This window comes from Scomber scombrus, chromosome 2 (genome assembly GCF_963691925.1).
Source record: "Scomber scombrus chromosome 2, fScoSco1.1, whole genome shotgun sequence".
In the NCBI taxonomy this organism is placed as follows: domain Eukaryota; kingdom Metazoa; phylum Chordata; class Actinopteri; order Scombriformes; family Scombridae; genus Scomber; species Scomber scombrus.
In genome coordinates this window covers 6,226,103-6,370,281 of record NC_084971.1, presented here as the reverse complement: position 1 = coordinate 6,370,281, position 144,179 = coordinate 6,226,103, and the positions used below count along the sequence as shown (strand labels likewise).

Sequence of the window (144,179 nt, the reverse complement as noted above, 5' to 3'; positions counted from 1 at the left end):
TCCAGCAAGGGTGAGAAACTACATTTAAATACACGACCATCATTTTCTGTGCATATGTACATACATACAGTATATGTTGAGTTCCACACCCGTCACTAATATTATAAGGAATATACTGAGTATTAATATCTGTCCAGCTGCCCATTATATATATATAATATTATTAGAATTGCTATTTATATATGTTTTCTTTTTTATCTGCTGTGTATCACTGCGACAGTATCAGCAAACAGCAATAAAATCATGCTTGCTTGCAGTTTCACATGTATTTATATCGTCATCATTTCTCCACTCATAACACGCATATTAACATTTTTCTATGGTCCTTTTAGACCATTTTAATCTAAAACACTTGGTATATGTAATTTCTCTTGTTGTAAAGCACTTTGAGCTGCAGTTCTTATATGAAAGGTGCTCTACAAATGAAATTATTATTATTAAGTTATTATTATTACATATTTAAAAAAAACAATCCAGGTCCAAGTTGAAGTCTTCGGATGTCTTTTTTTGTCCGATCAACAGTCCAACATTCCAAAGATATTGAGTTTCATATCCTCACATTCCTAAAGCTTTTTCAACTACAAAATTTTTGGCATTGTTCCTTTAAAAAAAAAAAAGAAGAAGATGAAATGTAATATTAAAACTTACTCTGAAACAATTCTCCTCTTGCTCAGAAAAATGATTTTTCTAAGGAGGGAGGGACAGCAAATGTAAAAGTTGAGAATCAGCGGAGTATGGTGTGAATATTAGGTACTGAATAGAAAAACTGAGCCTGCCTTCATTATTACAGAGTTGAGTTTTACACTGTAACACAAGCATAAACAAACACATTCAGCTCTGCATGACGACTTCAGTGAAATTGTCTCCCTATCAGTTTATCTGGTGGACTTTTTTGTAGCTCAGCTGTCCCGTTGTGAACATTGTCCTTCCTCACTCTCAATGGTCCTCTCTCTGCGCTCTGTGTTCCCTCTGCAGGACGTATCTGCTGGTGGACCCCTGTGAGCGGGAGGAGCGGGTAATGGACGGCTTGCTGATGATCGCCATGAACAAACACAGAGAAATCTGCTCCATCCAGTCCAGCGGGGGCATCATGTTGCTGAAAGAGCAGGTAAATATTGATATTGTACTGTAGCACTAATGCAGTATGGAGGCAATTATTTAAGTGGCTGTTTGTGGTGTTTTAGGTTATGAGATGCAGTAAAATAGCCAGCGTCAAAGTGTCTGAAATCACAGAACTCATCACCAAAGCCCTGGAGAATGACAAGAAAGCCAGGTGAGTAGTAACATCAAATGAGCACACTTGATTTATTTAACCTGGTGATGTCATTTGAAGACGGATGAGAGATCTGTGTTTTCAAATTTTACAGGAAGGCGGGCGGTAGGTTTGGTTTCGCAGAGTCTATGCCGCAGGAGCGAATCACAGCTCTGAAAAAGGACGAGACTCCGGTGGAGATGACAGACGTGACGGAAACGGCCAACGACATCGTCCAGAAAGCCGAGGCCCCGCCTCAGACGTATCCTATAGCAACAGCTCCATCTCTGTGACATCATGTACAATCTGTCTTTTCATTTGTGTCACTTTGCCGTGTTGTGTCCAGTGTGGGACCTTAACCGCGTGTGCTAGGGTGCCGTCTCCAGTGCTTCCCGTCCCTGGCATGGGTCAGGTAGGGTTGGGGCTACAGAACAGCTGGGGACTAGAGGACGACGAAGAGGAAGAGGAAGAGGATGATGACAGTGTTGAAGAGCAGGAGGAGAAAGTGACAAAGATGGAAGTGGAGCAACATAGAAAGGAGCAGAGTAGCGGAGGTTATTTCATTTTTAATTTATGTTATTTAAAGTTATCTTAGTTACTCTGGCTCTGAAGATTTCCTGAATAAAAAAATAACAATTAAGACTTTGTGTTTCCATTATAAAGATGTGGTTGAGATATCTGACAGTGAAGAGGAGGAAGTTATCATACTACAGCCAGAGATTCCAAACAGAGGTCCCAAGTAAGTACTCCAGATGTCTTTTCTGTATTTTAGATTATTATAGGCAGCAATAAATGAGATATGCACACTTTGTACCAAATGTCCTATTTATTGGGTTAACTTCTGTTTTTTCTTGCTCTCAGAAATGCAGGATCCAGTTCTGACCAGAAGGGAGCAGCAAAGTCCAAGAAAAGACAGACAAAATGAAAGAGGCTCAATGCAGCCAGAGGCCTCTCAAACTATCTGTTTATCTGCAGCCGTGCCACACTTCATGATGTCGACTCCTCATCTGACTTCATATGATTCCTACATGAGATAAGCTGTCACATTGATGTTGCAGTTCAGAAACTCTTCAAAGTGTTTGATTCTTACTGCCAGTTTACTTCTTCATTGTAGCTGTCTGGATCAGTGTCGATCCAGATAAATTCAAACACAAAATTCTTTGATGGGTAATATATTTTAACAATGAAAGCATGTAAAAGTTAACTTTTTTTTTAAAAGACAATATTCTCAACCACTTGGGTGTTTATCAGACTCTCACATTTCCTTTAGGTTTGCAAAGTGGTATATTTTGTAAAGAAAAGTACTGATTGTGAATCAATCTGTAAAGAAAAATAAAAAGACGTTTTTTGTACATTATTATGATCATTAGAATTGTTTAGCTCCACATATCAAGAAACATTACATTCAGTTTCATTGGAATGTATGTACAATGTATGTAAAATGATCAAGAAAGATGGGGGGGGGGGAGGGAGGACTTAGCGCTTCACGATTATATGAAGAAGTGTTCGTCTAGTTGAGCGCGTATAAAGTGTGGAGTAGTGAAAACAAAACACAGGTTCCACCGAGATTTGAACTCGGATCGCTGGATTCAGAGTCCAGAGTGCTAACCATTACACCATGGAACCTCATCTGCTCCAATCAGCGACTTATACACTTTATCAAATAAACTATGGTAAATTGAATGAAACTGCAATTATAATGGGCTTTTTAGATTATTTTATCAATTATTACTGTTTCCGCAGACGTTTATCAACACGCGCTAGCTAATGGAAGCTATTCTCATATGTTTTATTACCCCAGTAAACATTTCCCCAGTGAGTAATGAATTGCTAGTTTAAATGATGGCACTGTTCAGCTGGCGATTTGCATGCTGCTCACAACACGTTTGTGTTTTTAATGTTTGTTAACATTTGTTTATATATTATGTTTTATGCTATGAAGACTGTTGGAGCATGGGAAATGCATGACACATTTTCATGTAACCTAACAATATTACTTATATCTTATCTTTCAGGTGAGTATATTTTGTTTAAGCCTGTTTTTTCGCAAGCCATAATTATCACAGTTAAAAATAGGTAGTAAATGCACCGTTTTAACCATGGACTGTATGGTTTTAACCAAGCTAGCAGCTATCAGTAGGTGTTGGCTAGCGTGTACATCAGCACGTCTTTTCCAAATATGGTCACTTTTGGCTCCACAAATACAAAAGGGTGACAGCCGAATTACCGAACCTGTAGCTTCCAATAGGTGAGGTAACGGTGCCTAAACGTAATGATGCACGGTTTAACATACTTACCATGAAGATAAAAAACAAAATCTAGTGTGGCCCGTACGGGGATCGAACCCGCGACCTTGGCGTTATTAGCACCACGCTCTAACCAACTGAGCTAACCGGCCGTGCTGTCCAACATTCAATTTACTTTTTATAACCCATAAACATACCTATTAAGATTAAAGCTACAGTTGTAAACTGTCTTTTCCCCTCATACAAACTTTTTGGAAAAAACTAAATTTTATCAATAGGATTTTAACAGTTTCTGGGATCCTGATTACTTTTCATTATACCAGTGATGCTTTGTTGTTATTGCCTTCCCTGAGTTCATATGATAGTGGACAAAATCTAACATTGCCTAAAGAAAAAGCTACAATAAACATACACTTCATGAAAGTTTTTTAAACATTATAATGTAGTGTGTTTGTTATTATTATATCATTCAAAAAGCTGTACTTGAATCTTTAGTGTTAGTTCTGTAAACTTAAAATTTTTTGTTTGTAACTACAAATTCTTTTGCTGCATGTTTGCATTTAGCCCTTATACTTGGAGGCTGAGTGTGTTTTGCATATTGTGCATTCAGTTACAGGCCAGCAAACGTGTATTCCTGAGCTGTGGGGCAAAAACAATTGCACGGGAATGTGAGCGCACACACATTTTTGACATGTTTACGTGTTGAAATAACAGGCTGCTTCTGTAGTGACTCCAACCAAGCTAATTGGTCAAAAGTTGAAGGTCCCACCCCTCTTCCTTACAAAGCTCAGTGTGCAATACTGACTGCTACACGTGACTGCAACATGCCATAAAGTCTGAATCCAAATGATCACCCTCCTATGACAAGCTGTTTTGACATTTAATAGTTAGACTGGATATATATTGCAGATATCTGTACTTCAGTGCAGATGTCCACAATGACCTTCTTCCTGGGACAAATGACGTCACGTTTGCCATTCAGTTTCAGATATCCACAACATGTTTGATATCTAGTATAAACATTGTGGATATCTGCAATAGGATTCTAACTACGAAAAAATATCCCTCTTCTGATAATTATTGTTTCTTGTTATTATTGAGAATAATCCTTTGTAGTATTCTTGACATTGTATAGCCTATTATTGCAGGAGGATTATGGGTCATTTTCTGAACAAATTCTGGTGAAGTCTCCACCCCAAGAGCAGTATATGGCAGTCTGCAGAGGGTCTGCTTGAGGCCCCTTCTGGACTTGATGAATTGTGGATTTGGACAGCCTTCCGCACATGTAGAATTCCCAGAATTCCAGGTGTGCTAGTGCTTGGAAGTCCAGACATTTGGATTGAGCCAAAAATGTCCAAACGTTGCATATGTGCACTCCTGTGTGAGTACTTTTGCCTCACAGGTCATGAATACTGGCTTGTAGGCCCTGTAACTGAATGCACAAACTTGTCAAATGGAGTTTTCAGGCAGACACTGAAGTGTTCAGTCTGCAGGTATGTATATGCAAGCCTGAAGCACAGAATTTAGACTTACAAATAGAAAATGTACAAGTTTGCATTTATACACTTATAATAAATTGGGATAGTCTGAAGTGTTACCGGAAAAAAATATGCAAGATAAAATATATCATGATATTTTAAATATATTTCAGTAGTTTAAAGACCTTTGTAAAGACCTTGACCAGGTAAACCTCTGATTCTTTGTTTTATATTTATATATATTGTTTGTTTTATATCTTTATTGTGTTTTCTCTGTGTTTTCAGTATTATTGCTATAAGTAATGTGCTTGATGTTAGCTGGTAACAGTTTCTGATCTGAAGATTTGTCTTTCAGATAGTTGGTTTTTGGTTTGGAGAGAGATTGTGGACTAACTACAGATGTACCTGATATAAGAAATACACAGTCTTAAAAACAGGGCTGCATTATTCACAGCCAGTGAAAGCAGATTATTTACTTACTTGCAATGTCTTAAACAGGCCCAGAATCAAATGTGATACCTCATGTTTTTATCTAAATCCACTTTACACAATGAAACATAATAAGAGGCTACAGACGACTTGAGTTGAAATGCAATGTAGCAGTGTTTAGGTCAGGTATGTGATGTTGTCATTTCTTTCATTGTGAACAGTTAGTACATTGTGTACTAACTCACTTTCCCAGCTCTTGCATGTTTTTTTAGAAATAGGAACAATACCATGTAACCACTTTACAAAAAATAACCACCCACACAGTGATTTGTGAACAGGGAGAATGCAGTTACAGTTTGTGAGACTATGTTGTTAACACATGTAATAACAGGCTTTGTATCTAACGCTATGGATGATAATACTTTCAATCTTTTCATTTTGACAGTTTAAAAAAAAAAAAAAAACACTTTTATTTACCATCATTCTTCATTATTTCATTGCAGTTAATTGCCATCTTTTAGTACGTGGTGAAAAGGTTATCCTCTAAAGCTGGAATCATCTGCATTAGAGTCGTTAATAGGTTTTTAAAAACTTCCATTGTAATAAAACAAAACAGTGATTGAGATGAGGAATGATGGTGGAAGAAAAGACAAGGATTTTATGGTTTTTACCATAAAAACCAAAAATGTGTTTTGAAAGCAACCCTGCAAAGGCCAGCAGTCAAAGCCAGAGTGACCGTGAAGTGGCTGAGAAATGTCCTTATTCACTCTTCTGTGTTTCATCATTTGCACAAAGAACATTTTCAGAGAAGTGAGATTGTATTGTAACTTGATTTAGAGTAATAACTTCCATCATCACAACCATGTAGAGGCTTGTGAGGGTGCTTATTTAACAGGCTCGTCACAAATAAAAGTGACATAGTAGGTATAAAGTATAAAGCAGTGGTTCTCAAACTTTTTCATGTCAAGAACCCCTAAACTGACATAAGTTAGATCATGAACCCCCATCTGATAAGATCTTTGCTTTTAGAGGCTTTATTATAGAAAGTGTAACCCATGAAACCAATTACCAAAATAATCATTCTATCATTGTGTTAGCTAGAGATGAAAATAAATTATTCCTACTCAAGGATCCCATTTGGACAACCACTGACATAAAGTGAACAAACAACATGTAGGCTCACCTTAAGTGAAACATGACCCAGTATATATATAAGGGAAATCATTCCAAGAAAGATCCTGATACCAATAACACATGGTAGAGGTTATTCGGGGAGGGGGACACCTGAGACTTCTGGCAACATGATTTAATACCTGTTTCGTCATTAAAGGATTACATTAACTGGATCTCTCATGGTCTGCCATGCTTACACATGAAGCAGGGTTGATGACTTCGTATATTGATAAGAAGCTCTAATGTCAGTGACACAAAGACGGCAAAAATGTTGTAGCCTTCCCTCTGTTGTAGAGGATAACTGACAGGTTTCTGTCCCAGCTGTCAGGCCACATTCAGTACCAAGGTGTGTCTAAACTGAGAGTCATACACACCCCTTACTACTTACTTTTGATGGATATGTTTGTGTTTGGCCCCAAGCACAAGATGATTCATCATAACAACATTTCGCTTAATTACATCCCCACCCTTTTCTTTTTTGACCCTGATATAGGGTTGTAGCTTAACATGCCTGAAGATAGATCATTTCTCTTTATCGAGATAGATATTTCAACAGTTCAGGTACAGCACTGCCTATTTACAGCAATGGCGTTCCTGTTGGGTGAGACCAAAATATTATTGATATTCATTTGAAAGTTAAGTCAGATTTGCGATGTACTAAAAGATTTATGGTACCTTGGAGGGTGGAAAAAACCCAGGTACCTTATTACATAACTCAAAGTGCAGCTAATGCTAATGGAATCCATGGCTCACCTCGTCATCGCCACCACAGCATATCATAGAGGTACAAGGTTTCATATCGCCAAAATCAGGGAAGCTATCTTCACGTTTGCAGTGCCAACCATAATGTTTTACTTCAAAACAAATGAATCCATTTTATGGTTTACAGGATAACCCTCCTGATAGGTATCATTTTCTTTACAAAAACAAAGAATTCCTAACATGCCTGTAATTTATCTTTCTCTATGTTGCAAGTTGCATAGAAGCAAATACACAACAAACTGAATAGAGAGAAAAGATTTTTGTCTAACTATGATTCATCAACAAGTAAAAAGCCATAAATGCTCAAGAGTACTACCATATATACAATGATACCATATACATGCAGAATTCAACTTACAACAGGAAACTAATGGCAACTACTTTCAGAGTGCCCTCCCACTCACTCCTATGTTGTCATCTGTCTTGACACCAGCCTCCACTTATATCAGAAGTTATAGTTATTGACAGATACATTAAAAATAATATCTGCTTATAACATTATAGTGTGTTATAAACCATGTATTAAATGTATATTCTGGATATAAATGCTAGCCAACCTTTGTACAATGAAATACCTGCAAAGCTAATGACATTCCAACCTCAGCTGTATTTTGTCTTTAGAGCTAATCAGCTAATGTTAGCATGCTAACACACTGAAAATACAAGGATAAACCATCTTACAGCTCTTATAATACATCTATGGGTTAAACATGTAACCATTATACCTGCTAAACATTACCATGTTTGTATTGTCACTGCAATCATGTCAGAATGCTGACCTTAGCATTTAGCTCATAGCACCACTGGGCCTAAGGTCCATGCTAGGCATGGCTATATCTTTTATTTTTGGCCTCTTTTAGCTTGATGTTTTTCCCCCACATGGGGCAACAGTGTTATTCATCCAAGTCAGTGACAGAAGTCTCCTGTAGTCAAAGCAGACTGGATCACATGCTGTCTTCCTAGCAAGTAATTCAAGGACCACAAGATCAAAGCAAAAGAACCAATAAAAGCGTGTTACTAAATCTAGAGAGCAGGCCTTTATTGAGGAAACCAGAAATCTGAAGCTGGGAAAAGAGATATGCAGAGAAGAAACAAAGCATGCAGTTAGACACTAAGAATATTAAAGAGTAAATGTAAGTCATAATCAAATAATGGATGTTCAGGCTTGATTTGAGTATGAATGAATTTGGTGTGCCAGATTACCACTGAATACAGAGCTAATCAAACACAGTGAGTGCAGTTCTGTTCAAGAAGAATGAAGGAGCCCGTGAGCTCCATGTAAAATGTAAATGTATTCAAAACAAGGAACAAGTGATAAAATAAACCAAGTGCACGTGTACGGTCCTGTATGGTCAGCCTGTAACATGAAGATGTTGACCAGTTGCAGGTAATTGAATGAATGTGGCCGTGCAAAAAACATTAACAATTCAGCTATCCGGACTTTGCACACTGTAGTGATTAAAACCAGCTGTGGTTCCTCTTTGTGGTCATAAACCTGCCATTTTAGCTCTGCACACAACACCAAATTGTACTTTTCTTCCTGAAGGTGGGTAAGACATAGGATTGAATCGTTTTCACATGCATGTCCATGCTTGGGATCAAAATGTGTCTTGGGTAGACGTTGAGGATGCTCCTGTGATAGCGGAAGCACTTACTGATCAGATATGGAGCTTAGAGAGAATCAGACAAAAAATAATCTAAAACAGACATTTATTTCAACATTGCTTGGTTGCACAAATATTCATTGTGGCATGAAGGTAGACTGTTGTCTCACATTGTGCAGACATCATAAAGCAGAAGTCATTTTTGAAGCTTGTGAAACCATTCAGCAGTTTTTCTTTTTTTTCAGAGGAAAGATAATAATCACCACTCAAGGGTGGCTCCAAGTGTTTCTAATCCCTTCTGACTCAGCCTGTAAAGTTTGCATACCACTTTCTTGGTCTGACGTGGTTAGAATAAACACATACAAAACATGGTATGAAATCTCCTAAGGTTTTGCAATCTTAACCATTGTCATCTTAAACACACACACACACACACTGACTGTAAACACACCCCATACAGGAAGATAAGTCTAAACAGACTTTTATCACACCATTGTATCATCAACAAACATGTTAACTCAACCAGGGCAGGCCATATACATAGAGGTGTGTTACTGTGTTGCGTAATGTATGTAGAATAAGTGGCTGTGTGTATAGGAGGAGTGGCATCACAGTTTTCTTTAGAGTGGAGGAGCTTAGTATCTTTAAAAGCCTGGGATCAGCAATCACAAGAGTACAAACAGTGAAAACAATTGAGCAAATCCTATCTAGCTCTCACCTGTAAACCAGGTGAATCAACCGTGGATGTCGTTGAAGTTCTAAGGAATCAGTTAGTGATCATTACAGCTAATAAAAAAGTATGTGTGGCGTCCCTTGAATTAAAAGGAGGAAGAAGCTTCTGTGTATGTAATCAGTGTGGTTTATCATCTGTGTGTCATTGTTTATGCATGTAATTATTGTTAATGAATCAGACCCCCATGTTCCAATGTCCTATTCGAATCAGGACTTGTTATGATGCCTCAGTACATTGCACCGAGAGAGCTGCATACCTTCTCTCAGCCACAATGCCTTCGCCTCATATTTTTGCTCTAGTCATATCAGGCACACTTTAAGGTGGCGATGTTGGCATGGCTGTCTCCTCTTAACGAGTACACATCACTATCTGATATGTAACACTGCTTCATCGGTCCTCACAAAGTGCTGTGCGACTGTGTAATGTTTCTAAATCCCTCTCCTCTCCAAGAATTCAGGTTTTCATTAAAGGTTTTGTGTGGGTTTTTTTTTTTGTCATTTCTCCTGGCTTCCTGATAAGGTACAGTGAGTGCAGCTGTATTTTCTTCACACAGGCACTAAAAGCATTCACACACACACACACACACACACATGTGCATGCCGGTAGCTTACTCAGTGGAAAAGTACTGGACAAAGCTGAGACTGCGCACCAGCCCTCATCACTGCCATCAACACTCTGACACACAAACCAATGGCTGCCTCCTCGGTGTATTGAATTACACGCAGGGATATTGTGTTAGATCAAACTTGATATTTGACCACTAAATGCATAATTGGGAACACTACTACAGTTTTAACAGTTGCTATGGTGTGGTTGCATGCTGTAAGGAGTTAATACAGCTAGTTTTATGCAGGGGGGGGGGGCTGGTCCTTGTTGTGCCCTATGCAGCATTTTAAAAGATACAAAAAACATGTAGCAGTTTGAGACTCAACAGTTTGGGCAAAAGACAGCGTTTTAGGAGTGAGCCACTGCTGATTATGTTAAAACTGATGAAAAATGTAATAAAATAAGCTGAAACAGCTGACTGTGATATTTCCATTTACTGCAGATGAACTAATGTCGCATCATTTTTTGCAGAGGGAAGTGTGGTAATGTGATTTCTGACTTAACCTGGAGTTTTAGAGCAGCCAGATAAATGCATCATATGTCAGTTGACTTTGTGTCTTACCCTGTTTGTTCACAGTAATGTGCATTTAAGTACCTGTAGTTTAAAGGATCATTCAGGGATTTGGCATGCCTAGTAAACTTTTCACCTCATGATTTATGTTAAATGCCAACCTCAGTGACAGTCATCATCATTTACTTTATCAGGCCAATTTAACGTAAGTTATTTAGTTAAGTTTATTTGCCTGTTTACTTTGCTTTTTTTTTTTTAGGGATGCTCAATAATATCGGCACATCATTGGTATTGGCCAATATAGGCATTAAAATGAAAGCGTTTCTGCTTATATGACAGGCCAATTGGTCGCCTTCTCCTCTGCTACTTTGCTGCATTTGCCTCGGCAGGTGAAACAGGCCAGCTGGCTGGCTCACCGTGTGGATCCAAGCCCAAGTTTGTTATTCAGATTAAAGTGGGAAGAAGTAGCGGGTGTGTTGGGCAACTGAGGGAAGTGGAGCCTGCAGAGGAAGCATTTGGCCATTTTTCCCCAGAGGAGCTGCTGTATTCAGCTGCAAAGATAGGAAACACATCAGCTGAGAGGATGTATCACTCTGTGTGTGGAAAACAACTTCTTCTTTTCGGTTTATATCAGCGGTTGGCAACCAGCGTATTAGGTGCGTCACCTTCAACTGAGTGTGGATCAGAGATTAAATCCTTTTTGTCTAACAAACCCAAAAAAACTAAACTACTCGACCCACATGTCTGGTTCATTAAAGATTTCATGCTAAGCTGCTGTATCTGTATCTCTAAAATTGTGTGAGTGTGTGTGTGTGTGTGTGTGTGTGTGGTGATTCAGCATATTTTTTCAGTGTGCATGTGTGCGTGAGTGCGTGAGTGTGTGTGTGTGTGTGTGTATTTAGTTCCTTTGTCTTAAGCAGAAGCTGTTATTCTTAAAGGCATTTATTTAGATTGTAAAAAAGTTGAAGAGGGATGGCATCTACAGGCTCAGGTGGTATTACCAGGAATCTTGCCGAGCATTTGAGTGCATGTGGGCACAGACCTCAATCCTACACCGTGCTTTGATGACACTCATTTCCATTCATTACCACCAGTATACAAAATGCATCACGTCTGCCTTGATTTTTGGGGTAGCACAACTTTTTAAATTAATTTTCACCTGCATGATAATGTAACTGCCACCAATAATTGAACATACAAAAAATTCCACAGTTTAGCTTTGGAGAACAGTTAGTATAGGGCATACATGGTTCATAATTACTAAAACTTCCCAGCAGTGAAAACATTCACTCATATAAGTGAAGTCACGCTTCATGTGAATACCCAGACTGACTGTGACTGAATGTAACAGTCATTCAAGTCAAGACAGAATATCTTGGCTTAATATGGGCTTCTTTGGGACAGGTTTCAAAAAGGACTTTATCCCAAAAGGAAAGATGGCATGAGTGTGTTTCTCTCTCCTCCAAGAAGAAGCCCTTACCCTGGCATTACGACTGGGATGTCAGTTCTCAAATGACCGCAGTGGGTGACATTTCAGACCAGCTGCTGAACACAAGTACAGAGATAGCCTCCCGGGGCATCACCGGGACAGGACCCCTAAAGAAATGATGATAATGTTTTATAAAAAAGAGAAAAAGAAGGGAGGTTGGAGTAAAACTGAAAAAGTGAATGAGCAGTCTGGCCCATAAAGAGGGTGATAGCTAAATAACTAGCTACGGTTAACTTTTTCACATTTCACTATAAAATGGCTAGTTATCAATCTAATTTGACATTGAGCATTTTAATGTTCTGCTTTCACACACATACTATGACTGTCAGATCAACAACATTAATAACTTTTGTTCTACCCTCCAGCACAACACATGTATTTGTTGCTACAACTTTTAAAACCTTGTAGTAATTATTTACATTTTTGGTACAGTCAAACTTTGAATACTGTTTAATTTTAGAGTTTGATTTAAATTGTATTTGAACCCTAACCACCAGTGTACCTTGAACAAATATTTGAACGTTGGTTTTCCAGGGAAACTATTTGTAGTGATGCCTATTAGCTGGGGAGCATCTATAATTAAAAGCAGCCATGGTCTATCCTTTGCTTTGAAACATGAGCATCTCCTTCCTAATTGGACAAGTCTGTTGATTGTCTCCACCTGTTAAGAATAAAGCTAAAGGCAAGTAAGAGCAGAGTATTTGTCTTGTCAAACTGGCTGGTGGAAGTCACATAATTACTGTCTTTACCACCAAACTGAATCATCACCATTGGCATCACAGGCTTCTAAGACCATAGTTTTCTTGAGCACTAAAGAAAACAGCTGCTGGTTGACCTACGTCGCCTTCGGCATTTATTACTAGTCGTTTTAGGTGGACCTTCAGTAGATCCTTTCCATCCCCCTTGAAATTTTTATCAGAAAACTATGATCTTGATGCTCTATCTACTTGAGAATTGTGTGCTGAACAGGACCACGCTGAGGAAGACTGAAACCAAACAGAGCGAGCACCAATTCGGTTGGCAGTATTCATTCAGCTATATCCTTCTACACTTTGCAGTCCTTGACAAGGTCATGTAGACGATGCATGTAGAAGCCACTCAACATAGTTGGTTGTTTAGCCCCAAGCTCAAATGTCGTCTAAGTGGCAAACTCCTGGATCAGACGTGATAAAACCAACCTTAGTCACATGAGATCATTTGCACTTAAGGAGTCTGTATTAATAGATCTGTTTGAGGTGTTGATGGCCACCAGGGAAAGCGCTGGTCTTTGTGCCAGTGGTGTTATGGACTAACAAGTGGTTCATGGTGGGTTTTCTATTTGATTTTAACACAAATACATCACCTGTCTCTTAAACCAAATTGCTATTTTCTAAATGCCTGCAGTTTACAGCGTTGCCATGGCATATTATTAACTACATAAACTGTATTTCCTGGATCTAATAGAAATGTCTTAACTATCACTCAATGTCCCTATATCTAAATGGACCAGCATGTCCAGTTGGGAAGTGGTCCTCACAAGAACCATAAAATAGTCATTAAAACAATGGGGGGAAAAATCCATGTTTTTTAGTAGTGAGCAGATGAATCAATAATTTTGTTACATGAAGCTATAACTAACAGTTTAACCCCCCCAAAAAGTCAACAGTAGCCTACTATTAAATTGAAGGACCAATTTGATCAATCAATCATTAATTTGTGATCTAAAAGTAGATGGAATAGCCTGTATTTTTTACTGTAAAAGCAAATTATTAAACATTAAGATTATTTAGTAATTGATTTGTGAGAATATGCAAATTGTGTATAAATGTCCAATTCTGTCCATACTGTTCAATTTTAATTTAATATTATTTAACATTTCATAGAAATTAGAAAAAAGTAAAATACAAAAATCTGTCAGCCAATTTTTTGTGTTTTAAGATGACACAGATCAGTCTCATGTGGTCTTACTTGGATCATCTGATCTATCATCAATGTAGTTTAGTTGCAGTCCTGCTGAACTTGTTTGTTTTAATAGGGCATTTGCTTCTAAAGCATAATTAAAATAAACCATTTAACCACAACTAAGCTACCTACATAACTGCTCACAATGCTAAGGTCTTGATGTTGTAGAACCTAGGAATTTGAAGACAATGACAAACAACAACCCCATAGCATTCTTCGAGCCTCAGCTTCTCCCAGTTAGTAATTAAATTGACTGATTTGAAAAGATGCCCAGACAACAAGCTTTGTCTCAGCACGTTAAGCAGGTAATAACCTGTCAAAAGCTGTAGTCGGACCACACAAAAAATTATCTAAAAACTGATGACACCTGTCTATGGTACTACCTTGACATGGGACTCAACATGTTTGTTGACTGTTGACCAGGAAAAGCAGGGGACCTCCACACTGTCCTCCTCGCCCAGATGTATTGTCTCTGTATGGTGTCTCAGCTTTGACTATTCAAATTAAAGTTGACCCTTTTTACTCAATAAAAGAAAAGAAGTAAAAGCACCATTCTCCCCTGATCATAATTGTTATTTGAATGGCTCATTTGAAACCATGCACGTTGTTGCCTCTAACCACATTCTCTTGCTTGACGAACAAAATATGTATTGCCCGGCAAAAACATTCACTCGTGTTTCGAGAGCATGGCAGTCTTCATTGAAAATGAATGACTGCGTTGGCTGAGATCCACCAAAAACATCTTGAAAAGACTTCTTGTGAATAATGAGCCTAAAGGCTTCCTTGGAGTCTGTTGATTATATGATAAGGATGATGGTTTTTAGTGATTTGGCAATGACCTATTTTGCTGTGTCGACATGTATTGAAGCATGCTGGATATAAAACGAAAAAGATTATGAGCATTATATGACCCTCATCCAGAAGTGAACAATTGGAATGAATTCTGTCACCATTCCCAAATTGGGTCTCTATAAAAATGGAGAATATACAATTTAACATTTATAATCACCCTTTAACAGGTTCATTATGGCATCTATAAAAGGCTTTCACATCCTCATAATTCGATGATCACATACATTATATTATTAAAAAATGGAAAAAAGCAGTTCCATTTATGATACACTTTCATATTTAGATTTCAACACTTCCTTAGATTGTCTAACAACAACTTATGTAAGGAATTTAGTAGCAACTATCAACGAAGATCTGTGGACCAAAGCCAGTTCTGCCACTGCCCAACAGTAACAAAATATTGGCAAAACAGTTTTCAGTTGCTATCAGACGTCATGGAAAGACCTGTTGACCTAATCCTTCGATGACTGTCTCAAAGGATCTGATCTTGTGCCAAGCAGCTTTCAATATAACATGACAACATTTGTAACACTTCTCACACATAGACTGATATTACTACACTCAAAGCAAACACAGGCTCCAACTCACTCTCCTTATGAAAGATGTTAAGCAACACTTGCATTTGGAAAAAATTAAATTCTCAATGAGAGGCTGTGAAGATAATTCCACCAGATCCACCAACCCTTTATTGCCCAATTCAGTAACAGTGTGGTAACCCTTCACACAAACAAGCATTTAAAATGGTTTAAATGCAATTCACAAAAGCACTATAGACCTATTTGACTATACCTATTTTTACTCTTTCACGCCACTATACTTTTATTATTTCTAACTCATCTTTTTTAAATACATTTTCCTGTTGTCTATATTTGAACTGAACTTGCAATAAATGATATGATATAGGCATACTAATTACTAATAACCCAAGACATTTGAAATTTGGCGGTCTCTTGCAGCTAAGTCCACTTTTTACCATCTAACTATCTAACCATCCACCCAACTCACCTCTTATTAATTCATCAATATTGACATCAACTGAACTGCTTTACTTCCCTGGGTCATAATTACTATGGCTGCTAGATGGTGTTACTATAGGTCATTTTTGCCAGCTGAATTGTCAACCTATGCTGTTATCTTGTGATGACAGACTGAATCTAGAATTGAGAAATGCAAGACAGTTCTCCACCTCAGACATAATTGCAAAAACCAGAATAATCAATGTGTCTTATTTGCTATTGTTGACAGTTGCCTCTGAACTTATATTCACTAAGTCATGGAATCATTTTTTCTCCTTCTCTTTTTTTAGGTTCTGAAGATTAGACATTTAGGGCCTGATTTACTAAAGGTTTACGTGTGTGAAAACGAACGTGTCCAAACTTGACATCACCCGCAAAAAAATGTGCAAGCTAATATGTGCTGTAAATTTAGTATGTTTGCCATAATGAATATGCAACATGGGGTGTTTTTTGTTACAAATACTCTCCCATATAGCGCATTTTTGTTGTTGCTGTAACTCAATATGTTGTCCTCTTCCACTAGAACCTCTAATTCCATGGGATCAAATCAGATGATTGATAATTTTGCGCTTGCAGGCTTTCTGCTCGTACAAAGTCTCCATTAAGACACGCAAAACCCTCATTTAAATACTGCTGTCCACACCTGTTGTCATTTGCGCAGTTATTCTTAGTAGATCACCCGCAAAAAGCATGCTAACCAAACATACAATCTGTTGCACTGAACAGGCAATTTAGTACCCTTTATTTGGGATCTTAGCAAAATCAGGCCATTACTCAGGGGACTCATGGCTCAGGAGTCAGAGTGGATTATTCCACTAATCAGAAGGTTTTTTGGTCTGATCGCCATACCAGGTATTGCACCAGGTCTTCATTGTTGTTGTGTCCACTTAAAACCAATTTGATTAGCGTGACACAATTTGATACTGTGTATCAACCATAACAACTGAAGAAAATTATACAAATTCTCAAATCCTCTACAAAAGTCCCATTTCCATTAAGGAAGTTCCAGGTCAAATTTAGGAGGCGGGAACTTTACAGGAACATCCTCACACCTGGTCTTCTCAGCCATTGTGTCTCCATTGCAGAGTAGGACCTTGATAGGACCCACCGGACTCCGGAGATGAAATAATCATTCTGCAACAGTTTCGATCGTCGCATAATCGTTTAGAGACAGTTTTGACCGTGACGTCACTAAGGCGATGCGAGTATACTCAATCAGCGCCAAGTCAACCTAAAGCCCCACCCAGGAATTTTTTTGGGCTGAACGGAGCCTCATTTTGCCCCCATAAAAGTTCCGGGAGATTGTCCTTCAGGGGCGGTTCCTGCTATGGAGACACGCTCCAACGGTCATAGCCCCATAAAATTACCCCGAAGTTCCTGCAGTGGAAACGGGCCTAAAATAGTCAACACTTTTCTTCTCTCAGGATTCTTATCATATTGTTATACACAGATGACACACAGATTTACATAACTATTAGAAGACTACTAGGGGACTGGTCTCATACAAGCACTGAGTAAGTGCATTGAACATATCAGTGACTGGATGTGCCAAAGTTTCCTTCAATTACAAAGATGAAACTGAAATAATTGTTTTTGGAGTCAAGGAAGAACCATTAAAAGTCAGTGCTTTGCTTCAGTTGTCCAGACAGCTGCAGCTGATTCAGAGTCCTGCTTTATAAAGCACTGAATGGTTTAGGCCAAAATACATTTCTGGCCTACTTCTTCATTATGAACCATCCAGACCTCTCAGGTTGTCTGGAACGGGTTTTCTGTTCCCAAAGTGAAAAAAAACATCAACAACCCACATTCAGTTTTTTCTGCACCACATATTTGGGATTCCCAGCAGTTCTTTTCAATCAAGGCTGAAGACTTTTGTTTCACAAATTTGTTCAAGTTTTATGACTTTTATTCTCTTTATCTGTCTTGTTATTTTTACATGTTTTACATATTTTTTTTAAATGTATCTTTGAATCTTTTTAGAATGTCTTTTATATAAAGCACCTCGTTGAAAGAAATTTTGACAAGTATGTGTATTTGCTTATTATGTAGAAAGCTATTTTAAAAGATTGATTCCACTCTAATGTTTGTGTGGTACAAAATTCAAAAGAGATATCAATCTTCTAATCTCAGTCTCAGAAAAAAAAGACAACAATGCGTAGTTCCCAAAGTGTCTAATGATTCTTTTAAGCTGAAGGCAAGCATCTTTTGCTTTTATGACTCACAAAAGTCAAACAGAAACTAGTTGACATGAAAGACCTGAAAGAAACCACAGTCCTGGTTTCTTCTGATACCGGGTTGATGGTTCTCTGCACTGGGAGTAAGACACCAATCAATTCCACTTTCTGCCACAGATAGCACCAAATGAAAAAGACACAAATTTGACATTAAAGGGGGCCTATTGTGCTCATTTCCTGCATTACTGTTTTATATAAAAAGCTTTTAAATGACAAAATAATGGGAGACTTTTATTATGAACAATTGAGAGGAAATGTAATGTGTTCCGCATTGTATAAGCAGAGCTTCATTAGTAGTGCTAAGTAACGGTCAACACAACAACATGTAGACATATTTGGAGCCATTTGCTCAGCAGATCAGTTAGAAATAACACAAATAATAATAGGAATAGTATAAGCAGGAACAGCCACCATGATGATGATGTTTGTAGGGGGGTGCAGAAGACACCTCCAATAGGTAAACTGCTTATTTTACTTTGCCCTGCTATATAATGGAAAAATACTCACAGTGTGCCAGTTCAACTGGAGTCATTGCTCGCTGTGACTTCTCCCAAAACCATGGGAAAAAAACATATTGTTAGCGGAGTGGTGGAATCTTTAAATGGAAAAATGCCTTTTGCACGTTGATTATATGATAAGGACAGTAGCGTGCGGTGGTGTTCCAGTCAGGGCCAGCACCCAAATCCAACCCCGCCCCAAAAGATAGTATTGTATGCCGATACAGCCAACAGAGCAGCCGCACACATATAGGCCTATGTCCTACAATACATACACATTGTGAATCCAATGTAAGGCCACTATTATGCAACAGTACACCAACATGACAGCTAATCAACATCCGCAACGCATCAAGACACCAATGTGCAGCATCGCCATCAGATCATCTGCCCACTTTACAATGCACATACCATGTGACACAACATCAAAAACGGCACATACTGCCCGACTGCTCTTAGAGGAAACTTCTAAATCACTTCAAAAATAAAATCAATTTCTATAACAGACACACACATGCTCCAAAAACGGTTCTAAATTTACTTCACAAAGAGAAAGAGAGTGAGAGAGAGAGAGAGAGAGAGCGAGAGAGAGAGCAATATTAGCCCAACAGCCGCGCCAATCTGGTCCAGAGAAAGTTTTTAAAAAACTAGCACTCACCGATTACTTGTAGATGAAATCCATCCTGCGATCCTTCATGATGAAAAAGGCACCCAAAGCATCTTTGTCTATCTACCGATCTTGCTGTTAAATCAACCGCCATTACCTTTCCAGAATAACAGACAGTGCGTCATCACGCACCTGCCCATGGGCCAATCAGCCAAGCTCATTTGAATGACTACGCCCAGGCCAGCGCTACAAACTCTGCTTAGGGCGTTCTGTCAATAACACATCAAAATTTGATTGGCTGATGATACGGTCACTCAACGTTACGCACCCAATAGCAGCGTCCAGCTCGATCAGAGGCTAGCAATGCAACTACTGCTGGCCCCAGCAGAGGAAAGACGCTGTGATGCGTTTACAGGACATAGGAGATTTGAGCTCCACAAAATATAACCATTCGTTTTCTGGATAAAGTTGCATACTGAACTAGTAATTGACTGCAGATACATTTCAGAATGACCTTTTAATTATGGAAAAAACAGAACAGGTAGTGCTAGCCTTGCTGCCCCTGACTGCACACCACTGGATAAGGACGATGGTTATAGTGATTTGGCAATGACCTATTTTGCTGTGTTGACTTGTATTGAAGCACACTGGATATAAAACGAAAAATATTATGAGCGTGATATGACCCTCATCGAGAAGTGAACAATTGGAATGAATTCTGTCACCGTTCACAAGCGGTACCTTGTGCGCTGTGTGTGGAGCAATTGACCATATAAAAAAATCTGTCATGAGCCGATGTCAGCTAAGGCTGAAAGTAAAAAAACTGTTGGAAACTGAGCCCTCAGAGCAGTCTGAAACTAGTGCAGAGATTACTTCTATGTATGTTTACATCATTATTTGACACATTGGCCATGTTTGATATTAATATCTGACATTGTAACATGAACTATACAGTATATATGACTGTATAAAATAAGGAAAAGCACCAAAGGTCCCCTTTAAAGTTGAGTTTCAGACCACGTACCTTCACAGTGAGGAAATTGACACAGGCCTCTGAAAAGTGTTGATCAGATGTAGCTGTGGTGTGCACTACAGTTTGCATTCAAACTGCCACAAAAAAGTTGCATTCTCAAAATAGAAACAAGATTACATTTTGGCAGAAAAAATAATTATGATAGTGCAAGAGTCCAAGCTTTGCACTAAGATCAAGGTCACAAGGTCAATGTAAAACTGCTATATTGTTGTAGATTCTTTAAGTGCTGATATTTTCACACTGTCGACTTTTAAAAATGGGAATCAAGAAAGGAAGCTGATGTTCAAACACATTTGACTAGATGCACTGAAAATCCTTCTTTAAAGGAGGCTGCAAAATCACTTTTCTGAAGACTTGTAGACTTGAGTGGGATTGGCTAAACTCATAATATAAAGATGTCTGAAAATTTGTTTTGAAACAATGTAACCAAGCCAAACCACGAGCATGGTTGCATGAATGTGGCTGATCCTTGAATATTACGCAACAATGAGAGCAAAACAAAATCCAATTTACGACTTAATTTAATTCCTTTTCCTAATTCAGTTTAAGATAAACAAAGTCATTATTACACCACATCAGAAGAAAAGGAAGTTACACTGGCAATTAAAGGCAAAGACTTACATCATTTGAGCCATGGCTACATAAAATATACGCTTCTGGTTGGCGAGAAGGTGCGAATCTTTGTCTCATAGAACATAATAGCCAAAGTGGCTATATCCTTAAAATTTTAAGGAACTAATCCGTGGTTAAACTTCAGCTCGTTTCATTTAGGGGCTGGTAAAGTTTACACATATGGAGTTACAAATAGTATAGATAGATAATCCTTTACATGTCGCTTGAGGGACTGACACATTATCACTTTCATGATCAGTTTTCGCGGTAACATGAGTCAACAGTAGTTGTTATTGTACATGCTTTGGTCTGAAAACAGTTTACAATGATCAGTGGAGCATTATTAAAAGGTATTGACAACATCTTTGCAGCTTTATCATAGAAGATATTAATAATAATAATAGTTCATAGTTTTATTCAGTGGCTATTGATCGTGAAGTATTGTAGTGCTAACAACACTGACTGTATAAACTGGCATCAAATGCGTACAACAAATAGCCTACCTAGATGGAACAGACTGAGTTATATAAATGGTATTTCCAACAGAGGGACAGTGTGTCACCAGCTGCATAGTTTGGTGGGTATGTCATTCTACAGGCAGCCATCTCATGTGAATGTGGTTTCAATGAGTGGTTTTATGAGCTCCAGGATCAAGAGGAATACCTATCATGGCTTCTCTTATCACCAGATCATTAAACCTTTTTAGCTTTGAGCACAGAGTGCACAGTAAATCAGATTTCTTTAACCTTTAATACTGTCAGACAATAGTTCACTGCAGACTAAACTTATACTCGACTAATTCTTTATTATGTTGTTTTTTTCTTTCTTTCTTTATTTGTTTAGTCCAACCATTGTATAGTTTTTACAGCCTGCATAGTTCTAGTAGTTTGCCCACCATTTGTAAAGTTGGCTAAAAGTTTGGAAAAAAACTATTTATATTTACAACTTTACCCAGCAGGCCTATGTGTGTGTTGCATAACTCATAGACAATTTAGACTGCAAAGAAACAGTTGTTTGGTTTCAGCATTTATTTTGATAGAACATCACCCCATGGGGATTTACATTAATTGGTTACAAAGTAGGACCTTGCCAAGTGGCAAGAAAGAACAGCCTTCACGAAAGTTCAGTATACAAACAACGCAGTTAATGACAAATCAACATGCATAATAGTATAAAACCAAATACATATTAGGGGGAAATACAATATATAACTCACTACCTATTTATATTATAAAACTAACTGTCCCGTACTGTTATAGATGACCTCTGACTAACTTAACATTGAAAAATAAAACATTTCTGCTCAAAAAGTGATAAAAGTGAAACGTAGACATTACATGTACATACACTCAATTATGAAGGCTTTGCTGTCCTTCGATATATTGTGGACGGCTTGTTGAGGACTGCGGTTTCCAACATATGTCTGGAGACAGCATGTCATTTTTTGGGAAAGAATTCATTCTGATAGTACTGTCATGTATAGGCATGTAGCATTTTTTTTCCTGACATGTGTGACACATCTGTTCAAGATGAGAACAGAATCACTGAACAAATATGTGAGTTGCCGCCCAGTAATCTGAGGATGATCTCAACATGGAGGTGATATTCTACATTTAATCTGCAAAAAAAAAAAAAAGGTATTTGACTTTAAAACGTTGCTAACTTGAGATAAAATACACAGCTGTGTTTTCCCCTCTGCAACTCACAACGCATAATGATCAACTTAAGTAAAAATTAAAAAGTGTAAATATACAAATCATGATTAGGCTGTACAGTACAAGAGTATAATATTGGAAGAAATCACAATCGCACATAAAAAAGAATCATGCATTGCGTCCTGCATGGGTACTGTTTTGAGACACAGTTTGTTCTGTGTGATCAGTCTTTGGAAAATGAAAGGTTTTGACATTCATACGTTACAATATGTTTTGGATAGAAGTCAGAATCATAGATTAAAGTTTTGTATACTTAAAGCCAACATTACAACTCCATGAGGTATTTGAACAGTGACTAGAGTATACATCCATTTTACGATGTCCAGCAAATAACCGCAGACAGCGGAGTGAAACCAGTTTCCAGTGATATTTAAGGCTACAGTATGAGAGGAAGGCTTTCTGACTGTCACTCATTAGTGAGAATCTCTTTGCATAACAAACTGCAGGCTCAGTACAACGCAACATAAATTAAAAAAATTGAACAGTCAGTTATCTCTGTAACAACTAATCAATAAAAAGGAGTACTGTTTTGAAAGTTTCGTGATAATTTCTCAGAATCTTAGCTGCAAACCTTTCCACCACCCCAGAGGAGAAAAAAAATGATCCCACTGTAAACTACAGCTTTAGCATATTACACAAATAACTGTACAGTACAAATGTGCTGAAAAACACCTCTCTTGAGCCATTCCATGCTAAGAGACAACGGAGTAAAAAGGAGGAGGAGGAATGGGTGAGGAGGAGGAAAACGAGGGAGATGTCTGGCAATCTTTCTCTCCATGCAGTTGCAGTAAACCGCTACATTCAGTTATAATCATCTTAGTAAAAATTGCAACCAAGGGGAATGGGCCAACAGTAACCGTGGCGCGCTGGGAGATCGAGTTCTGTGGCTCTGTGTGTCTCCCTGTCGCCGTTCACAACACAATGGGTAATATTAAATAAACATTAGATTAAAAAGGATTTAGCGATCCGAAAGCCTGACATAGTGTTTGAGTCACTTTTGTCCATGTGTCACAGTCAGACAGGGTGGGACACTTGAGTCATCCGTACCTGGGTGATTTTCACACTTTGTCACAGTGTTGTAACAAGAAAAAAAAAGTCTTAAACTTGCTGGTGTCTATTGAGCAGTAATTGAGAGGTGAACATTTACATACAAATATAAACCTTCACATCTTCGATATGTTCTCATAACTTCCACCTGTTGCATACAAATTCACTTTTACAAAATAGAGAACCTTTTTTTGGGAGTGTGGACTATTACAAATCATACATTTAAGATGATACACAATTGAGCAGTTTGGTGATCAGAAAACAGTACTATCTGTCATTTTAAAACAAAATCAAGTCTGGTGTGAGAGCAATGATTATTTGTCTAAGTGTGATATTTCACAAGTTAAAAATAATCTAAAATTAACTAACAACCCAACGCTTGTTTTTTGTTCTTTGGTAGGCATTGTTTTTATTCTGGTGCGATAGAGAGCCCTGTCATGCTTGTGCATTGTTGCAAATTGTTTGCAGAGGTTCAAACTGAAAGAGAAGCTACACGCACTTGTAGCGCAGTACAGCGTCACGAGACACATTTCCAGCCAGCCACACTTGGGCCAAGCTGATTCAGATTTATTTAGTAAAGGATGAATCAGATGGCTTTTTTGCATTCCTGTTTCCGAGAGCGACACAGTCTGAATGCTTTCTATCATGACCAGTAAAAGCTTATAAATAATTACACATTTTGTTAAAAGTGAATTGTAAACTATTTTATCATCATTCTGTTGGACTGATTGTTCCTTTGGGATAAAGTCCATTTCTTGTGCAAGTGTGTTTTTGTTGGTGTTTAGGAAACAAGAAGCAGACGCTTCCCTTCTCTGTATCTGGGCAGTTTCTCAGCCTGTACAAAATGTACAAGTTTGTTTCTTTGTTGTATTACTTAAAATTTTACTCGGTTTAACTTCATCACTTATTTAACTAGTCCTGTTCTTTTTGCCAAATGGAAGTTAATATTAATGGCTCAAGTGCTGAACTTACCTCTGGGTTCTTTGTGTGGATTGCCTCTATTTCAATGATGTATAAAGAAAAATACAGTATAAAACAACACAATCTCAATTTATTCTCAGCTTGGTTGTTGTATAAGTGGGGCCTATATGAATGAAATTATCCACACTGTATGTTATGCTGGCTAATAATTTGTTTTTCTAACATACACTAGCCAAGTAGCCTGTTTTTACTGTATTCTTTATAGAGGGCAATGAGGCATCTGATGAAGTAGTGTGCCAGAGAGCTCAGATCACACTTAGTTAATGTAGGTCTGTATGTTATTGCCACAAATTCACTGTGATGTAGTACAGAATCTGTACTCAATGTTCAGCCTTTGCTGTTGTTCCCCCTCTGTGAACTCCAGCTTGGCAGGCGAACATGTCCGCTCCAGCCAGAGCCCATATTCTCTCCCTCTTCATGACCCTCTTCAGCAGCTGGTAGTGTCCAGTAGCTGCTTGGACACGGAGGGTTCTTCGCTTTCGGGGTTGGTCCTCTTGTCCTGTGTGGCTTTGGCTGTTGGTTTCTGCTTGCGCTTGATCTTGTACACATCCCACCTCTCAGAGAGCAGGCCCTTGTTGAAAATGATGGAGGCAAGCCAGGAAAAGAGCAGAATGGAGACAAGAGAGATGACCATGATTAGAGTGCGGAAGGGGAAGAACTGGGTCAGCTTTCCCTCCGCGTCCATCCGGCAGCCAGGGAAACGGATGGCGGGCGGGAGGCCGATGAGTGGCTCGCCGCTCAGGATCCTCATGATGATTCCAATCAGATAGCCGACAGTGGCGCCGTAGCCATTGGATACCTTGAAGAAGAGGACGCAAACCAACTGAGGGAACATGATGGTGTAGGACATGTCCACACCCACCAGCCAGAAGACCAGGACGCTGCTGTCCAGGAAGGTGAGGGCAGTGCCAGCCAGACCCACTACCACCACTGAGATACGGATCACCCACTGCATCTCACGGTCAGACGCCTGAACAAAGAAACAGAAGGACAAACTGTTAAGTTTCACATTACACCTCGTTGTACAATATGATAATCATCTGTTCTTAGGCCTCTTCAGCCAAGAGATCCCCTTACAAAGGCTACAACACCATAACAGCTCGAGTGAACTGGCTCATTATATGGAACATTCCTTGGGGGTGAAATAATGAACTAAATCATTGTTATGAGAGGGCAAACATCATAAATAAGATCAAGCTGAGACAGTGGGCATGCTGTACAATATGTACAGTATTGTAAAGTCAATAGCTGCTTTGTTGCTGCCTCCAACTTGTGTTGTCAGAGTACATTATAATGATGCAGTCTGTAAATGTCTTGGTGTTACCCACACATGTTTTAATGATGATGGCCATTAAAGGCATTTTATTCTCAGTGGACTGTAAAAGAAGGCAGATTTATGATCCTTAAATGGGGATAATGGCATTGCATAATAGCATCAAATGGTTATACCAGTGACTGTGGGGGAATTCGAAAGAGAAGACAAAATCAAAGCAGCAGAGGTCAAGATTACCTAACTTTTAGGGCAACACACACAGTGGTGGCATTGATGTGTGTCAACTCTACAGAAAAGCAGTTGTTTTAAAACATTTGCTCCAAGGACTGGCAAATCCTGACTACCACGCATTCACAGCTTTGGCTGTCTACATCAGTTATTCAAGCATAGAACACTTCCTCCAAATCAGCAGAAATATTATTTGCTGCAGTTTTGTCTTTGAATATAAGAAGGTTGAACACAAAGCAAAAATATACCCACATTTGGTCAAATTAAGACCAGAGTCTGACTGTTTGACATCTGTTTTAGTATATAAAAAGTTAGTATTTAGTAGAAATGTGAGGTTAAAAACAAACAAACAATTAAATAATTTAAAAACAGCATTTAAAATGTGCAGGAACTACACCGAGTAAAATCTAAACCGCTGTTATGGTTAAGGCTAGCTGGTGAGATAGCTAACTAAAGCTGATTTATCCGCTTCTAGCTATCAGTTTCTTCTAACTGAAAAATTTGATAGTAAGGTTACAACAAAATGTAAATATAATAGAGAGAAAGTAAAGACACATAAACTAGACCAGCTAAACGCTAACTAGCCTGGCTTAGCAGAGCAGCAGTCAGTGTTGTCTTTGCAGCCTCTGACTTTAGTGGATTGATTGCATGATTTGATGTGGTTGAGCTACCTTTAAATTACATATTCAAATATATTAAGTAGCTCAGAAGTTCAAATGGGCAAGAAAGCTGAAGAAAAAACAAGAACACGTGTTGTTTGATGTAAACACCATGTACCCCACACCACCAGCATGTCCTCTGGCATGCTGGTGGTGTCACAACTTCACTGTTTCTGTAGTTTCTGCTCTTCCTTTGTAAGACAGTATAGTAATATATGTCTAAGGATATTTATGTTGTTATTCTTATCTAAAAGACTCACCTGCTTCCTGATGATGTTTTTGTAGATATTTGAGGAAAACATTGAGGCAGAGGACAGCAGGGCCGAGTCCATGGAGGACATGACAGCAGCAGCTACAGCTCCGATGCCGATGACGGAGATGTAAGGGGGTGTGAGGAACTGCAGAGCGATGGGGAGGATGGAGCCTGCCTGTTCGCGCTCATATGGGGTAGGCAATCCATAGAGGGTTGAGTTCCAGTCTAGGAGGATGGACCGATGAATACATTTGATTAAGACAAAGGAACGTTAACGGTGAAGAAGAATAAATGAGTGAAACAAGTGACACATAAAATGGTTAAATATGCTTAGATTCAGAGGACATTTCATTTTAAATGATTTTTTTCCATTCCAAACACAGACATTAAGCAAGATAAAATTGGACTTTTCTGAATTTGTAAGTTAAGAGTGAGTACCTGTAGACGCAGCCACAGCTCCAATCAGGATGGAGGGGATACCCAGCACCAGGCAGAAGGCTGAAGAAGCAAAGCAGGTCACCTGAGCCTGCGTGTAAGATGAGGCTGACAGGATTCTTTGGTAGAATGCCTGGTAGGCTAAACCGCCTAGAGCCTGGTACAAAAAACACAGTACAGACATGATGACAGGAGTCAGTTTGTACAGCAATGCATAACCAGAAAGAATAATCCTCTCATGACTTTCTGCTGTTGTTATGCTTGGCTGTTTTATTGAAATAAGTATACTAATTTAACTGCCGGGTTAAATTTAATTTAACTGCTGCGAGGCAGGAGTTATGTAAATACAGCGTTATTTGTGTATCAGATTACATTTTGTACTCCCTGTGTTTGTATATAATGTCCCCTCACACTTACCAACAGCATGAAGTCGTCGAACCACTTGCCGGCCTCATCGAGCTTCACCGTGCCTACCCAGGGAGCCTGGAAAGTCTGGTTGTAGGCCGTCAGTGAGATGTCCAAAGAGTGTGGGTTGGTCATCAGGAAAGGAACACACACCCACTGCATACACAAACACAAAGACAGCTAATCTGATTATGGGCGCAGTGGGGGACATTTTCAGTCTGACACTGGAAATTAGGAAATTTAAACTAGAGTTGGAGTTGAAGCTCCAGTTTCTGTGTGGGTGGTTCACAGCTTTTTTGTGTCACTTTGAGTTTAGGTTTAGCTCACATTGTATAAATACTCATTGTATTATGAGTATTTATTGTCAAAATGTAATCACAAGATCCAGTAAGTATGGCCATCCTGGAGCTTTGTAACCATATCCCGTGATTGTCATCAGCTAATGTAGTTTGGGCCAGTTTTCATGGAATTTCATGGACGTTGAAACTCAACTTTTCAGTCAACAAACAACAAGTCTTTAAAAGCGCTTGAAAATGGAAATTTCATGAAATGAGCTAACAAGGTTACCAACTGTCAGTTAGCAAGCTTGCTGACTCGCTGAACTTTTACCCCCCTCTCAAATAACTCTTTATTAAATTTAATAAAGTACAATCCTGAAAACAATATGCAAATAATATAATATGTAAACAGAGAGAAGTTCAGAGAGCTATTGTGACAGTGTTAGCGGTTAGCTTGCTAGCCTAAGTAGTTAATATGTCTCCAAGCTACTATCACCACATACTAAGAACTTTAAGACACCCTGTCTGGTCTTTGAGCAGCAAACACTTTATTAACATGTAAAATATTTGACAATATAAACCTTCTTATTAACTTGGTAGACATATTGAACACTGAGGGAAAACTCAAATAGACTAAGCTAATGAATGCAGTACATGCTTTAATTTAGCAAGTAATTTAATCAGTTAGCATAATTAATTAGCTAGTAGGTACCTCTACTAGACTTTATATTGATATTTGATCACTGTATCCTTTCATCCACTTTTTTCCTACTATGTAGTTTAATGAGTAATCTGATCAGACATACTTGAATGATGTTCATCAATCAATAGAACAGTGGAGCTGGAGCTCTAAGGTTCCCCTGATTGTTCATGGCTGTTGTGTAAAGGGGTGAATAGATATTTACGCACCAGGCTGACAAAGATGAGGATGAGCTGGATGACATCTGTGTAAGCCACTGAGTAGAGCCCCCCCAGCAGTGTGTAGATTATGGCCACCACTGAGGAGATGATGATGGAGTAGATGTAGGACAGGTCCAGGATCACACTCATAGTTCCACCTGGAAAAACACAGCAGAGTGATGAACACCGGAGGACTGACAGAGCCAAGTCTTACAGCAAGATGCCTAATGCATAGATGTTTTATTACTACAGATACATGCAACTGCCTATGTGGTGAGTTTAATTAAGTGTTATTAGATTCTTAGTCTCTTAAATCATGTCTCTCTCACACAGACACACACATATACATGCATCCACTCTTATGTACTTGTACTTTATTTTACTTAAAAGCAAAGCAATGACATTGTCTTGTTATACTGTTCATATGCCTTACTGCAGAATGTCCCAAAAGACACTGACAAACAAATGACACTTTTACCAACAAAAGAGCAAACATTGCTAGTTATTGAAGTCAATAAAGTTAAACTTAAGCATGTGTGGCTTTGGCTTAAACCTTTAAAAAAGCATCCAAGAGCTTAGATAATGCAACAAGCCAACATAAAAGTGATAATGCTAAAATGATAAACAGAAGTGTACAAAAACACGTAACAGAAGCAGCCTATTGATTGTGACTGATTGACTCCAAAACATTCCTTTTTTCACCCTCTTGGGTGAATTACACCTTTGTAATAACAGCTTCTGATAAATCTAAATCTAAATTAGGTAAAAAATAAAGAAAGGAAAAAAGGTAGAGAGAAGTGTCTTCAATAGTGAAACAATTGAAACTTTATATGACATAAATAATAATTAAATGTACACATGTGAATGAAAAAAGAAATAAATCTTGTTACTCAAACAAGGCAAGCAAAACGTCACTACCTTCACCGTCTCTTCTCCAACATTGCCAGGGTCCCCCCAGCCGCAGCCTGCAGCCACACCACAACAATGCCCTTAAACAGAGAAGCGTCAGATCGGCACCATCGATCGCCACTCCCCACATGCTGACCTGTCACCACCTTAACCACCCCGTCTCAACTTTTTATCCTTTTATGTTGAGATGATGCTTGTTTCAGTTTGACCTCTCACACTGTGTTTGACATTTTTGATATCTCGCCTGTTATACCGGAAGGTTTTTTGTCACTTTTTAATACATACATTGTCATATTATCTAAAGTAGTTTGTTTTTGTACCTTTTCTACAATTCTACCCATCACGAAACAGTTATTAGTTACTATACTTATTAACTGCCAGCTAATACATGGCATTAAAATGCATCTAGTTAGAAAAGCTCTAAATACTGGTGTGAATTTACTCAGCACTTCACATTCAGAAATAGCAAATGACGCAAATGTACACCTCACCAGAATAACAAATTGACTTTATATGACAGGCCTCTAAAATGTCACTTTTCAGAGGTTTAATTACTTTTATTTTTTTATTTTTTTGCAGTTTTGAATATTTGTAGATTTGTAGTTTGCAAATTATTATAAAATTAGTATTTTAGACCAGCACTGGCAGTACTCCTCCAAATGTATCTGGGAATCATAGTCTGACTACAGCTTCAGGTCAGTTGAGATGCATTTTGATGCCCGCTGTGAATTGGACCTGGCTGGATACATATCCAGATCCAACAGGGCCTTAATGTTGTTGTTTATGCTATAACTTCTTATGGTGGGACATGACACAGCATGTCACTGAATCGTAAATAATTCCTGGGTGGTCCCTTTCCAGATTTAGCACTAGATCTCTTGTCTGTTTTGTGCTGAGCTGTGCTGTTCCCCACTGTGATAAATTTAGGAAGAGGAAAGCTGAAATGAGATTCAGGGGCTGCTGGGTCTTAATGGGCAGCACCAGGGATGGACAGAGGGAACGAGCTGTCTAAATACACCTTGTGTTGTTTTTAGATCCTCATCCCGCTTTCAAAACTCATGCACGCGCATGTCTGCACACACACACACACACAAACACACTGCTTTTCAACCTCTATGTCCTGTCTCTGATTCCTTCCCGGCAGAAATGGGACCAGGCTGTGTATCGTTGATACTATACAGCTGACTGACAGCACATGTAAAGTGTGTTTTCAAAGTTAAATCCTATCTGGCACTAAACCACCACACACACACACTCGCAGACGCAGGCCATGAAGCCCAGTTCATACTACACATACACACACATAAACAGTCTCCCAGCAACAACACCCCTGTGGGCCAAATGCTCAGTGCACTCTCTAGAGTATCATGTTTTCTGTATGTGTGTGTGTGTGTGTGTGTGCGCGTGCGTGCGCAAGTGTGCATACGATGCCAAGCACACGCTGGGGATGAATTACTGTCCCAGAAACAACGCTAGGAGGTTTTACTGAGGAGTGAGGGGTCCCCTGATTCTATATTGGTTTAATATGTTTGGACAAAACCATCCCAGAAACATTCCTGCCTCCCTACCAGTCCTTTTGTGGAGCGTCAGCACAGTTTGCAGTGCTACCTTGGTGACTCAAACACTGTGTCCCTTTAGGTCTTTTTTAACATCATTTTACACACATAGATGCATTTATACTTCAACATGTAACCTTGTCAATCAGTCAGACCCTTGGCACAGACAATGGAAAAAACGTCTCTAATGACACAGCAATCTGGTTTGAATAATTGATCACCTTTCACAATCAACAGGCTGCTCGATGTTTAACCCCCTTTTTCAAATAACACTGGAAAAGAAAACAGCGTTAAAAACACACACAAGAAAACATTATGTCAACACACGCGCACTTTCTCTGCGACCAAAACCTCCACGCACATTCACACCGCAGAGCACATACACACTTGCATTCACTATCCGAAGCCCCCAACCCCCCATACACACACACACACACACACACACACACACACACACACGCACGCAATTAAAATGATCACTTACAGAGAATAGAAATAACAGTAAAATCAATAGCAACAAATTTAGTAGCATATATAGAAACAACTACAGCAATATTTATAAATCACAAGGAGACACTTTTATATTAATATAATAAATGTAAGTTATCTTGTTATCTCATCAATTAGAGTGATAATAATCCACTGCAACAATTAGTTATTTTTAGTGACTGACCCTCGTTGTGCTTATATGCTAAAGAAAAGACAAGTGTCTGAGTGTAAAACTGGTGATATGTGTTTATATGGCTTTTTCCTTATTATGCTTTATAGGTATAGCAAATAAATACATAAAAATAAAGTAATTTTGTCTGGATTCATTTGCCCGTAACTCAGCATTGTTGTTAATTGACAGTACGCTAAGTCTTGCCATACTTAGTTGCTGTCAGGTGTTGCATTGTTCAGCACCGCCACAGTTTACAGTGATAACAGTGACAGATTTACCACTTGAAATTCTGTTGAACAACAGCGTTTTGATTTCAGGTAGAGGTAGCCTGTGTGACTGACTCATTTTTTTATGTTTCCAGCTGACAGTCAAATAGTTTATATACTCACTGTTTGGCGATCCATGTTGAAGACCGACATTGTTCGTGTCTACAAGTATGCTAAAGACAAATGTAAGATCAGGTTTTGTTCTTACATTATCCTGTTGGACTGCTGAGCTTACAAGTTTGTTCATTTTATGTCCAGACAATATGTTTGCACTTTAACATTACAAGAGAAAAAAGTGCTTATGCTGAGGACTACCTGATGTATGTAGCAGACATAACTCTATTTCAGCTGAACTTCCCAAGATCTAATAAAGAGTTGCAAACATTTATCCTTCACACATTGTGTGTGTGCTATTACAGAAATAAGTTTTCTTTAAGCTTACTTTACCAGTACTTTTGGTCTAGTGTTTTTGGTTTTGGAATACCTGTTACGTAACACAAACTCTTATCTACTGAGCTGAAGAGGCTAAATCAGTGGTGTGGTCAAAATAACAAAAACACTTGACAATTACGCCGGATCAGGGATAAATTGATATAAAATGATTTTGAATGTGACAAAAGGACATTGTGGATGTCTAAAGCTGTAGTGTGTGCTGCCGATGTTAGTATCACATTGTCAGGTGTTCCTTTTATCTTTTGTCACCTGCTCACTTTCACATTACTGACATGATTCTGTTGGTGCCAAAACGCACCAATCATCAACAGGCACCTGTTTTTCCTCTCTAGTGTGTTTGCACATTGTGTACCCATATCTGTGGGTGCCTGTATGATTGCACAGTGTGCACACATCAGTGCCAAACACCGTTCAGCGTGTGAGGTAACTTACCCAGGCTGACGAGTGTGCGTGCCACCCAAAGCACATCGGCCACCAGTGCAGGAAAGATCAGCGCACTGCTCAGGAAGTTCCCATACTTCTGTTGGAAGGGGTCCATCATTGTCACATATTTGTTCTCTCTCATGGGCTTAGCAAAGAAAAAGCCACCTGGAGCAAGAGCGGAAAGGATAAGCGTGAAATCAGTTTCTCTTATGGAAATGATAAGGTCATATATTTCCAAACATGCCCATATTTTTTATCATTTGAAAACCCAAATGAGAGAGAAAGGAAGAAGGGGAAGAGGGGGAGCGGAAGAGTAGAGGAACACTGCGCGTGAACAATAAGGAAAAACAAGTGTTCCTTTCCAGATAACACAATAAACACCTTCAGCTGAACTCATGGGTCCACTTTGCCAACAATGGACACGTACAGAACAGGGCATCTCATATTTCCTGATCAGGGACTTTGGAGCTTCCCGTTCCTTTAACTCTCACACCACGCAGGCTATTGTAACATCGGACCTGAATGCTAATGATTTCACCTGTTGCAACTGTTTACACATGAATAACTGAGTGTGTCAGTTCAGTGAATTCAGGTCTCTTTAGTTCAAGCCTCTCTGGGTGAACTCATCCCTTTGCACCTGTTGCCTCAAGTTACCATCCTCAACTGATTTCGCAGGGTCCTATTTTTAACGTGAGTGACAGTTTTATTGGTTTTGTCAGATGGGGGTTGTAGGGAGGATTGGTGCTATTAGTGGTCAACAATATTTCAGCTTGGTACAGGAGGAGAAATCAATTTTGATGTGGAAACATTGGATTAGCTGCATTTCAGCTGTCCGGAACTGATTAGACATCCTACTCAGCAGGTCGTGTCAGTTGCTAAAACATTTACATTGCAAATAACATTGCTATCAAAACTAGTAGTGTGGACTCGTAATATTCTCAAGTGTCAATATCCCAAATGACCTTCTTTAGATACCCAGTGTAAACACAGTCAGCAGTGAAAGTAAAACGTTAACAATCTCTCCTGACCTGAACATTTAATTTGGAGACGTGCTAAAGATCTTGCAGGTCCAAAGTCTGTATCAAAGTAATGTTTTGCAGTGTGGGAATGTTATTTAATATGTGTCTGGATACCCTGCTGTCAACATCTAATTCTACTGGCATTTACTGCTGCCTCCTGGTGTGAATTTCAGACCCTGCATATGAGACCATTACACCTTGAGTTCAAGATCTATGTTAGGCTTTTGAAGCACAGTTGTATCTGGCGATTTAATTGGATCCAGATCGCAATCAAGTGACATCATTCGTAGAAGAGGAATCATGTGACATCCTTCGTAGAAAAAGATGTCAACGAATCGAGTGACATTCGTAGAAACAGAAGAAGAAGAAGGAGTAGAAGAAGTAGAAAAGAAGAGACTGGTACACTAATTGGAGTCAGGATTTATGGTTCAGGGGTTGGTTGAAAGTTTTTGGTCAATGGTGTTACTCACCTAAGAAGAAGGTCATGACATAAGGTACAGGCATAAGAGCCCACACTGCACCTAATGTTGGGTTGTATGTTGCTTCAGCTATACCCAATATGAAGCCTCCACCCACCCATGTAGCTGCAAAGAGAAAAACACATCTTTGAGAAACAGGATGCAGACACCACAACAACTTGTGCAATCCACTGATTTCATCATACATACCAATCAACCACTTGTTTTAGACACAACACTACTTAGCATCTGTTATCATTTTTAGCTCTCTTTCACTTCAAAACAGATCATATTTCAATATTTATCATCATAAGAACACCAGAAAGACCCAAAATGATAAGCTAGTATCTGAACTGAAATCCCAATCCCTATGACTGCTTTACCCGTAAGAGTAAAGATGCCGACGAGTAAGTTGATGTTGCGTCCAGCCAGTAGTGTAATCTCCATGCCATCTCCTGTGCATTTCTTCTCCTCCTTCTTGGAGCGCATGGATGCCCAGATGCCCGTGCCCAAGATCAGCAGGTAGAACACCGCCATCACCACCAGACCCGGTACATTCAGAGCCATACTGAACTACTTCTGTGTGTGTCTCCTGTGGGATAGAAATAGAGAATAAAGAAAACATGACAGTCTGAGGTGCTAGAAGCTAGAAAAAACTGAATAATCTCTATGTTTACAGATATTATAATTGGTATTTGTTCAGGATTACTTTTTGTGTAAAAAAAAAAAAAAAAACAAAAGCTATATTTTAGGACTGGAGTGCAAGGTGGCAGGAAAGGCAAGTTCTATAATCATTCTGACAAACACAAAGTACATTCATCATCTGCAGAAAGCGGATAATAGTAGATAACAGTAGCATGTATTCAAATAAATGAAGAGGGTAGGGTGAGCGAGGTGGAAGATATACGCTTTATGTCTTCTTGGAGATAGAAAGTGAACAAAGGCTGCAGTGGGGAGAAAAAAAAAAAAGAGCAGTAGCATCTCGGATGACCAGGCTCTACTTGCTTGGCAGATGGGAGGATGGGGTGAGAAGGACAAGAAGAAGGAAAGGTGGAGGACGTAAAAAAATAAAATAAAATAAGAGGCAAAGGGTGTGAGGGATGGAAGGATGAAAAAAAAGAATCAGAGAGGCGAAAGGGGTCTCACCATATGCTCGGCAGCACTGACAAGATGGCGGACAGTTGTTGTCCCCCCTCTTCAGTGGTTGGACGGCCCGAATTTCGACCCCAAATATCGGAAAGTGAACACACTCAGAGCCATATTAGTGCATACATGTGTGTGTCTATGTGTGTGTAGTTACTGCGACTGTGCATTGGACAGATGTTTTTAAACAAAGGATTAAAAAGGATGAGAAAAGCCTTTGCATTTATTAAAAAAAAAAAAAAAAAAAGTGATAATCCATTAACTGCTGCCGCTCCTCTGCTAATGTTGACTATACTTAACTGTGCTAATGCAGCCCAGGAAAAACCAAGAGGACTCAAGACAAGTTTTCTATCTAAAATATCACAGTAGGGCAGTTTATTACAAGAACATTTTCTTTATTATAAATAAACTCAATTACCATAAACACAGCCATCATTTTCATAGAGGAAAAACAAAACTTGGCTCCCGACCAACTTAAGTGAAAAACACATTTGTTATACAGAAAGCTTGGGCTCGACTCATAAAACTTGAGGAAGAAAGAATGCATGCATATCCACTTGGGATAATGGGGAGAGGAAAAAAGGAAATGTTTGTGAAAGGAATGGACTGTAAAATACAGGGTTGTATGAATGTGTGTGTGTGTGTGTGTGTGTGTGTTTATGTGAGGGAATGGATGCGGGGCTGGGGTGGAGACGGCTCTGTGCCAAAGTCAACAAAAGCCTGAAAAGCTCACTCACATGGCCCATGTGTTTTTCTGTGTTCTGTATGTGTGTGTGTGTGTGTGTGTGTGTGTGTGTGTGAGTGTGTGTGTCCGCTATGTTACATACCAGGCATTGCAGAGTTCAAACTATATATTTATGTTAGATTAAAGCACTGATACAGACTTAAAAAAAAAGAAAAAAGTAGACTGGACACTATAGAAAGTTATAGGTAATGCAAATGCAGTACAGTACAAGGGGAAAAACATAGAAGTAACATTTCTGAATACATTTTTTACTCCACCACATTGATCGAGCAGCTGTAGTTAGGAGACATTTTGCTGGGAAAAACATGCATAAGCACATCAAATAGGCTGCGTTATTAAGTTAATGTGACAGATGTGAACTTGTTGGCTCCAAATCTATTTACAGCAGTGTCGAAAAATATAAAAATTGAGTTTCAGTGGGACTGGCAGTACAAACCTTTCACATTACAAACAAACAAAATCTGATACCACACCAGTGCTTACTCTACTGATTTCCCCTGCCAAATGAGGTGGGAACATTCAGTAATACTCGTACAGTTCATTTTTGGTGGCTAACCACCACTGAAATTACTAGCATTAACCTCTGAGAGAACAATTAATGTTTGGCATTATTCCAGGGACTCGTAAAATGTTTATGGGGCCTTATGCAACCACAGGGGTGACCGAATTCCCTGTGGTCTGCTGATTTTTTTTTTCTCATCTGCTTGTAAAACAAAAGAACATTCGACAGGGAAATGTAGAGGACACCGTGTCCCACTTCTGTGGATTATGAGACATTTCCAACACAGCTCACCCATTACTTTCATGTCATTGTTTTCTTAAAGTTGCATTAATTTATTTTTTTGTCACTTGGGGGAAGATGAACTAAAATCCCTGACATATTATGGCTGAATAAAGTTGTTTTGGCTAACGTTATAACTTCAGCTAATGCTAACAGAGACAAATCAACATGTTATGCTAACCAATCTAACTTCTCATGCCTAAACCTGACCAACCCAACCAACAGAAGCAATGAGGACTAGCCAGTCACATATTATCACCTCATAAAATAGTTTTGGCTATCGTGCTAACAAATATTTTATTTACACATTCAGCAGGTATGTTGCGTTGTGTACAAAACGCCTGCAAAAGTCCAGTATTGACTCTACTCTCCACTTAAACGTCTTGACAAAAATAATTTTAGTTTGCTAGCTAAACTTTAGTTTGCGCCGTTCTTCACCTGCTCAATGCTAATGTTGTTTGTAGCTGGGCAGGTAGTGTACGTAGCGATTTCTGAGCTTTCTTTACTGCCAGAAATAAGATTGATAAGCAATGAGACCATAAAACCAAAACAATGAGCTAAAAGAGGCTAAGGTTCTCTGTAGCACTACTGAGTTGTGATAATTCTCTCTGGGGTTTGTTTTTGAGTGACCCATCTGGTACATGCATTTATGCTTTATAATATTACTGAATTTCAGTCTCCTTAAAATGCTTCATTATATGTTTAAATCTTTTCAGCTAGACAGCAGTTTCACACTACAGACTACTTTAGTGAGCCCCCACTGTTCTTAACAGTATGCAAGATATTTCACAGAGTGGAGAGAGGCCCGGAGTCTCTCAGTAGGGATATGCACGTATTGACCTATTTTGGAGTGGGGGGGAAAAAAGCCCTGTTATATGTCCACAAGGAACACTATATGTTCCTTATGCTTTTTTGCAGTTACTGAAGGTCTGAATTCAATAAAGTTCAATTTGTCCCATATTTGCAGTCAGCCAAATCAAGAAAAATGTTTAAACAAGTTAATATTGAACTTTAAGTATGTGCTCTGTCTAGGCAACTCCCAGTAAGGCGACACACCTCTCACTGCAAAAGTGCTACAGTATACAGAGAGTCAATAAAACCTGATGGGTTTTCCTTCTGAAGCACTACTAACAGTGTAAAGCATTGATGTTCAGAGTAAAGTAAGGATTCTGTAAAAACTGTGCCCTCTGACCTTAAAGGCCGTGCACAATCACACCCATGTTTTTACTTATTGTGGCTGAGGAGACCTCTGCTCAGGTTGATGCAGGAGGAGTTATGCTTGAATAACCTGAAATCACCAGACTCCATGTACTATTAAGGATGATAATGGTGTAATTGTTCCACCTTCATAGGTGCAAAAAAGAGAGAGATGTCAATCAAGCACAGTCTGAGAAGAAGTCTAATTAGCCAAAATAATTTTGTTTTTGTCGCATTTTAATCATAATATTGAGATTTCAAGCTAAAAGTACATTTAAATGTGGTGGAGCAAAATTTTGCAACTCCTACTGCAAAAAAACAACTACTGTTCTATAGTTCATGCAATACTAAAGTATATTTTAAAAGACATTAAGATGACTTCCCTCTTGCCTGAGAGTAAACTTTGGAGTCAGAAGATACATTTCAGGGCTCAGCATTGCTCTGATTTTGAGCTGTAGCCAAATAATATCACCATAATCAATGAGCCAATCAGATGCTATCTGTGGGATCCACTGACACTTGTTGCTATGAATATAACTCAAAGCTAAACTCACACCTGAGGTGAATTCAGTTTGACACAGAAGTAAGATGGGAATGGGAATGTCAATGGTGCATGCACGCAACCACATTTACACCCAATGTATGACCCAACATGGTCTGGTATGAATATGTATGAATAATCCGAAACTTGTCTTTTTCCACTATTAAAGTCAAATACAAACATTTCCTCTTGTTCCTGTGTGTGTGTGGTAGAGAAAAAAAAACTCAAACTTTACTCTGCTGCTTCCAAATTGGTCTCACACATCCTGTTCCGACATTATCAGTTAGCTAAATACATGTTTATCTCTGTTGGAGTGCCAGCACACACAGCAACAAGGTTTTAAAGAAACCAATCATTTCCCTGCTTTATCAAGCCCACAAGTTAAACTAAAATAACCTCTTTCAAAACTTGCACTTCATAAACAGTGTTGGGAAAGTTACTTGAAATGTGTAACCAGACATTACACATCACTCATTAAGCAATACCATTACATGACTCATTACTCAGCAGAAAAGAAACATTACTACTACTGCTACTTTACTTTCATAACTCAGACGTGGCCTTGTGCAGAAAAGGGGCCTTTAAATAATTTGAAAGCTTCCACACCCACATTACATCTTCTCTGTTTAACAAGTGAGAGGAGATATTCTGGATTAAATCCAGACATATTTACTGACCACCAAGAGCTAATTTAATATTAGCCCCAATGACTACATGAAAATCAATCTTCAAGGTGAAGTTTCCTTGTTCCAACAGCCCCCAAACTCTGACCTATATCAGCTGATTCTTGAGTGTAGCCTTATCAGCGGTTGACGTTAGCAAGCCAGCTAAGAATGTAAATAATACTTTGGAGTTACATTTTCTTCTCTCTTGGGGGCGGCTAACTGCCTCCAGCCTGGCTCCAAGCGAAACCAGTTTGTGTAAATCAAACTGATAAGACAGTTAACAAGTCAAATGTAATTACTTAATGTCAACTTTAAAACCTACTCTTTACTATTTAAAAAAAGCCATAGGCCTACTACTGAAATACCCCACTACTTAACGTTACTCATAAATGCTCTATTCATGTGTCATTGTCAAGTAATTTCCTGTCCATGTCACTTACTCAATTTACTGACTCATCACCTGACAACCTTACGTAACACTTCCCACATGGCTTAAGAATGAATACAATGCAAGTACATTAGCAGACACAGGGAGTTGCGCCATCATCGGGTACAATCAGTTTCATAATTAGACTTTAAAGGTGATGAATCGGTTTGACAAGAAATGTGCTTCGTATGTCAGGTGAGCATAGTTTTGAAACGATATATTTTTTGGTTTTCTTGCTCTGTTGTGGTTCAAACCAGGAACATTTCCTTTTGAAAAACCCTGCAACACGCAGACCACATACAAGAAAAAAAAATCATTTTCACTTCATAATATGAGTCACCAGAAGTCCCCTACGTTTTCAACTTTCATTCATACAAGTTGAAAATCGAGCAACTAAAAAAATCCAAAACAAATAAAATAAAAAGGAACTGAATTAGAATTATTGCATCAATAAACTAGACTTTGATGTATTTACTGCTTTCCCTTTTATTACTGTACTGTAGTTGTTTCTCATGTGCAGGTATGAATCAAATACTGCATTTTAACTTCTCTTTTTTCTTGTTGATGATCCACACGCTCATCATGGTTCCCCATTCAATTAAGAACATAGAAAAAAACAACTAAAACTACAGAAATTACACTTAAAAAAAAAAAATGCTGACAGAACCATTTTAGTATTTGGCTCTAATTAACAAAACATTCAATATGTGAACCTGACATGACTGTCAAACGTCTTATGTCACGAAGGGCGACGTGCAAGGACGTGTATGTTAACAGACTTTCCACCTACAAAATGATCATATGTTGACAGTAGCTATATGTGCAGGTGTGACTCCGCCTAATGCCATTTAAAGCCTTTGTGCTGGAGGCTATATATGACCTTGTACTGTTTGGATGTCAGAACGCAGGCAGAGGAAAGATTGTCTCTGTATTTAAAACTATCTCCAGACATGAGTACTTTCTCTGTATAAATACTCTATGTGATATTCTCTTTCATACAGGTGCACAAGTGTGTTTTGGCACTGGAGCAGCTACAACTCTATTTCTATGAATACCTTCCCTCCCACCCACACACACACCTCCTCATCTCCCTGCCTCTCAGTACTTTTCCGTTCAGACAGGCTCTACTGCGAACCATGTGTTTGTTGCTTGCCTCTTCTCCATCTCCACCCCCAGCAATCTTCGCGATTTTGAATCTTCTCTGACATCGTCGTCCTCTATAACTATCTAGCTGGTATTGAACTAAGTGCAACTTCTAACTTTCCTTACAATTCTACCGGTTTGTGCACATGCAGTTTTACTCTGTGCTATAAAGCTTTAAGAGTTCAGGTTGATGGTAAGTGCCAGGGAAATGTGATCTTGTCATGCTCCAGATACAAACGTATTGTCTTTCACAGAGAGAAGAGAGATATATAGAGAGAGAGAGAGAGCGAGAGAGAGAGAGGGGCAGCCAGGGAGAAGACCAACATGGAAAAAAAAGGGGGTAAAAAAAACTGTTTACATCTCTCTCACTCTCTCACTCTCTCCCTCTCTGTCTCTCTCTCTCTCTCCCCTTTCCCTTCTCTTCAGTCTTAATATGGATAATTTCGTTAATACGGCCAACAGGACTTCTAAGATTAGTTTCCTGAACGGATGCAGCCTTGATTTTGAACTTTTCCGGGAAATCAACTGCAGAGACAACAACTGTAAAGAGGAAGTGGTCATTGTAAAAGTCACATTAATCTCTGCTGCTTTATGGCTTTTGGAAGGCACTGAACTATTCATCAATTGAGTGAATCAGCTCTCAAGGGGCATGACTGGGACTGGAGTAAATGAGAAAAGGTAAGGAAGTCAGATTAACAAAAAACTAAAAAAAAGTACTGTAGGTGAGGACTGCCAGGAAATACGCCATGAAAAAAAAAACATCACTGAAAAACCAGGACATTTTAAATAAATATGTAAAAAAAAAAACACAAACAAACAAAAACTTTGCATCTATAGTGGTGTACTTACAAAAATCTTTTTGGTTATTATTCAAAATAAATGACAGTCACTCTCAGCATCCTATACAGTCACTCAAAAATATGCTTCACTTATACAAAAGTCTCCATACAAGCCAATAAAATGGATTTTCATTTAAAACATTTTAAACACAGTACATAATACTACGTCATACGAGGATATCATCATTAAAATTTAATTCATAGCATTTTCATTAGTCCAAGACAATCTGATACCACTTAGTGTATTATGTACCACACAGTCTGAGCATGATCCCAGTCTGCGCTACTTCTCTATTCTCAGACCAAGTGCAGTGGAAAATTACAGCTTATCAAAACCATTGATAGAGGGAATACAGAAAACAAAGATAGCAGCTGTTGTCACAGAGCAAAACCTGCTTTGGCTTTCACAGCAATGCCCATCAGATCTATTTCTAGGATAGGTATGCACTCTCAATTTGCCTGCACAAACTTGGAAAACGCACACAAGCACACACACATACACACACACACTTGTGCTGCTGCTGTACTGTAAAAATGTAGCTGAGAACATCTATATAAAATCAAAGAGTACATGAAGTAAACAACAAAACCAAAGACATATCTCACACAGGAGATGTAAAGTGAGCACAGACGGTGGTTGGATACATACCTAGGGTTAACAGTACGTGTCAGTTCTTAGTGATGATGTGAAGAGGGAACAGAGGCTATTCTCACAGGACAGAGAGCAAGGCCAGGTGATAAATTCAGTCCAGGTTCATGCGACAGTCATCCACAGTGTTGGGGAGTGACAACAGATGGAGGGCAACACAAAGTAACAACGGGTGCTCTACTCAGTCTCTTAAACTCATTTAAGAGGGAACTGGTAAAAAGGCAAAAAAAAGTCTATTTCAAAACTGTTTTTTATCAAAGTGCTCTGGAGAGGAGAGGAGTCAAGGTAGATGTTCAGAGCTCATGAGGCAGGTTCAATCAAGAAGAATGAAACTCTCTAGAATAAGCACACAGCCTTCCCCCTGGTTTTAAACCTTCACATGGTGGGAGGGGTTACACAGTACACAGAAGAAAGGGAAACCACCTGATTGGTGACTGCAGCAGACCTCCTGTCTGCAGCCAATTAGCTGTGCTCAGAATGCAGGGCAGACCCAGCCCCTGTTTTGTTTCAGACCACATGAGGATGACTTTTGCTGTAGAGCGGCACTGGCACCTTCAGCTGCTCATGATCAGCTCATTAACAACTCCCCCTTAATCTTTCCAACTCTGTCTCTCTCTGCCGAAACATCTCTAGCTCTTTTATCTCACTCTTTACCCCATTTGTTTCCCCCTCTCTCTTTAACACACCTCTCCACTGTCTTCAAATTGTCTCCTTTTTGTTTTAAGAGACATTTTTTTAAAAAGCGCTTTTTCTTTCATGTTGACTCAAACTTCGTCATAAAAAAATGACTCACTGCACCTTTCTATCTCTCACATACATGCTGTGTTTCACAATGACTACACAGCCAGCGTGACAGATGCCACCAGGATCGTCACACGGCCGCAATATGTCGAGAAAAACATCTCCCCCTCTAAGTTGCCCCTGCTTTCTTCCGCTTCTTCAGTTTTATTGGTGTGTGTGCTTGTGTGTGAGTGTGGGCGCGCATAACTGCCTCCTTGCCCAAGACTTCCACAAAGCCTTGCTTGTTCTGTCCATATGGTTTAGTGTATCAAGCATTTAGTAAATCACATGGGTAGAACAGGGACAGTAACTACAGAGAAGCAAGAAGATGCAGTGAAGAAACAGGCATGAGTTGTGTGTGTTTCATGCGCAAGAGATCAAGTCCGCCTTGATCTGAATGCCTATTTCTGCAAGTGGGTCTCTGTTCGGTTCATCTGAAGCCATCTCTCAGCATGTCACACGCAGCCTCAAAGCCAAATATCTTCAGACAAATTTCACACATTCTCACACTGGTGGGGAGAGAAGTTTCCATTTCAACAAATCAGACCTGTGAATGTTTTGCTTCTTTTTACAGTTGCAGACTAACTAAAGATCTGCAAATTTACTGCTTCAATGTTTTCATGCAAACTCATCATTTAGCTGCCAGACACAAATATATCAAACTGATTAAACTCTACAGACACATTCCTATAGAGCTGACCTACATCATGAGATCAAAAACCACCGTCCTGCTTTTCTTTTTTTTTTTTTTTTACAGACTATAAAATGTGGCAGACAAGAAAAATCCTGACCACTTCTTCCTCATTGAGAAAGAAAAACTTCTCATAATTGAATACCACAGGGAATTTCAATACCGACCGTCAAACCTCATCTCCTGTCTGGCAAACACTCTCATCTTCCCTCATTTAAAATCATAAAGCAGCTTGTTTTTCTCCTCTGCCCTTTCCCTCTTCAGCCTGAATCAACAAGAGACGAGCTGTGCAGAGGCAGAGGCATAGGCAGCACTGTCCCTTTAAGAGTCATTTTCCTGTACCAAGAAAAGCTCAGGAACTCTCCGCTTAGAGAGTGTGTGTCTGTGAGTGTGTGCACATGCACAGGCCATACAGGTTTGTTAGTTGCTCCCTGCTTTTGCTTTCAGGCTTCAATTGTCTTAACTTGCTCTCTGTATGTGCTTCTCTTGCTGTTGGTTTATTTACTGCATTGAATTTACTGCTTTACATGCTTTCTGGTATGTCTCTGCACTCACTTGCAGACAGAACTGGTTCCCATTGAGTTCCAGATGCATTCTAATTAAATGTTCAGAATAAAAAATGCTGGCTGGATTTCGTCAGCATCCTGCAGTGATAATGTCACCAAGTATGACTGGAACTATAATCTATGGGTATAATATGTAGGGGAATAGGAGGATGGTCAAATGACTGATATAGTGTACTTCTTAATAGCAACACAGGTATTGCAGAATGACTGAACATCACAATTTGTCTCACTATAGACGATAGATCTTAGATTTGGTGACAGAAATGTGATCAAGCTACAACTAAAACACAATAATCAAAGACAAAAGTCAACACAAGATGTGACTCAGGGAAGTTAAACTGGAAGTAAAAGGGATGATTTTGACCAAAATGACAATATACTAAGGCTAAAATATTGTAATAGTCTTCTAAAAATAACTGTGAACACTGCAGTACATGGAGTACTTGGTCAACAGTTGCATGTGACTTTGGAGCTGCGGTGTGATGGTTGGATGGAAGGTCCGGCAGAGTCACTTGGGCCTCAGTGGGTTGGAAGTGGAACTGAGAACAACTATGACGGAGTGAACTACTGCTGAAAGTAGACTGGCTTAAATCACAATCCAACAGTGTGTTTTTATGAAGGTTTCTGCCTTCACAGGGTGTTTGAACACTAGGACTATTCTTTGCCACTGGTGCCTCATCTGTTAAATGTACGTTATGGAGATTTGAAAAGGAGAACTGTTCTCTGAGTTGTCATTATCTTGTGCATGCGCATGCATAAAGGTGACAGAATAAACAGTCTTGCAGGTGGCTTCACCTATTGTTAAATAATTAGCGCTGCCAATAAATGCAGCAGTGTGTTAACAAAGGAAAAGAGGAAGAAGGGTGCAAGCTGTCAAACATAAATGTAAACAGTGTAGGTTGCCAATTCAAATGCCATAGGGTTTGACTCATTGTTCAGCATAAGACTACACAAGATGTTTCTGAGCCAAACTTCTTAATGTTGTCTTCACTCAGAAATCTCTTCCTGTATCAGAAACATGTAGAGGAAAAAACATACAGACAAAGCTGACCAAACATATTTCTTGCGGTCCCTCACATGGCATCTCAGCAGTCGCAAAACCACGTAGACAGCATTAGAATCGATAAGATGATGATCGTGGGAGGCATCAGTGGCGCCACATTTAGTCTGCTTTACTCAGTTATATATTAAGCAATCACAGTCTGCACATGGCCACAAAGCTCTGAGAGGAGGAGTAATTCAGCCTTTATACAGTAAATGAAAACACCTGTGCTGGTGTACCACAACTCTGCAGGGGCTTGAAATTGTATAATCTATAAAACGTTTGCTAATGAAAACATTGGACATGTCGTAGCAGAAAAAAGCAAAAGTTTATCTAATGACATTTTCACTTTCAGTTATGGCTACTCAGAAGTGCCGCTCCCAGCTGGTTCCCAGTTGGCTGACAGCCAGTTTTCAGTCACTGTGATCATGACCTTGCTATCCCAGGAAAATAAGAAATTGGCAGGGGGAGGGCGAGCTAGGGGGGGGGGGGGGGGGTGGATGGGTAAGTCAGGATGTGTGTGTAGTGATAGTGGTTGAGAGAGAGCGAACGGGTTTGTGACGGTGGCTGCTGTCACCAGAGCAAATAATATGTAGTTAGCAGTATAATGCTATTTATGGCTATTTGTCAGTGATGAAATGCTCCTACTGTAGCTACATTTAGAGATATTCCTGGAGGAGCGGCAGACCCACCTGTCGAGCCCCATTAATCGTCAGGATCTACAAGTGAATTTTTACAACACTTCTGCAGCAAGTGGTTAGTTGCACCTGATAAACTAACCTGTTCTATCTGTAGCTTATGTAACCTCAAAAAACAAAGACATTTTATGAGTGAAATAATTCATATACAAATAAGTTATTAGTCAGTTGGTCTGGTTGTCCATTTTATGTCCAGTTATGATCATCTTTGTCTGAACTGCTGCCCTCTGGCAGACGTTACAGGAAAGCAGGACAAGCAGGTTAAAACAACAGTTTTATACTAGGGCAATGCCTGCTGTAAATACTCAAAAACCTGATCCTGTTTTAACTGCAACAGGTAGTGTGTAATATTTAGGGGAAGTGTGCGATACTGATGGCAGCGAGTGGAATGTCTTGTGTGTGTGTGTGTGTGTGTGTGTGTGTGTGTGTGTGTGTGTCAGAAATCTTTAAAATTAATAAAATACTCATTTATTTTATTATTTTATTATTTTTTTACTTATGATTTCAATTTCAATTTACAATGACAATAAAGACTATTCTTCTTCTTCTTCTATATGCAAATGTATTTGTTTATGGCTATTTGCCATTGGCTGTAGACATATAGCTTGACATGCTTGACCAAACATAGATCATTTATTTGTTCCTTCAGAGACTATAATAGTTTAGGCATGCACTGGGCTTGTTGAGATGAGCTGATGTCACTTTGTATGTATGCTATCCCCTCATTGTAAAATAATATGTATTTAATCTTCAACCTAGAAGTGTTTTGTGTATTTTTGCATCTTTGTGTTAAGTGTTTTCAGACAATTTCCATGAACTGCTGTGCTCGACTCTTTTCAGAGTATTGGGTGCCGACTAAAGAATATAAAGGTAAACAAATAAAGAGATGTCAGCACTCACAAATGACTGCATATCATCACTTAGATGGTGCAGAGCAGCACAAACAAATAGACGAGTTCAGCCCTAGGCTTTCCTCAGTGGATACATGTCTGCCAGTCTTATCATGAAAGTGAATTTGAAGTTATATGGCCACTTTAAATCTACTCTATTTAACAGTACTAAATACTTGTGTGTTATCCCTTGCCTGTTTAGCAGTAGAGAAAAGGTGGCATGACATATTCAACTTCCTCTCCGGGAACATGCCCGTCTGGGTATAATAAGTCCCAGAAATGAAACTTTAGGAAGTAGGCTTCCAAATTCATACTACAGGGTGTCTACAATACAGTCAAATGTAGCTACTGTCTTAGTAAAATAGCTCTTTAATGATTGTAATTCTTTAATGAATGTTTACTATAGATGGAGAGGTTATCTTTGGAAGCATTAAATCCATACAGGATACAAGAAAGCTCTACAAGGAATTTCACTCATCTCCAACTGGGTGGCATTCGAGCATCGTGAAAACGCACGCACCGCAATGTGCTCCAGATTTTACTCGCATGGCATCTTCATTGATATTGAAAACTCGGTATGTGTTTGAGTTATTCATGTGTTTCGAGTTTTTTGTGTTTTATTAACAGCTAGTTTTCTAAAGGTTTCAGAAAGTGATAAAAGCCAGAAAATTGGAAACGCTTATACTGCTGCAGTTATTAGAGTAAATGTGTTCACTGGTATGATGATATTACACAGAAGATGACAGGTCTTCTACCCAACAACTGTGAATGGTCTCCAGTATATTCTAACAGCCACAGGTTACTTTTCAAATTGGGCTGAGGATTTCCAATTATAGACAAATTCTGCAGTTAATGTGAAACCCCATATCGGCTCCATTATTTATAGACCCAAAACATTCCTCTCTGGTCAGGGAAGAGAATTTGTGAATGAAGTACTATTCTAGCAAGTACAATTCAGTAATTATTCCTCTCTGCTTTTTTTGTATTTCGTTTTTTATACTCTTTTTTTATTTTAATTTTAGCTTGACAACAGACTCTGTGGTATTGAAAGAATGTCCCAGATTCCTAGCATCCCTAAAGCAATGGCATGAATGAGAAAACAAACAACAACATAACACAGCAAGTGTTTTTCAAGCTGCAGTAGAACTTTGTGACAGACTGGTCTCATTAAATGACTTTTTAACATTCAAATCCAATTTCAGGGAAAGGAACTGTGTTGCTTTCAGCCATGGATAATTGATATTATTCACATATTGAATCCATCACTATTTATTAACTACTATAAATGTATTTCATATGATTAATATCAGTATGTTAAGCAGCACATGGTTGGAGCAAGACATTTTGAACTATTTCTGACAGAGGCGTAATTTAGTTTGTTTATCTTGCATTTCTTATTCTATATATTTAAGCTCTCACAAAAATAGTCAATAAGAAGCAGAACAACTGGGATGTTTCCTTGGATGCTACGTGTTTTTCATTAAGATCAAAGTTCCACACCACCGAAAAACACTCGTGTGGTTGGGGGGCAGTTTTTGTAACAGCACAAAATGACAGCATTTGGTTTAAATTCAAATGACAGTATCTTGATGTTTGGTGCTGCCTATAGCTTTATTCTATAATCAATAACTAGAACACCTTGACGTTTAAATTTGAGCAGTGCATGTTTCAAATCACATATCTTGAACAGTGTTGTGCCCTGTGGCTGAAATAATGCATATGTTTTAATTACATTCATTTTGTATCATGACCTATACATCATTGGTTGTTAAAATTGAGCACATTTTTATTTTGGTCATTTCTTTGTCCATGATAATTTCTATTATTCACACTTTTACTTTTAATCAAGTTACTATTTTTCGTTGTTTTTCATTTCACCATCATTTTCCTTTGAGAAGAGGACTTATTATACAATTTTGGATGGAAAAAAAGTCAATGGAAACTGAAAAAACAACATGCTTGCTGTCAGAAGCTCAGATCAATGTCCAGGTAAACAAAAAACAATTTTCGTCTTGATAGCTAATTGACTAAAAAGTTGTTTGGTTGTACTAAAAGACCCTCTAAGATGTTGGATGTTCTGTTGTATTTTTGGTGTATATTTTGTTTTCATGGTTCTAAGCTGTTTTTTTTCCAAGTAAAAATTAATATTAGCATTAGCATTAGCATTAAAGCAGTTAACCATAGACTGTAAATGTACCGTGCTAACCAAGCTCGCAGCTATTATTAGGGTTAGCTCCACTCTCAAATATAGCTCCAAAAATCTAAGATGGCAACAGTCAAAATGTAAACTATAGACTTCAAAATGGCAGTCAACAAACCAATGGGAGACATCATGGTTGCTACCTCCATTGTGATATCATAACGTGCTAATGATAATAACAAGCATTTCAAAAGTACTACAAGTATGCTGTGTGGGTAGTTATTTCATAATCAACGATCATGAAATAACTGGTGACACTGGGAATAAACACTGCTCTTCCTCGTAGTGATAAAGCATTGCAACTGGTTTCCGCACATAGTGCTTATCGGTGTTATGAGTTGGGGCTATGTACATGGGGGATCTGCAAGGGACATTCAGCCATTCAGCTACGGACCCAGCAGGGATCTGCCACAGACCTGGATGGGCACTGTCACGGATCAGTCGGCAATTCTAGGCGGCTACAACTATGAGTGGAAGTAAACATCCAATTCTTCAGATGCCAAAACAACGTCTTGGATGAGCGTGAGTTTCCATCTGTGTAAAGTTCCAGCATGCACAAGTTTAGTAACAGTGCCTGTGAGGGATGCACTGAAGAGGAACATTTTTGGTTACCAGGGTAACTCCAGTTTTCTGTAAACTGGCTGAGGTACCTCACTATGGGAAGCACCTTCTGGTGTGACCAATCACGGAAGCTTCACAACCACTACGACCAAACCCCCCCACCCCTACCCCCATATAAACGCCTGTGGCATTGCACACAGCATTCTCAGGCATATTTATTCCACGTACCCAACAAATGCAAGCAGGGCCATGCTGTGGGTTACCTTAGTTTTCAGGGAACCAGGGTTACCTTGGTATCCAAAAGTTCTCTTTCAAGTGCTAAATAAATGTGTGTGGGGATACCCACTAGCAGTAACACCGATGTCACTTACAGAAATCCCCCTGAACAGGGCCCATGGGGTGGCCATACTCCTGGTAAAATAAGCATGAGCATTCGTAGTCACTGCTTTCCTTGTAACTACCGTTCCCAAAGGGGATGCTAGTGGTGAAACCTACTGGGTCTCTCCAGTGATGGAGAGCCAGGGCACATTCTGGGGAAACCCCCCACCATTTGAGCTGGAGTGCAGGACTTTTACATATAAAGGGACATCAGTTACATTCAAATCCCTGCCAATCGAGTCCACACAATACTGATTAAGCCTATCACCACCAGATAAATCTCTCTGTATTTCACAATATACAGAGTTTTTAAATCTGGTGTCTGGTATGACTTCATCACACTGAGAGTGATGTGTTTAACGTCAACCATCAATAACTGGTTTCACCACAGATTTAAATTACGCCATGTTCGGCATTCCAACCTATCTTGATGGGTGCTCGGCCCTTAGGTATCTTCATCAGACCATTAGGCTTACTAGGCATGTATAGCTAAAAGCTGTAGCTGTAGGAAGCTGTAGGACTGTTAATATGTCACTTTATTAAATTAAAAATTGTGATGAGTTTATTCTAATATTTAGAAATTTGCTCTGATGTTTTCAGAGCTATGAGAAGCTGCTGAAATCAGCGGGTCCACGTACGTCATAAAACAGGTTTTGACAGTGTTTTGTCAGTACTCACAAAGACAAAAATTCCACACTGCAACAACCCCTGAGGAAATACAGAAATGACAGAGGTCATTGGCCCTGTCACTCCTGTAAGCTCCACTTCATCTTGAGAAGGAAAAGCCCGAAAAAAAGACAAAATGTATTTTGTGGCCCAACATATATATGTATTCTGCATATGAACGTAAGCACTCTTGGTGTGATTGACACTGATGCCCAAGGAAACAAAAAATGTGCTGTGTGCTTTTCGCTAATCGACACAGTGTATGTTTGTACCCTTTGGGCCTGATTTACTAAGATCCCAAATAGTGTGTACTAAATTGCGTGCGCAGTGCAATAGATAGCGCGTTTTGCGGGTGATCTACTAAGAATAACTGCGTAATTGAAAACAGGTGCAACAGGGTGGAGACAGCAGTATTTAAATGAGGGTTTTGCGTGTCTTAATGGAGAGTTTGGACGAGCAGAAAGCTGCAAGCACAAAATGTTAGTAAAACCAAAAATATTTCATTCCAAATCCGAAAAACTCCGTCCTGTGCGTATTCTGCACATTTTTTGCGGGTGATGTCAAGTTTGCACATGTTTTTACACACGCAAACCTTTATTAAATCAGACCCTTTGTGTAAATGACACATTTCGCTTAAAGCTAACAAGTTGTAAGACGTGTCATCCAACCATGTCCAAAGGCAAAATGTTTAACTCTGGGTTCACTCAAAGGTCATGCGAAATACCTGACATCAAAGTCTCCTCCTGGCTGCATCACGCTGCCTCCCTTGTCTTTTTCTCAGAACTGTGTGTTTTGGGTGTCTTTGTAATCTTCTGACCTGTAAAACCAGTTGACCAACAAACGCTTTTGTTAAGTTTTTCCTTGAAAGCATTTGTGACATTTTGAATTATGGTTGTATGAAAAGTGACATAACAAGTAGTTGTGTGAGGAATGAAAAAAAAGGAAGCTGAAGAGAAAAAGTTGAAGAATTCTCACCTAGTCTTGACAAGCAGTGGGTGTGCTTGTTGGAAACTTACTTAAACTGTAAGAGGTGGCGCCCCCAGATGATCTGACAAGCACAAGTTTGAAACATACTGAATCTCTAAGAACGCAGGGGCTACAGCAGCATCAGAATGAGAAAATGTTGACTGGCAAATACATAACAATCACATGTCCATTACATCTTTGCTTCAGTCTACATTTTCTACAACCTAGCTTAACACACAGCTGACACAACTCACTCTTCTTCCTGTCCTTGAGGTGATATGATGTTGGTTTTTGTCTGACACACATCATATGTCAGTACTGTCTTTCACCTTGAGATACTCACTGCTCACCAACGGAACCTAAACAACCGGCAACCGTTTCCTAGCATCCATTTTCAAAACATTACATAGAACTTATCAGCACAACACTCCATGTCATTCCTGATGTCATGCTATCTGGGTCACTCAGTCCTCAATTGACAAACCACATGTTGTCACTACATGATTTGAGTCAACTGTGGAGATCAGTGGCGTACGTACAAGCGGGTCCGCCATCTTTGACAGCTATATATGTTAACACCACTTAGACTAACCACATATTGTTACTACGGTTACTTTGATCCTGTCAACTGTCACTACACAATCTGAGTGTCAACTGTATTTTATGCACATTTTTCTTATTAAGAAGTTATTACATAACAATGTTTGATTTATGGGGTGGGGGGCTTCTTTCCACATATTAGTTATGGAAGTAAAACATCTATAATGCCCACAATACATGTGTGCTAAGCATCTATGTACTATTATATAAAGTCATCATGAACATTGGAAGAACTACAGGGAGAACTACAGGGAGGACTATTGTATTCTTTCCTCTCTCCACCTGTGTAGTTCTGTCTGTTATCAGAGCTTTGTGACTTGTACAACTTTCCTGTATACACACACAGGACACTATGGATTACTTCTCATTTAATATGATGTTGTCAAGTTGAAGTAAGCCTACCGCAGCTTGCTTGGCTGCCTGCCCCGCAGCCACAGAAGATAAAAGACAGTGCTGGCTCTGTCTGTTACTGCTTGGCAAACAGATTTGATTGGCGCTATGTGCGCTAAGCTGTCCAACAATTCAGCACTGAGTGGTAGTTTTTTTGTTAGACTTTGCTGTCGAAGCCAGTGCAGAGAGTGAGCTTGAAATTCTTCTCAAAGACAAACAAATCAGTTATTCCTAACAGGAAGAAAAACCCAGTCGACCACTGGCAGGCAGTGTAATTATATGTGATTTGCAACCCAGGACTGGCATAGCAGCTGATGGTAGTCGGAAAGCTGGGCTATGTAGGGCAAATGTCAAGACCACTGATAATGAGACTGTGTGAGCAAAAAGGCTGTAAGAAGACACAAACATGATACAAGTTGATCAATTTCGAATAACCTTTTGTGAAGAAATTATGTTGATCAGTCTTTGAAATGCAATCCAACCAGCACCATATCACCTGATTATACGGGTGAAGAATTCAGTCTTCCTCGACACTGTCTACAGATAAGCAATCTGAGCTGCACATGCTGCTGGACTGGGTGCAAAGTCAGTGCCAAAAATCTGACTTCAATAATAAAAAGTCTCCATACAAGGTCAGGTCAGCAGTGAACAGGGTTAAAGTTCAAAATCAAGTTTGGCTGCTGAACGTAGCAGCAAGGTGTGAAATCCACGCTGTGCGTAACACCCAAGGTGGCACGGTCCAGCGTCATGTCTCTCGTGATTGGAAAACGTTGGCTCAAGAAGACACAAAGTAAATCTGCTCTTAAATGTATTTGTTGGGAATAAATATAGATTTGATATTAGTATTGCTTTCCAGTTTGACACTAATGACTCCCTGAAAAATGCAATATTACTTTTTTTTGTACAGGGAAATCTTATAAATACCAACATTGCCATTGCAGAAATGGAATACTGACAGTTTTAGATTCAATTTAACTGAGAGACTTTTCCTTGTTTCTTTCTCATAGATGATTTATGTATGGTCTATTGTCTATATTTTGATTTGTGAACATTCTTGAGGTGCCACAGCATGTCTGCGAATAAATAATGAAGTGACCTAATTTTGGCTTCGGTGTTCAATGTTTTGCAGCCACTCCTTGACTTTAAAAAAACATGTTGTGTATTGCAACATTACAGGCTGAGGCCCACATTTAAGCTTGTGAGGGTTTTTTGTGTTTGCACAGTTTTGTCTGGTGAACACAAACTCTGAGCTGTCAGAAGCTCAGACCATTGACCAAGTAAACAACTTACTTTCCAAACTTGGCTTAAATTTTACAGTTAAGAGCCTTACACTGTTGAGGCGTGCAGTCTGCTTTAATGGACCACATAGACCACAAGCACAGACTGGTGTTTAATCCCAATTACTCACTGAGGATGATGGTTTATTCGCTAAATGATGACAAATATATAATATATCCACACGCAAATGTGGTCTCATTAGGACACACACAAACACACATACAAACAAACACATACTCCTCACAAAACCCTTGACAACCTCTTGTAAACCACACATACAAAGGTACATTTCCATTTGTCCAGCCCTCCCAGCAACAAAAGCTGAGCAACGATAGGCAAACACAACTACCATGACTGCTAATAACATGATCTACAAAGACAGATATCCTACACAGACAGATGCTTTCACACCTGAAATGAGCTTAGGGAGGTTCTTCCAAATAATAGTCTTTGCTATGGCATGTTACTAAGTATACTGTGGATACACAGTTGACCATGATGTTTACTTGTGCTGGAACATGAGCCTAGATTTGGACAATGTACATACTGCAATTGTGGGATCTGACACTTTGTTAAGACAAATTTATGTTTATAAATCAAAACCACATACTTATCCCAGGGAGCTTTACAACAACAGGTCCGAACCCATCCTGAGTTATCTAATAAGACAAGAAATCCCTCAGGACATGACGGTAAATGGAACACCCACATGACAAAAATTATGTAAAAAGAAGAGGATCCTCCCTCCTTCAAATATCAACATTCATGATAAATTAAATGTTATCTGTTAATGTCATTCATTTGCTTATCTCTGACATTCAAACCAAAACTATGCCAGATTAAATCACTTTGGTGCAATTGGTGGAGAATTTAAATCATAGGGAGGATTAAAAGATTTGAGGGATTTTTTGTTTTACCCTAATCTCACACAAGGACAAAACGTTTCTTATTATCTTAAATGTCTTAACTTTCCCTCTGTACCTTCCTCCCTCTCATCATGCACCTGAAAAGAGTTACTTGTTAATCTCTGGCCGGAGGATATCTGAAATCAGAACTTTGGGCACACATTGTGCCAGAACAGCTAATTGGTTGATCAAAGCTTTGAGTTGTTTGGATGACAGATAGGAAGCTCTGTATTCCAGTTCAAACCTGCCTGGCACTTGTGTAGACAGGAACTTGAGGGAGACTAGATAAGACAAGGCATTCCAACATGTTATTATAAGTCTCCTTACAAATAAACATGCATTATTGAGTGGGTCATGAAGCACTCTGGACCCACACAGCACCTTCAGATGACTATATTATTATTTCAAGATGTTGAGGGGGTATTCTTTCACGCTTTTATGTTTCCCATGCATTTTTCTTGTTAAACACCTACACTGAATACGCCATTGAGTAATTGTGAATGATAATAGTAACAAAATGTTTCACTTCTTGGTTCTTGACATTTGCCACGGTCTCATAATAGGTTTTATTCACTAGATGCTGCACACACTGTCTTAAATGTAACAATGAAGTATTTTGACCATATTTAGATTTGAACATGTGACACGAAGGCCAGTATAACCCTATAATTACAGCAGCAGTATCTTTGTCTGACGAGAACATGCACTGAACCACCTGGCTCATTCTAGCATGCAAGAGAGAGGGAGGGAGAGAGAGAGAGAGAGAGAGAGAGAGAGAGAGAGAGAGAGAGAGAGAGAGAGAGAGAGAGAGAGAGAGAGAAAAAGAGACAGAGCTCACGGTGGAGTGTTTTTCCATGACGTCTCTGGTGCGTGACTGTGTGTAGTGCGTGCATGTGTATTTCCTCTATTACACTAGTGTACATGCACTTCTTTTCGGAGGCCTGTCTTCATGTAGCAACCTCTAACACTTTGCCAGGAATACATAAAATTAAAATGACAAAATAACACCAGCGAGGTGATTATGAAACTTTGTTCTTTGTCTGAGGCAAACCTTAAAGAGCACATGTTTATGTATAAATAGGATCTGAAACAAATGAATAAACAGTAATGGTGCCAAGAAGGCGATGGCACAAATTTCTGCCACGCCAATTAGGACAAATCGCAAGTTGTTGCATTTTATTCTGTGTCATCAAACCACAAAGGGATGTGAGTAATTGTACACCTTCAAGCATATACTGGAACAATGATGCAAAGCTGTCTGCTTGTCACGCCAGTATGGAAGTTGTGCAACATCATACAATCAACCTTCCTTAAATGTAAAATACACATACAGCAGGTGGTGATAAAGAGGAAACACTTAACTAAAATTCCATGTAAAGTCAAACTGTTGCGTATTTAAACACACAATGTAGCAAGATCTTTCTAAAGCGATACCAGCTGTTGTCAGTAATAATACTTGCATAAATACTTTCACTGTAGCAAACATTTTAATCCTACCTCTCAGCCCCGTGTGAAGAGAGCTTCCTCTATTCCTGTCTAGGTAGGTAATAGAAAAAGAATGGGGCACTCTAATCAAGTATCAAATCTAAGCCTAATTTGCTCGGAAACAGGATGTACTCAACCGATTCTGATAATTTAGAAAATCTAACATCCGTTCTTGGTCAGCCACAGCCTGTGGCTAAAAAACTTTAAGTTAGCACATTAAATTTAGCTTTATGAAATGCCAGGTCTTTGGCAGGCAAATCATTTAAAATCAAAGATTTAATTATCATGCACGATTTTGATTTCATGTTTCTAACTGAAACTTGGTTAAGATAGTTAAGATAACAGTACAGCAGTTCTTATTGAGTCAATCACCTCCCAATTTCGGTTTTATGAGTGAAACTTAAGTGCATAAGAAAGGATTTGCCATTTTTTAAAATGATTTTCTCCAATGCAGATGAAATTTGAATATATTGCTCTTTGGTTGAGTTTCTGTTTTCGAGGTATATTCTGAAACATCAACGGGCCACCTACATACTGTGCAAACTTGTTTTTTTTCGGAGTGACTGTTGACTTAGACTGTGTAGTTATTGTTGACAACCACCAGCACTGAAGTACTGTGTTGTGTTCATGATAACTATGAACTGACTCAGCAAGGCAGGCACTCTGGTCTTTATCATCCGTGAGGTTCTGAACATTTGTATGGATGTGATGAGTGACGTTGCTCTCTCTGAACATTCCTGTGTCTTCTTTGACAGTATCTGTGCACGCAAATATTCAAATCATGGTTGTGAATTCTTTTTAGATGTGTCAGACATGACTCACTGCTGTTCGCACAATAATTTATTGTACCTAATTTGCATACATATGCATTATAGTACATCCTTTCTTGGTTCATGCCATTTGCCAGGGTCTCATGATTGGTATTATTCACTAGATGCTGCACACACGGCCTTAAAGGTAACAATGAAGTATTTTGACCATATTTAGATTTGAACATGTGACACGAACATCATTTTACAATGACAGCAGCAGCATCTTTGTCTGACAAGAATGTACATTAACTGTACCTAATTTGCATACATACGTATAATAGTACATCATTTGCATACATGCAGCAGTCAAACAGACAAAAAAGTGTGGGATGCACTATATAAAAATTCTTAAAAACAATAAGATGGTTTACAGAAATATTTGCAGATACCGGTACTGTTAGTTGGTCTTTTATACTGATATGTGTCTTTCACCTGCCTAAACATAGCTTACCAGGCTTATCACTCTGGCTATACACTGGCCTAGCACTACTGCTGCATTGGCTATGGCGAAATACATATGCTTGTTAATACAACTGTTCTCACTATAGGAAGGCTTTAACTTAATAATATAATGACCTAATACCAATACAGCCACAATATGAACATGGCTTTACACGCAGGTCTCTCCTCTCAGTTCGCCCCTTGACTTTTCCGTTCTGCCTCTCCTCACCTTAAAGTGTACTCAGTGAAACGCTGACGAGGTTACATCTGGTGTGTATGTGTAAGTAGGGGCGGCAGGTAATGTAGGCTACAGTGCACCCTATACTGTAGCAGTACAGCAGTTAGAAAGAACAAGAAACATAACTACATACTGTACAGTCACATAAAACTACAGATAAGTATACAGACAAGCAGGGTGAAAAGGTGGTGACCTGGATGAGCCTACATATCTGAGAGCAAGACAGGTAGAAACACATGTGCTTGGCTGATTTGAGAACTTCTAGGTTCACACAGCATGACATGACTGACATTATTTCGGTATTGATATTTTGCTTACATGCTTTTTTAGAAATGTTTCTATTTGCATGGGCTCCGATCTTTTCTAAGATTGTCAACATGTCTCTTCATTCAGGTGTCTTTCCACAGGCCCTGAAAACTGCTGTCATCAAGCCACTTTTAAAAAAGAACAATCTAGACACTTAACTGATGAACAATTATAGGCCCATATCAAAACCTCCCATTTTTAAGTAAGATCACTGAAAAAGCTGTTTTTTCTTCCAATCAGGATTTTGATGACATTACAACACTGTGACTTGAAGAATAAAAATGCACTTTTGTCCAGAGATGTGATTTAATCAATTGATGTCTAAGAACAACACCTTAATCTAGTGACATCACAGCCCTTAATCATGACTCCCCCCTTGATCATTACTGACCACCCTGATGATTTCATCGATGGCTTTTGTCTGAATGTAGATCCTCCATTCAGTCCATTGTCATCTGACCACCAAAGTTATCCCTTGATCATGCCTGTGTGTCACACTGTAAGGTCTGAATGCAAATGTCCACTGTCTCAGACTCACTCTGTGTCAGTTCTTCAACTGACTTTTTTTAAGGTCTTGAATGACATCCACAGACAATGGCAACATTTCATTGTTAGTATTACTGGATCTCAATGCTGCATTCCACAAAGTCGACCACAACATTTTGTCTGTGTGACATCTGGGGCCTCTTTTGTTTAACATCTACATGCTCCTGCTTGCTACGATTTTAGAAAACAATAACATATCTTACTTTAATTATTTAGACAACACTCAAAGTTATGTAATTATATCACCAGGAATTTGGTACCACTTAAGTCCCTAACTTTAAAAACCACAAAACAAGCCAGAAATCTTGGTATAGTAGTACATGTAAACCTCAACAGCCACATTAAGACAATTACATTAAGACAAAAGTCACAGAAGTCAGCCTTAAGAATACACCAAGGATTAAAGGACTTATGGTATGTCTCAGCGGGATTTAGAAAAACTTAATCTGATCTGCTTTCACATTATGAATCATCCAGACTGCTCAGGCTGTCTGGGACAGGTCTACTTCCTGTCTGCAGAGTCAAAACTATATATGGAGCAGCATTTAGTTTTTATACACCACATATCCAGAACAAACTCCCAGAAAACTGCAGGTCTGCTGCAGCTTTAGGCTTAAGGCTTTCCTGTTTGCCTCTTCCTTTCATTAAATCAACTTTCAGACTATTTGTTATATCTTGCACTGCACTATAGTTTTTATTCTCCTCTTTTATCGGTCTTATTTGAGATTATTTAACTCTTTTAAATACTATTTTATTTATTTATTTTTAGAATGTTTTGTGTTTTTTTCAGTTGTTAAAAAAAAAGAAAGAGGAAGAAAAAAAGAAACGGTTAATAACAGCACAGACTGAACCTGTGATGAGAACACCAATTGAAAAGGTCTGAGTCATAAAAGGAGTGTAGATTACTACGACTCAATAAAGATTCCACTAACTAGATCACTTAGGAAGTTGAACTACAATGCAGACAGTACATAGAATTAAAGGTAGAATCAACAATTTTAATCCAATACACTTGTCCTCACAGTCCGATAGTTGGCCAATCTGTGTGTGCACTAAAAACAAATCTAGTGTTCATACACAACACTGACTCTATAAATGGGCATGCAAACACAGTGACTCAGTAAGAGCCACATCACACTACTCTGACCAATCAGCAGGGGGCATTCATGCCTATTCACAGGATGGAGGGATGTCGAGCAGCTGTCTGTCCAGCACTAGTTGAATGGTGGGGGGATACTGGTTAACCCTTACGTACTGTTCATATTCTGACTCATACTTAGTCTCTACACCAATTCACTTTCATAAATTTCCCATCAGTCATTAATAAATGTTTGATTAATCCTTAATAAAGCTGCCAGAGAGCAGAGAGAGTGTATTCTATTTATTAATGGGAACTAAGACATTTATAAGCACTATATCATGGTCCAGGAGAACATTTTATAGAATTTGAAGAATACCAAATGTTTGAATGTTGATTTTTGAATGTTGTAATGATGAAAGGTCAAGTTTTGACATTTGCATTTACAAAAATGTGTATCGGCTGCACAAAAAAAAAGAAAAAAAAGATACATTTTATTTCTATTTTTGTATATTCAGGGTCACATTAGGAAAGGTCCATCTAGAAGAAATGTGTATGTGGTGTTTTTACAGGTCTTAAATGTAAACATTGGTCAAATTTGATCCTGAACAGAATGCAAGGGTTAACTGGAGGGAGAGTGGACTACGGCCACTTCACGTAGAAAGTTTTTTCTCACAGAACAGATACACTTCCATTTTAATAAATATATCAATCCATACTGAATCTGAGACAATCTGAGCAGGCAGCTCTTTAAATCACACTAATATCCCTCTGTATATGTGTTTCAAATAATTAACAGTATTAATGAATCAATGAATACAAACGCTGTTTTTTCCTGTGGATACGACATGCAAACTATTTCAGGTCAGTGTATTTCTGCTGTCAGTCAGCCTGGTGAAGACAGTTAGCTACTGTCTTCTCAGCTCTGCAGGAGCTGCAGATGACAGACGGCTGCTTCGGTGGACAGAGACACTGAACACAGGTTGAGTGAGAGGTGGGGAGGCTGCAGAAAGGTGGAAAGTGTGTGTCATGCTCATGAGTCACATTTTTTAAAAAGTGATAAAGTGTGAAAGGAACAGAAGTGACTACAGCTGATGCATCACAAGGTCATTGCCTTGGCAATACACGTCCACAAATTTAGGGGGTGGAGGTTCCGAAGGGGCAGGGGTATTTAATTCAAATATCAATCATATATTCAATTATCAACAATCTTTCTCCAGAATGACCGACTCTGACTTTAAAAGGTAGTTTATGAAGACCAGGTCTTTCCACAACTGTCAACAAGTAGACCAGTCAGATCTGACTGATATGCAGAGTAGAGGTGAAAGACAAACAGAATGTTGGCAGCAGATGGGAGCAGAAACAGGTCCTGACAAAGAGACAGAGACAGGTTTCAACAGAAAGACATGACAGGCTATTGGACTGGCTCTGACAGATGACGGGAACTTATCACCATTATGCAACACCATCATGGAGACGTCTGATTGGTCACAAATGTATTCTGCAGCATGACAATGAGGCCAAACATACAGCCAGAGTCATAAAGAACTATTGTCATCAACAAGAAGAACAAGGAGTCCTGCTTTAGGTGGTATGGCAGACCTAGGGCAACTTCTCCAAGATGCAGGAGGAACCTGGAACACTTGCCAAGGAAAATCATGGTCACACCAAATTTCATTTAAATGTTTCCATTCACGGAACTTTGTATGAAGTTAATTGATGAATAAAAACTACCAGTTTGTATCAACAGTAGGAGAGTTAATGAACAACAGTTAACAGATGACATAGACATTAATTGCCTTTGCCCAGAGACGGAAACAAAATAAACTGATTTGTTTTTTAGCACTTTAATTGAGTTTTGGCTGCCTCGTGGTATACAGGTTGAGATATCTGGGTATATTTATCATTTATACTAGCATTTCATATCCCATATTGATAACTAATGACCATAACATATGAATATTTCAGTTAGCTGGTCCACCACTTTGGTGCACACTGAAATATCTCAACAACTATGAACTGGATAGCCATGGAATTTGGCTTAGACATTTAGAATCCCCCAGACGAAGAATCCTAATGACTTTGGTGAACCCATAACTTTTTCTCTAGTGCCATCAGCAGTTACTTTGGTTCATGACAAAATAATCACATTGACATCTTCCTCAGCTGTACCAGACACATATGCACATGTCTTAAGTGTCTTGTAGGGTTTAGTAGGTCAGTCTAAATGTGTCCTCTTGTTAGAAGGGCATCCTGTGCCATAACTAATTTAAATATTCTTTTGAATTTTGTAAAGCCTTTATCTTTATTGTTTATATGATCAGGGGAAATGCTCTATAAATATATTAGCCCAGAAATAGCTATGAGGCTATGAGCTAAAAAGCATTTTTTTTTTTAGAAGAAAGAAGAAGCTCATTTTACCTGGATGAATTGCATTTGTGTATGTTTGCCATACAACATCATCGTTTGGGTTTGCACAGGGCTATTGCATGGGACAACATTAGCTCGAACAAGAGACTATGATATTACCCTCCCCATGTCACCAAGAAGCAAGTTAGGCATACTCTATTCTGCTTGTTTCTCAAAAATATTACATAACACATTACATGTTTTAAGTGGCTGTAAATACACCCCAAGTCAAATAAGCTAATCCTCAAACTATTTATGTTTCTGAACCAAGGGCAACAGTCTTGGTTACATGCTTGGTGTTAGAAATTCTTTGACATCACAAAGAAACATGTGTGTGAAGGATTCATGTCTAAATTTATGATGCTGGCCTACAAAGTCTTTCCCTTTTAAAATAGATTGACCCATATCTTGGCGTAGCGACCTTTTTAGGCTCTATTCAACGTCATCCATTTGTGGCAGAAGCATATGGTGACAACCTCCTGCTGACAAAAGGTCAACTTTAGACAGGCCATTAAATAGATGACTATGTCTTTGCAGGTTAGATAAATCTGTCATGATTTGTACTGCAGGTAATAAGAGTCATCATATATATACTTAATTTGCAGACCCTGTCTTTATTCATTTTAAAATGGAGCCACAAGACCAGCTGCTTTTAAAGAGGGAAGATGAACTTCCCTTTAAAGCTTGTGTTACGCTAATGTGAGATCAGTTTTAGCTCAGTGGTATGATGTTATTATTGAAGATGAAAATTATTGTGCAACTCTGAGAAGAAAGATCAACCTCTATCAGTCCGTGTAGCAAAAGGTAAAAGGCAAGCAAGTTATAGCATGTAGTTTATAATTATGGACTACTGTTATTGCTGCATCATAGTCACTATAGAAATCAATATATGTGTTCATGTAGGAGAGAGTACCATGTATTTAAAATATAAGTGACACACACAGGTCAAACCCAGCTTTATGTGTATTTATTACTAAAACTAAAAAAACACAAAAGACAAAAACAAAATCGAACACACCAATACAAAAACTAAACAATTACAATAAAAGCAAGTACAAAACTGGTGAAGGTGTAATTTGGAAGAATTAGACTTATGAATATGAGATGTGGAAATAATTAAATAATGATGAATTTTGACCAAAAGGACCAGATTTAGCCTATTTATTTATTTGGGTCATACAGACATTGTTACATAATGATAAGCAATACAATAGTTGTACTGCATGTGGGCGTCTTGTTAAAAGGAATTTTCAGCACCCCTCCCTGGTTAAGCTCTTAAATCTACAGTAGGTTTAAAACAGCCTCACAAATGTGTACACGTGTATATATATATATGCATTTGATTGTGTGTTTTGTACATGAATGTGTAGACGTTCAAATACACTGTATCAGTACTCGATACCTTTGAGGTATCAACCGAAATAAATCATTACCAAGTAGTATCGAAACGTCTCCCGTGAACCTAAACCTGCAATTGATCCTTTTTGACTATTTATATGGACTTGCTCGCAGCCAATCAACATGAGCGTTCTTTGATTTAATGCGACATGTGATTGGCCCACTGCCACAGCAGCTACAACCTGTCTGTGGTGGTGACGTTGCAGTGAATTTGAGTTACTGTGCTTAGCAGTTCAGCCACCTAAACGTTGTGAAGTATTTTTGAAGTATGTATATTGTAGTATACCAATGTATACTATTCACATTATGGATATCGAATAAAGTACTCCATTGGTATCGTTATCACTTTAAGGGTACTTGGATACCCAGCCCCTAGTGTCTATGAGTGTAATTATGTACAGTATGTAATAATTATTATTAATATATAATAATAATTTATTCAGTGTTCACATTATTAAAGTCATTGGCTCAGACCAGCTGCCTATTAGCAGTACTCCAGGAGTTACATAAATGAACGTTTTACCTGCATACATGAGCAACACCCAACCTCTTGACAGCTTTCAGGCAGATCTTTTATATACAAGTAGAAGATTAAAGGACCCAGTATCGAGCCTTGTGGTACACCCTATTAGCAATTTGGAAAGGGTGATATCACACATTTAATTCTAACATAATACTGTCTACATTTCAAGGATGACCTAAAGCCAGCTAACAGCTTGTAAAGAAAAATTTAATTATTTCAATTTATTTCACAGTATAAAAAGCTTTTTTCTAAAAACAGCATTACTAATTGTCTGGTAGTGACCTGCGGATCACCTGTTCCCTTATGAAAGACAATCCTCACCGACAGACCCGCAAATATATGTGTCAGTCAACCACCTGAACCTGACCTGACCCAAAAACTACCAGCTGTGCACAAAATATGTTATGAATATGATCGCTTAGGTAGACGTACAAGGCAAAACTTCCGATAAATGATTGACACTGTGTCTTATCCGTTCGTCCAGTACAACAGAAACAGCTGAGTAAATGTCAGTAAATGTGTCAGTCAACCACCCGAACATGATCTGACCCACAAACTGCCAGCTGTGCAGAAAATATGTTATGAATATGACCACTTAAATAGACGTAGGTAGACTTAGTAGCACAGAAAACCAGTTGAATAAATGTCAGGAACAAAGTTACTATTGAGTCATAAGCCTATTGTGGCTTTCCTTTATACTGGAATATCACAGTTTGAAGCCATAGACCAAATCAGTCAATATCAGCAAGAGAAACTTCACATAGAGCAGTCATATGCATGTCATATTCTGTGTCTATGTAGTTGTAGTTTGATTAATTGATGGGTTTATTTGGATCTCATTAAGTCCAAAGCAAAGACTCCATTTTAAAATAATTTCAGAAACACTATACAACAGACAGAGGCACACACGTGGTATATATCCATGATATACAGGAAAAAAAACATGTTAAGGAATGTGAAATACCTCATTTGCAACCATTGGAAGTTTTTTTAGGCAGGTTAAAATAAGACAACTATACACAATTGTTAAGATCATAATTGAATGAAGGCTGGCAACACATGGTTACAAAGCATTCTGCAACATTGGCTGTAACGCAACTCCTTGTCTGGTTTCATCACATTCTGTCTTACCTCCAGCTTCCTCTTTGAGGTTCTGTTTGACGGCATCCGCTGGTGACACAGTCACATTACGTTTTACTTTGAAAACATCCCACCTCTCAGGCAACAGGCCATGGTTGAACATGAAAAAAGTCAGAAAGGAAAAAACCAGGATGGTTACCAAAGTGCAGACCATGGAGATTGTCCTGACAGGTGATTTCTGGACATAGATGCCGTCTTCCAATGTGCAACCTGGAAGCTGAAGAATGACGGGAAGACCTACGGCATTTTCTCCCAACAAAATCCTTACAGTCAGCCCTACGATATAACCCACTGTGGCACCGTAGCCATTTGTTACTTTAACGAAGAGCACAGAGACCAAATGGGGGAATATAAGGGTATAGGATACATCTGCTCCAAGAATCCAGAGGACCAGGGTGCTCTTGGTGTAGAATGTTATGGAAGTCCCAGCCAGACCCACAACGACCACTGTGATCCGCATCACCCATTTCATTTCATGGTCTGATGCCTAAGGATATGGAGTCATACAAAAGGAGACACTTTATTATTTATTTATGTACCGATGCTTTTTAAAAAAAAAAGTGATTTGTTTCTTTTAGATTTTTCGTGTGATACCAATTGGAAATTGACCGGGAAGCCACTGAGTTGGTCCCTGAGCCCCCAACCATCCAAATCTTTGAATCCTTACCTTTTTACGCAGGACATTTTTGTAGATGTTTGAAGAGAAAACAGAGGTTGCAGACAACAGGCCAGAGTCCATGGATGACATAACTGCAGCAGCCACAGCTCCGATTCCGATGATTGAAATGTAAGAAGGAGTGAGGTATTGTAAGGTCAGAGGCAGGACCAAACTCTGCTCATCTCGCATATATGGAGCTGGAGAACCGTAGAGTGTCTGGTTCCAGTCTGGACAAAATAAATAACGGGTTAGGAGAATACTGGATCCACACAGCACTTATACAGAAACCTTGGCTCTATTTGGCAGAAGAACAGGGTGAGTGATTGTACTTTATGGTAAATGCTAAATAAATTCTGTAGTCCCAGAATTAGCCCCATTTACGTACCGGTTTGCAGCACTGATCTGATCATCAGTACTGTACTTTTAGCAATTAAGCTAATCTTGGTCATACAAGTATTAGTCATAGCCTTCAATTATCAACAAAAAGCTAATAATGTAGAGACTATCAGGTACTTTCCTTTAATGTATTGGTTAATGTATTTTTCACAGTAAATGGATACCTGCTGAAACTTGGGAGTGAACCAAATTAAAAAACACAACACTCTTGTAGAAAGATCTAACTGCCTTCACATCAGGCTTAGACATTTGATTGATTGTGGAGTTTTTGACCTTTAGCAGAGCTATGGAGCAGTTTTTTATGAGTCGGGCCGCGTTTTACTTGGCTGACACGATACGCGGTCCTGCCAATGGTTTCACACTATTCCAATAATCTACATTTGGCGGATATGTGCCAGGATTCACAGCAATGGGCCACCAAAGGCTCGGAAGAAAGCAAGCTAGTGGACACTGACGTACACAATGCAGGTGACAAACTTTCAGGAAACATTTGCAAATGCTTTATGAGGAAGTGAATGAATTCAGTATACTTGTTAGACCTCAAGGGTAAACATAATGTGTTAACTGAATAACTGTTGTTTTTTTGTATTTTTTGTTAAAATAAATCTTTAATAGTTTTCCAGTAAATAAAGATTTTGAATATTAGAATTAATTTAATAAGAATATTGTGTGCATCTATCTATCTATCTATCTATCTATCTATCTATCTATCTATCTATCTATCTATCTATCTATCTATCTATCTATCTATCTATCTATCTATCTATCTATCTATCTATCTATCTATCTATCTATCTACAACTGAAGACAGCAACAACCTATCTAAAAATGGGCTCCAATCACAGGAGCCCTGGGATTTTGCATTCAGTTCAAATACATAAAGTGACCAATAATCACATTTGACAAAAATGTTTAAAAAAGGAGAACAAGGCCAGGCTAAATGAATTTTGTCCAAATATGAAAATTGTATTAACTTTTAAAGTCAAATACATGGAAAAGCCTCCCTATTAAAATGTAACCAACAATATCTGTGTATCCTTAAAGCATAATCTATAATAGATTATTTATAATATACATGCTATTTAGGAAGTATCAAGTACATAAACAAATATTAGAGTTATCAGCAAGGCTTGTTACTGCTGTGACATGGAACTCTGTTTATCGCAGATGTCAGGAGATAAGCACTGAGTTCTCTATCTGTGTTGTTGTATATCAGAGACATGGAAAGGGCAGAAATGAGTGGTATCTTGTCATATGAGAGTTTGGCACCCACCACTAAGTGACTCGAGTTCAGTTTGCAATAGTACTGCACGTCTGGCGCAACATGAATCTGTGTTTGTATTGCTGCAGGAAGGCCCAAGGGAGAAATGTCTTACCTCCCACACGGCTTAAAATAAACTGCCCTTTGTCACATTAATTCTCGGTAATATACGAAGGGCACACGTGCTGTTTTCTCTGACATATTGCAAAAATGGCTGACAGTTAGGTCAAAGAGCAACAATTGGTCACGTCCATGATGTAAGTGACTTTATTAAAGATCGGTCACCTCCAACTCAATTCCCACCTGTGGAAGCGGCAACAGCTCCAACTAAGACAGGGGGGATTCCCAGTATGGCAATGACAATTGCAGCAGCGTAGCAGGTCATCTGAGCTGTTACCGATGAGGAGGCAGACAGCGTCCTCTGGTGGAAGGACTGAAATGAAACACTACCAAGACCCTGGGGGGGGGGGAAAAAAGGGCAGAGGGGAAGAGGAAGATGCATGTTGATGACGACTAAAAGATGAAGATATACAAATTCTTCTCTGTCACACTGAAGGAAAGTTTAGGTGAATAAGATCAGACAAACTGAAAGGACAAGCCCCCCCTAAAACGTCCCTGATCCATCACAAGGGTGGAACTCTCCAATGCAGCCTACTGCCAGATGAACCATTTGATCAAAACATTTAATTGGTAAAGTTAGCAAAAGTGCAGAAATAGTTGAGCAATTAACCACCAAAAATAAATGACACCGAACAACAAAACTATGTTTAACACAATTTTCAAACAAACAAATTTACATTTATTACATTTAGCTGAAAATCATCAAATATTTTAGCGTCTTAAAAAAACAACTTCTCTAAAACATAATGAATATGCTACTTGATCTTTGTCTACTGACGTTTTGATCTGATGTTCACAGACAGCTGATTTAGGGTCTATTTTAACCGTGTAAGCACAATGGAAAGAGCACAGAGTGAGTTGGGCTCAGGGATTGTGTGGGCGTCTCCGATTGCAATATTTTGGTTCATGTATGTACAGCAGCACAGAGCAAAAGGGCTGAGTGAAGTGGAAAAGAGATCAACAAGTGTGGTGGTTAATAAAGACACTTTCTCTGTGAGCTTTAAAATAGCTGAGCCAATCATAGTGAAGCATGACAACAGCGCCTCAGACAGGCAGACGGAGGGGGTTAGAGTAGGTTGATTTGTACAATTTGTACAGCAGAAATATATCATTTAAAAATGTTGTGTGGCTGTTTATATGATCGCATCAATCTGCCACTTCTCAGACACAATTCTACAATTCTACTCTTATCACTCATTTAGTAATTGCAGTTACACAACAGTGTTTGCACCATAATTGATTTAAACAGTAACATGTGTCACATCACTTTTGCTTTAAAAAAGTTGTAATGGAGGCTATGGTGCACGGGATTAACAAGATGAGTGCACTAAGAAGAGGTGCAGATCTCCACCAGGTGTGTCTGGGGGCAGGTGCATAGAATAGTGTAACCAAGCGTCCTCCTGGGTTCACCTAACTTTATAAACTTAATAAAGTAACAATAAATGGGACTATAAAGTCAAACTTCTCAATTTAAGCGTTGTTTTTTATTTAGCAAAGTCACATACAAAATAAACCCTGCTCTACCTCTCTCTCCCCTAAACAAAAAAAAAAAGAAAAGTAATCTCACTCATTTGTCCCTCAAGGCTCCCCTTACAGTTTAGATAGCAGCGAATCTAACAAAAACAGGTATTTATTTGTCTCGTATTGTGCCTAAAGTTGGTGATATCGTATCTGGAATGGAGTTAATCTGCAGGTGCTTTGGTTCAAAATGAGACCAAACTGTGCAGATGTATCAACATACTTCAGATGCTGCAGCAGAGACATAATGAACTGAAAGAGAAGATTGTCTACATCACTACAGAGCTGTGCATTCATTTATAGATGATTGCAGACTCCTTGATTACAATTCCTCCTCTCATGTATTAATCTGTTACTGAAGTAGACTTTTAGTATTTATTCTGCTCTTGTTAATAAAATTATGAAACTGTCAGCAGATTGACATTGTGCAAGAAAACATGACCTTCTATCTGTTTGAACTTCTTCTCCCAACAGTACTCTGTGTGGAAACCAAAATGGCATTCAAAGTGAGTTTCGAGGTCAGGAAAACATCAAACTGGCATAAGTACTGCTTGCCATGAAAATAGGGCAGTCAGTCTCTTATCTACCAATAGACCAAAACAAGTCACAGGTTCACCAATAGCCAGTTTTTCTCACCAGCCACGGCTACTGAAATCCCCCAACTCCCTAATCAGCCCCCACCATACAGTACAGTATTTTGGCCAGCTAAAGCTGCAAGATTATCGATGTTCGCCAAGGTTTCCATTCTCAGTCCAGTTCTGTCTGCTTACATCTGCCTTCATGACCACCCGGCTGCTTTTGATCTTTGGGTCTGTCTGTTTGGACTTTCTTCATGCTGCCAATTGTGAACTTGCCAATTTAACTAGCAAAGCCTGCTTTGACCAGGACCTGTCCCACTTTCTGCATCTGCCTTTGTTCAGCCATTAGAAGCATTAACTTTAGTGGTTAGACATGAACTCAGTGAGCTGAAACAATTTGAACTGATCAAATTCAAATTAGATATTAGTAGAGTGCTTTACTTTCCATTTTTCAGATCTAACAGCAGATCAGTAACCAGCTTTCTGTTATACCTGTGACATTATTTTGGAACCATAGCTTGCTTATTTTAACCGTGGTAGGGATAAAATATGCTAATTTTCAATTGATTTATTTGTGGAGTCTTTGAAATGTTACTGGACTTCTGGCTGGGGAAATATGGTTTCTTGAAAGCACATGTACCGCAACTGCAGTGATGATCAGTCTGAGCTTATGAATGGAACCAGGAAAAATACAATAAGTCTATATCATTAAAATCTTGTAAGTGAATGAAATTTGTTGATGAATATTAAGCTCACCAGCATCAAGAAGTCATCAATCCACCTCCAGACGTCGTCCCGCTCCAGAGTGCCGACCCAGGGTTCTTGGAATGTATAGTTAAAAGCTGTCTGGGCGATGTTTGTAGAATGGGGGTTGAGCAGAAGGAAGGGGATACACAACCACTGCAAACAGACAATGACATCATCAGACCATCAGTTTGTCACATGGTAAAATATAAACATCACCTTATCTTCAATCCATTGTTTTTACACACCAAACATAAATCTTCTGATTGGCACAGGTCGTGGTTCAAAAGGGGTGAACTTGAAATATTTCAATATCCTGAGAAGTTTTCTGAGGATCACGTTCCCCTGAGGTGAATTGCAGTTTAGCTGCCAAAATGATTAACTCAGTTGTGGTAATTTCTTTGATCGTTTTTTTTATTTTTTTAGCATTTTGCCTTCAACAGTCAACAGTGGAGACAGACTAATATGAGAAGAAATCAAATCCCTCTTCAAAACATGCATCACTGGTTCCCAGTTGGAATCTAACCAGTAACATGATACGTGTGTTAGACCACCAGGTCGCAGGGACTGGTACCAAAGACTGCTGTAATTGTTTTGGTTGTTTGTGTGCTTTCAGTAATGTTACTAATGTATCAAACTCTTAACATCATCAAGTTTATCTTCATGCCATTCAGCAGTTTTAGTATCACCCTATGAAATTTGACCTGCCCTTGACCATTTTTTTCTCTTATGAATTTAAAACTCAACTTCTTGAGAACAACATTCTGTTTCAGGAAATTAAGAAAAATTAAGATATAATGCATGCTGTGTGGTGGAACTCTAAGCTAGATGTCAACATACACATCTGCAGATACTGTATGTCTTTGCAATAAGCACATGTGGCAGTAGTAGATGGTATAGTTTACCAGACTGAAGAACACTAGAGAGAGCTGGATGACGTCAGTGTAGGCCACTGAATAAAGGCCTCCTAACAAAGTGTAGATGATGGCCACGGCTGACGAGATCCATGCGGAGTAGGAGTAAGGCAAGTCCAGTATCACGCTCATCGTCGCTCCTGTTAGACAAAACCGCAGACACATTTAAATGCTTTAACTGAATCCGCTGAAGGAAAATTGTGTCTTTATTTGGTAAGTATACACATTTACCCAAGCCAAGCAGAGTGCAAGACACCCACAGCACATCTGCCAGTAAAGCAGGCAGCACCAGAGCACCACTCAGTACTTTGCCATACTTTATCTGGAATGGGTCCATCATGGTGATGTACCTCTTGTCCCTCATTGGCTTGGCAAAGAAAAGACCACCTAGTGCAAGGGGACGAGAAATGAACAAATACTTCATGGAGGGCTGTGGAAAATGGGATGTTAATGTCCCTGAGTTGAATAAAATAAAGTATATCTATCTATCTATTGTTTTCGATATTATGGGCACAGTGGACTGGAAGTTGCTGATATATCCGGAACACCAAGCTCACCAGAACAAATTCCTCATTGTTTACACTGTTCTACATTTGACTGTAGCGGTTTAGTAAATTTGAATTATCTTAAGAGATAAAATGTGAACCACATTCAGGAAATGAAGCTTACATGAGCCACAGTGAGAGAGAGGGTGCCTATGTCTGTGTGTGAGTGTATGAGAAGAGCTGAAAAACTATGACAAACTGGATTAAACAATTTATTATACGAAAAAGTGGGGAATTCAGAACATTTTGTTGCATAAATATAATGTGGCATAACCTCATAATAATGTAAAAATAAAAACCAGTGTCTGAATTGTGTCTAGTACTGTATAAAAAACATTTGAAATGAATGTATTGACTCGCACTATATGTATTTTGTGTATGACTTGTCTTACCTATTATGAATGACACTGAGTATTGTATGGGCATAAGGGCCCATATTAAACCCATTTTAGGAGAGGACACCGCCTCTGCCACACCCAGGATAAAACCACCACCAACCCATGTAGCTGCAGAAGAATGATACACACACACACACACACACACAGTTATGGTCAGGAGAAAATTTTATATTACTTTAAAGCTAATATTCTTATAGATATTCCAATACTTATTGATCATCAAACTGCATAAAATTTCACGATAAATGGAAGGGCGAAATCTTCATTGGGAGGAGCTATTGTGCATATTTTGTTTGTTTTTCAAATTTCAATCATTTTCCTAATATTCTGTAATAATATAGTAATAATAACTGTTTTGCGGACTGCTTTTATTTTTTTAGATTCCAGTTTAGATTCATGTTTGCAAAAGAGAAGCTGGCAGCGAGTCAAAAAGAGTCACTGCCACCAGCAATGGGAATGGAACAACTGCTGATTTCAACTAGACAGTTTCTGTGATGCTGCAGATGCCCCCCCCCCCCCCCCACACACACACACTACATGATGTTGGTATTGAAGTCAGTCTACCCGCAGCAGTTAAAATTGCGACATGCGCAACAGTACTTTTCCAGACGAGTTGGAATGAAAGCGATGACATAACCAAACTTGGCCTCGAAAACTTGTTATTTTTAAGCTGCCTGGTACTGCTTGTGCAAAACTGGCCCAAGATAACCACACCATAACTGTATGTGCATTCTGTCCATAAAGCAATTGTAGACTGATTTTATGCACACCAACAATGAAAATAACAAAATAACCTATATGCACTGTGCATGGTGCATCTGTGTCCATATGTTTAGTAACATGTAATCCAACTGTTCTGTCCTCTTCATTTAGTCCAAAGGAAATTAACAATATCCACAGGATGTCCATTACTCAATTGCAATTGTCTATAAAGATGCAGCCAGGCTTATCTTTTTAAATGACTGCTTTAGATATAATCTCTAATCTGTTTTGGCATGATGTCATTATTTAGAAAATATTATTACAAAATGTTGCCTTGAGAAAACAGCCTTTTCTCAAGATAATAAGATAATTAACCTTTTGGCACAAGAAAACAACTGTTATCTTGAAATAATGAGATCATTAAATGGATCTTGAGCTAACATGATTAAAAAACAAAATAACTGTAGTGTAATACCAATAGCTGATATAACTACCAACCTGTTTATGGTTAAGATGAACTTCTGGGCCAAACAGTATAACTTACCAGTCATGGTGAAAATCCCAACAGCCAAGGAGATATTTCTGCCTCCGAGGAGCACCACTTCGGTCCTGTTTCCATGGCTCTTCCTCTCAGCCTTTCTGGACCTTTGGGCAGCCCACACTCCTGTTCCCAGAATAAGGATGTAGAACAGCACCACCACAACCACACCAGGGATGTTCAGAACCATGGCGTTTAACTACTATGGAGCACACTGACAAGCAGGTGGACTGAATGAATGACAAATACAGATACTGCAAGAACATAGGTCACAAGAACCCCTTTCAGACCAATGACAAGGTTCGGACCAAGGTTATTTAACCAATGTTTAACCCTTCTTTTTTCATTTCAAACCAAGTCATTGAAGACTAGATAATTAATCACCGATCCCTGAAGTTGATGATGGAAGTGAATACAATTGAAATGAGAAGAATAAGACATTAGAAGTTTTAAGTTGGCTAATAATGGCTAATTTTTTTAGTTTATTTTTAGGTTGGCTAATCATCATAATTTCAAATGTAGTCAATGGTCAATAGTTCACAGATATCAAATTGCATTTTGTTGTCCAGTGGTGTTTATGTGTGTTGCCTCTGATGGCTAACCACACAGCTCATTCACAAGCTACTGTGTTGCGCTGTGATGATACATTTTATTCTGTGTTGTAAGCATGTTTTTTCACTTACGTCTCAAAGGAAGAAGTGGCCACCTCGGTCCTCAGCCAGGTGAAAACTGATAAATAAGATTACGTTACACCGTGGTGCAACGATGGCAGCACAGAAAATGAAAAAAACCCCACTACTGGGTAACACCAACACTCATTATGGTCAAACACAGCTTGCAAAATAACTGAATGCCATCCTTTCTAGTAATAGTACTTGGTGGGGTTATCTCTTGGGACGTTGACCAATGTCTTCACTGGAGTTTGTTGCCAAAAAGTGTCATCCACCTCTTTATTGTCAAAATGCTTCACTGTTTCCCAGAAAGCTTGTCCAATGTGTGTGGTCGGTTCGGTTCTGGAACCACATTCGCTGGTTTGTCGTGGTACCAATGGGGACAACAGTCTTGCTCTAAGCACAGCTTGAATTTTGTTCACCTCCATCAGCAACTTCATTAGACTACTCTGTGGTGACTATGTGAGGACAACAAATCCAATTACAGACAAAATCTGAAGAAGGTCAAAACGATCAATGATTGTTTTTGCTCTTGTCCTCGTTTGTTGTGCTGTTGTCCTCCCAGCCCATTTATATCCTGTTGGTTCATTGTTATGCATCTCTCCTGGGTCTTATCTGAATTGTCATGACCTGGGATTAACCAGAGTAATGATTTGGTTTGAATTGACTAAAGAAAGTCAAACATTTGTCAAATAGCCCCAGTCCGGCCCTGGTCATTGGTCTGAAAGAGGTAATGGTAATCAACCTGGATACCAAGATGTAAGCACTCCTGAATTTACCTGAGGTGCCAATATTACTGGTGTATTCTTAAACTAGAATTTCACCTACCAAGCTTGTCAAGAAATAGGCCAAGTTCCCCTTGTCCAAAACCAAGATTTGATCTGTCTTGGCTTCACATTTATGTTTCTGCTTCACACTTTTATTCCAGACCCTGTTAAACACTCCTGATTTTGCTGGCCTACTAAATCTATATATTCAATTGTCATAGAGATAACAGCTTGAAACCATTTGTATTACTGAGGTTTAATGTTAATGGGTCAAAGACAAAAGGTAAATTACACAATATGTTGACATAGAGCCTAAATGGAGTGGAAATGCTGTATCCAACTCCCAACACCACAACATTAAATCATCAACACATAAAAGATAGTTGCACATCTTTGGTGGTTGGGTTTGTATTTAGTACTAAATAGACCAAACAATATATCTATGAAAAGAGAAAATAATTAGCAGATTAGTAAAGATAAAACACCACCACTACTTACCTAAAGTACCACTAAAGCACAAACTAGACCCGACAACACTGACATTCATCAACAAGTCAGTCAGCTTCTGACCCAGGGTTAAGGGGAAGTTATAAGGGAAGGCTGCTTCTCCGTTTCTTCATCACTTACAATTGAGAAAGAGTGTCAGTGATGCAAAAAGTCTTAATGATGATTAAACTCACTTTCAGATTTGTGAACCCTATATTCTCATGAAAACAGAAAAAAGGGGTCATGCCAATGCTTTTTGACCACTATGTCAATTTTGTGAATGAAAAAAATCTGGTCTAATGTGATCTTGGAAGGAAAAAAAACACGTCAGTAAAATCACCCTTTTTCTGTTTAATAAGCAAAATACATGCTTCACAAATCTGAAAGTGAATTTAAACAGGGTTAAGTCTTTTTTGCAGCGATATCTGACACTTTTTCGTAATTGCAAATGGTGAAAAAACAGCCGCTAATGATCACTTTCTGTCTCCCTTAACTTTCCCCTTAACCACTTATCGCCAGCTGACTTGAGCGTCGTAACATCGAGCACCTCTCACTTAATACAGTCACACTTTAATCACTTACACTCACATTAGTCCAACATCTGCAGTCCCACCACCGCTGCTGCTGTTCTGGTAGTTTTAACACTTACTGTGAAGCTGTTGATACTGGACATACTGCACTGTGACACCTCCACTACGACACACACATGATAAGCCAGTAGTCCGGGTTATAGTGTATGATTCAATCAAACTGCCGTTAAAATGTCCACACTATTTCCCCACCTGCGCGTGCGCGGCTGTCCACACGCGCCCTGTGTTAGTATAGAGGGTCATGTTAGTGCAAAGACTGACATCATTTTATGACATTTAAATGATCGACTGTTTGATGGAGAAATCCCATTACAACTGTGGTGTTAAAATAATGACATATGTATGTTTATTTATGAGAGTGTAAGCAGCAGCAGTAGATTATTCTATAGCCCTAATTAAGGGCAACTTAATTAACCTTCATTAAATCACTGCATGACTGAGCTGGGACATTTAGCTTCTGCTGGTCTTCAGTGGTAAACTTATCCTCCACCAGAGGGTCTGAAGTTAATGACTCTTGGGGAAAAAGGAACTTAACTGTCTCTAAAACACATAAATATGTCATCATTGGTGGCTACTTTGTGGTGAATTTGCCTTGTGTACCTTTTGGTCCCCAGTGTGTCCTGTGAGAGGATATAGGTGCTGTAAACACATCTAAAAACACACCTTGAACACATATGCACATTAATGTTGTATTGTTGTTGTGGTATTCACACACTCTTGCATGGTTTCTTTATTTTACACATTTGGAGATTACTCTTTAAAGGTCCTTGAGCAAGGATGTGATCAATATTTCTATATATATATTTCAATATATTTTATTTTTGCTACTTTAATTTTGCTGGGACATTAACTCTTCCCATCCCAGTATTATAGCATAAAAATGACATGAGGTACGTTTTATAAACACATATGTATATAAAATAAACTGCACATGTCAATCATGTATTTATTTATTTATATTGAGAAAATGACACTGATAAGAATATGCCTCATTATAAAACAGTTCCATTTCTGCAGTTTACTTGAACCCAAAGTACAGAATGTAAACATCTTAAAAATGTTCCTTTAAAATCAAAACATCTCTCTTTCTCATCCTACCTGAGCTGAGCTATGACACACCTTCATACATCATACATGAAGACATACAGCGCCTTACTGTCACTTGGCTCAGGCACGTTTGAACATTAAATGAAACGCTGCAGGTCTGAACAGACTGTTCATTAAAGTTGCATTAAGCAGCTCTCAGCCTCTAGGGGTTACAAATTGCACTGATATAAAGACATATATAAACTTTCATCAAATTTTCTTATGACTATCGACACCTGCCTCATATTACACAAACATTCAACAGGAACAGAATGACATGAGCATCCCATTAGAGCCCTCAGTCTCAGTGCAACACTCCGATGTCAATCATGTGCACGTAGCCCCTGGTTTGGTCCTCAAAACACACCTGTCTCTTTGGCTTGCAAGTTGTTTGACTTTTTTAAATTCAGCTTGCTGTCCTAGAGTGGCTGCCCAGTTATATGAGAGGGCTGTGGGCTAAAAGCTGTGCAAAATTGCAAACTGAGGTGTCGATCCTCAGTGGGATCAACAGCACAGTAACCCTTTCACACTACTAGGTGATTCAGTGTTATATATAATATTGCATAACAGAGCTTTATGCTATCAAACCCGACAGCCTTTAGGTTGACTGACGTCACTAAACCATCAGAGGAGTCATTTCAACAGCCTGGTGAGGAAGGGATTGATGACGATTCCAGCCACAAGGATGACGACCATGAGCAGCAATGTCAGACCGCGCCGCAAAACCAGCTGTGTTACTGAGAGAACATCTCCTACTGTAGTAGCAGTTTTACTCTGTTGTGCACTATGCGGGTCCTCGTATGTGTGGTCTTCATCAGCACTCTCACAACTGGAGGCAGTAGCACTGACCTGGGGCTGGTTGTGATTTGAGTCTAGAGGTTTAAGAATAAGTCTTTAGTATTAACATCGTACTGTAACGCAAAGTTTCAGTCAACGTGCTGGTGCATACCTATGTTTTCCATCCTGACCGTCTCTTTTTCATCTTTGATATAGACTCCGGCTCTTCGACGAGCCTGATCAGAGACATTACCAAAAAATTGTGTCAAAGCGATGTTTCAATTTCATTTCTGCCTCAAGACAAATCACGGTTTACAAAGTTGAATTTTGAATGGCTTCGCACCTCATCAGCAGCCTTTTTCCAATCAAGTTTGTGTACAAATGTCACGAAGAAAATGGACTGCAGTAACACACAAATGGTAAGTCCTGTCCAAAGACCTTTTAAAGAGATCAGAGAAGAGTTTTAATGACTTTCTTGAATGTTACTTATCAAGCAGGAGACAAGACACATTGTATCAATGTATATTATAATATATAATTAGTTGGTTCTTACCTACAATGCCCATGTTTGCTGCGAACATTAGAGACACACCAATAGGGAAACCAATGAAATAATATCCCACCAGATTACACAGAGCACCAATCATCTGTTTTCCTGCTCCTCTGAGAACACCTCCAGTCACTCCCTGTGGACAACCAAACACACATTTACTCAAATCACTTACTGTGCCCCCGTAATGTTGATTTCTAGCATGAAATTGTTGCTGAAATTGTTTCTCACCGCGACGGCATCAGCGAGATGCATGAAGCCAAATATCAGCATGACGTCGGCGACCCTCGTTAAAATGTCTCTAAAACACAAGAAGATAGAGATTCTCAATGGGCGGTAAAATATGTTCTGGCAAGGAGATGGACAAGAAGAACTGTGAGTACCTTAGTGAGGTGCCTGCATCTAAAAATATCTAAAGCCAACTTATAAATACAAATACTGCATGGGAACAGCACCTTCTCACCATATCTCAGAGTGAAACACGTAACCTATCATATGCCATGACATTATAACATGATGACCTTTATGTTACAAATCATCTTTTTCAACAGAGATTGAAGTTTCTGTTTACTGGTAGTTTTCCCAACCATCATCGTGGCTTAAGATTACGATGTCTCACTTTTGGCAGACTTGCAAAAACGGGATGAATAGCTGTCTTAACAGGTTTTAATGTGGCATAACTAATACTGACTCAAGTAAAGTAACACAAAATATGTTTTCAACTAAGTAAGTGCATGAAAGTGAAGTTTATTGTATCAAAGACTTTACTCACTGCTCTGAGGTGAAAATGTATCCAATTACATGTCTGCTGAGGCTGAGAATCGCCCCAACAAAACATGCAATGATGACTGCAATGGGGGAAAGGAAGAAAGAAACAAAAAAAGTTAAATAATAAAGATGATAAATGTGTGATAATTGTGTTTTGAACTCCTGTGGATGTTTTAGTTTCAATAATACATTTTAAGTGTAAAGTTTGATTATCAATGCAGCTATTTGTATGTATCAAAACTTAAATTCCTTAATTACCCATGCTATGAATTACATGACAATCATAGTCTTTAAAATCCACATTTAGTGGAGAAAAATCTTCATGACTGAGACAAAACATAACAGTCATTTAAATAAAAACAGCTTCCTGGGGTTTGAGAATAGTCTACTCTATCATTGGCACAAAGCTGCCATCTAGAGGTGACATTTATACCTGCAGGTCCTGATCACACCATCAATTAGTTGTCCTTCACTTCTTGTCTGTCGTGATGTTTGTCTTAAGAGATTTTTTGTGTTGACTTGATATGTGTGACCTTAAGTGTCAAATATGTTTTTAGTGAAACCGTTACCGCTACCACTCATGGAAAGACCTTTTCTATACATGTAATGCAGACGACATGTAGTGTAGGCAGTGTCTCTTACATGTACATATGATGGGAACTTTGCAGGACAGCTTGGCCTGCTCTATGTTTCCTGCACCAAGAGCGTTCCCGACCCGTACACTGGCAGCAGCAGAGAATCCAAGTGGGAACTATGGAGAAAAATTAAGATGAAGTGGCTGTACTTCCCACAAATACATATCAGCTTCTTTTCCTTAGTGATTTTTTCATTGGAGCAAAGGATCATAGAAGGTCAGCATTTGTGATTAATTTGTAATTCATGAAACAAAGACTAATAAAGAAGAGTTACCATGTAGGCTACCACCGCCAGCTCGTATGTTATGGACTGAGCTCCCAGCTCTACCTCACTGATTATACCAGCCAGGAATCCTCCCACCTCAAACATCCACCACTCCAGACAGAGCATGAGCATGCTGGGGATGGCAAGCTGGACGAAGGGTCCCCACTCCTGCAGACAGTCCAGTGACCAACCTGTGGGTCAGAAGTTTGTATGTTTAGCAAGTGTTTAAAACACAATGTTACTTTTTTTATTTAGTGAAATCACAATAAAAGGTACGAATGGATTGATGGATTGGTGTGCTTGACAAAATGTATGTGTTTTAGAAATTATAAAATGAGCTTAAAATGAGCACAGATTTAAAGTGCTCACTAAATATATAACTTATCATGTAAACTTTTGTCTCAAGTCAGAAAAAGACCAGAATGACTGTTCTGCTAGCACATTCTTGTTTGTCTTAAACAACCTTTAGAAAAAATTATGGACCTTTTAAGTGAATCCTAACTCGGTCCAGCTGCGTCACCACGGTAACCTCTCCTCTACAAAGCATTACACAGTTATAGAGTGTAACTAATTTTGTCAAACATTATTGGAATGTCGACAATCAAAAGAACACAAACTTGACTGATAGAGTAAAAGAGATGAGCTGCAGTGACTGGTCAGAATAAGTGAACGAATACCTCCCCATGTGGCCTTGTGCAGACCCCTTGCGCAGATGTAGACGTAGAGGATCACAGCCAGCATATACTGTGAGATGGCATTGGCTGCTGCAGACCCACTACAAGAAATAAAGACACAAAACAGCAGGTTTTAGACAGCAGAGAAATAGAAACTGTAGAAATATTCAGATTATAATGCATTTATAATGACTAAACTTTAACATGATAATGATGTAAGAAAACTCACGCGACCCCCAGATCCAGATGAAAGAGGAAGACGTAGTTGATGATTGCATTGAAGATATTTCCAATAGCTCCAGTTATTACTTGAGGCCATATAATTCCCTGCATTAAACAACACAACCTTGTATTAATGTTAATTTTTTATAACTAAGCATCAGTCTTTTTAATTTAACATCAGTGGCAATGTGTCACAAAACTGCACCTGATTTTGAAGATACCTCCCTTGCAGCTGGTACATAAAAGCAGCCTGAAGAAGGAAAACATCATCAAAATTGCAGCAGTGTGAGTTTGAGATGAGCACATTTGAGACTATTGGAAAGTCAATGATTAAGCATTAAGTAAATACTTAGTGTCTGTTTTACTGGTATCTTTATACACAGTGTCCAGAATGCAAACTCACCGGCAGAGCAGGCATGAAGATCATCACATACAGCTGGGACATACTTCATGGGGGAAAAACAACAGACAAATATACATGTAAACCTGTGGCACTGAAACATATGGCAGTACATATATATATATATATATATATATATATATACTGTATATAAAATGTGAGGTAATGAGTTAGCAGGATTTTTCCTCTGTTTCTGGTACCAGTGAATGTCCTCACCAAAGTTAATGGCAACTGCTATCCAGTACCTGAACCAAACAGTTGGACTGACTAGCTGAAAAACATCCTTGAAAGCTAAGAACTGGATGGAGAATACGTGTTATCAATGTAACAAAATGTGTTTTAGAAAAAAGAAGAAAGATTAAATGTAAACTACCCAGGCTGTGGGAACTGTGGGTCCCCTTAACTGACACACCAATTAAATTGTTCATAAATTGTTCCCATTATCTATTAATAGTAACTTCTTTCTAATATAGCTGCATAAGTAGGAGGCAGTTATCAAGGACAAAAGTTTTGATAATCTGTGTTTATAAATTAGTAATTAACTTCCTTAAATGAATCAATAATACCCTCAAAGGACTTTAATTTAATTGCTTTAAATAATGATAATAATTGCTTTAAATAATGTTAAGTATATAAAAAACAGTAGGAAATGATCAACGTGGCTGGTCCAGGCAGTAAGGACGAGCATGTATGCAGCTGCCTAGAAGGTGTTTATTAATCAATAATATTATATGAACAATGGATCAAATGACTACATGCATGTGAAATGTGTCACTAGCAGTGATGAATCTACAAAATAATTACCACACTATTTGGCAGTTCTCCTCTACTTTATAGCACAGAGTGCTTTAACATCTTTTACCTCATTATTTTGATTTCATGGCCTGCAGATATAATATTTTGATCCTTTTTCATCACTTATAGCATCATTTGCAGACACAGCAGTAAGCTGTTTTCAGCAAAAAGCAATAAAAACCCACTGTACACTACCTGCACAGCACCAAACAGCAGAGTCGGGAGTTGGTAGAAACCAAATCAAAACTTAAAGGAGAGTGTATTCTAGACTTACATTCATCAGGTCGAGATGGACATGACCAAATGAATGCTAATGTTGCTCTATATGTGCTGAATGCGCAAATAAACAACATATCTATAGTTTAAGCTAGATATAATGTCACTATTGTGTTAACAGTTTGTTTCTGCTGCCCCCAAGTGGCTAAAATATATATTAATGTAGATCTAATGTAGAGGTGCCCTAACACTCAATTTCTACATTTCTAAGTGTAAACAGATTGTCAGATTGTCATTCGTTGACACATGTCCAACTCTGTCACTGATTGAGAAGCTTTAGTTGTGCGTTGTTTTGTGGATTAAATGATGACTGACCTGGCGACCTCTGGGCTCTGTTTGACAGCAAGTAGGAGAGGTTCAGTGTTGATGAGGACGGCCCAGCAGGGGAAACAACCCAGCAGTAGTATAAGAATCCCCCTCTGGAGAATCACACCCACACGCTTCATGTTACCGCTCCCATACGTCTACATGAAACAGGTAGATAGATACTCAAATAAGCAGAGTCAGAAAACACCAAATCACACCAATAAGCAAGGGTTGGACCGGTCAAAGAAAACTAACTTGATACAAAAGCTCATTGCTGAGTTGTTCGTAAGGGGACCCCAGCACAACCTGGGAACCCAGTGGTAGTGATTGTGCTTGTCTTGGTTAGATAAATAAAGTGAAAGAACAACCTTTGTTGAGGATATTACCTGAGATATGAGGGTATCGCAAGTTAACGACAAACCAGTGCCAATGGAAATACCGGTGACGTTAACCACCTGCACTTTAAAAAAAAGAAGAAGACACAAATCAGTGAAAAATTTAAACATTAACAGACAGATGATTCAAATGCCTGCACTGACAGACTTGGATACACAATACGAACACAGATTGGACTTGAGCCAGCTTCCTCACCGCAATTGATAATGATACTCCTGCAAGTTCTGTTTTCCCCAAGTGACCACAGAACACCGTGCTGACGAAACTGATCATGAAGACCATCAACTGGGAAATGACCTGGTGTATAAAAACAAACACAATACCTTCTGTTGTTTTTTTCTGCTCATACAAATGCAAAAATAACAAAGAAAAACTTAGGACATCTTAGAAATGAAGTTTTATGTTCAAAAGGTCAGTATCCTCAAATTTCGTCAAAGGACAATAACACGATTTTCTGTAAAGTTCTGATGGTTTGAGATTTTAAATATATAAATTAAATGTGCAAAACAAGCAGCACAAATTCTTAACTCAGCAACAGAAATTAGTCAATTGATTAGAGGTGCCTCCTCAATGTCATTATTTATAACAAAAGAACATAATTAGTTAAAACCAATACATCTGATGACACTTTAGGTTGCATCATGTGTTCTGGGAAACAATGATTTACTTTATTTATTTATTTTTTTTTTTTTACCAAACTACTATTCAATTAATCAATAAAAAAAACACACTTACATCAATAATGAACTGAGTGGTGTTGGTGTTTATTTAATTCCAAATTAGTTTGACACAACTTACTGCACCACTAAAAGAAAGATATAAAGCGAAATGATAAGGGTCTTAAGATGACACCTGCATAATTATGTAATATTGATGCCCCATCTTGTAGCAAGGCCCTGAGTTTATTTCAGTTAAAGGGGGATCTGTTATGTTAATTTCCAATGTTATATTTCTATTCTGGGACTCCACTAGAGTAGCTTTGTATGATTCACAGTTCAAAAACTCCTTATTTATCTTATATTGGCTCTTTATGCAGCTCCTCAGTTCAGACTCTGTCTCTTAAGAAGCAGTCTTAGCTCCCGTCTCTTAAACGGCTTGATGCCACCAGGTGCATTCACATCACGTTTCAGCTCTGATTGCGGCCAACCTAGTCAACATTTGTGATTCCACCAGATGTGTCGCAGCGTGTTTCAGAAGCATCCGCTAAAAATACAAGCTCAGTCTCTTTTTGACGGAACCCGTATCAAAGCCACATAAAGCTGCAGAGAGCAGATCGAGCTGAGTAGGAAGTCAGACAAAGAAACAGCACAGAAGCTGTGTCCAAATTCAGGGGCTGCATCCTTCGAAGGACACATTTGAAGGCCGATTACGTCACAACGCTATTCGAAGGCTGTCCCAATTCAAAGGCTCCTTCGAATGCACCCTTCAAATGCAGCCTTCTTTTCCCTCTTTTTGGAGGACACATCGCTACTATTCTTCGCGGCCTCCCATATCCCAAGATCCTTTGCGCTGTATGCTGCTATGTGTGACAGTTTGAAAGCATTAAGTGTGTCGAGTAATATGAATGCACCCTAAATGACAGTAGAAAAGTATTGAAGACAGTTTACCCCGAAGTGTAATTTAATAGGTAGATTCTTGATGTGTTGACACATGTATATTTTCTTTTTTTTGCCTCTCATTTATGATTAGCTTGTAACAAAGGGTCAGTCTGGAGAGACAGCCTCTGGCCTGTCCTTTATGGCCTGTCCTTTATGGCTAACTTTGAACCTTTGTTAGAGAATGCAGAACTAACCCTTAAAAACATCTGCTTGACTTTCAGCTTTGACTAGGCTGCTGTAATTACTGTAACAGCAGTGCAATTGAATTTAAAAGGCACATGGCTTGACTGCAGTAAAAATGCTCTGCTTCTTAAATGCTTCCAGTGGGGTAGGATGCCATGTGGAGGACAGAACAAAACTGCGTTAGAGCCAGAAAACGATGGAGATGTGCCTGGTGTAAGGCCCCGATGACTATGTGATCTGATTGGCTAGCTTTCCTGAAGCATGCCGAGGAGCAGCCTCAGAATATGTTTCAGGAAAAGAAACATATTCCTCACCGAATTAGCAGAGCTTCATTGGTGGTGCTAAAAACCAGTCAACACAACAACATATGGAGATATTTAGAGCTCTTAGTGCAGCAGATCAGAAAAGATTAAAAAAAAAAGGAAGGCAAGAATACTACAAGCAGAAACAGCCACAGTGATGATGACATTTGTTGAAGAGCTGCAGACAACCAGCACACCTCCAACAGGTAAACTACTTATTTTACTTTGTCCTGCTATGTAATGGAATAAGACTCAGTGTGCCAGCTCAACTTGAGTCATGGCTTAGCATGACTATCCCAAAAACTATGTAAAAATGCCATAATGTAAGCGTAGCGGAGCAGTGAATTTGCATGTGGAGCAGATGAAGAAATATATCATGAAGTGATGTCAGCTTTGCTGAAAGTAGAAAAAAATGTTGGAAACTGAGTGTTCAGTTTTCTGAAGCTGGTGCTTTTTGCTCACAGGGATCCCTTCTTCGTACATTTACCTCATTATTTGACACTTTGGACACATTTAACATTTACACCTGACATTGCAAAATGATGACTTAAAATAAAATGAGGAAAAGCATAATAGGTCTCCTTTAATGTTGTATTTCCATGTTACAAAGTCCTCAATAAATCTGCATTATCTGAATCTCTATCTGTCATAAATCTGTGAGGTTTTTACAAACTAATAACACATGCACTATGCACAGAGAGCAGGATATGGATGAGTTAATCCTGCCCTAAAAAAGATGAAACTACTTATGAATTCTAACCTCTTTTTATTCCTCCTCTATGGTTTAAATATCGAGATGCTATTTATAAGTCTTTGGCTCCTGCCTTGTTCACTCAGAGTGAATGTAAACACAAAGTTAGGAATTAAAAATCAGTAGCAATCCAATCCAAGTGCTGGAGTACGACACTTTAATACTGTCCATATATACCATACATATCACTTGAGGACTACAGTATATATACAAACATGTATACATACAAATACATTATGGTGTTAAATAACACACAGAGGCGACTTGGAGGTGTTGTGTTGCGTCAGTCTTACCACTGGTCCCGCTAGTTTGAAAAGTTGTACCAGCTCATTGCGGTAGACCTGCGGGATACAGCCTACCACGCGCTTCAGCCATGAGCCCCGCGTTTCACCGGTACCGTGAACAGCAGCTTCCCCGTTTTTTGAATCCTCTTTCACTGTTTTACTGGAGCCGTCCATAATGGTACAAACTTAGGCGCGCTTGACAGATGCTGCTGGGTGCGCTCCCTTTAACGGTAACACCTAATGTCAAATAATGAATCCACTAGTGGAGCAGCCAGAGGAGGGGTTACGCACGTGTGGCTGCTGCGGGTTTAAAGGGAGTCCTACAAGCCAACCACCTCGTGCGGTAGTTTTGGGGCGTCACTGTCATTGGGTAGACCTGGTGATGCATTCATGTACTCATTTCGAGACTCAGTTGACTTACTTTCGTCATAAACAAACTGTAGCCTATCTCGTTTGAGTGTTATGTGAGTAATAATGACATTTAAGCTCCACTCTCTAGATTGCTAAAACTTCTCAGGGGGGTTTCATCAAGGTTATCACTAAAGCCAAGTTCATTTTTTAGGACATTAATCAAGTTTAAAAAAGTTTGAAGCTAACCATTAAACTCATCCAAACCAGCCTTGTCATACTTACAGTTCATTCAGAAATCTTAACTTCAGAACTGCATTTTCCACATGTTATTATGTGTGCAACCTTATGATAAAATCCTTAAATTCGCCTCCACCCCCGCCCTCTCCTCGATCTACACTTAATACCCTATAATGACGATGTGGGAAAACAGGATTTAAGTGTTTTTTGTAAATTTTCAAAAGGAAAAAAAGAGGAAAAACTGAAATATCACATAGACATAATTATTCAGACCCTTTACTACCCCTGTACTTAGTTGAACTTTGGCAGCCTTGTGTCTTCTTGGGAATGATGCAACAAGCTATGCACATTTCAGGGATTTTCTACCATTCTTCTTTGCAGATTATGAAGCTTTGTCAGGTTGGATGGGGGCCCTCGGTGTACCCATTTCAGGTCTCTCTAGAGATGTTTAATCAAGTTCAAGTCAGGGCTCTGGCTGGGTTATTTGCAAAGTTGTCCCTAAGCTATTCCTGCATTATCTTGGCTGTGTGCTTAGGGTTATTGTCCTGTTGAAAGGTGAACCTTTGGCCAAATCTGAGGTCCTGAGCACACTAGACCAGGTTTTTATTAAGCATGTCTCTGTAAAAAAAAAACAACCCACAGCTGAAAAAAAATAAACCCACAGCATGATGCTGCCACCGCCATGATTCACAGTTGGATGGTATTGAGAAGGTGATGTGCAGTTCCTGGTTTCCTCCAGACGTGACACTTAGAAGTGAGGCCAAACAGTTCAGTCTTGGTTTCATCAGACCAGGTTCTCCGTCACTTCTCTTACCAAGGACCTTCTAGACCAATTGAGTCCTGGTTGTTCCAAACGTCTTCTATTTAAGGGTTATGAAGGCCACAAAGCTTTTAGGAACCTTCAATGCAGCAGCTGGGTTTTTTGTGCCTCGACACAATCCTGTCTGTGACCTCTGATATGCACTGTCAGCTGTGAGACCTTTACATGAACAGGTGTGTGCCTTTCCAGATCATCTCCAATCAGCTGAATTTACCACTATTAGACTCCAGTTAAGATGTAGGAACAACTCAGAGAGGATAAAGAGAAATGGAAGGCACCTGAACTAAATTTCAAGTAGAAAAGGTTCTGAACTCTGCGTGGTTTTAGTTTCTCCTTATTAATAAGTTTGCAATAACATTCTAAAATTCAGTTTTTGCTTTGTCGTTATGTGGTATTGAGTGTATCTAAATGATTTTAGCATAAGGCTGCAACATTACAAAAGGTGAAAGAAGTGAAGAGGTCTTAATACTTTATGAATGCTCTGTATGTGATCATTTAAGGCTTAACCATTGTTTCAATCAGCCAGACTGAAACATGTAAAGCTGATAATTTTCACTGCTTGTTGTCCTTTTGGATGTCATGTCAACAAAATGTAAAAAAAAAATGCGGCAGACATCCAAAAATCCTTTTATTGAAAGTGAAAAAAAGACAATCTCATCATATATTTATATATAACATTTCCACCACATGGAAACTGTTTTGTCACATTTGCACACCAAAGATCCAACTGACAGAGACTTACATTCAAGAAAATGCAAATCATAATACATAACCTGTCTACGGTCCATCCAACGTGACACCTCAGAGATGGTGTGTTGCACAGGTTAATTTTCAACAGTCATGACACAGAAATAATCTTCACAGGCACGCTGCACTTGAACCTAACATGACGTACAAGCAGTTGAAACAAACTGAGTGAAGGGTAAAGTAGTAGAGGTCATCTTTACATAAGTCAAACTCTGGTCACATTATATTTTGATTCTTGGCCTGTTTTCTCAGTATGTGTTTTAATATTTCATTCGTCATATTATATGTTCATTACATGTTTTACCTGCAGGCATTACAATGTTCTTTTTACATCTCTTTTTTTCTTTTTTGATGTAGTGAGGAATTCTGAATTTGGTGTCTCAGGTCTGTGTTTTCAAGTCATATAACAGCTGAAAACAGGCTTTAATTAGTCTTATCACTTTAGCTCTTAGGTGGCATTAAAGAACAATTTAAACCCTCTGGGCTCAGCCAGACTTTTCACAAAGCCCCCTTTACCTAACCTTCTTTATGAAACACCTCTCTACTATTCTCAGGTGTTTTGGCATGGAAGATTAGAGTGTACGGTGTCCCAGGTGGAATCCATTGCCTGTACTAACACAGTTACACACATTTACACTTAAAAGCACGGTATAAGCTAGCTGGCATCTCAAGAGAATATAGTATCTTTCTTAGGTTTTCTTGGGAAAACAGTCTTCTGAAGCGATATAGTAGTTGAGTCTATTTTGCAAGGCAAGGAAATGTATTTATATAACATGTCATACACAAGATACTTCATAAAACATCAATACAAAAATAGAGTAAATGGCAGGAAATAAAAATGGCAGTCCACACAAAAACAGAAGATTTTTGTGTTGATCCAAAAACAAGTTAAAAACAACATCAAATGGATTTATATGACAATAACAGTGTCTGACATCCTTTGCAAGTTTGTGCCAAATGTTTGAAGCATATAGGGGCTCAATGCAGCTTAGCCACATGTGTGAGCACATCTGGAATAAATCGACTGGCCAGCGCGGCCTGACATAATTCTAGCTATCGATAGCAGCAATGATAGGCAGACTTTGTTAGTCACAGTTCAGATGACGTTCAGTGACTCCTCTTTGGGACCAAAAACCTCATTTTGATCCACATGTTTCACTGTGATTTAACAGATAACAGGTTAGAAAGCACACACAGTCCTTTTATACTCACTTACAGTAACACCCAAAGTACAAAATGAACACAAATGAACACAAATGATACCCCAAAAATGTAAACATGTTTGACATCTTTACATTCACTCCTGTTACATCTTCTTTTTAACTTGTAAAGTATCTGTGCTAATGAACTCTGTGAAGTTCAACAACAATACCTGAAGAAGTACAGCACCTTAATATTATTGCTTAAGTCTTAAGACACAGATTGTAAAATGCAGCTGCATTAGAAAACTGCAACTCCAACTGTTTATTGGCTCTTTGAGTAATAATTGATTAACTACAACAACTACACAGCAGTAAGGGAAAAAAACATAAAGCATATGTAGCTACAGTAAGAGTGATTGAAAGCTGCACAGAACAGGATGAGCAGCCCTCTCTCACTATACATTATAAAATAGTGTTATTCTTTTAAATGCCTCACTAGCAAGTCGCTACTTATGATTCCAGCGACAAGGATCACAACCATGACTAACAACGCCAGGCCACGCCGTAAAACCAGCTGTCGCACTGATAGCACATCCCCTACAGTAGTAGTAGTAGTAGTAGTAGTAGTAGTGGATTGTAGTTGACTGTGGCCTGGATCATGCTCTTCTAGGTCTGTGCCCCCCTCTTCAGCACTCACACAGCCGGATGCGGTTGTGGTGACCGAGGCCTGCTTCTGATTCAAGTCTGAAGATGTTTGGAGATGGAATGTTTGGTGTTAACACAAAAGTCAAAAACAAAGATTCAAAGCAGGTTTCATGTCAATACAGAAAGAGTAGACAGCGAGGATGTTGCCTGTACCCACCTGTTTGCTCCAACTCAACCATCTCTTTTTCTTCTGCATTCTGGACTCCTGCTCTCACAAGAGCCTGATCAGAAACATTGAAAACAGTTGCTGATAGTGTTATAACTTCAAACTGTAAAATAATTACTAAATAGAATTGTATTGTCACCTCTTCAACTGCCTTATTCCAATCGAGTTTGCACAAAAATATGATAAAAACAGTCAACTGCAGTGTCACACAAGTGACAAGTCCTGTCCACAGCCCTGTTACAAAGACAAGAGTGGAGATTAAATGGCTTCCCTGAATGTTAACTGACAAGCAGAAGGCATGGAACATAGTATGAATGAATACTGAATACTTTTCTCTTACCCACAATGCCCATGTTTGCTGCAAACATCAGGGACAAACCAATAGGTAAACCAATGAAGTAGAATCCCACCAGGTTACACAGAGCACCAAACAACTGTTTCCCTGTTCCTCTAATAACACCTGCAGCTGCTCCCTGTGGTTATTTAGTCAAATCACCTTCTGTATATAAGAAAATGTCTAGAAAAGCATTGCCGATTATGTGCATCAAAATGTTAATTGAGCTGTGTCTTACCGCAGTGGCGTCGACAATATGCATGTAACCTATTAGAGGCATGACCTCACCAACCCTCTGAAGAATGTCTCTAGAGGAGAGTCAGAGAAGAGATGCTTTTTAAATGTACAAGAACATACTGACAATTACTGAAATATAAGATGAAAAGACAAAGAGGGTCTCTGAGCGGTTTTGTGTGATAATTCATGAAGAAAATTAACACTAAAAAACTGCTAAAACCCCAATTTTCTAATGTTTTTATCTAAAATGAGAATAATTTATTCTATCAGATAGTAAAAAAAAAAAAATCTGTTCTGTCTTAAATTCAGCATCACCAACAATGAGCTGAAAGACCTGTTAAACATACAGTAACTGAAGGCTCATTAAACAATTACAGTTCAGCATGACTCAGCATAAAAATGATACACTTGGTTAATGGGCAACAATCTGCAAAGCATTATGAAACGACACATACACACAAATGCTTTTTTCATGTCTGTTGGTGCGTGAAAGTGAAGGTTATTGTGTCAAAGGCTTTACTCACGGCTCTGTGGTGAAAATGTATCCAATGACATTTCTGCTGATGGTCAGACCGGCTCCGACAACACATGCGACTACGACTGTGTTGGAACACAAGAAGCAAAAAAAACAGCATGTGTTGTTAATGTAGTTTAATCATGCAGTATTTTTAAGAAGTGTATATATTGAAATAACCAAGGGAGAAAAAAAGAACACCTAATCAGTCACCTCCTTATTTGTAAAATGAGAGGAAGGCACAAATAAAGCTTTATACATGGGGTCTGTGAGAGGGTGTAGTTCACACAGTGTTTGTGTATGGGGATGTTTGCCATATAATCGATGAACATAGTATAGTTCTTAGCTATTCATTTCCTACGGCGGTCATTTTTGACATCACTACTGTAACAATTACTAAGCCACTCAATATTCAATGAAAGTGGTGATCAACAATTTTATATGTTCAAATGCCTAGTTTTGAGGAAATCATGAAGCCTTGAGGCAACCAAATGAAAAACACTATATTTATGATTTATGAAAGTTGTAAATCGGTCAGATTTGTTCTGAACACTGGAGGAAGGTTAATACAAATGTTTATATATTACTACTACTTGACCCGAGTGGAGGATGTGTTCTCACTACTTTTCTGACTCTCTGTAGATATACTGCAGGATGCAGCTACTGTATGCATTGGCTCTTACATGTACATATGAGGGGGACTTTGCAGGACAGCTTGGCCTGCTCTACGTTTCCTGCACCAAGAGCATTCCCAACGCGTACTGTGGCAGCAACTGTCAATCCTAGTGGGATCTGTGAATGATAAATGAATTGTATATAAGTGAATATAATGGAAATACATTATTTTAAAAGTGATATTTATATTTCAAAAAACTAAAACTGACTGCTTTGATTTTACACTTTAAGATAGGAAAAAGTGAAGAGGAGTTACCACGTAAGTTATAGTGCCCAGCTGGTACACTATGGCCTGAGCGCCCAGCTCAACCTCGCTTATCAGACCAGCCAGAAATCCTCCTATTTCGAACGTCCACCACGCCAGACAAATCATAAACATGCTGGGAACGGCCAGTCTCACAAAGTCACCCCATTCGCGTAGACAGTCAATTGACCAGCCTACAGGTCAAAGGTTTGTAGTTGAAGAGTGTCAATGCATCAACAGTTACACACCGGAATGTTCATAAAAGATAATCAATGAACAAGTTGTAAGAGACGTGAATGATGAAACAAGATGAAAATACTGGATGGAACATGAAAACCCATTTAAACTTTCAACTGATGTTGTGGGCAAACTCTCCACAAAAAGGAGAAAGGAACTTACCTCCCCAAGTGGCTTTGTGCAGACCCCTCCAGTAGATGTAAATGAATAAAAGCAAAGCCAGCGAACACTGTGAGATAGCATTGGCTGCTGCAGATCCACTTCAATAGGATCACGAAGAACCGGAAAGAAAAAGCAGAAAAAACTGTTAAAAGCAGTTATTTGTTGACGAATGCACTTTATATTCATTTTGTATTATTATTTGTTTTGTAGTTATTCTGTCCATGACCTTTAATGTTAGACAGGTACATTTGACCTTTTTGGTGGCGTAACAGTGGATCAAAAGTCAGAGGTTCACCTAAGTCGTTAAGGAGCATCCTTTAGGCGTCCTTCTCTACCAACTGTCATGGCAACCCAATAATTGCGTAGACATTTCCCTCCAAACATTTCCCTCCTAAAGATTGAACCTAAAGAATGATTAATTGTAATGGCACAAAAACTTACGCGACACCCAGCTCCAGAGGATAAAGGAAGATGTAGTTGATGAGAGCGTTTAGCAAATTTCCAACCAATCCGGTTATAACCTGGGGCCACATAATTCCCTGTAAGCCAAAAAGCACAGGTTCAGTCTCAATGCTGATGTTAATAACGATGCATCAGTGGCCTTGTGTTAAGACACCGCACCTGATTTTGAAGATACTTCCCTTGCAGCTGGTAAATAAAAGTAACCTGAAGGAAGAAAACAGACAAAGAAATATATTTGAAATCTGTATTTTGTTGAACACAAGGTCAGGCCACATGACTATACCAGCTATCCTTCATTTTACTCTATTTGTGTTTTTATAACGCACTTTGTGACTTTTTTGAAAAGTGATATATAAAAAAAGTTATCATTTTTACTGTTGCTATATTAGGCCAACGTTGGAAATCAGTAAGCAAGACTGTGTTATGAAAATATAAATCATAATCAGCAATTAGCAGTGTCCCAAAATAACCTCATTTCACTTTTATTTTAAATGATTAACCAAAAACAACAAGTACCCTCTCATTTAAATGTCCAGAAAATGTATTTTTATGATAGTATATTATATATAAGTGTGACAATATAGACAAGATTCAGTATAAGAATCAGTGTTGCCCATCCCTAACTACCTGGATACATGCGCTTTTGAAGGAAAACAGAATGCCTCAAACTCACCGGCAAAGCAGGCATGAAGATCTTCACATACAGCTGGGCGAGACTTTATTGTGGAGAAGCAGACAGACAGTGTGTGTGTGAATGGAATCAAAAACTATTGTCCATATGTAATATATGAAACTATCAGCAAATAGTAGCAGAATCAGCACAAGTGAGTTGTACAAGAGCTAAGAGCAACATGATTACTATTTTTGAGTTGGTTGTTAAGAATGCAATCACAGCCTCAACCCTTATGTCTGTTCTATTGTGCTGGGCCCTAAACATCTGTTACGTGGTAGTCAGCATACAGTGATGCCAAAAAAAAACCAAGTCAGTTGACCCTTCTACCCTTCTGGTCTTCTACTGCAAATTTTAGTGACAACCAACACTTAGCGAACACCTGCTGCTCAGACTGCTGTCAGCACAAATACCCACTAGCACCCACGCTGACAAGCTGACAGAAGAAGCTGGAGATGGTGGTAACAGCTCGACCTATCTATGTCTTATTTGTGCTGATAAACTATAGAATATAGTACAACTCTCTGCAGTTTATACTGTACCATGTATGCGTTACTGCTAAGCTGAATATTTGTAGTTACTTATTATCATGCTGCCCTAACAACTCTCTACAGACTCTCCAGCTGGTCCAGAATGCAGCAGCAGATGTACTGACATGAAATAGAAAGGAGATCATATTTCTCCCATTTTTAGTTTCTCTGCAGTGGCCCCTTGTGAAATCCGTGGGAATGTCTCACTTCAAAAGCCCTTAAAGGTCAGCCCCCATCTTATCTTAAAGGGGACCTATTATGCTTTTTCTTAGTTTCAGACATATACACTGTAATGTCACAATGTTGAATGTTGATGTTAAAAGTGGCTAATGTGTCAAATAATGAGGCAAATGTTTGTAGAAGTAATCCCTGTGAGCAAAAAAAGCACCGGCTTCAGGCTGCTGAGAACACTCGATTTCCAGCATTTTTTTCCACTTTAAACCTGAGATGATGTCAGCTTGTGACAGATTGCTTTATCTGGTCATCTGCTCCACGCACTCCGCTCTGCGAACATTGTGGGTTTTTGTCATTGTTTTTGGGGTAGTCACACTGAGCCGTGGCTCCATAACTGGCTCCATTTTCACTTCCTGTAAATTCTTCACAATTCAAGCCTCCCGATATTTAGTCATTTAAAAGCTTTTAATTGGAAGCAGGAAACGTTGGGTTTGCGCGTGCGGCAACTTTACACAACTCTGTTACTTTAATAGAGTTGGCTCATCGTGACCGTTCACACCACCTACACCGCTGGGACTGACCTGGCGACCTCTGGGCTCTGTTTGAAAGCAAGTAGGATAGCTTCAGTGTTGATGAGGACGGCCCAGCAGGGGAAACAGCCCAGCAGTAGTATAAGAATCCCCCTCTGGAGAATCACACCCACACGCTTCAAGTTACCGCTCCCATACGTCTACATGAAACAGGTAGACAGATAAAGGAGTTAGAAAACAAATCACACTACTAAATAAACATATGAACGGGTCAAGAAAGCAAACTTGATACAAAAGTTAAGTGCTGAGTTGTTTTTAAGGAGAAAGAACAAACTTTGTTGATGCTATTACCTGAGATATGAGGGTATCACAAGCTGATGATAAACCAGTGCCAATGGAAATACCAGTGATGTTAACCACCTGCAAATTACAAAAAGAACATCAGAATCAATCTGTGCAGACAAATGGGAAACATCATTTCTAGACAAACTTGATCAATATATTGCCAGATAGATACATTTGAAGGAAAGCTTATAGAAAGGCAGTAACACCAAGTGGAAGTTGAAAGATTCAAACATGTTTCCTTACCGCAGCTGCGAGTGATACAGCTGCAAGTTCTGTTTTTCCCATGTGACCACAGTACACCATGCTGATGAGACCTATCAGAAACACCATCAGCTGGGAAATGACCTGGAGGAAATAGAAATGACAGTCTGATATTAATTTTGTAGGAAAGCTTATTATTTTATAATGGTCAAAACATTCGAGTGCAGTGGGTGCTGCATTACTGCTACAACAAACTGATCCTGAAACTGATACCTTCTTTACTTTATTTAGTTACCTGTTTTAAATACATTTATGTTTGTGCATCTAATGCAATCCAATACAACAGCTCTGCTTTAAATTCTACATTTATGAAGCTTATTCATTTTCAGTTTTCGTTGACACTGTCAAAAAGGTGATAATTCTACTTTATGTTTATTACTGAGGTCATACTAAGTGGTGGTGGCGTACTGATGGTGTATTATATTGACTGGTGTTCCTAATATTTTGCTTCTCTCATGTATGTTAATGGAGAGGACAAAATATTAAGAACACCATTTAATATAATGCACCCTTGTACATCACCATCACTCACTATGACCTCAATAATAAACAAAAAGCAGAAAGAAAACTGAAATGTAGAATTTATAGCATAGCTGTTGTATTGGATTGCATTAGATTGCACAGGTGTACCTAATAAAGACGCCAGTGTGTGTATACGACGTGTGTATAGAATAGTAGCTGTTGTAACAGTTAATGAGGGTCAAAATGAATAAATACATTAATTAAATATATACATTTAGTAATTAATTAATTGATATGCAAGTAGGTGAAACACAAGTCAACAAAGAAATGATGTTTTAGACATTGACGTTGTTCAGTATCTGATCAAATGAGAAGACAGATGAGATGAAATCCAAATAATGACTTATAGGAGGCAACCAGTTAATGCAAATGCTGGAATGTTGTTCCTCTGTGAGACGTTTGTAACAGAAAAACAGTTTGAAATAAGAGTATGATAATGTAAAGCAGCTTCATTAGTTATAAACACACACTGCATCACGGTCCATGCGGGACTGTAGATGTCCTTGTTTCTAAGCTCTGCATCTGCATATATTCTACCTGCTGGTAGGTGGACAGTGTTAAACACACAGACTGTTATATGTGATTGCAGGAAGGCAGCAGAGCAGACTGCTGACCACCATGCTACCAGCTGTCTATCCATGTCCAGGGCTTCATCACGTGACTTGTTTTTCACGTTCATTTTTCTTTGAAGAACGCTTTTTCTAAAATACTGCTATTTTAAAAATCATTTTATAAACCACAAATATAACAAAAAAAGGACTTCTTTACATTAGAAGAGTAGTTTATAACTTTCCAGGCGTGTAAAGTCAAAGCCAGTCTTACCACTGGAGCTGCTAATTTGACCAGTTGTACTATCTCGTCCCGGTACAGCCGCGGGATTACACCTCCACCGGAGCCGCGAACACAACACGCCGCTTCAGGTGTTGGAGTTCCATTCTTTGCTCTGCTGTATTCTGCTGTCGGTGCAGGACGGTCCATAGCCGAAAACGGAGGAACTTTACAGTAAATGGACAGACTGGGTTAATTTACAGCAAAACAAGTGCACTTCTACCTCCGGTACTCGTCGTGTTTCACAGAAAATGAAGCAAAGTAAGTAAACATTTATGTGAGAAGGGGGGCATGCTGTTTCATGTTTCCTTCCACTCCGTCACCGTGACCTTTTACCCCAGGCACAAACGGGATGTGAAGCAAACTTCTGTTCTGTACTGATAGTGTGTCCGGTTGCGTCACATTTTGGGGACCCGACCACAGCAGTGTATTTACACAGCAGGGTTCATCGCCACTGCTCCTGCTACTGCTCCCGCTTTGCTTTAGTGACGTCACGCTGATGCTGCACAGGCAGGCGCCAATGATGAGACTATATATACTGTATCATATCAATCTATTCACTATGTTTTCATTAAAGATGTCTGTCACCTTTACTTTTTATTGAGTTATTTTTCTTTCTTTCTATTGAAATTATTCTCTTCTTAGTACCGTTTTATTGATATACTGAAATGACTGGTTTGCTTGTATATGTTTTTGTTTATTCTATTGTATCTTTTGTTCATGAAAGAATAAAGAAAAAAGCAAACAAACAAAAAACAAAAAATGCACTTTTTTTTAATAAAAGTATGTGTTTTATAGATTTATGTCTTTCTCGTGTCTTTTCTTGACTCTTTGAACGACCGCAAAAGAGTTCCTATGTGAACCCTATCATTTCTAGAATACCATCATTTTACATTGTGTCTGGTATAAAACCTGTATCTTGTATTCATTTACAAAAAAGTAAAGAAATGATGGGAGCTCCCATCCTTCACTTAATGGATCTGACTCACAGAGCAGACACATTACTACCAGGCACTGCTGTCCAAATCAACTCAAAGAAATGCCTTAATGTGCTCACAACTGCCAGCATTGACAGCTGTTTACAGGACTAACACAATGCCATTGACATGATCAAATGAAAGACAATATTCTCCATCGGTGGAGCTAAATATCCTTTTACAGAATCCAGCCTACTTTTACTCAACTACTGGTTTCAAATTTAACATTTACTATTTAAATTGCCATAAAGAAGTGCCATAAAGTTTGTGAGTCTGTATGTAGGTGTCATTAAAGTTGCATTATGAAATTTTGACCACAAATGTAAAGTTCAAAACAAACTGCACCAGATTATTTCATCAAGTTGTCATGGCTGCACACATCGCTGATGTTACTGCCCAACATGTGTTTCTACCTGGAGTCTTCTTTGCTGCTGCCAATGCTGCCAATATAAAGCCCAATATCTACTTGTATTTTATTCTTGTATGCCACGCTTACCTCTGAGAATGTTTTTCATCTATTCTTATTAAATGTTTGATTTCTTACCAGAGTAACATGTTTACTTTATTTCTCTGTCATATTTTACAGTGGGAGCGGCTCAATGGTTTTGTATGAGGGGGCTGTTCAGAGCTGGAGCAATACAAGCAGACTGAGTGGCGAGCCGAAACATAAAGCTTCACAAAGCTGCAGGCGGAGGCAATGATCTTCAGTGAGATCAAAAGTATGAGCGACCCCTTCACACACAGGAAGTGATTTCAGTCAGTGCCAACATAAACATATGGCTTAACGGAGATTTTCATCATTCTGATGAGTAAGTTAGAAGAGTCCAGGGACGAGATGACCACTATCAGCAGCAATGTCAGGTCGCGTTGTTAAACCAGTTGTCTTACTTGGAGAACATCTCGTACTGTAGTGGTGGTGGGTTTACCATGCAGCTCCTCCTCAGTACTGGAGGCACTGACCAGGACCAGCTTCTGATTTGATTCTAGAGGTTTGAGGATATGTGTCATATCCTGATATATGATCCTGACTCCTGCTCTCACAAGAGCCTGAGACATTACAGACAGATGCTGATTGCACATTTTACCGTCATGAAATCAAATGTTTATTTGCTATGAAATATGACATTTATTTATAATATATATCAAAGCAAGGTCATGCAGTTAGAGTTGGGGGAATCAACAGTCACCCATCGCTCTCTCCTATCTGTAATTAAAGATTTGCGTATGTTTATGCTGTGACTCCATACATCACTCCTTGTCCACTCCATGTATCATGGGGTAATGTTCACAGATCTAAGGTTACACTTCCTGTTGTTGAGGGTTTTTTCCATCATCAACAAGTTAAGAAGTTAAAATAGACCATTCAAAATACACTAAAGGCACAAGGTAGTACTGAACATGAAATCAAACATTAAAAGCAGTTTTAAAGGTGAACTGTGAGTAACATTGACAGAATGGTGCAGTTATGAATGTGTGTAGTATGAGAGGACTGAGGCCATCACCCCAGCTTCAGTGTTTGATCCTGGATGGTGGGGATGTATATATATGTATAATTGTCTATGATCTGATGACCACAGGGCAAACAAGCTTGTCTAGGTTTACATCACTTTTAATTATCAGAGTGATTACTGTTAGGGAATTTTCCATCATTAATATGCACTTGGTCAAACTAGGCTTTGCGGTCATAGCAAGGCCACACCAAATGTTGGGTTTAGACACTGTCTCCCTTTGAGATAGTGGTTGGCAGTGAGTCTGCTCCCTATCGGGGAAACAGGAGGCATTCTGATAGTGTTGCTATAGCAGCCATTGTCAGATATGTGTTTGACTGTTTTCCCTGAACGGTGTAAAGGTAACTGGAGTCAGAGGTTTGATATAAAAAGGTCCTGAGTGTCATCTAAGCAATGTTTTGTCTATAGACCAGTAGACTAAATTCTGTATATTGTAGATGTGTTGGAGCTGCCCATATTTGGGCATGGCTCAACCTTAGGCATTATCTGTGTGGTTTAAGTCTATCTATCTAGGACAGAAACTACAGAATTGAAGGGAGCATCAGAACATAACATGTACTGATCATTCTTTCATTTCTCCTTGGCCAAGTAAATAAACCTTTTCAATACAAGACATCCTGGACTCCTGTCTACTCTCTCCATTGACGTATGGGCTGCATAATTAAAATCTCTAACAATTACCACAGTAATTTAATATCATTTTAAAAACAGAACAATTGTATAGCCACAGTTATAGAGGGACACATTTCTTCCCAGACTTTGTTTAATTTAAACTTGACAAATTTAATTTTCCAAAGTATATCTTGGTATGTATGTCATCATTTTCAAATACAATAAATGATAATGTAACCAATTTAATTTCAATATCAATACTCTTACATCACATCCACAGCTTTACAATTTTCCCTGTATTGTTGCCTAATAACAAATTGATTAAACACAATATTTATTACTAATTAAAGAAGATACTTAGAGAGAAATTTAAACTTAAACCTAAAGTCATTACACTCTTCGTTCATATGCTTACTGAATACATACAATGGGAATACAGACTAAATAGAAGCATTCTGGATGAATCAACTCAGTCTTAGCACTGGTCCTGCTGTGCTGGTTCATGGCTCATTGAAGGAGCCCAGGATATGAAGGATAAAGTCTTGCATGTGCTTCAGGGAACAGCTACAGCCTTCAGCAGAGCCCTGAATAGAAGAGGCCACATCACCTGCTGTCAATAAAACCGCCTTCATGTTGAATTGTTTTTGCAGAACGTTCAATACTGAACAGGATCAGGTACCAAACCGACTGCAAAGACTGATGTAACACACAGTGGAAATATGAAACAAGGCTGGTAAATGTTTATGTTGATAACTAACAGAGAATTTAGTGGAAGCATATTTCAGCCATGAGTCAATATTTTGACTTCAACAATGTCTTTTAATAATTTTGACTTACTAGCTCATAATTCTGACTCTTAATGTCATATCTAACATAGTAAACCCAATATATTTAACTTGAATCAGTGTCTCACAAGTCACTTGATACCAGGTTGAAGAGCAGTGTGTCACTGTCATAAACAGTGTCAGTGATGGGTGAGGTCAGAAATGTCAGTGTACAGAGCACACCTCTACTCACTGCAGCAAAGTGAGACAAGAAAACAACAAGCTGATGTTCCTTTGCTTCTTTAAAAGTCATCATTTTGGTTATTATTATTATCACTTCATTTTGAATTTTCTCAAGGAATTTGTATCTCTCACCTCAAAGTCCGATTCTGCACTCTAGTGGTAAAATGATATAATGCAGCCTTTTTTCCAGACTTACTCACAGTGCTATACTGTAAGTGCACTATTTAATAATGATTAAAACAAACCTGTGCAGAAGCAGCCTTGTAACTGTGTGACCATGTATATATTTCACTGATGTTGAGAGTTTTATCTATTTTAAATGACAGATTATGTGATATCCCCAGCTCTGCTGTTGAATGAATGAAAAAACAAGGTTACAGTAAAAATAGATATATGTGTAAATATGGTGTCAGTCATCTTTAGTGTGCTGGTCTATTTTTAGTGTCTCAATACTACTTTTTTTTTTGCTATATGACGTCAGTTTTCCATGATCTGACCATGCTGAGAAACTGAAGTGGTTATAGATCTAATGTCCTGGTAGCTGATGAGCACAGAAGTCACAAATGGATGAGCAATAAAGGAGTAATCAAAAGAAAATCTGGACATAGTTTTTAATGGTGGGAGTTGAGCATTACAAAGCAAGAGCAGACGTCATCATTCAGTCATTCTCAGATAAAATCCCTGATGAAACAACAATGCATTTTATGGCTTATTACAGCATGCTTCGTGAGCACAGAAAAAAGAAAAACTTATTTTTTTCTTCAGATATTTGTTTGGGGCAATTTCCTCATGTAGATGATAGTAATTCAATTCTTCTGCAAATTGGAAATAAAATATAGGAAATGATATTTTGTTCAAACAAAGGGAACAAATCATTACAAGTTAATGAATCAAGTGTTTTAACAAAATAGCCATTATAAATATATATAGAAACACTGTCTGTAATATACTGTGTTCCCAGTTCTGCAGTGGTGAAATTTCTCCAGTGAACATGCAAGTCCAATGTGCGTCAATCCTTTTTTTTTTATCTTAAGAAACATTCCAAGTGAAAATGCTGCGTTACAACAGCTTATCCACAAAAGCTTTAGGTAAGTCAGTGTTGCATATGATTTTGTGATGAATGTGTCGAGTTTAAGGAACCCCAATGATTGGATCAGCTTGACTGATTTTCTCTTAAACCCACCCATACAGCGTGTCAATCAGAGGATGAAAACGCACATACAGATAGTTGACTGTGCTGCATATTGTACTATTCTTTCTTCACTGCTTGGGCTATCTGTGCCCACGTTTACTCACTGGTTTACTGGTATTTGTGGCCATACTGGGACATCTGTAGTAATAATGCACTTAGTGTAAGGGACAGTGTAGTCTAAGTCAGCAAAAAAAAGTCCTGCTGAGGATCCCTAAAGCTCAGACACAGATGTGCAGGTTTCTATGATGTTAAAAAGCTTGCAGTATGTAAGTTAAGACTCACTTAAAATGATGATCAAACATATAACACACTGTATGTATCTTTGGGAAATATCTTCATCAGGCCTCCTAAAGAATGGAGATTCTTGTTGGTACTAAATAGAAAAAATAAATTAATATATTGAAAAGACTGGTGGTTGACAGCCACGTACTCATGCACTGGAGGGCTCAGTGTTTCACCTGCAGGTGGAGAAAGCAAGTGCTCACAAACCAATGAGAGAAAAGCTAGCAAATGTATTAACACTTCCGTAAATGAGACCAAACGACAACAAACTGAATGTGCAAAGGACTGTGCCTCACCCAAACCATAACGGTTGTTTTATAAAGTCATACAATACGCATACATCAGCATTCTGCTACTAGGTTTATAAAATGGCAAACACAGCTTTAGGCTTGATACGTGTGATTTGATCAAATCATTTCTCACTCTTTGTTTTTGGTTTTGTAAACAGTAACATTCAAAAGAACTCCTCACTGACAGCCTGGCAAATGTAAAGATATAGAAGCATCAGTAAACTGCAGTGCTTTTTATTAGAAGATCACAGGAAACAAATCTTTAGATGGTCAGTCAGTCGGACAAAAGGCCTACATGAATGGACGAATCAAAAACTGATTCACTCTGTGTCTATATATATGTGTGTGTGTGTTTGTGTGTGTGTATGTATGTGCATGTTTATGGGTGTAAAAGGCCCACTACTCTGACACATCACTACCCCTGTGTCTAAAACAATGTCTGTAAACATTTCCAAATGTCTTCCTTCATTGTCTTTACATTCCTTGCTTGCTCATAAACACACTGTAGTAACTCATGAATTAAATAAATGAATGGATTAAACACAATAGAGAATACATTCAAGTACATCAGTTCCTCAATACTGGAATGCAAGCAGGTTCTGCTTTTGCAGCTTGCACCACTCTATAGTCTGGTTGTTTGGTTTGTGGGCTTCAGTACGTGCACAGCATACCGTCAGTAACCACATGCACCTCACCAATCTATGCCCTGTAAACTGCACCAAAGTGCAAACCTGCTCAATAATATTGAATTATTGTGATCATTTGAGCAATCATGGAGCTCAGTGACACTAGTGTGTTTCACATGTAACCTCACCGCACGCTTTACTGCCCATACATATCCAACATAAACATGCCGACTGTCCAAGTCACACTCTGCCCACATCTACAGCAGCTGTGGGCTCACTGGTGCCCCCCTGAGGTTACACACCACAGGTTGTTTGAAGGTTATTTCAAAGTCGGCAGAGGTTTTTGTTTCATAGTGCGGTGAGTGTGCGGAACAGCTGAGTGAGGCAGAAGACGGAGGCGGTGAGCGCGGTGCACTGTTTGGCTAGCAGTTTGGTGCTCAGGTCCTGGCAGCTGCGCTTGCTGCTGGCACGCTCTGCTGCCAGGCAGAAGTCCCTGAATGACCGAGCCACATCTGCCAGACCCGCAACTGCCTCGGCATTCCTCCGGTCACACCTGTCGCAACCGGAGAACCAGAGGCATATGCCGGCCAACTCCACCAGGGTCCGGAAACTGTCAGCCAGGGAGTGAAGCATTTCCTCTGGGCTCTGTCCAATCCCCACCACTTTCTGGCAGCCTGACATCAGCCGCCGAGCCTCCAGTTGGAGCACTCGTTTGTTCTCTGTAAAGTGGGCGGGGCAGGTGTCCCTTGGGTGGCGACCTCCGTGACCTCCCACAGATCGGTCAGCATTGCTACTCTCCAGGATGGAGAGCAGCTGGTCCACGTCGACACGGAGCACTTGGAAACCTGTGGGAGGTTGTGGGTAGCGCTGCTGGCCTAGCCGACTGATAGTGTCCTTGTGCGTTTGAGACATGAAACAGTCAGAGGCCTCAGACAATGGTGAGAGGAGAGGACTCAGCTCAGAGGTAGAGGAGGAGAAAAGGATGGAGCGTGGAAAGGAGGGAGAGTGTGTGGAGGAGGTGGAGAGGAAGGAGGGAACAGGAGGGGAGGTCATGAGAGGAAGACCTGCTCCAGAAGTCTGAGTCACACCGCTGCTCTGTGTGCGGCAGGAATACTCGTAGACTGTCAGCTCCTCATCAAAGCTGTCCCCCCCACTGAAGCAGTTGGTGTAGACTGTCGGGCAACCGCAAGCGTCCAGTGGCACCTGCACGCCCTCCACAACTGACTCACATCCAGATGCTAGCACGGAACTGCATCCAAAGTCAGGCTTCAAGGGTAGAACAGGCCCCATCTCAGCTGGTGTCTTTGTCTGGGATGGGTCCTCGCAGATGGTAAACACCTTGCAGCCTGAGGAAAATGTTTTTGGCGAGTCTGAGTTCTGCTCTGTCGGTCTACAAAGACCCATTAAAGGCCTGTCAACACTGGTCCTTCTTACTTTGTGCGTCTGACTATGAAAAGGGAATCCTGGCCCATTTAGATTCTGTGTGGTCACCACTATCGGAGGAGGGATGGAGGGTGAAGGAGTGCTAATTTTATAAACTGGAATGTCTTCACTTGGACTTGTGACTTTCATCTGTGATGCCGGGGAATCTGTTATGGGGCCGGGAGTGTCCAACATTAGGCCTGTAGAATCTCTTTGGAGGCTGCTCAGTAAAGAGGTTGGAGGCTCTGTTATTGGTCCTGGAGTGGTCTTGTTATGTTCGTTGTAGAAATCTTGATTTCTATGTTGTAGTTTGGGTTCAGTCTGGACGGGCAACAATGAGCTGTCATTGTCCAACACCACCGCCACCATCTCTGCTGCTTCCTTCACTTCTGATACCGAATGAGAACTCTTAGCTGAGGTTGTGTCCACAAAAAATGCCCCCTCCACTTCTACTCCTGTGACTGTTGTATCTGAATCGTCTGACTCCACTGATTCTTCAATTGGGTCCATTTCAAAATCTATCGTTTGTGTGACATCGTGAACGTCTGTTACTTGGATGGTGATCTCATTGTTCCCCCTACTTTTGTCCTCAGTAGGACTCTCAGCGACATTTCCTACCCCAGCTTGGTTGAGGGTTTCTTGGGATCGCGATAAATAAAGGGGCAACATTTGAATCTTCCCCCTAAGCGTGGAGGCAGATAAACTGCCCATGAAGCTGGGGGAACAAGACTGGTAAAGGAAGTGAGTTGGAGAAGGAGGCTCTTTGGAGACATCATGGATTGTGGTTGCGCTAGCTTTTGCTGAACTGGGAGTAGCCAAACTACCTTTAGCTTCAGCACATGACGTGGTGGATTCACTTCTGGGTTTATCCACATTTTGATCCGAGCATGAATCAATTTCTTGTGTCACCTCACTTTTCAATGTAGCACCTGAATTATATGTGGGAGACGTGACACTTGTAGCAGCTCCAAGCTTTGCTGTGATGGAGTTTATAGCTCGAGTATATTCAGAATTCATGGGATAAATTCTTGTATGAGCTTCACTCATTTCAGACTCATCTTTACCTTCTGTAGTTGATTTAGCACTGCTGCTAGGCCTTGTGGCTACTGTCCAATCATCTCTGTCAACAGCTTTCGTGTCACTTGAACTAGAATTTAGGGAATTGGTCATTTCGTCATCATCAAAAACATTATCTGAATTGGTGCTGTTGGATACTTCGTCGCTAGCAATCATGGTAGAATCAATACTGAAGGCTTCATATTCAATAATACTGGTTGGGATTTCTAAGTGTAATTGTGCTTTGTTGGTGTGATTTTGTTCACTAAGTGGCATCTCTTCGGAATTAGATAAAGACATTTCAGTTGAGCTTCTGGTGGTTTTGCCGTCTTCTTCTTCCCCTATGAAACAGTCACTTTGGGATTTGTGAAGAACTGGTGTTGGGGGTAGAGGGGATGAGGGTGGAGGGGGTGGTGGTGAGTATGACGGACGATTTGAATGAACACTCTCATTATCAAGCATGTATTCCCCTGCATGTAAGTTTTGCTTTGGGGCAATCAGAGCGGCCTCCAGAAGGATGTTACTATCATTTTTATTCACATCTGTCAAACATTCAGGCGGTGGGTTGGCCTCTGGCTGCTTTTCAGCACCAATGAGAGGTCTTTTTGAACTGGACGAGTACTCTGTCACTCCCCCTTTACCCTCTTCTCCTGCATCTTCCCCCTTACCCTCCACTTTAGTGACCTCAGGCAAAAATATATGAGTATTGAACGGCCCATTCCCTGGCACACCTGTTGGCTCCTCTTCTTCACTCTCTGATTTCCCTTCATCCATCTCCTCCTGTCCCTCCCCTTCCTCCTTTCCGTCACCCCTCCGATCAGCACTCTCCTTCCCATCTGGATCCACTCTGCACCGGACAACAGTGATGGTAGGCGACGCTGTCTTCAAGTGGTCTGTGACTGATTTGGATTCCATTGCGTCAGGTTCCATCTCCATTTCTTGCTTCCTAGTCCTGGAGAAGGCCTGTGGGTCTCTCGCCTGCCCGTTAGACCCAAATCTAGAAGGAGAGTCTGGTTTGTGGGGGAGGGGTTTGGACAAAATAGGTTTTGACTCGAGCAGGGCTGGTTCCCCTTCAGAGTGAGTGAGGCAGGAGACGGTGGGACTGGGATTCCGGGTTTGCTCTGAAGGTTCAGGGTCAGAACTTAGCATCTGGGTATCACTGACTCCTGCCAAGAGGTTTTTATGAAGCCTGTTGGAGACCGGATCATGCTGAGATTGTGGATCTTGTTTTGGATATGACACCCTAGAAGTGTAATCAGTTTCCATGAAGGAACGTCGTTTACGGGATCTCTTTCTGAGCTGGTACAACGTTTCTCTGCCTCCTCCTTCCTCGCCTCCTTTTCTGTTCTGTTCTGGTTTCCCATCATTCATCTCTGTGCTAATAGCTGTAAGATAGTAAAAGAAATAGGTTGAACAAAACTTGTGTTTCAAACAAAGGGTATATGAAAATAAGCTTTTCACATTAACATTTACTAGTAAATATTACTCATGTGCTTGGCACTGTAAAACACGCAATAACTAATGAAAATATATCAACTCATTGACCAATTAACTTTTTAATCACTTCACAGTATTTTGCTCAAAGTCCGATTTAAATCACAATTATTCATCTCTTTTTAGGTCAAAGATCATGTCAGTCATTCTTAAAAGTATTGTAAATACATTTTTTCTTTTATAAAGTAAAACAAATTTTTTTGAGGATACTATTAGAAATGCTCTTTTTTTCTAAAGACTGACGGGGTGTTCTCAGTGTTTGTGTTTGATTGATAGCGGCAGGCTGAGCCCTTGCAGGGGCATGGAGGGACAAAGTACACAAACATACACTTAGGACTAAAGCTTGTAGTAAAGGATAGACAGTATTTTTTTAAGGATGATATAGAAAAATAAGAACGAAACCACTTAGCTTCTTGACTTTTGCAGGTAGTTTTCTAAGCTGTGCAATGTGCAGCAGTTAATCAGCTTATTAGCTCTTCCAAACTGCCTTTAGCAGTACATTTTCTTCCCTGGGGCAGAAAGGTTGGTAGCTCATTCAGAAAGCTATGGTGCAGGACAAGACATGTCCTTATTTGTAGGGAAGAGGGAGGCATTAGCTAGAGAGGAAATGTGGGTTTTTCTTATTCAAAGTCTGTGGTTTTGTTTTTTGTTGCATCTCAGGCTATAGTCGGGCTGGCTGCATGGTTGCCCACCTGCCTAATTTAACAGGCTATTTGCAAAGTTTGCCATCTCCAATTGGTTTATGCAAATATAGAGTATTACAATCACAGAAGCAAAAAAAATGTGTCACTACTGGATTCAAATTTTTTCAGGATATCATAGGACATGTGATTATTCATTTCAGTTGGACTTAAAAGGTTTATGACAAGGTTGAGTTGAAGATTAATGCTCCATATAAAACGTGTTGAATTATGGGTACTGCTAAAATACTTCATTAGACCCAAAACCATAAACAGGCATCTATAGGCTGAATGTTTAAAGCTGGCTTACCGCACCCATCATCACTGTTAGGTGCGGTCAGCTGTGTGGTCTGCAATGTTCCTGCTAATGATACTACATTACCCTTTAGTGCATTGTGTCAATACTTTTGCACAGTAACAAATTCAGCCACCAGATGGCAGCAATGTAAAGCCTGTTTTTAAATCATTCTTGAAACTGACAGCAAATGTTTGTGACCTTATGAATAAGAGGCTCAAATAAAGGCAGACAAAGAAAACTGAATCACCTCTTGGCACAGCCCCTGAGGTCGGGTCTTCAGGTGAGGTGAAACCATCTCTGGCGTCAAAGAACTCCTCGTCAGAACTGCTGTCTCCAAAGCCAGGCGGTGGCTGGAGGATGGGGATTGGCTCCAGTTCTACCTGATCTCCCTCCACCTTCTCTCCCTCTCCTTCCTCATCATGATTCAGCAGGTGGGGGAGGCTGCGAGCGCTGTCGGGGGTGATGTTGGAGCACAGTTTGTAGTAGCAGCTTGCGTCGCTTTGGTCAAAGTTAAACACAAACTCCGTGCGGGAGGAGGATGAGGGAGGGGAAAGTGGATTTTCTTTAAAAATACCCTCCCCGCCTATGCTCCCTCCTTCTCCTGCTCTTCTCACCGACTCATCCATCTCTTTCCACACCCTCCTCCTCCTTCTCCTCAGTTCTTCTTCTTCATCTTCATCGTCGTCGCTGGCCTCCGGGGGGCTCGGCAGGTATTCCACGAGTCGAGAGAGCTCGGCGAAACACAGGGAGGAGTCATCAGAGCAGGGGGTTCCCGAACATCTTTTGAGGAGCGTGTCTGCCGACGTGGAGGCGGATGTGAGGAGTTGGGGGTCGGCTCCGTCGCCTGACCTCCTGCAGCCCCCTTCTCCTCTGTCGTGAGTTGAGGGGTGGATAAGGGGATGGGAATGAGCAGGTGGGGGAGCGAGGAGGTGGGTCTGAGCGTGCCCATGGGAGTAAGGGTGAAGCTGGAGGGAAGAGTGCATGTGGGCATTGGCATGGATGGAGGAAGATGAACAGGTAATCAAGTCATCTTCCTCCAGGGCGTCGAGAGAGTCGGAGGAGGGGCTCGTGAGGACCCGCGAGTCAGTATGACAAGAATCGGATGCTTCTGACGCAGAAGGCTGCTCCTCAGCTGCTTGCACCCCTTCTCCACCTCCATTCTTACCTTCTTGTGCCTCTTTTTGTGTCCCCACTTTTTCCTGTTGTTCCCCAGAGTTGTTGTTTGTTATCTCGATCTGTATCTGTCCGCCACCCTGCGCTCTCTCTGCCTCCTCTTTGTGCTCCGTGTCTTTATTCTTATCTGGTGGAGACTTTCCCTTTTCTGTGTCAGCATCCTTTTCTTCCTTCTGTTTTTTATCCGCCCATGGTTTATCACCTTTTTCTTTGCCATCTTTGTGTCTCCTTTTGTCCCTGTCTTTCCGTTTTCTTCCATCTGGGTCTGATGCGGATCTGACACGTGGGCAGGGCTTATCATCGTGAGACACTAGGGAGACCAGCGGCTCCATGTCCAGGTCTGAGGAGTTGTCTGAGTCACTGCCACGCCGTGACACGTAACCTGCGAACATACATAAAATATAACAACATGAACAGCTGGTCAGTTACTTAGAGCCCACTGGTGTGTGACTTTTAACTGCTGTGAATGTGTGTGTCTGTCTCTGTACCTTCCTCAGCAGACACTCTGTGTTTCTTGGAGAGGTCTATCCAGGGAAAGATGTTGAGGTTGGGGTCGACAAACACTCTACAGTACCCTGCTATTAGGCAGGACATATCCTTGGCTGCCACCGACTCCAGCAGTAACGTGATGGGCTTGGTATGAGAGAGGAGAGAAGACGATATGAGATGGGACAAGTAAAGAGAGGGAAGGAAAAAGACAGTTTCAGCAGTGGAAAACTCAAAAGGGTCATGCATTAATATTGATGAAAAAGCAATTTCTACTTCTTTTCATGCTGATGTCTGCATGTTGTATACAAGGGGTTCACGAAACACTATAAACAGGTCAGGAGGAGAATTTTGAAGTAATTAATCACCGCTAGAAACACTGCTACAGAGATGGTTCATCTTAGGTTGAACGCCAATTAGCTTGTGAGCTGTGAGAGAGATCTGGCAGTCAGCATGTGAGCTTTTAAAGCGACAACAGACGACTAACAGACCTCTTAAGAGGCTAAATCTCCTGTGACCAAACTGCAGGTGCATCAAACTGAAAAAGCACAAACAAGGGGAAAAAAGCAAGAATTACATAACTCTATTTGATACGTATAAAATGATGGAAACGCAGAGGCAAAACAGACAAACTGCACTACCAAAGAGTTCAACAAATAATGCTAATTGGTACTCAACCTAACACAATGATCCTTTGTTGCAGCGTTTATAATGCTGATTTAGTCACTTCAAAGTTAAAGTGCTTTTGATGCAGTTTATAACTTTGTGTGTGTGTGTGTGTGTGTGTGTGTGTGTGTGTGTGTGTGTGTGTGCGTGTGCGTGTATTACTGCTTCTTACCTTGATGTCCTGCAGGTATATTTTGACCAGGCTGACCTTGTCGGATTCAGGCAGCAGCTCGATGCGCGTGATGCTGGTGAACTCTGTGAGGGTGGACAGGATGCTCAGTTTGTGGTTGACCACCTGACTCACCCCGTAGCGCGCCCCCACCAACAGGGTCACCATGGACTCCCTGTCCTGGAGCTGAAGGGTCGGGGGGGGGCATAAGAGAGAAAATGATATAGACAGAAACTTCAATCAACCGAATCTCAACAGAAACATTTATATAAATAGCCAGTATACAGTCTTAAACCCTACCATCATGGTGGCACTGAAGGATTTCCCTCCAAATGATTTGAGGTCGCTCAGCTCCTCCAGATAGTTTATCCGCGCCTGATCGGCTGTCAGGCCCTTCTGCTTGGGATCGTGCAGTGATTGGCTCTTCTTCATGTGGTAGGCGATGGCCTTCCTCAGATCTTTCTCTCGCATGTTCCTCAACAATGTGGAAGACACAAAGTTCTCTATGCCCCACGTTTTCCTGAACAAACACACAAACATAAACTGATAGTCTGTTTGTGTGTACATGTATGTTTGCAAGCTAAAACTCCAGTTGTACTATACAGCTTATATGAGTGTGTAACTGTGGTAGTTTTTAGTGTTAAAGCTTTGTTGGACGGTCATTAATTTAATGCCACCATCTTTTATGAAACTAATATGTTTTACATTTCAAGCACAGTCATATATTTGTGGTCTGACTCTGCATGTGTGATAAAAATATGACTTATGTTCTGTTTGAAATCAATAATGTATTTGTCCTGTAACACACTCCTGATTTTAGGAGCTCTAGGATCAGAACTGAACTCCGTTAAGCTCTACAGTAATGTCCTGGGAATTTAAAATGTGTGCATGTCTCACGTTATTATCTTCAGGTTGGTCTTTGGCGACTGTCCACAGCTCGCTAGCCTCTCCTGGATGTGCAGCGCAGCGAGTTGCAGGGCGGTGTTACACCTCATCTCTACTGCAAAACGCTCCTGCAGCACATCATTCACCCCCTAACACACACACACAAAGAAGAAGAAAGCACTGTTGGAACATCTCATGATTTACTTTTCAATAACATTAGGTGGTACATTTCCCCACTGTGGGACTAATAAAGAAATCTCTTATCTTAAAGCTCAAAATAAAATGTTGACATACTGTTGTAACAAGAACTTTTTGGCTATTTCTTTGTAATGGTGTGCTTAAGAAGTCAGCATTAAGCCTATATGTCTTTAGGTCATATTGAATGTTGTATTTATTCAGTATTAATAATACAGCAGTATAGATTTCAAATTTACTTGCTGACAGACAAACAATCTTTAAAATCAATAACAGAACCACATGGTAGGTGTAAAACTGTGGTCTGCTAGCTGCTACTTTTCATTAAGGCAAGAGTTTCATTGATCTACCTGCAGGTAGAGGTACTCGAAGGCAGTGGGGTCATCCTGCAGCAGAGTCTGGAGGGTTTTGGGCATGAAACAAACACGGAACAGACATCTGTAGTCGTGGGCCTCTTTCTTCTGCACCAGCTGCACGCACACGCACGCACACACACAAACAAACAAACAAAGAGGGGGAGTACATGGAGTGAATCAAAACTTTGCACCAAAAAGGCTGAACTGCTTTAAACTGTCAAAGATTAAATCTGTTCATTCATTTAAGGAGAGAAGTAGACTTATTGTTATTAGTGTGTGTGTGTGTACCTGGTGTATCCTCTCCTCTTCATGTAAGAGCAGCAGTTTGGTGGCACTGTGCCGCTGCTCCAGCATCAGGGAGAAATGCTCAATACGGCTCAGAGACAGCTTTTCTTTCAGCGTCATCACAATGTCCTGATGCACAAAGAAAATCAGATCTTGAGAGACAACATTTTTTATCACATCAGGAAAAAATATTTGCTGAGGCGAGCTCAGCTGAGATTTGGAGGTCTCAGTGAAGCAAGGAAAAGATGGAGTAGTTGGCAAATCCACGAAATGGATATATCTAATACGGATAGAGGCTGAGGAGATTGAATGAATCATATCAGTTGTAACTTTTAAAGTTAGACTTTATATTAAATCCAATATTGTCCAAGTTATATGGTTATGTTTAAATTGAAGGAGTTTACTGCAGCCTTTAAGCTACATCACATTAATTCACATCCATAGAGATGAATACAGGCTGCTTGACTTCAGGTTAAGCACATCATAAACGTTGGCTTCACTACAGTTGATAAATATCCAGTATAATAAAACTGTAAGCCTGGATGTTGGTAATAATTAAGAATGGGAGTCAATATGGTCGACTGTATCATTGCACAGTACCTTGACTGTGGTGCTGGGCTCAAATTTAAAGGCCTTGGTCTGCCCGTTCTCCAGATACACCTTCAGGACATTAGGCAGGAAGAGCAGCGAATTGCCCTGCAAGCAAACCAAGAGGTCAGAGGTCATTGGAGGTGTCAGATCAAAATGTGAACATCATAAAACCTGCTGGTCCAAGAGGATTATTAGTAAGACACAGATGGAGAGATATGAGAAGGAAACAAGAAAGAAAGATATGTGCATGTGTGTGTGTGGATGTGTATGTTTGAGACACAAAAATATAAAGATTTAATTGGATGTTTTATTTTGCCCGGGGAATGTTTGTCCTAGATACACTCGAGATGCTGCTTTTACACACAAAACTTATTTATATTTTGAAATAGTGGGATGCCAGATTAAAAAATATAAAATAGCATGTTTTGCATATTACAACATGCTCGCGAGTGGAAAGAGAGAGATTAGGTGTCTCATTCTCAGCTCTGCTCACAGAGCTTTTCTTCACATCCTATCCTCTTCTCCTCTGGCCTGTTTCTGTCGGCCCTGCTTGTTCGCTGTAGTGAGTCATCTCTCTCTACCTCTTCCCTGTTCTCTTATGATTTTAGAAAGTGTTTTGCTGTATTGACACTGTGATGTAATGCAACATTGATGTCTGTGTGTTTTTGAAGTTCAAACGGAGAAGCTTTCAGATTTAGACAACCCCTCCCTTGTCACCCTCCCATCTTCCATTTCTCCTGTTTTCTCTCCCATTTAACAGTGGTACCACTCCTCCCTCCCCCCTACCTCTTCTGTCTCCCTTTCTCTCTCCCTAATCTGATGTTTATTGTCCTGTAATCACAGACATTAGGGCGAGAGGATGAAGCAAATATCGATCCGTGTTTTCTCTGTGATTAGTAATGGGCACTCCAGCCTCTGTGGTTTTCCTCATCCAGCTAATTTCACATCTGCTTGCAGGATGGGCACTCTGACCAACCAGAGCCAGGCTTATAAAAGAAAAACATGGTATGGAAAAATACTGAACAATTAAAAAAAGTATACCTGACTATAATAAATCTTATTATAAAGAAAGTCATTATTCATCTACTGTTTAATACCTTAACTAAGTGTAAAGCTGCAATGATTAATACATTGACAGAAAATGTATGCAACTGTTTTAATACTGACTCATTATTTAAATAATTTGTCCAGCAAAAGTGCCAAATAATGAATGAATCTGGGTTTTGAAATTAACAATTTGCCGTCACTCTTAGTCTTACATCATTACATATATACAATATTGTGAATGTCATTTTGTTTTAAAGGTGCAGTGTTTATAATTTAGTATCATCTAGTGGAACAGATTTGGCATTTAAATGGAATGGAATTTGTTTTAATTAGTGTATAATCACCTGAAAATATGAATGGCTGTGTTTTCATGTTTTCATTATTATAGAAAGAGCTCTTTATTTCTACACAGGGAGCGGGTCCTCTTCCACAGAGGCAGCCATGTTCTACAGTAGCCCAGAATGGACAAACCAAACACTGGCTCTAGAGAGGGACTTTTGAATTTTTTGTGATACCACTACTGGTCTTTCATGGGGTCACAATGAAAATGATAATACAGAGTTGGATACCAAAAAACTTCCACATCTGATATTAAGTTGTGATCTGTATCTGGTTATCTTATCTGGATAAGGAAAAACACATTTTAATACTGTAGATGTAAACATTCTTAAGAAGAAAATACACCAAACAAGTTGAAAGGTCACCAAACTGCCTTTTCCAGCTATCTCAAGTGAGTCTGAGAAAAAACCCATTGAAGAGAGGGATAAGGGATGTTTCAGACTCACCTGAGAGTGTCCATTGACTTCCACCTCCTCAGCAAAGTGAACTTTCACAGGGTTGGACTTGAGCTTGGCCCTCTTCTCTGGTGTTATGAATGATGACTTTGGGCCCTGGGAGGAATACATGACAAAAAACTGTAAGGCATGTTATATTTTCATAATTGAATCACTATTTAACATGATGCAAGTACAGTATATGTTCAGCAAAGCATAAAGTGGCACATGTGAAGAAAATGGAAAGATTTGCAGCTTTCTTTATTTTGCAAAGACTTTTTCATTACTGTACATATTGTTACAGTTGGTGAATTAAAAGCATCAGAGGAAACTGTCAAACAATCCCCAGCTCTTTTATAACTGTTTGATTAAAATATCAGTCTTAATAATTTAGATTTGCCTTGGTTTAGAACTCTTTTGATGGTTTCTTATCATGAACAGGAAGGGACAGTTGTTGTTTTCACCAACTGGAAGCATCTCAAAAATCAGGTCAGGTTTCACCCGGCCTGCTCTCAAGGTCATCCATGCTTTTATTTAATCTCTTTTAGATTACTGTAATTCATTGTATTCAGAGTTAAGCCGAAAAACGATCCCATGCCCTCAGCTGGTATTGGTCATACTGAAAGACAAGATCGCATCAGCCCTGTTTTAGCCTGTCTTCTCTGGTTAGCAGTAAGTTTTAGGATTGATTTTAAGATTTTACTGGTTGTGACCAGTAAAATCTAAAGCACTTTATAGTTCAGCTCCCAGCTACATCCCCTGTGAGGCCTCAGATCCTCAGGCAGGGCTCTGCTGGCTGTTCCTAAGTCCCAGCTCCAGACTAAAGGTGATTTGGGCTTTTGCAGTCAGGGCCCCTCAGCTCTGGAGCTCCCTGCCCAAGACTCTGAACCAGCAGGATCAGTGACACCTTTTAAAGCATTTTATTAAATCTAGCATACCGTTTTTATTTACATGTCTTACCTGTATTATTGTAACTGTTGGTTTTTTTCTTCTTTTTAAAATCTTTATTCTTGGGGATTTTATTCCATTTTATTATTGTATTATTTTAATTGCTTGATTTTATTTGCCTTAGTCCTGAAATGTTTTAATCCTGCTTCAACCATGTAAAGCATTTTGTAACTTTGTTTTGAAAAGTGCTGTATAAATAAAGAATATTGTATACTCATAAATATATAATAATAATAATATTGTTGTATGTATTATTGTTATTACAAAGATGAATATTTTCTGAGAAATGTTAATAATTCTTCAAAGCTCAGTAACGATGTCATGGAGGAGCTGTGAGCCATGAATCAGATGGTAAAGCTGCTTCCATCAGCAGGGCCGCTGATGAGAATCAACGTGGAGCAGCCATTTATTTACCGATCCACTTCACCTAAGTCCAAACGCATACGTCAACTTCACGCACGCAGATTGAGGTATACAACCTACATGCACGCGCACACACACACACACACACATACACAAAGATTGAGTGATCAGGAGAGAGTGTGTGTAGAGGGACAGGAAGAGCTGTGTGTATGTGTGTGTGTGTGTGTGTGGGGGGGGGGGTTCAGAGAGTGTAACATGTTGTCACCGTTTACAGTGATGTACTGGTGGGACCTTGGTGGCAGGATGGTTGTTAGCAATGACGCTTGACCCCAAGCCTCATTGACATGCTGATTTATGTGTTTGTTGACAACAGCATTTTAGAATCCCATGTGTATATAGACGATGTGCATCTATAGCATGTATGCATGTGTCAGATACTGTACATGCTCATGTTTGCTTTAAAAGCCGAATGAAAAGTGGAAACTAGAGGTATCATCCAAACAGTCGTCATCAAATTAAAGGTAAAGTCAGCGATTCTAAACCAATACACTTTTTGTCAAATTCAGTGAATATCTCCTCACGGTCCAACAAAAAACAATCTGTGTTCATACACAGCACTGGCTCTTTAAATGCGTATATAAACACAGTGGCTCGGTGCAAACCACAAAACACTACTATGGCCAATCAGCAGGGGGCGTTCATGCTTGTTCACAGGACAGGTGAAAGTCATCAGAGCAGCTGTCTCTGTGAGGACATGACAGTCTCCTGTATCCATCACTAGTTGAATGGTGGGGGAGGACTGGTTAACAGAAGAGAAAGAGAGAGATGCTGTAGACAATTCACATAGCAAGTGTTTTCTCACAGATGTGTTTCCTTTTGAATAAATCTATCAATCCACAGTGCATCCAAGACACTCTCACAAAGACAACGCTACGGGTCTGTTTCTGTCACATTCAGTGAAACATAATCTGAGCGGTCAGCCAGTAAATCGCACAAATATCCCTCTGTATGTATATATATATATATATATATATATATATATATATATATATATATATATATATATATATATATATATATATATATATATATATATTTCTTTCCGACATCCAAACTGTTTTAGTTCAGTAAATTTGTGCTGTCAGTCAGCCTGGTGAAGACAGTTAGTCCTGCAGCTGCCCTCTCAGCTTTCCAGGAGCTGCAGATGACAGACGGCTGCTTCTGTGGATAGAGACACTGAACACAGGTCGATTGAGAGGTGGGGGGGGGGGCTGCAGAGAGGCGGAGAGTGTGAATGGACTGTTGTGCTCACGTAAGACACACAACATTTTTCTGCTTCTAATAAAATGTGAGAGGAAGAAGGAAGGTCTTGGCAATGCACATCCATAAATTTGGGGGTGGGGCTTCTGAAGGAGCACAAAGGGAGTTTGTGTTTAGTTCAAATATCAACAATCTTTCTCTAAAATGACTGACTCTACCTTTAAGTGTCTACCAGTCTATTTCTGTGAAATGTGTTTGTATGTGTTGTTAGTTAGATGCATTAGACTCACCAGCATTGTTCTGAGGACAGTCATTGTCAAAGTGTCTTGACACTCCCTGTAAAGAAAAGAAGAGGGTGGCTGGTGAGGTCATGTTAGTGGAGTTGTGTTGCACATAGCTTAGGTTTTCTTGTGTTTGTACATACACTCGTGCATATGTGTGTGTTTATGAATGCGGCTGTCTGTGCAGAGCAGACCTGATTATCTCAGCAGCTTGCTCCGGGGTCAGGTCATCGACAGCAACGTTATTGATCTTCACGAGCTGGTCGCCAGGGACGAGCCGGCCATCTGCAGGACCACCTGGACACACAAAATGTCCTTGTGTTGTCACGCCTGAGAGTGCTCAATTGGTTCGCATTCATACCTCAACTGGGGCTGTTGACAGGCGGTATGTTGTATTCTACTCTTCTCCTTTCATCTCACACTGATGCATCATTTTTCCCACAGCTCTCCAAACCCAGCCATTAAAGAAGACCAGCAATCTAATTGTTGTTCTGGCAATTTAGGGTATTACTGACCACTTAGTCACTAGTGTACATGACTAACATTCAAGCAATGCACTGTACACTCTGTAACAGTTGCAGAGCAGTCACCAATACTGACAACATTAGGGGCAAAGGCAATGGATAGATGGAGGAAAAACCTTTTACAGTCTGTAGTGTTAGAGCAGATTTATAACAGTTCAGTTGTGACCAAAAGTAACAATAGATGTTCATAGCAGGAGATGATATTTTGTACATCCTTTGCTCAACAGCTGTTCCAATCCTGCATATAATGCTGTCCCTTACTGTATTAGCAAAATTTGACTGAAAGACTATACAAATCTCGTTAAGAATGGAATTGCATTAGTGAACATATGTTTTATACTATTAGGGCATTAATAGCACACTGAGAATTCCTAGTGCTTTGTGCCATTATGCTGAATGCTTGCAAGATTAATTTATAGAACTAATGGTAGCTCTAATTTAGTTTATTTTATTTGTACACAACTTCACAAAAAAACCCCCCAAAAAATTCATTTTCAACAAGTAATATCCTGGGAGAAAGTGTGTAAGCGTGTAAAGGCCTGAACTGGGTGTTTACCCTGAGATTTCACCGTACAAATGCTGGTGCATAAATTAAATTGTAATTTCCGGCAATCTGAAATGGATTCATTGGCAGGAGAACAAAAATCCTGCTTCCGACTGTAGCATCATCCTCGGCATATTTTTGTTTTCTAGATAACCCTCTAATGATATTATACTGTAATGTTATGGCATGATTTTACATCCAAAATGAATATGGACAGATGCAGGTGACACTGATAGCTCTGAAAATGCTTTTAGATTAGGGATTCATATTTCACTGTCAAGATGCAGCAGCACGTGATTCGAGAGACAGAAAGAGGAAAAAGGGAGCCAAGGCTTAGCAGGGCCACTGGAGACATGAGCAACAGTGTGTATGTGTGTGTGTGTGGGGGTGTGTTTGTGTGTGTGTGTGTGTGTGTGTGTGTGTGTGTGTGTGGGACAGGCAGAAGCAGATGGTGACAGGGCACACTTGAGCCAGACAGGAGAAAGCGAGGTAATCTGCCCCTAGACCTCGGGGGGACTCAGACCCTGTTGGCTCTGCAGCTCAGCAGACAAACAGCACATCAGAATACAAAACAGGCAGGATATAGTACACAGCATTCATTTATTTATTTTTAGGTAATCATGCAATATTCCTTGACTGACATTAAAATAATCTGCAAAACTGAGAATACTTATTAAGTAGCTTTTATATTTTTTTATTTTAAATATATGCAGCAGTTATGTTTTCTTCATGCATGTGATTTCTGTAAGTTAGTATATTAAGTGCAATGGTGGAAACTATGTGATTGTCAATAACTATAGCACATTCATGGAGCTCTAGCTTTTGGCTGAAGTACTTTTTCAATAATGAACCTTGTTGTAGTGCTATAAAAATGATAGTTTTGATGTATTTTTGCTAGTTGGTGACAGTAAAAATGGTGGTGGCTCACTTATTGTGTGAGATGTGTGCATGATGTTTATGTATCTTTGTTTTAACTTTTAGTGGAAAGAAAAGCTAGAATTTATTTAATGCTCAATGCAAAACTACATGTATTAATCACTCAAATTACTTACTGTATACTGTATATGTATATGGGAAATAAAAATCAAAATATCCAAAAATATCCTGTACTTGTACCTGTTAACATGTATTCAGTTAATATGTGCATAAATGAGCACAGGATTATTATTGATTGATGTCACAAATCAGTCGTTTTTGTACTTTTTTCCAGACAGATCCATAAGCCATAAGTATATATGGGAGGAGTTGTGCCTTGTGAAGGCAGTGATGGTGAATTCAGCACAAGTTCAGTCACTTTTGAATGATTGACTTTGCATGGCTCACAGATTGGCATCAGCTCTAAAGGACAATTAATCCTAAACTGAGTTAGAGGTGTGAGAGCTGTAAGTAAATCATATTCTATTTTGGGACTGAAGAACTATAAGACTGTAGCTCTCCTTTAGATGTGACAGCATTAACAGCAGCACATGGTACGGACAGTACATACTGATTGGGAGATGACACGGAGGTGCTGTGCCAAGGGAAGCAGTAGTGGTGACATGTCAAACTATTACTGCTGACACACCCTTAAGTCCCAAACTTAATTTAAATCAGAGGACATTTTGCCCTGAGTTAACCCTCCAAGGCATACCTCAGACTATTTGCTAATCCCACTTCTGGTGAGATTCCAACAGACAGAGTCGAAACTCAATAACAACTGTAATATTAACCATCTGTTGCATAGTATACAGTGCATAAAGCATCTGATTGGTAAAGGTTCTTGTGGACAGTGGCAGCACTGTCTGAGAGTCTGAGTTAAGAGCAAAAACTCCCTTCCTCTTACAAAAAATAATTTTGCTTCCTCATATACTGAAGATGCTTCACACACACTCATGCATGCACGCATGCACACAACGCCAGTCCCACAATACATTTCACTTTGTTAATGTGATTCTGTGTGCATGTATGCAGAATGAGCATATCGGACTCCCTTGGAGGATCCACTTTTTACAGTGTGTTTTGTATGCTGGCCAGAGGCCTACACTGGTCTGGCACAGCTCCATTTGTGCACTTGCTGAGGAGACTTGCTGTATTCTATGTGGGTTCTAGAAAGAACAGAGAGAATGAACAATTCTTTTTTTCTTTCCTGCAAGAACAGAATATATTCAATTTTAATACTCTACTATTAATTATTCTACAAATTATGGCCACATATTTGGTTGGAGTGTATTTCTGTCTGAATTTATTTTATGCCAATGGTGTCATTCCAGGTCTTTACATAAGATAGGAAGTTAAGTTAAAGTTAAATGATGTTGTTATTATTGTCAGTCATTTGAGAGACAGAGATGGCTTGTGACTCAAAGGTTTCTATGTTGAATGCTGAGACAGACAGTAACAAAAAAGAATGATCCATGTAACAGTGCTGAGCAGCTCCTGTTACTTAGTGTGTTCTGGGTCTGTCCAACGATTTCATCATTGCACAGTATGGCCCTGAAGAGACCCCTAGACTGTCTTCACCATATTACATTCATTTTTCCCGACAGTGAATATGGACACAGAACAGCTCTCCCGTCATTTGGGTGGGACAGACTATTCTAGGGCTGCTGCCGTAAACAACAGGCACTGACAGACCAAGAGACTGCAGACCTTGGCAATGGAAACTGGCTCTTGGCACATAAAATTAGATCTCTGTGGGGGAAAGAGCCTGAGCTGGTGTGGGGAAGATGAGATGTAGCAACCAGAGCTCAGCTCACCTAAGTGTCCCCAATTAAACCAAACTCACCAGGGTGAGAGGTGCTGCGTTGTTTTTAGAGACAAGACGGTTACATTGAGGTGGATAGAAGTCACAGAAGGACAGTTATTCATGCATCTGATTACAAGATTTCAGACTACTTGGCCTTTTTGTAAAGGGTGAATGTGGAACTAGGGACACGACACAGGTCTTACTAACAGCGGCATTGACAGTGTTCAAAATGATGGAAATACCTGGAGGGGTGAGTCATAGTACCAGACCACCTTGATTCAAAGTCCAAGATCAGGTTTTTTGAAATGTTACAGTTCATATTTCATACCTGGGGTGATATCCTGCACCAGGAGGGGAGTCTGGGGGGACAGAGTGAGGCCATGAGAATTGAGGTTTGGGTCCCGCTGGATCTGAACATTGAAGCGAAAGGGGTAATTCCTCTGATCGGAGCCACCGGACTCGGTTGTCTTTCCATCTATTGTCACCCTGTCTCTGGAGGATAATAAGAAAAAAGAAAAAACATATGTATAATTGTGCAATGGCAGTTTAATCAGCTCTTTGCATATATGTGTGTATTAGAAAAATAAAGACAGACAGTAGCAAATGTAGCATACTTTATTTATTTGATTGAAAAAAAAAGATAATAGTTTGGTGGGTCACTAATGTGGACATTTTATGACCTTCATGATTTCACACAGCAGCCTCTCTCAGTCAAAAAACATACAGGTGAGAGGAAACAGAAGATCTACATTAACTATTCTTTAAATACAAATGTGAACGTAAACATGAGCATTAATTAAAATAAGACAAAACAGAGGTTTACCTGCTCAGAGAGTGAGACCTGCTGCCTAGGTCTCGGGACCGTCTCAGCCATCGTCCAACCACCTGCTCGACCCTGCTGGTCCTGCGGGAAGGGGAGCGGCTCCTGTCCTGCACCTCCATTTACCTGGCAGGGGTCAAAGGTCTAATGAGTCATACATAGAATTAAAAATGGGTTGAATGGCTCAAGAATACATGTAAGATATGGCTGGTCATGATTATGTACATTTGTAGATGTAGCTAGCTTAAGCACTTCAAGAGCTGAATGTTTCTGGAACCACCCACAATACTCTGGATCTAGTCCTATCAAAAGAACTTAATATTGCTGCTTTCCCTGTACAACACAAGAATACTTGAACCATCAAAAAACATACTATTGATAGTAATATAATTGAAACCTCTAAGAAAACTGTAAATGAGTTATCGTTGTTGATGGCATCACCAACTAAAGATCTAAAGATCTAAACAACTACCACTCAAGAATACAAAATATCATTAACAACATTGCACCTGTTAAAAATAAAGACACAGAAAAACAAAAAGCCCTCTGGAGAGATGGAGTGATTGTTAGGCAGTCAAAGAGAAAGTGTTGCCAGGCAAAACGACAGTGGATAGACTGAATGATTACAACAAAGAAATTAAATGGGCCAGAGAGTTTGTCTGTCTTCTCTAAAATCATTAATAAATAATAAGACAAAACATTAGTGCCTCAAAATCAATAATAAACATACCAGGAAAGCTATCAGAGCTGTCAATGATCTGCATATAATATCATTCATAGTTAGAAGATAAAAAAATATGAGAGGCACTGGGACATATTTTCAGTGATGTTCCTGAGGTCATTGGGTGTTTCGGGTCTTTCAACATCAGACACCTTCTCTCAGGTGACCCAGCCAAACACTGATCAGACCCTGGCTTGTGTCCCAGCAGCATTGGCCCACGTGTGGGACCTCTTGAACCAAAGCCATCTGGAGGCTCTTTCAGCGGCTTTTCTTTTAGCCAACCCAGTTATGCCAAGCAGGGTGTCTAGTTTGCTCAGTGAGCGACCAGCAAAACCTCTACACCCCACCTCGATGGGCTCGAACCTTCCAGCCTCATTTATATATATAAATAATAAAATAAAATATCAGTTCTTGTGGTCCTGGATCTCAATGCTGCTTTTGACACTGTTGACAAATGGAGAGGTCAGAAAAATGGCTTGGCCTGGTTCTAAACTGGTTCAGCACTTACCAACAGGGACAGGCAGTTCTCTGTGTGTGTTTGAGTGAGTATTATGAGTGGAGTGCCCCAAGCTTCAATTCTTGGGCCACTACTACCGTTCACATTGTACAAAATCACAAAATAAACTGCCATAAGTCTGCAGATGCTTCACAGCTGTACATATTCCTGTCTACTGATGACTTAGATGACCTAGGCCCCTACACTGAACACTTTCTAAAATGTTAAAAACATTCATTCTCACAACAGTCTATGGCTACGTTCTATGTATGTGTGTGTGTGTGTGTGTGTGTGTGTGTGTGTGTGTTTTGTATATTTTGACATTTGTATATTCTTCTTATATAACTGCACTAAACTGCATGTTCATGCACATTTATCTTCCGCACTTGCACTTTTATGATTGTGTTGAATTTGTATCGTCATTTTATGCAAAGTACATTGTGTTGCCCTCAGTATGGACTGTGGTATATAAATTAAGTTTGAACTGACTCGACATGAATAACAATGTGTAGGTGACATGAATAGCCAACTTAATAAATGTTTTCTGGATGAATCCAAACAGGAAACATGAACAAAATTAAATGTTGATGATAAAAAGCAAACCAGAGGGTTTCTGTTTGTTTCTTTGTGTTAATCTGTGAGACAACACCAGCTGTAAAATCCAACTCCATGTTTGCTATCCGACACAAGATGCAAGTTATTTGCAGGCGTGAAAAGAACCTGCAAAGAGTAATGCTTAAGAGACACAGCGGACGGAACAAAACAAGCACACACACACACGCACTCTCACACACACACACACACACACACACACACACACACACACACACACACACACACACACACACACACACACACACACACACACACACACACACACACACACACACACACACACACATTAGGCTTGGCAGTGGGACTTCTGGGTATTAGACATGGTCTGAGGCCAACAATGATGTCACTTGTGGCTTCATGCAGTGTAATGGGCTCTTAGCCAGTGTTATGAGCCAATTGCTTGAATGTTACGTCTGAGCTTCAATAAACATCAATATCAATAATTCCTAATTCCCCTATAACTGTGGTGTCTCCTTTAAATGGGTCCCTGTTGTTTTTGCTGTGAGGCAGGTGGTCATCATAAATGATTGCTGACAGGCTGTGGTGATCGGTGAGTTGGATGTAATGGACGTGGCCTCTGGTGTCTGTGGTGTTTAGTCCAGCTAATTGGTTCCTTGTGGAACCACACATACGCAGTATTTTAGGTAATGCCATATGAGCTTACACACACGTGCTGTTTGTCTTTATATCCTTGTGAGGACACTCGTTGGCATAATGCATTCCCCGGCACGTTACCCTAACCTAAACCATCACAACTAAATGCCAAAAAGCAACCCTTAGCTTAAACTGAATGTAAACCCAATTCTAACCTTTACCTTAAAACTAAGTCTTAACTCTTAAATTGCCCTTTGAAGTTGTGACCCACAAAAACTGAAACTGGCTCTGTCAAAGATTTAAAAAAGACATGCGCAGACACACACACAAACACACACACACACACACACACACACACACACACACACACACACACACACACACACACACACACACACACACACACACACACACACACACACAGAGAGCGGTCAGTAGAGAGGTTGTGGTGGACACAGTGAGGGATAACTGATGATTACTTGAGTTGACAACAACCATGCCCATCACTGCAAACCTTTGCGAGTACAAAGTCAATATGTTTTGATATTAAGGAAACAAATGTAAAACATGTAGAAAAGTTATATTCCCACCTGCTTTGTCCCATCTGCTATACGCTAATAGTGAAAGCGAATAGCAAACTGTTACAAACAAGTGAAAACAAAACCTGTGTGTATGTAGTCTAAACGTTTATCGTTGCCACAAATCCTTGAAAATAACAGGCTGAGACAAACCGGCCCCTCCTTTCTCTACCAACAGTACCTGTGGCTGTGAATCACAACAGAAGCAGAGGGAGGAGGACAGATGACAGGATGAATGAACCGACTGGTGTCAGTATCAGATAACAGTGTCAGTGGTGTCTTCTTCATTCTTTTTCTTATTTCACTCAGTACTTTCATGTCAAAATACGATTTATTTGACTGAGATTTGTTTCTAGTGGGATATTATAGAGTGTGTTATACTTTGCATTACTGTTGCTGCTCTAGAAACAGTGTTTAGTTACATTTAAAATATAAATTAAGGATTCAAGGATTGTACTTGTCATTAAGCCATATAGGTACATGAAAGAACAACATACAGTACTCAGGTCAGGAATTAAATATACATAAATATATACACATACACATTAATACACTAATACTGGGATTGATCTGCCAATTAATCAGCTATCGTCTTTTTTCTGCTCCAAACTATCATTATTATATCAGCATTTAGGAAGGAAAATTCTCTGTTTCATTTCAAACGCTGGTCTCTGAGTCAGTTTGATGCCAGACTAGACAACATCTAGATGTGTTCACAGATGAGAACCCAGCTGTGTAACTACAACTAATGAATGTGCTGCTCTGATCAACATCGCTAGAGATGGTTTCACCTCCTCCAAACCAGCTCGAAGAAAAGATGGAGACAATCAGCTCTCTCAGGTTAACTTCATTTTATTTCTCTGTGTGACTCAGAGACAAGCGTTTCCTGTTTGTTTTCAAAAATCAAAACAATAAGTTGTTTTGTGCGAGTCCAGTGTTTCCCACATCTCTATAACAAAGCTGGCGAGTGCAAAGTTAACATGCCACAATGGTTGTTTGGGTCATGAGGTTGAAATAAACTGCAACTCTCCTTTAACTATTGATCGCTCGCCAAAAACAAAAGCTGCCAGGTTTTGTGCTTTTGCTTTTTAAGTGAACTTGCAGAGGCTCGCCAAAAGACATAAACATTAGCATGGAATACAAGTATTTGCTCTCAAAGTCTCCAAATCCCTCTCGCACAAACACACAAACACGCACAAACACGCACACACACAACCATCCTCCGTGCCTGACGACTGAGTCAGACAAAGACTTGGTCATTAGCTGTTACCTAATACCCCTTTCACATCATCAAAGGCTGAATTTACTAGACTGTGACTGGGAAGCAGATACTCGGGTGGGGAGCATTCATGTAGAATCACCTTTCTATGAAGTAAGTGGTCAGTAAAGTTATTCATGAATGAATGAGGGCAAATGAATGGATGCTTACAAAAGGGATAAATGAATAAATGTACAAATATATGCATATGTAGATGAATGAATGAGGTAGAGAGCGACAAATGGACAAAGAATGATAAAGGACAATAAATAGAACTGATGCATGGATGGATGGATGGATGGATGGATGGAATGAATGAGTGAATGATCTCAGCAGGCCTGCAGCTGCAGGAAGGAATCTCCCTCAGACGGACGTTGCTGATGATGGGCATTAGCACCATCCATTAGAGGAAACAAGAGGGCGGGGAGAGGAGAGGAGAGGAGTAAAAAGAAAGGAAAGAAGAAAGAAGAGGTATCCAGTGCATCAGGTACAGTATGACGTGACAAGACCAAAAAGAACTAAAACAGAATGAAAGGAGGATGTAAAAGAGAGAGAGAGAAGTGTGATAAAAGGTGAAAGAAGAGGAGGGCTTAGTGATAAAAGTGTTGAGTGACACAGCCAGACAGCAATGTCTCCTGGGGGATTTTGAGTCATAAGCACATTATCCATCCATCTGTCTGTGAATACCCTCTCATTCTCCGCTTCTCTTTCTCTCTCTCTCTCTCGTTCTTTTCATCCTATTGGCCCCTCGCTTCTGTCTCTTCCATATCTCGCTCTTCCTGTTTGCTTCGCTCGCAGTATTCCGCTTCTCAGGTTACAGAGACACAATGCATAAGTGTACTTAAGCATGTCGGGGGTCAGAATATATCTACCATCACTCCAGAGTGGTGATTTCACAAATGAAACAGATATTGTACACAAATACAAAGACACACGCAGTGAACGCTCCGGAGCCCTGAAATCATGGATTTCCAGAGGGGCGACTTCCTTCGAGAAGCGGATAATCAGAGATGGGTTACGGCCAAAATGTCTGTGCACACTGTGACAAATGCTGCATACACACCCATTTATTGTCCTGTGGCTTTGATTAACTATGTATACATATAAATAAATAAATAAATATGCAAGTAGAAGCCCAGCTACTCTGGCAATTGCAATTGTACTTTTTTGTAACCATGGAGTTCAAGATAGGAGATTGAGACAGGAAATGTGGGCAGATGTTTTTTTTAAAACAGGTGTAACATGAGAATATATGTGGAATATAACACTGTACTTCCCTCTCATGTCAATCACAAATGTATGTGGACAGTTACAAAGTTTTTATGGTTACACCACTTAGACATGTTTGCCATAATCCTCTAATGTATTCTCTCAAAATGGAAAAGCAGAAATTTGATGCTGGGTCCACAAAAAAAGAATGTGTGCAAGTTATTCACGTTTATTTTTAAATTTTAACCCCCTTAAATTTAACTAAACCACCTTGATACAAATAAAACCTAATTGACCCATTTTCATATTCATAGAGTAGGTTTTTCAGTGAGGGAGCGGAAGTAGATTTGAATAATTTCCTTTGTGAAAAAACTATATTTGACACATTATTTTTCAAACCATAGTACTTTTATCTTAAAATATCTAGAGGGGATTTTTGAGAATGATGTGCTTGTATATAAATCTTTAAAGGAGAGAATTTGGAAGGAAAGGCTTGTGAATGGTTTCTATATGTTGAATCCTGGGACTGGCAGGCTGGAGTAAGACACTAATGTCACTTTCACACTTAAAGTTCTGTACTAAACTCACACTGACTTATTACAAATGAATCCAGGGATCTAAACAGGAAGTGGTATGGACTGATAGACTATTTTAGTGACTGTCATTTTGTATCATCAGTGCCATGTCTGGGAGGAAAATTAAGACAAAGTTTATTCGGGGGAATGTTAAAGGATCTCGCTGCACTTTACTCCACCTTATGCATTTATTTATCTACTCTAGTGGTCACAAAGAGCTCACAAAGACATAAGTGGCTATGATCATTATAAGGCTAGACTGTGTCTGGACCACAAATGACATAAACAATGATGGACAACTGGAAACAAGATGAAAACATGATGTTTTGTATTGTGATATCAGGAAAAAGTTGCTGTTTAATGAGGAACTACCGAAATGACACATTTCTTAAACTCCTTTTCCCTTTCTGATATATCAGGGGAAATCCCTGCGCTCATGCTGATGCAAATATGCGTTACCATGGCTACCGAATCTTGCATAATGCTTTAGTTTACCTTTACAGTGCATACTGCTAATGGAATCGCTTACTGTACTTATTATTGTACTACTTGACAGTTCCCATATATTAATTTCATATTCTCACTATTATGTATGAGGGTATTATAATTTATATCTATTCTATTCATTTTTTAAGTGAATGACTTCAGCAGCCTGTAGAGAATAGGCATATTTATCTTTCATAGTGCCATCAAATAATCATGTTCATGGGTGTGTTATTGTGTCCACACCCGCACTGTTGGGAACATGCACAGTCTGCAGCAGCAGCCCCATAACGCTGCCAAGAGCTGATATTATTTCAAATCACAATGATGCACACAATAACACCATTCTAGTCCACTGAATAAGAATCCTTATTGTTTTACTGTAGTGTTGCATGGAATTAGATATGGGTACATTGAACACTAATAACAACACTGTCAAACTAGGAACAAAACAATAGTCTAAGTCTTTATAAGCTTGTATAATTGAGAATTCCTCACAATTGTTTCCTGTTTAATTGCAGTGTAACTGGTGTGCCAGCTTCTCCTGCTGCACCTATTTTAGTGCAGGATGAGGTCCCAAAATCCCAAATGAGACAAACACACACAAAAAAAAAGTGTGATTGACTGCGCTAGATATATCTCAACATACTGTTATATCCAGGGTTTCCCCAGGTTACTCTCTGAGCTGATTTACTGATGCAACTGACGTGGAGCTAAAGTAAAAGCTCAATCTGAGCTGGTCGACGTCGAACTTCCAACTAACTTGATTTGAACAGTATTGGATAAATTGTGCGTCCAGCTGGTGATGATCAAACTCATAACTAAACTGGCAGAGCTGCTTGGCTCTTTTTGTCGTGCGCTGAGTTTTATTTTTATCTAACATTATGACGTGCTCTGAATCCACCATAACCATCAATGTTATTATTCGATAATGATCTAAACAGTCGCCTCGCTCATTAAGTACTGAACGACCTTTGTGAGACTTAACGCCTCTGCATTCCTCCCCAAAAAGGTTAAAAGTGTAATTATTTCTTCTGACATTAGCAGGGATGTCTTCATTTCATTCTAAGTGCCTGTGATGTAACACACAGTGAGAAAGCATAATGTCATCTCCCAGCAATGAAGTGTTTTCCGGTTTGGATTTTTCCTCTAATGCTGAAGCTGAGGCTGGGCAGGGAAACAAATGCTGCAGAGAAACAAACACACACACACACGCACACACACACACAAACAGACTAATGGGGCTGCAGCAGCACCTATAGATTATCCCCCACTGCCCACACTTAATGCTCTCTCTTGTACATTTATTCATTCGCTATTCTTCATCTCAATATTCTTCTCTGTATATGACTTTCCATTTCACACATACTTAAAGTGAATTAGTATTAGTAACACATGCTACAAGTCAAAATGTCTGCTGTGAAAAATGCTTATTGTTTCTTGTTTGGCCACTAGTGGGAGGGACATTATAAATCACATTAACCATGTGAATTCAGGTCCATAACATACAAAGTGTGGGAAAGTAGTGTAGTAGCTAGTTTAGTCTAGTATATTCTAGCCTCATCATTGCCTTAGAATAAAATCTCTGACCACGTGTTGTAACTAATATTGGTTTTATTCAGTCAGCTGAAGTAGCTTTATCTAACCTGACATAACTAAACAGAAGTTGCAGCCTTGTTATAATCACACTCATATGCAGTGTCGGAAAGTTGATTTACTTAAATTACAGGTTAACTTGTTTAAAATGTAATAAGTAATGTAACTGTTTTAATTACTTCATCAAAATAATGTAACTTATTACATTTGATTACTTTTTGATTACATTTCTAATAAACGTTTAAACTGGGTAATAAAGCTGAATACTCAAAAGGCATCTGTTAGCGAGCAAGCAGTGAATTTGTCATGAATAAATTAAACATAAATGTGTACACTAGCCTGCTGAACGGGCACTGAGCAAAACATACAGCTAGATTACATCATTGGGGAGGGAGTTACTTTATTGTCTGTGACTGGTTGCTGTTACATTAACTTACCTGTTGACGTTCCTCAGGTCCTTAGCATTTTCACTGCTGGTAAACCACCTTTACACTATACAGTAATGTTAAAGCCCTTCTGATTTCAGAAGGAAAATATTGTTGGATTTTCAGCACTAAAAGGCTTTTTTGGCTGCCCGCCTTGACGTAGTCATCTTGTCGCAGACATGGCACTCAGGTGGAGCAGGTTAGAGTTAAGTGGCAGATGAGAGTTGGAGTATGCAGTATGTACTACATACTGTGCTGCATACTGCTGTTCATAGTAGTATGTAGTATGAAACTGTTAAATCCATTTAATTTGCCGTACGCATAAATGAAAGCAGAGGTAAACAACAACACGGCTAATACTGTGTAGCATCCCCTTATGATCTACAAAAAGAGAAATTGTGAATATGGGTTTTCATGATTTACAAATGTCAAAAATCTGTTTTCTAAATGTTAGTTAATAATGTGCAGCCAGACAGTCTACAGCACTCACACACTGTTGTGACGCCTTCAAGATCTAGACAGCATATGTTAAATGGAGAAATGGCTTTCATAACCAATTATGGCAAATGCATTTCATAGGAAAAATAATGTCACTCTTTTTCTAACCAAAATCACAATCTCCCCGAGCCAAGTATTTTGGTAGCCTAACCCTACCAACATATGAGACACAGATTGCAAAGTCCTGTGCCCTATTAATTAATATTATATGTATATTACATTACTTATAATGCATCCCAGTAAATAAAAAAGTCTAAAAATGGGCCTCATTCACTAATATGTGCGCAGAAATGTTCTTACTCTCCGTATAAAGTAAGTGTGCAAAATCATCAAAGTTGATGCCAAAACATGAATCAATGACCAGAATAAGGAAACAGAAGAAGGACAAGGAGCACCAGATCTGACAGCCAAGGATGAGAGACTGGCAGCAATTATTGGACAGTTATCATTAAGAGGAAGTGAGGGAGAAAGTGATGACATCCACCAAGAACCGACAACCAGAGGTCATTTATTTCATGATTGTAAAGATGATATTTGTAATTGTTTGTGTCTTTTGTAATTAACGAGTGCAATTCAAAATGTTATTTAAATGAAAATACCATTGCTGCTTGCAAAAGTGAATTAATTAGGCAGAAAATATCATTTGTAGGCCCAGATGATGTAATAGAAAATATTAATGAGACACTGGAACAGTTATTGGATGTCCTTGCAAATAAATAAGTTCATTAATTAATGTGTGTGTGTGTGTGTTTGTGTGTGTGTGTGTGTGTGTGTGTGTGTGTGTGCGCGCCATTTGCTTCAGAAAAATGAAGATAAACCCATAAAGAAAAGTTAATTATTTCACAAATATATTCAGTATACATTTTGTAATAAGGTATTTTAACTTAGCATCATTAAAGATGCTGCATTAAGGTGTAGAGCCCTGTCATTATTTGTGCGTATGCAAGGTCTGAGGAAGTTCTAAATTTGTTTGCAGAGTACGGACAAATTCAGGTAACATATTGATGAATCCCAAATTTTTGCGTTTCGAAACGTTTGTATGCACAGTTTAAGCGAAGTGAAGCATACATGCAATATACAAGTTATTTTATTCCACTGTGTTTCTCTTTCTTTAAGCCCGCCTTGGTTATTTGTGACTTGGGGCTCCTGGTGGATATCAACCATTCATGCACTTCTTTCACCTTGCTGCGTGGCCCCCTGTAGCTGCCCCTGAACGGTTGTTGCACTTGTGTTTTGGATCAAGCCAAGATTTTTCCCTTTTGCTTGACTGTATTTCAGAAAAAAAATACATCTTGAACTCAGCCGACCATTCAGATCTATTGAAGTTCTGTTTGGTCAAATACAGGACTCTGCTTCAGGATATCATGTTACAGAGAACTGCTCTATACATCCATCCAGGCAGCTCCCTTATAACTGTATATCTGTAGTTTCCTCTAAGTGAATTAGCCAAAGCAAATTAGTAGTATACAAACATATATGAGGTGACTGCAGAGCATATGCTGAAACATGCATTACTTACAACTTGATACACAACTTTTGCATAATGCTCTGAATGCACACACACACACTCACGCACGCACGCACACACAGACACACACACACAGAGGAGGAAATGGGATTACAGATTGTGTCTGCAGGCTCTGACAGGGACATTGTGCGTCACTCCCGCTGAGCCAGATTAGACTGAGCTTCACCTCAACCTCGCAGGTCTGTTTAGGCCAACGGATACCGTCTAGTTTTTTTCTCACTGTCTCTGTCTAACTCTCTCTCTCACACTTTCCCAATCCCCTAATCCCATCATCTTTATTTTTGGGCACACACATATGCGCAAAATTGTGTTTCATATTCTCAATAAGAGACGCAGACAGATGGACACACACACACACCTGCTCTCCGCCCTGTGTATCAGGGCTCCATGAGGGTGCCAGTTACAGTCCCGCTCTGCTTTCTCTCCGTCCATCGTTCTGCTGAGGAGGACCGGGGTGACGCGTCTTCATCTCCTGGTGAAAAACACGTCAGAGTTAAGAGTTAGGGTACGCTGTGGTGTACTTGGGATTGTTGTAGTCTGAATCAGGCGGTCAGACACAGGCAGAAACAGATCTAATACTGTAGAGCAGACAGGTGCAAGAGTGTCAGCATCAGTGTCATATACTATTAATGACTGTTCCATGCACCGCTCATGATTTTCATCTGAAAGGAAGGTGGAAAGCGATGAAGAGGGAAGCGAACAATGGAGAGGGGAGCTTCCCTCTTCATTCACAGGCCCTAATCAAACAACTCGGTGATCATCACAGTAAAAGGGGGAAGGGGGGGAAAGAAGAAGGGATGAGCAGATGAGAGCGCAGAGGAGGAGGAGGAGGAGGAAGAGATAAAATTAGTAGACAAGAACAGACACACACTTTCCCATCAGAGGGTTCGATAGACTCATAGACGTTGGCCAAGAGAAAGGTCGGAAAATAGGTATGGGTCCGGAAATGAACGAGGGAGTCCAAAGTAGGGAGACGGAGAGGGGTGGAGAGGAGGAAGATGGAAAGATGAGGACGAGGAAAAAAAAAAAAAAGACAGCAGGGCTCCATCACAACAGGATTGGGCCTGCCTGGGCTGCTTGTGCTGTTTGCGGAGTCCCACTTGCCCCTGCTCTGCTCCAAACACCATCTATATTTAATGAGGCCCTTACAAAGCCCTGGGAAAAAGAGATGCTGGGAACTCTTCTGTCCCCCCCCCTCCTCCTCCAACCTCCGCCTTCCCCATCACTCAAATCCCCCCCCCCCGACCTCCCACTACTTTTCTTTTTCGTAATTCTCTCTCCTCTCTTTCTTTTCTATCATCTCTACCTGCTTTTTCTCTCTCCATTCATCAACCTTTAGTTATTTTTTAAAGCATTCACTGTCTCCTCCCAGAGTGCGACGCGCTACCCTATTAGCTCAGCATGTGGCTTGAGAATGGAGTGTTGCTTAATTTTAGTCTGGTGCATTTTGAAACGGGGCGACTCCTCCATCTTTTTTTTTCTTAAAACAGGGAGAGACTTGGGCAGGATCAGCTGTGTTCTGTCACCCATAAAGAAACAGCATGCACGTGTTTCTCTCTCTGTCTCTCTTGTACCCGCTTGCATTCAGAAACAAATCGAGGCACATGCTCTTTGTGATTGTGTGCATGTGCGTGTGTGTGTGTGTGTGAGTGTGTGTGCAATGATGTGTTTGATTTTATGAGTGTATGTATGTTTTTATTATGTGAGAGAGTGGTTGGCGTTTGTGTGTGTGTGTGTGCGCGTGTGTGTTAGTCAAAGTGCTGCATGCATCAATAATGTATCTAGATAATGCAGCCGCTTCACTCTACCAACAACTAACAGGCATACCGACGCACAGAGGAAGACAGAGCATGAGGGTGAAGACAGAGAGAGAGAGAGAGAGAACACATGAGGTTGCAAAGAGAGGAAAGATGAGAAAGGAGAATGTGAGTGATACAAAATAGGTACAAGAAGGTGAGTGTATAAGAGGAGAGGGGAAACCTAAAGAACATATGTCCCTGCGTCACACCTGAGTGTCCAATCTGATTTGAAAATGAATCTCATGTGTTTTAACGCACTTAAGCTGGGTGGGGCTAATGCAAGTGGCTGATTCAGAGGTCACAAATTGAATTTAAATTATTCCACACATTATGTCAAGTGATGTCATTATGTGTATTATATTGTATTAAGTGGAAATCCATTAAATAACTGGAACCTGTGAATTTATTTAGTTTTAATTTGCCTTTAAAACCAATGAATGAGATCTGCTTTTAAAAATCAATAACAGAAAAAATTCAAGTGAAAATCAGATTGTAATAACATGATTTGCACTTTGCTGTTTTCACATAATAACAGAAAAACAAGGCTCCTGCTCTACGTGACTTGCTTCCACTCTTGGGGTGAGTGGAGTCTATGCAGCGACTTATTAGAAAATAGCTACACGCCACATACCAAATAATAGAGGCAGCGCACACAAATGCAGTTTTTCTAGAATGATGTGATCAGGCCATAACACACACACACACACACACACACACTCAAAGCTACTTTAATAACTGTTTCTCTTCTTATTGTTCTCTTCTATTACATGAGCTGAGCTGTCCTTGTTGCAAAGGGACCTTATTTTGTGTAAACTCCACTATCATAGTAAGACACTCAATCACTTTGTCATGTGTGGGAACCTAACAATTCAAAAACAATGATCTTACTAATAGCAAATTGTGTGTTCAATGTCCCTGGCTGATTAGACTATGTTAGCTGTGTGCTGGGAACTGATTGAATAATAACAGTTTAAGTTGTCCTGCACTATCAGGTGTTACTAAACTAACACCTGAACTTAAACAGGAGTGTGAGGGAGCTGTCAATCGAGTCCAGTTTGAACACGCCCACATTACTGATAAGAGGTCTTGTGTGAAAGTGAAACACCTGTGTGCAGATACTATAGGTGTGAATGCAGGTTTAATGATTTACAGAGGCCCTGTTTACACCTGGCGTTAACATGCGTCTTGGGTGATCCAATCACAACCGGGCAGCCGAGACACACTGCTGTTAACACCTGATAAACTGACCACCTTGCGTCCCAATTACGTTGCTACCATCACTTCCACGAGGAAGACAAACAGTTATTACGTCAGTCAGACATTTGCCAGATTTGTTTTTAGTGCAGGCTAGAGAGCTAAGAGCTAATAAAACTGATTCAAGAACTAATATACATTCTAACTGTTCAGATTACTCCAACTACATACATCTGTGCTCCTCTACATTCTTTTGACCCTTCAGCAAAACAACCACCACGTCCTATTATGTCCTGGCTGAGAGTGCATCAGAACACATTAGCGTTTACACTGCATAAGATATGCGGTCCAGTGTGTCCCGGACCACTTCGGCAAGTGGTTTGAATGATCACAATGCTTTTTTGTCATTTAAACTTGTCCACTTGTGATCGGATCACCTGACACACGTTAACGCCAGGTGTAAACACGGCCTAAGAAACTCCAAGTAAAAACATGAGGCCCCTTCACAAGTTTATCTATAATGCCCAAAGCTAATGTGTAAACTACCCACACTACTGTGATGTTTACCGACTCAGTTTCGTGTGACTGCTTCAGGATACACAACACACTTCCCCTGGACAAAACTGGACACAAGAGTGTGAAGATGTTTCCTGTTCTGGAAGTTTTACCCCATTAATTCCCGTTTGAAAGCAAAACCATTTAGAACAATGATCTCAATGTTATTTCAACACAATGATGGAATAGTTTTACATTGGCTTACATTTGCCTTTCACAGCTAATGTAAAAACTGTATTGTCAGTCTTTCACCAATTTGATGGACTAAAGCAGATATTTTTATGAAAATGTCACCGATCATTGTTTAAAACATATGAGAATACATTTAGCATGTAACACTTGAATTATCTGGTTAAGTGTATTCATGAACGAGTAAAATACGGCTGCAACTAACGATTATTTTTGATGATCAATTAATGCTAATTATTGTCTCAATTAATCATTTAGTCAATGTTTTTATTTTTTTATTAGGATGTCTATTAGCTGCCAGTTTAATGACATGGGGTCCTTACAAGAACAACAACAAAACACAACAGTGTTAACATTTAGAATAAATGAAGAAAACTACATGAAAAAGCATAAAAGAAGTTTAAAATTCATGCTCACTTTGAGGACAACATAACATTTCCTTATTACCCATTTATGAAGAAAAAATAAATATAGGTGTAATGTTAACACATTTTGAAAAAATTACAGGTTGTCCATAAAGTCTCTTTACAATTTAACAAATTTATTACAAAAGCAAATGAATAGACAAATCCGTGGAAATGTAATCGTTTAATACACCTCTATATGGGCATCATTAGTTGCACGAAGCACATCAAGACAGTACTGGATTTCTTGCCATGTTGGCTGTAGCAGAGCCTCATCAATGGAGGCAAAGGCATCAGTGATGTTTAGCTTCAGGTCGTTGATGTCCCGTATCTTTGTACCATACACCATACACAAATGTAATGTGATTAAAAACGTTGATAACCACTGAGTACATAGAACAAATCTGATTAACATATCTCATCAATTGCTTTTGTAATGATTTTTTTAAATTGTAAAGAGACTTTCTTGATAACCCTGTACATTCACAATTTTCTCAGATGCCAAATGATGCCTTCAAATGTCTTATTTCGATTTGGCCTTTTGCTTAAAAAAATGAAACCATTATTTAAATATCAAAACAGCTTCAGATTAGTTTTCTTTCAATCAATTAAAAGACTAATTGTTGCAGTGTTAGGGTAAATTATATAAATCTCCTCCTACTACATGTTTGATGCTAGATTAGATCAGCTGGAAAGACCAATTGCGAAATTTGTCCCTGTGACTCATCCAACCTTGTATTTATTCTACTGTATAGGGTTGTTGTGTCTTCATGTGCTGATTCAGTGTTTTTACTCATTCACTTTAATTCATCCCTTTCTTAATTTGTCTACCCTTTGCGTTCCTCTAATCCAAAAATATTACTCCTCTAACTCACTCCTTTAAGAACGGCAGAGAGGGAACACAATTCAATTAGCAGTTCACAACACAGTCAGACACACACAGAGACAAACACAAACAATCCTTTTGACCTAATGACCTTTCCATGTAATTGACAGAGACAGTGGGTGGCTGATATGGTGTGTGTGTTTTCCTGTGTCTCATGTAATCTACATTAAACTAACATAAGTTATTTGACCACAATAATCTTCTTAAGTACACAGTTAAGATGATATGTTATATGATATGTGTTTCTCTCAATAGTTGAATCATATTTCATATTGCAGTTTATAATGAGTGTTGAGTCCCAGGGAGCAGACAGCTGGCTTTGATTCATTTATTCATATTTATCTTCGATCTCCACTCCATCAATAAGCTAAATGGGCGTTCATGGCAGACGAGAAAATAGGATACAAACCTACATTAGTGCTATCATTATTCATTCATGTGTATTTTTGTCTGAGTTAAGGTTTTACAAACTGATTTTACAAACCCTGTTTCTATTTTCTGAATCCACAAATCCTTTTTGTGGACTGATTAATGAAACCGTATTAGGTCATAAATCTCCAGCTAGTTCCTTCCTGTTAGTGAGATATCTGCTTGCTGATACTGAGAGAGAAGAAAAGGAACAGGCATCACAGGCAACAACTGTTTGCCATTAGTTAGTGTTACAGATCATTACGTTTTTATCAATGAGGCACAGATACACAGTGGCTTTACTGTTTAGTAGGATCATTAATCCACTGACACATGGGCCAATTAGACTGGGTCTGGTAATTTCAATCCATTAAAGAGAGGGAGGGTTTTCCTTACATTGTATTCTGCCAAATTCACTGTGAGCACTGACAGTTAGAAAAAACTCCCTATGAGTCATTTGGCCACCTTGATAATACAGCATGCACAAACTGCATCTGCAACAAATCAGTTCATCAATTAGTGAATGTCATTAGTCATGTTCAGATTGCACCTTGGCTGCCTCACATCTCTGTAATGTTGACTGAAAGTGCCAAAAGAGGGGCGTCAGTCTGCTGAAGCCACATTTCCAATGTTCAAATATGGTTTGCAGACAATTTTCATGTCTTACAAGCATATTGGAAACAAGTTTGCATGATAACACCTTGTGGCTATACTTCATTTTAAATGTCTTTATTATCTGTACTTCCTGAATAGTGTTTACATTTGAAAAGAATTAGGATTAACATTTACAGTTAACTTTCTTTTTTTCCCTCTCTTTTGTACTGCTTATATTCTGGGTTATTTCATGGATTGTACAGAATAGGCAAAAATAAGCCTATTCAGTTATTGGTCATTGATTGTGTGCATTTTATTGTGTGAAATAGATTGATGTTAATATGTACAGTGATGTTATGGCAGCTGCATACCCACACAAATTGTCAAGTTGTGTTTATTATAATGTATGACATAAATAAACAATTCATCCATTCATTCATTAAAAAGAGGAAAACTAGCATTCTTTCTGCTTCACAGATTTTGTCAGAGAGGTAACACGAACAGATCAGAATAACTAGTTGTTCACAAAGTAAATTAAATTATGAAATAATGAAGGAAATGCATCATTAAATATTCATTTAAAGTCAAAATATATAAATATTTCTGTACAAGGGAACTACACACTTTAAAAACTAATTTTGTGTTTGAAGTGCTGCAAGACACTCTGGTTTAGCCACATATTTATTTATTATTATTTCAATTAGTAGCTACTAATTAGGAGTTACTTTAACGTGGCCCTGAACAACAAGGGCCCCTCAGACAGACAAGGCGATACGGTTACTTAATTACATGGTTAAAGGAATGCTTTCTTGCTGGGAGTTACTGGGAGTTAGATGTGAAGATTGAAACCACTTTTATGTCTTACCACTTTCACAATAAATATGTAGCTGGAGTCGGCAGTTTAGCTTAGCATCAATTCTGGACATAGGGGAAACAGTTACCCAGGCTCTGTCCAAAGGTAAAACAATCCAGCACCTCTAAAACATGCAAATGAACACATTATTTATTGTTTCAGGGCTGAATGCAAAATGTATTAGGTGGTGGCACTGCTGCTAGCAAGCTAAAGATACATTTAGTAGCAGACACAGGTAGACGGTTCAACACGCTTTATTGGTCAAACAAGAGATGACGTCAAAAATCTGTAAAACGAATGTTCCCCTGACTCAATGCGACCATAAATGACAGCAAAGCTCAGTAGAGATTCTATTACTGAGCTGAAATGAAACAAGTGCACATACATTAGGTAAATATCATAAATAAACATAGCCTTTTCCAAATGTCTGTCATTAATGTTCGCACAAACACAGAGCACAGCGGAGCAGAGGAGAGACAGTCGACCAGGTAAAGTACTCGAGTTGACGACAATTAGATTCATTACGTTACTGTAAGTGTAATAAAAGTTTTGAGTAAGTAAAAAGCCAATAAGTGTAATACAAATTGAAAGACTTCTTCCAAAAATTAGTCTCGAAAAAGGGAACGGGTGTCGGGTCATCTTATGTTCGGGTCAATACGATGATGTTTCTTTATCTGATTTTTACAGATATGACACCAGCACAACCCATTTGCACAAATGTAAAATTTTACGAGTGGTTGTGTGCTGGACTGTTTCTTTGCCAGGAGCGTTAACTTTACGGAGTTTCGCTGGTTGCCTGGCAACTGTCCCCGGCTACATATTTATCATACGGACACAAAAGTGGTATCAATCTTCTCATCTAACTCTTATATTTCCAAAAATGTCAGACTATGCCTTTAAGACTAGGGCGCCACACTCTCGTAACTCTGTTTAGATATTCTTTATCTTAAACCCTGAAGATCTTCTTCAAGATCAAAGTCAATATGCTGACACATCAATCTTCAAAACTGAACATAAAAAAGATTACATTGGAGTTTTGAGTGTACGGCTTTCCCCTCCTGCCTTTTATGGTTGCCTGGAAGCCGGCACCTGACTCGACCAGGTTGGCTTTTTCCTTCAGTTCTTCATAGGTGGCCCAAATTCCCAGTAACCCCTGCACACATCAGATTTAATGGAGGTAAAATCCTAAGCAAAAGAAAGCGTTATGAATCAGCACGGCGGCATCAGTTTATCGTCTGTCCCCGTCCAATAGGAAGTGATGGATAGCCTCTGATGGGCCTAGTGAACTAAAAGCGCTTAAAGAACTATTTCTGCTGTTGTCGGAAACCCCTTTAATAAGGAGTTTCAGAGTGAAGCCAAACTGGCTGAAAGTGCCGTCTATATGGCAAAGGAGATTAGGGTTGACCTAAAACCTTTTAGACCTTATTAGATCACTTCTACCTAGCCTCTTTACATTCTAATTCACTGCTGTGCTGTATTAAGTCAAGGAACGCTGAATTTTCTGAAGCAGTACCCGTTTTTAACTGTGTGGGAAAACTCCTTTTCTGCTAGGTTTGTGACAATTCACATCCTGTGATGCTTTGAGAAGCTTTTAAAAAGGGATTTACCACTTACAATATAAAGGTTTCAAAAGAAGCCTAAGTTTAGCTTAATGTAAAAGCTAACACTGAGATTTTCGGGTCGTGAGTTCGATTCATAACTTCTTTGGTTTGTTGAAATAACAGAATTTTACTGTGCTTCCAATTTTACCACAACAGCTTAAAAGCTCTGATGTAGAAGAATGCTGAGGAAGATTTGATTACATCAGGAGACCAGAGCTGAATAGAGTGCTCTGTGCATGTGTGTGTGTGTGTGTGAGTGAGCCAGAAAGAGTGGGTGTTTTACGTAAAGCACTTTTTTAATGTTGGTTTTAAAAAGTGCTATACAAATCAACTTTATCATTATTGCTATTATTATCATTTTTATTATTATTAATGCAGTGCCAAAGAGCCTCACAAGTATCCACATGCATCATTTGTATGTCTGAATGTGTGCAGGCATGTGTGTGTGTGTGTGTGTGTGCTGTACGTTTGTGTGCAGTGGGAAATGTACACACAGTTTCGTACAAAGGTTGACAGACACACCCCGAGTTTTCACCCAGTATTAAACTTGACAAATACGAAGCATCAAAAATGTAGCCGAACCTAAAAATAACATCATAAATTAGTAAAGCCTGGGAGGGCCTTCAGAACTCAGCGGGCCTCATATTCTTCTTCTTCTTCTTCTGTTTCAATTCTGCGCCGAGTGTCGGGGCTCGCTTTGTATTCACCATGAAACACAGATACATGTTTGCGTTGTACACACCCATGGATGTGGGCACGCACAGTTCACATGATACAGATGTAGACAACCCACACACATCCACACACACACACACACACACACACACACACACACACACACACACAGTGACACTTATTAGGATGTCACAATGCCATTGACACTGTGTGCTGTGTTTCAGGATGAGGGCTGAAGCATGATGCAGCAAAATATCTGGAGCAACGTCTTACTGTAAAATGCATGTAGTAGTGTGTCCGTGTGTGTGTGTGTGTGTGTGTGTGTGTGTCTGTATGCACATAATGAGTGATTGTGTGTGCGGGGTTGTGCATGTTCCTGCTTGCAGTGATGCATTAGTAAAGCACATTCTGATTTGAACACCGTCTATGTACTATTAGTCCATTCATCAATTGTTTAGCAGTGGTTGAATATGAAAAATGACAGTCATTTGCTTTGAAAGGAGCCAGGGAATGCCTCAGTCTGTTTCTATCTTAGCTGGCTGAAGTGAGATATCTGGACTGGAGCATTAGGACCACCTTCCTGATACCTCCCAGTCCATGTGTCCGACTGTCTCTATAAGCTTAAGAGTGCCTCTTACCAAACTGCCTCCTCCCCCCCTCATGTGCACCTCTCCCTCACCATATGACTTAGGTGGATTGGAACAGGTAAAGTTATCAATGAGTTTTAACTTTTACCTGCATTCTGCTTAGATGGA

The 144,179-nt window shown here is 39.4% G+C and overlaps 6 protein-coding genes and 2 non-coding genes across 12 annotated transcripts in view; 1 reads left to right on the top strand and 7 right to left on the bottom strand.

Moving 5' to 3' along the window:
• exosc9 (exosome component 9) overlaps window positions 1–2,596 on the top strand; it is a 4,971-nt gene extending 2,375 nt beyond the window's left edge. The window contains exons 6-12 of the mRNA XM_062433227.1: window positions 1–10; window positions 976–1,108; window positions 1,185–1,273; window positions 1,368–1,514; window positions 1,625–1,806; window positions 1,916–1,991; window positions 2,114–2,596. The exon at window positions 1–10 is cut by the window's left edge and continues 73 nt beyond it. Of these exons, the coding sequence (XP_062289211.1) occupies window positions 1–10; window positions 976–1,108; window positions 1,185–1,273; window positions 1,368–1,514; window positions 1,625–1,806; window positions 1,916–1,991; window positions 2,114–2,177 (701 nt within the window). The 3' untranslated portion in view covers window positions 2,178–2,596. The remainder of the gene's footprint in view (window positions 11–975; window positions 1,109–1,184; window positions 1,274–1,367; window positions 1,515–1,624; window positions 1,807–1,915; window positions 1,992–2,113) is intronic.
• A 210-nt stretch (window positions 2,597–2,806) lies between these two features.
• On the bottom strand, window positions 2,807–2,878 carry trnaq-cug (transfer RNA glutamine (anticodon CUG)). Its single transcript has one exon. It is a non-coding gene; the product is annotated as a tRNA-Gln (tRNA).
• A 698-nt stretch (window positions 2,879–3,576) lies between these two features.
• trnai-aau (transfer RNA isoleucine (anticodon AAU)) lies at window positions 3,577–3,650 on the bottom strand. Its single transcript has one exon. It is a non-coding gene; the product is annotated as a tRNA-Ile (tRNA).
• An 18,435-nt stretch (window positions 3,651–22,085) lies between these two features.
• LOC133989527 (high affinity choline transporter 1-like) lies at window positions 22,086–45,079 on the bottom strand. 2 transcript variants are annotated; one of them, XM_062428148.1, is made up of 9 exons: window positions 36,141–45,079; window positions 35,378–35,586; window positions 35,007–35,120; window positions 33,527–33,682; window positions 29,259–29,407; window positions 28,084–28,227; window positions 27,670–27,823; window positions 27,239–27,456; window positions 22,086–25,788 (listed from the first exon to the last, which is right to left on the bottom strand). In XM_062428148.1, exons 2-9 carry the CDS (start codon window positions 35,559–35,561, stop codon window positions 25,246–25,248), a joined length of 1,662 nt encoding a protein of 553 aa, XP_062284132.1. In that variant the 5' UTR covers window positions 35,562–35,586; window positions 36,141–45,079; the 3' UTR covers window positions 22,086–25,245. The 2 variants fall into 2 exon arrangements, with proteins under 2 accessions (XP_062284132.1, XP_062284133.1); XM_062428149.1 differs by having other exon boundaries at window positions 43,125–45,079.
• Window positions 45,080–64,001: 18,922 nt separating this feature from the next.
• LOC133999050 (high-affinity choline transporter 1-like) lies at window positions 64,002–77,162 on the bottom strand. 3 transcript variants are annotated; one of them, XM_062438192.1, is made up of 9 exons: window positions 77,057–77,162; window positions 74,490–74,697; window positions 73,238–73,351; window positions 72,532–72,687; window positions 72,292–72,440; window positions 71,399–71,542; window positions 68,730–68,883; window positions 66,779–66,996; window positions 64,002–66,598 (listed from the first exon to the last, which is right to left on the bottom strand). In XM_062438192.1, the coding sequence occupies exons 2-9, from the start codon at window positions 74,671–74,673 to the stop codon at window positions 66,035–66,037; spliced, it is 1,683 nt and encodes a 560-aa protein (XP_062294176.1). In that variant the 5' UTR covers window positions 74,674–74,697; window positions 77,057–77,162; the 3' UTR covers window positions 64,002–66,034. The 3 variants fall into 3 exon arrangements, with proteins under 3 accessions (XP_062294176.1, XP_062294160.1, XP_062294168.1); XM_062438176.1 differs by having other exon boundaries at window positions 76,996–77,123; XM_062438184.1 differs by having other exon boundaries at window positions 76,990–77,113.
• Window positions 77,163–77,933: 771 nt separating this feature from the next.
• LOC133988667 (multidrug and toxin extrusion protein 1-like) lies at window positions 77,934–87,545 on the bottom strand. Of its 2 annotated transcripts, XM_062428084.1 has the most exons (16): window positions 87,275–87,545; window positions 84,343–84,444; window positions 84,138–84,206; window positions 83,761–83,909; window positions 82,378–82,420; window positions 82,180–82,224; window positions 81,982–82,079; window positions 81,756–81,853; window positions 81,088–81,269; window positions 80,821–80,929; window positions 80,183–80,258; window positions 79,642–79,711; window positions 79,414–79,546; window positions 79,204–79,298; window positions 79,033–79,096; window positions 77,934–78,955 (listed from the first exon to the last, which is right to left on the bottom strand). In XM_062428084.1, exons 1-16 carry the CDS (start codon window positions 87,437–87,439, stop codon window positions 78,717–78,719), a joined length of 1,737 nt encoding a protein of 578 aa, XP_062284068.1. In that variant the 5' UTR covers window positions 87,440–87,545; the 3' UTR covers window positions 77,934–78,716. The 2 variants fall into 2 exon arrangements, with proteins under 2 accessions (XP_062284068.1, XP_062284069.1); XM_062428085.1 differs by lacking the exons at window positions 84,138–84,206; window positions 84,343–84,444 and having other exon boundaries at window positions 87,275–87,544.
• Window positions 87,546–90,858: 3,313 nt separating this feature from the next.
• Window positions 90,859–98,512, bottom strand: LOC133988651 (multidrug and toxin extrusion protein 1-like). Its single transcript, XM_062428083.1, has 16 exons — window positions 98,153–98,512; window positions 96,791–96,892; window positions 96,554–96,622; window positions 96,254–96,402; window positions 94,972–95,014; window positions 94,458–94,502; window positions 94,278–94,375; window positions 93,837–93,934; window positions 93,450–93,631; window positions 93,202–93,310; window positions 92,529–92,604; window positions 92,006–92,075; window positions 91,774–91,906; window positions 91,573–91,667; window positions 91,425–91,488; window positions 90,859–91,306 (listed from the first exon to the last, which is right to left on the bottom strand). Exons 1-16 carry the CDS (start codon window positions 98,306–98,308, stop codon window positions 91,038–91,040), a joined length of 1,758 nt encoding a protein of 585 aa, XP_062284067.1. The 5' UTR covers window positions 98,309–98,512; the 3' UTR covers window positions 90,859–91,037.
• A 6,488-nt stretch (window positions 98,513–105,000) lies between these two features.
• LOC134000847 (FERM and PDZ domain-containing protein 1) lies at window positions 105,001–123,812 on the bottom strand. The gene is given in 17 exon segments (XM_062440350.1): window positions 105,001–108,257; window positions 108,336–108,501; window positions 109,682–109,708; window positions 109,842–110,734; window positions 110,768–111,157; window positions 111,264–111,408; window positions 112,100–112,282; window positions 112,397–112,616; window positions 112,994–113,130; window positions 113,527–113,646; window positions 113,821–113,946; window positions 114,418–114,513; window positions 116,241–116,345; window positions 119,090–119,135; window positions 119,275–119,377; window positions 123,199–123,362; window positions 123,694–123,812. Coding segments are annotated over 17 exon segments (6,297 nt in total).
• Between the last annotated feature and the right edge of the window lie 20,367 nt (window positions 123,813–144,179).

Bases quoted from the DNA above. Each gene is read 5' to 3' on its own strand.
- LOC133988667 (XM_062428084.1), bottom strand. From the start codon at position 87,439: ATGGACGGCTCCAGTAAAACAGTGAAAGAGGATTCAAAAAACGGGGAA. The intron at 81,270-81,755 runs GTATTCGTTCAC...TCTGACCCACAG, and splicing joins GCACAAGGCCACATGGGGAG to GTTGGTCACTGGACTGTCTG. The intron at 80,259-80,820 runs GTAAGAGACACT...CCCCCATTGCAG, and splicing joins AGTTCCCATCATATGTACAT to TCATCATTGCATGTTTTGTT.
- LOC133988651 (XM_062428083.1), bottom strand. From the start codon at position 98,308: ATGGACCGTCCTGCACCGACAGCAGAATACAGCAGAGCAAAGAATGGA. The intron at 95,015-96,253 runs GTCAGTCCCAGC...TCCACAATAAAG, and splicing joins CAGAGCCCAGAGGTCGCCAG to TCTCGCCCAGCTGTATGTGA. The intron at 93,632-93,836 runs GTAAGTTCCTTT...TTTGACCTGTAG, and splicing joins GCACAAAGCCACTTGGGGAG to GCTGGTCAATTGACTGTCTA.
- LOC133999050 (XM_062438192.1), bottom strand. From the start codon at position 74,673: ATGGTTCTGAACATCCCTGGTGTGGTTGTGGTGGTGCTGTTCTACATC. The intron at 72,441-72,531 runs GTAAATGTGTAT...TTTGTCTAACAG, and splicing joins TTGCACTCTGCTTGGCTTGG to GAGCGACGATGAGCGTGATA. The intron at 68,884-71,398 runs GTGAGCTTAATA...CCCCCCCCCCAG, and splicing joins TTGATGACTTCTTGATGCTG to GGTCTTGGTAGTGTTTCATT.
- LOC133989527 (XM_062428148.1), bottom strand. From the start codon at position 35,561: ATGGCTCTGAATGTACCGGGTCTGGTGGTGATGGCGGTGTTCTACCTG. The intron at 33,683-35,006 runs GTGAGTAACACC...CTCTTGCTCCAG, and splicing joins TGTCATGACCTTCTTCTTAG to GTGGCTTTTTCTTTGCTAAG. The intron at 27,457-27,669 runs GTACTCACTCTT...CCATCCTCCTAG, and splicing joins AGCTGTGGCTGCGTCTACAG to ACTGGAACTCAACCCTCTAT.